The sequence below is a fragment of the Anguilla rostrata genome, chromosome 7 (assembly GCF_018555375.3).
Source record: "Anguilla rostrata isolate EN2019 chromosome 7, ASM1855537v3, whole genome shotgun sequence".
Classification (NCBI taxonomy): domain Eukaryota; kingdom Metazoa; phylum Chordata; class Actinopteri; order Anguilliformes; family Anguillidae; genus Anguilla; species Anguilla rostrata.
In genome coordinates, this window is record NC_057939.1 from 16,216,913 (window position 1) to 16,359,539 (window position 142,627).

The 142,627-nt window shown below is 42.1% G+C and overlaps 7 protein-coding genes and 2 non-coding genes across 33 annotated transcripts in view; 2 read left to right on the forward strand and 7 right to left on the reverse strand.

Moving 5' to 3' along the window:
• Nucleotides 1–3,522: 3,522 nt before the first annotated feature.
• ldhba (lactate dehydrogenase Ba) lies at nucleotides 3,523–14,515 on the reverse strand. Its single transcript, XM_064343168.1, has 8 exons — nucleotides 14,326–14,515; nucleotides 8,248–8,384; nucleotides 7,343–7,460; nucleotides 7,072–7,245; nucleotides 5,881–6,054; nucleotides 5,586–5,703; nucleotides 4,801–4,924; nucleotides 3,523–4,194 (listed from the first exon to the last, which is right to left on the reverse strand). Exons 2-8 carry the CDS (start codon nucleotides 8,374–8,376, stop codon nucleotides 4,027–4,029), a joined length of 1,005 nt encoding a protein of 334 aa, XP_064199238.1. The 5' UTR covers nucleotides 8,377–8,384; nucleotides 14,326–14,515; the 3' UTR covers nucleotides 3,523–4,026.
• Nucleotides 14,516–24,852: 10,337 nt separating this feature from the next.
• Nucleotides 24,853–31,029, reverse strand: slc25a3a (solute carrier family 25 member 3a). Of its 3 annotated transcripts, none has more exons than XM_064343171.1 (8): nucleotides 30,874–31,029; nucleotides 30,381–30,533; nucleotides 29,189–29,313; nucleotides 27,265–27,444; nucleotides 26,970–27,151; nucleotides 26,087–26,259; nucleotides 25,861–25,971; nucleotides 24,853–25,354 (listed from the first exon to the last, which is right to left on the reverse strand). In XM_064343171.1, the coding sequence occupies exons 2-8, from the start codon at nucleotides 30,514–30,516 to the stop codon at nucleotides 25,194–25,196; spliced, it is 1,068 nt and encodes a 355-aa protein (XP_064199241.1). In that variant the 5' UTR covers nucleotides 30,517–30,533; nucleotides 30,874–31,029; the 3' UTR covers nucleotides 24,853–25,193. The 3 variants fall into 3 exon arrangements, with proteins under 3 accessions (XP_064199241.1, XP_064199239.1, XP_064199240.1); XM_064343169.1 differs by lacking the exon at nucleotides 29,189–29,313 and adding an exon at nucleotides 28,305–28,432 and having other exon boundaries at nucleotides 30,874–31,028; XM_064343170.1 differs by lacking the exons at nucleotides 29,189–29,313; nucleotides 30,874–31,029 and adding exons at nucleotides 28,305–28,432; nucleotides 30,690–30,708.
• Nucleotides 25,467–25,678, reverse strand: LOC135260162 (small nucleolar RNA SNORA53). Its single transcript, XR_010331499.1, has one exon. It is a non-coding gene; the product is annotated as a small nucleolar RNA SNORA53 (small nucleolar RNA).
• On the reverse strand, nucleotides 26,636–26,847 carry LOC135260161 (small nucleolar RNA SNORA53). The gene has a single exon (XR_010331498.1). It is a non-coding gene; the product is annotated as a small nucleolar RNA SNORA53 (small nucleolar RNA).
• Nucleotides 31,030–33,622: 2,593 nt separating the features above from the next.
• On the reverse strand, nucleotides 33,623–47,968 carry tmpoa (thymopoietin a). 12 transcript variants are annotated; one of them, XM_064343176.1, is made up of 12 exons: nucleotides 47,321–47,968; nucleotides 41,908–42,025; nucleotides 41,252–41,401; nucleotides 40,563–40,696; nucleotides 38,992–39,105; nucleotides 38,609–38,752; nucleotides 38,272–38,502; nucleotides 37,503–37,628; nucleotides 37,202–37,396; nucleotides 36,677–36,802; nucleotides 35,955–36,058; nucleotides 33,623–35,532 (listed from the first exon to the last, which is right to left on the reverse strand). In XM_064343176.1, the coding sequence occupies exons 1-12, from the start codon at nucleotides 47,549–47,551 to the stop codon at nucleotides 35,145–35,147; spliced, it is 2,061 nt and encodes a 686-aa protein (XP_064199246.1). In that variant the 5' UTR covers nucleotides 47,552–47,968; the 3' UTR covers nucleotides 33,623–35,144. The 12 variants fall into 12 exon arrangements, with proteins under 12 accessions (XP_064199246.1, XP_064199249.1, XP_064199248.1 ...); XM_064343179.1 differs by having other exon boundaries at nucleotides 37,503–37,631; nucleotides 38,609–38,749; nucleotides 38,992–39,096; nucleotides 47,321–47,967; XM_064343178.1 differs by having other exon boundaries at nucleotides 37,503–37,631; nucleotides 38,992–39,096; nucleotides 47,321–47,967.
• Nucleotides 47,969–50,414: 2,446 nt separating this feature from the next.
• Nucleotides 50,415–58,642, forward strand: nedd1 (NEDD1 gamma-tubulin ring complex targeting factor). Of its 3 annotated transcripts, none has more exons than XM_064343188.1 (15): nucleotides 50,415–50,630; nucleotides 52,011–52,154; nucleotides 52,259–52,353; nucleotides 52,465–52,581; nucleotides 53,126–53,266; nucleotides 53,510–53,739; nucleotides 53,913–54,117; nucleotides 54,247–54,421; nucleotides 54,614–54,733; nucleotides 55,277–55,330; nucleotides 55,712–55,878; nucleotides 56,585–56,756; nucleotides 56,988–57,123; nucleotides 57,461–57,527; nucleotides 57,650–57,757. In XM_064343188.1, exons 2-15 carry the CDS (start codon nucleotides 52,019–52,021, stop codon nucleotides 57,740–57,742), a joined length of 1,908 nt encoding a protein of 635 aa, XP_064199258.1. In that variant the 5' UTR covers nucleotides 50,415–50,630; nucleotides 52,011–52,018; the 3' UTR covers nucleotides 57,743–57,757. The 3 variants fall into 3 exon arrangements, with proteins under 3 accessions (XP_064199258.1, XP_064199257.1, XP_064199256.1); XM_064343187.1 differs by lacking the exon at nucleotides 57,650–57,757 and adding an exon at nucleotides 57,836–58,642 and having other exon boundaries at nucleotides 50,416–50,630; nucleotides 52,014–52,154; XM_064343186.1 differs by lacking the exon at nucleotides 57,650–57,757 and adding an exon at nucleotides 57,836–58,642 and having other exon boundaries at nucleotides 50,417–50,630.
• A 575-nt stretch (nucleotides 58,643–59,217) lies between these two features.
• Nucleotides 59,218–65,872, reverse strand: strap (serine/threonine kinase receptor associated protein). Its single transcript, XM_064343189.1, has 10 exons — nucleotides 65,649–65,872; nucleotides 65,271–65,483; nucleotides 63,839–63,974; nucleotides 62,747–62,828; nucleotides 62,571–62,643; nucleotides 61,423–61,522; nucleotides 60,896–61,033; nucleotides 60,458–60,594; nucleotides 60,058–60,207; nucleotides 59,218–59,825 (listed from the first exon to the last, which is right to left on the reverse strand). Exons 2-10 carry the CDS (start codon nucleotides 65,380–65,382, stop codon nucleotides 59,764–59,766), a joined length of 990 nt encoding a protein of 329 aa, XP_064199259.1. The 5' UTR covers nucleotides 65,383–65,483; nucleotides 65,649–65,872; the 3' UTR covers nucleotides 59,218–59,763.
• A 5,474-nt stretch (nucleotides 65,873–71,346) lies between these two features.
• Nucleotides 71,347–85,426, forward strand: etnk1 (ethanolamine kinase 1). Of its 2 annotated transcripts, XM_064343190.1 has the most exons (9): nucleotides 71,347–71,685; nucleotides 75,175–75,434; nucleotides 76,944–77,084; nucleotides 77,302–77,444; nucleotides 78,668–78,694; nucleotides 80,302–80,385; nucleotides 80,624–80,784; nucleotides 82,468–82,541; nucleotides 83,244–85,426. In XM_064343190.1, exons 1-9 carry the CDS (start codon nucleotides 71,539–71,541, stop codon nucleotides 83,311–83,313), a joined length of 1,107 nt encoding a protein of 368 aa, XP_064199260.1. In that variant the 5' UTR covers nucleotides 71,347–71,538; the 3' UTR covers nucleotides 83,314–85,426. The 2 variants fall into 2 exon arrangements, with proteins under 2 accessions (XP_064199260.1, XP_064199261.1); XM_064343191.1 differs by lacking the exon at nucleotides 78,668–78,694 and having other exon boundaries at nucleotides 71,349–71,685.
• Nucleotides 85,427–122,915: 37,489 nt separating this feature from the next.
• sox5 (SRY-box transcription factor 5) overlaps nucleotides 122,916–142,627 on the reverse strand; it is a 174,345-nt gene continuing 154,633 nt past the window's right edge. For 7 of the 9 annotated variants that reach the window (XM_064343195.1, XM_064343194.1, XM_064343192.1 and 4 more), the window contains 6 exons: nucleotides 138,824–138,995; nucleotides 135,791–135,963; nucleotides 131,435–131,534; nucleotides 130,961–131,134; nucleotides 129,340–129,556; nucleotides 122,916–127,195 (listed from right to left, as the gene is read on the reverse strand). In XM_064343195.1, the coding sequence (XP_064199265.1) occupies nucleotides 126,895–127,195; nucleotides 129,340–129,556; nucleotides 130,961–131,134; nucleotides 131,435–131,534; nucleotides 135,791–135,963; nucleotides 138,824–138,995 (1,137 nt within the window). In that variant the 3' untranslated portion in view covers nucleotides 122,916–126,894. The remainder of the gene's footprint in view (nucleotides 127,196–129,339; nucleotides 129,557–130,960; nucleotides 131,135–131,434; nucleotides 131,535–135,790; nucleotides 135,964–138,823; nucleotides 138,996–142,627) is intronic. The other 2 variants (XR_010331213.1, XM_064343197.1) reach the window with 2 other exon arrangements.

Sequence of the window (142,627 nt, forward strand, 5' to 3'; positions counted from 1 at the left end):
TAGGCCTAAAGGATGCCAAGCGTTTACATAAATACAATTTAAAAAATTATATTTTGTATAGCCTATTGCATAGGCTGTTATGTCAAGGAGCAACACAAAATAAATAGTGAGAAAATCCTCAACAGCTCTTTTGTGTCATATCTTTGAACTGGTCGTGTTGACCATTCATTCTGCCTGGTGTGAAATGGCACGAATGCAACAGTGTAAACATCAAGGACATTCCTTCAGGTAACTACGCATGTTTACTTGAATTTTTGGGAGGTTTATTTATAAAGACAGATGCAATGGGCTAGGGATTATGTTGTAAGCATGTGTACCTAATCTAAGTCTAACCCTGCTGTTGACACAAAACTGAATTATGTCCACAGAGGGGTTACCGCTTCGACCAATCGGTCACTTTTCTTATGTTTGTCCAATCTGTTTCAAAATGTTGCCAGTGGAGGGGGTGAACGCTACTGCTTAGTAACGGGTTTCTTAGGAAATGTCGACATTACATCGCCATCTCGTGGATGTGTTGACTCATCGCACTTAAAATGTAATTATAAGCCAGTTCTTCTCTCCTGCGATTTTTTCCAGTTCTCTGGAGGGGCTGATCGAAAAGGAGCTGTGACGTAATTCGAAAGGACAGAGGCTAATTTTATTGAGACAATAAAAACTTTTTTTCTGAACCAAATTTATTTTCATAGAAGGGTTAATGGAAATAATTGTACGATATGATGATCTTCCTCTTTATTAAAGAGTAGCATTTGAACACTATGAGATGTACTGTAACCGCAAAAAGGATATATTACTCGCTCATAATGAGAACATTGCACTTGAAACTAGTTAAATGCGAATTGTGTTGCATTTCTAGCAGCAGTAAGCTACTGTTGTGAATACAATACCCATGTCTCCCTTGGCTATAGTATTATTACTAAAAAAAAAAAGTACTTGTTTGATGTTCCTGTACAAGATAGTATATTTGATGTTCCATGGCCCAGGTGTGTGTGATTTAATCTCGGGTCATATGTTAATACCTGATCAGTGGCGTAGGCTATATATATTTAATCTCTAAAAACTTGTTATGGTCGATATTGTGGCTCAAACTAATATTTTGGACATCTTCATTGTTATTTCATTTATATGTAGAGACTTACTGGATAACTGCATAATAAGTTCCTGGTCCCTAAAACATTTTGCAGAAAAGTTTACGTCAGGAGCTTGAGCATAGAATTTTTTCAGGGCATAAATTTGCAGTACATTCCTCTTGAAATTCACATTATTATCATCAAAACACCTAGATAATATAACTAAACACAGAATACTTACGGAACTGCGGGTCATCATTTTGTCATTTCCTATAAATTGTGCATAATGCATTTCAGCACCTGTAAAGAATGGACAGCGCTCCAATTCGGTTGTTGAAAACGCAGACACCTCATTCGCTACCACAACTGCAATTTAAGGTCAAATAAGGCGATGAAATTACATATATAGCCTAAATACATATATAGTGAAGGCAACTCATCTTCAGTATCACAGCTAACCAGAAAGGGTTTGTAATACGAAGCTGGGCTATATAAGAGAAACACACTGTTTAATGTGTGTAGTTTTTGTTTCATACATCTAATATGAGTAGATTCGCGTTGCTGTTGGTTTTTGCGGTAGTTTGCTTTTGCGGAGCAATGGGAAAATCACAAAACGCATTTCTTTCTGCTGAGCGGACGGACGACTCAGGTAAATCTTCTTTTGCAAAAACCTATTTTGGAAAAGTATTAATCGGAAGTTCACACATTAGAGCACATTTCTAAAAAAAATATATATAGAAAGACATGCATGCATCTAATTAGAATAAATAACGCAGAGAAGACATAGTAACGCTATATTTAACTGACACTCAGAGATTGCAGTTCCAATCTGAAGCATGAATTGTGGACTTAGACTATCTGAAGTGAACATTCAGTCTGTCTGCTTAATGTGTAGCCTAGCCTACAGAGAATAGAAAGAAAGAAAGAAATATATATAAAATAGTACACCGGGAACAAAGAAATAGCCTACATTACATTAAATGAAATAGTTTATTAACATGCTTTGTGTTCATCGTCTAGGTTCTCTGTATCCAGAGCGTGCGTCTGCTGGGGTCTGGGACCGCTCTAAAGTACTGAGAGAAGTCACGGGTCCGAATTATTCAGACGAAGCAGATCTCTGCTTCTTCCTGAAAGACAGTGAAATCGAGGGCCACATTTCCTGCCGACTCCGATACTCTCGAAGCAAATTCAACCGCAATCCGTTCGGTCTCCGTTTTGGAAAACGTGAGTGGAGTTACCTTCCCAAGAGCAAAACTGCAAAACCCGGGACAAGCAAGCTTCTCCCCTATCTACTGTACATCCAAGAGCGGAAAGCCTGACTGGACAAGCAGTCCTCATCCATGGGTTTTTGAAATTTTATGATAACTGAGATATGTTCATTCCAATTTCCATATTACGCCATATGTTAAACATTGTCATTGTGTGTGTTAATTAAAACGTCCTGTATTCTGTTAAACACATATGTTGTCCAGTGAAATGGTCAAATGACCACCTTTAAGTAGACGGATTTGCTTTTTAACAGGATATTTTATGTGAAGACATTATTCATTTAATCAATCAAGCCTACGTTAATGTTAGGAAAATATTTTTTTGTTTGCATTATATTCGCGTAGCCAGTTTTATTGTGCCGGTGGCAACAATGTCCATTGTGAGTGCTTTTCGCCCATGCCTCTATTATATTTGAGCAAATAGAATTAGTGTCACCAGAAACCACAAGGGCGCGAGGAGTACAAGTTTTCTTTTCAGTACTTTTCATAATGGAAATGAGCTGTGTATCTTGAAACGATCAATGAGGTGGTTTAATCAGAAATAAAAGCGGATAAAAACAAACAGCTTGTATAATATTATCAAGCGAATGAATGCTTATCATATTTACTGCCGAATGACAATTGTTCTAACATTAACTCGAACACTCTAGAAAAAAGCGAACATTAGAAAATTTAATTGATTTAGTATGCCACTAAAACGAAAATCCAAACGATAGAAAAGAAAACCAAGTTATTCAGACAGCTCCTTGCCACCTCCGTCCTCAGTGCAGTCAAAAACGAAAATATAGCCTATTACGAGAAATTGTGGTTTGTATGGATGTGAGCGGTGGTCGCTGTGTTACAACTTCGAAGGAATTTTGTTAATTACATAGATTAAATGAAATTTCTGTGAACTGTGTGAGAATGTTCAAAATTCAGTAGAGATGACAGAATATAAGTTGCATTGAAATAAAAAAAAACCATACCGAAGAATAATTGATTGTTTTTACAACGTGAACGTGGCATGGCTTAATTTTTCATTCACTGTTAGTCATTTGTTTTTGTGCCTAAAGGGTTTGCAATAAACGTTCTCGATTTGTGCGATGGAATTATGAAATGGAACAAAACTCCCAGCACCCAAAATAATGCCTTGGCTGATCAATGGATCAAGGGGTCATGTATGCATGATAGACAAAAAACATACTAAATTATCAGTTTAAACGTTTTATTTAGGCATGGACACTGTGTTCACCACAAAGTACAACAGAATTGACAGTAACAGCATGTTTGAAAAAAGAATGACCAATCTTACGCTACTCTTTCGTGCTTTCCTGGTGAGCCTAGCAGAGAGAATCAGACGGTCTTTTCTTTCCCTTCGCTGCCAGTCACACAGAGTCTCAAAGAGAGCAGGTGGGGAAGGGAGTTAGGGTGCTATTCTGTAATGGTGCTTAAAAAATTAAAAAACAGTCACATTTTGACCTGATCACAATATATGTAGGGAATAAGGACACAAAACTACCCCTAAAGTGAAGTGAAGAGCAGTGGCAGTGTGTGGGTGAAATTAGGAGAGAGGTGAAGGAGTGTAGCAGCAATGGTAGGAGAAAGGTGGTGGAGTGTAGCAGTAAAGGTAGAACAGAGTTCGAGGAGTGTAGATGTGATGGATGTAGGCAGGTTTAGGAGCGTAATGTGCCCTCTGCTGGTCTGTCAGGGCATTACAGGTCCTTCAGATCCTTCTGGATGCCCCACAGAGTGTCAGCACTCTTCTTCAGCTGAGCGATCTCCTCATCCGTCAGGGTCATGTTGACCACGCTGTTGACACCTCCATTGTTCAGCACACAGGGCAGGCTCAGGTACACCTCATCTCCAATCCCGTACATGCCCTGTCAATGGACACAAAGCCTCCCAATGAACACATACAGTACATCATATTCTTTACTTCACATTATGGATGCTGGGTGACACAAGTGACTCCCCTTCACTGTAAATTATTTTAAATCCTTCAGAAGGCTAAAGGGTGCTACTTATACACACCTTATGATAATAATAATATGTATAATAATAATAATAATTATTATTATTACTATTATTATATGTGGATGAGTGTGTGTGCATGTGTGTCCATATTTGCATGTTTGTGTGTGTGTGTGTCTGTGTGTGTGTGTGTGTGTGTGTGTGTGCGTGTGTGTGTCTGTATGTCTGCTAACTTATGCTTATCCTCAACTACTTCAGTAAATATCCAGCTCTGCAAAGTGTACAGGGTAAATTGTAATACATGAACAGCCTAAGATAAGCAAATAAATGATGTCCTCTGGCAATGTTCGGTTGTGTTTGGCAGCATGAGGCAATATGTGGTTGAGTGTCACAGCGCATCTTGGCAAGCGGTTGTGTTTGGTCGTGCATGGCTGCATGTAGTAGCCTTTTGTAGAGCCTGGTAGCGTGTGGCTGTGTTAGGCTGTGCGTTTTGGTGTTTGGCTGTGTGCGTTCACCTTGACCATGGTGGAGACAGGGTGGATCCTGTTCAGGTTCTTGATGAGGGTCTCAGCCAGGTCAGCCACGCTCAGACCGATGGCCCAGTTAGTGTAGCCCTTCAGCCTGATCACTTCATATGCACTGTAACACACATGTGTAATTAATGTACAATCAATAATAGGATAGAATAGAATGTAAGCTTTAACTAAGGTTCTTACAATGCATTGTTATTGAGGTGCAAAATTTCTATGTGGGTTTCCCAAAACAGTGCATAAAGCAAGCAGAGCTGGAAGTGAGAGTTAGTTCTAGCAGTGATCTTAGGTCTTAGTGCTAAGGGTGTTTTGGGAAGTGTGGTCCAAATTGATAATGTCATGTAGGATGTCCTTAGGTTTATACAAGCTGGAGCAACCTAACTTATGAGGTAATTAATTATATAATTGAGACTCCATAAATTTCTCCATTACATTGTGTCCATTGAGCAGACCTGTGACATTCAGGAATTTATGGTAGGAACAATGTCTTAACATAAAAAGCAAATGAATAGTGGTGACTGAAGAAATATTTTAATATTAAGAAGTATGAAAAACATGTATAAAACCCAATGGCTACACTAATGTATACTTTTAATTTAACCACATTTACTCTCAAGTAATAAAGCATTAGATGTATTTTCCTCCATTTTTACTCATCTTTACTTTCATTTTTCTATAAAGAAAGCAATCTGTCTTAATATCATCCTAAAATTGAACTGTAAGAGCACTTATCTTACACTGAAGTCTATAAGTCTAGTAATATAAAGTACCTCTCCACCACCATCTTATGCGCGTCCTTCCAGTTCTCCTTGTCAGCATCAGTGCCAATATCAGGGTTCAGCTTCTGCAGATTCACCCCGGCAACATTGGCACCACTCCACACAGGCACTGAAACACATAGGAGACCCTCTCACAAGGTCAGCTGTGCTTGTCGGTCCCCTGCATGCACTCACTTTTCACTTTTACACTTTCACGTTTCAACTCTACCTTTGTGTCAAGAGATACTTGTCTCTTGTCACACACATACACACACACACACACTTCCACACACACACACACACTAACCGCTGGAGTCTCCATGTTCTCCGAGGATCCACCCGTTGAAGCTGCTGCTGTGGATGCCCAGTTTTTCGGCCATCAGGTAGCGGAAGCGGGCAGAGTCCAGGTTGGTCCCGCTGCCAATGACACGGTGCTTGGGCAGGCCACTGAGCTTCCAGGTCACATAGGTCAGAACATCCACTGCAGGGTGCAGGGACAGACTACTTAAGAAAACAGTGCACTGACTTAAGAGACAGTACACTATAAGAATACATTACTTAAGTTAAAAGCAGAGGTGTAAAATCCAGGTTCAGAAAGTAAAAGTCCTCCTCAATATTTGTTCCAAATCCCTGGATATGCTAATTAGCACAATTCTTCAGCCAGGTGGTAGAACTAATTAGTGAAATCGGCTGGCTGAGTTCATGAGTAGAAGAAGCATGTGGCAAGACTTTTGCGTTCTCACCCCCGGACTTTCCACCTCTGCTCAAAAGGAATGTAACAGCTTGGCAAAGGTTACAGTTCCATGTCTTCATACACTGCCTCTATTTACTGCGATATTCCTGTAAAGAACATGGTGAAGAAGTGAGTTTTTTCCTACCAGTAATTCAACTGTTTGAGGAACAAAGCTGTCAGGTTAATATAGACATTAATCTAGCCAGACTTGAAAACTAGAGGCTATATTTGCATGTGTGTGGCCGTGTGCGTGTGTGTGTGTGTTTGTGTGTGTTTAACAGCATATGTCCTGTGTGTACCTGGATTGGACACCACAATGAGTATGCAGTCAGGGCCATATTTGCATGTGTGTGTGTGTACGAGGCTATTTCCTGTGTGTACCTGGATTGGACACCACAATGAGTATGCAGTCAGGGCCATATTTGCATGTGTGTGTGTGTACGAGGCTATTTCCTGTGTGTACCTGGATTGGACACCACAATGAGTATGCAGTCGGCTATATTTGCATGTGTGTGAGTGCGTGCGCGTTTGTGTGAGTACGCATGTGTGTGTGTGTGCGTGTGTGTAAGAGCGTACGTCCTGTGTGTACCTGGATTGGATACCAGAACAAGGATGCAGTCAGGCCTATATATGCGTGTGTGTGTGTGTGTGTGTAAGAGCATACGTCCTGTGTGTACCTGGGTTGGATACCAGAACAAGGATGCAGTCAGGCCTATATATGCGTGTGTGTGTGTGTGTGTGTAAGAGCATACGTCCTGTGTGTACCTGGGTTGGACACCACAACGAGGATGCAGTCAGGGCTGTACTTGACAATCTGCGGAATGATGTGCTTGAAGATGTTAACGTTCCTCTGCACCAGGTTCAGTCGGCTCTCCCCCTCCTGCTGACGCACGCCAGCCGTCACCACAACGATGCGCGAGTTGGCCGACACGGAGTAGTCTGTCGCACAAAGAGACGCAGCGGGGAATACAGGTCAACAGAAGTCTCACTCAGCTGCTCGGTGCGTCTCATGGGGTCTCAGAGAGCCCTTCCTCACCTTTATCAGCAACGATTTTGGACGTCTTGAGGAAGAGGCTCCCGTGCTGCAGGTCCATCATTTCGCCTTTCAGTTTGTCCTCGATGACATCAACCAGGGCCAACTCATCAGCCAGCTCCTGCACCGACAAACGGAGAGACATTAGAGACCGAGGATTAGAGAAGGGGTGGATGGGAAGGTGTGCAATGCTTTGTCAAACACTTGGGGGGAGGGAGGAAAAGGGGCTGCTTTAACTAGTTACAAAGTGTGAGCAGAACAGCGCTCTTGGGCTGCGGCCTGCATTACATTACAGGCATTTGGCATGCATGCTTCACCTGCATAAGTATGTTCTGCATCTAGTGCTCTGACTAAATGGCTGTGAAACCTCGCTGAACTGCTGAGTGGAATCTTTTTTTTTTTGGCTGGCTTTGCTGAAGGATGCAGCCAAAGAACAGTCTAAAAAATGCAGAGTATTTCCGGCATTTCTGAATGTTTTTTTTTTTTAAATATTCAGATAACTACTAAGCTGTCCATACAGTTAGATCACATGAGTTACAACTAATATTCAAAGGAATCATGAAGCTCAATCTATTTGTTTTTCAAATGTATAAGCACTATAGCTGTAGTATCCACTGAGACAGTAATCACACTGCAGTTGTGTAGAGACAGCGAGACGGAATTTGTTCAACAGTAATAGAGTAACATTAATTCAGTAATCCTACACCAATCATGTACAGACCGTGAAACAGTGTTTTTCAGCTGTAACATAGTAACATTAATACAGTAATCCTACACCAGTCATGTACAGACCGTGAGACAGTATTTTTCAGCTGTAATATAGTAGCATTTATAGTAGCATTAATTCAATAGTCGTATGTCAGTCAAGCAGACTGTAACACAGCAGACGTTAAGCAGAGAGCTCTTACCCGCATCAGGATGCTGACAGCACAGGCCATGCCCACCTGTCCCACTCCCACCACAGTCACCTTGTTCCTGGGGGCCTCTGGGGGCCCGCTGCACAGGGGGGTGATGAGCTTCTGCATAACGGAGGCCATGATCCACTCTGGAGAGAGAGAGGCCGTCATGAGACAAGCAGCACACTCACACTCACTACTGAAAATGGTGACAGTAGGGCAACATGTGTACCCCCCTTCTCAAGATGAACAATCTCATTTTTACAAGAGGTCAGTGAGTTACAGTCCTACAACAGGCATGCTAAATGCTGCTACAGCACAGTGCCTTGAACCTGAAAGGCTTTGACAAACCATTACTCCCAAGTCTTTTTCAAATTCAGCACATTCCAATTTTGTTATGAGTAATCCTGCCTAATGTTTTTATTTCCCACATGCAGAACTTTACATGTGGCAATATTGAATTCATTTGCCAGGTTTCCACCCACTTCTGGATTTTGTTGAAATGTTCTTGGTTTACTTTAGTGAATTCAAAACTATTTTCTATGCCTCCCATTTTTGTATCATCAGCAAATTTGACTACTGTTCTTTCTATGTCCCTATCAAGGTCACTGATATAAATGAGGAAGAGCAATGATCCGAGCATTGGTCCTTATGGAACTCCACTTCCTACAGTTCCCTGCTCAGATAAAATCCCTCCTACTACACTTTGTATTTTACCTTGTAGCTAGTTCTGAATACACTTTGAAATACCTCCAACATTTTACTAAATTTTGCATGTTTCTCATGTGGTACCTAATCAAATACCTTTTGGAAATCTAAATATATAATATCATAAACCTTGTTATAATCAAAACACTCGGTAAACTCTTCAAAGAATAGCCAACCATAAGGTTTGTCATGCATCACCATCCCAGGTGGATCTGTAGCTAATATGAGAGCAATATAACAGACATTTTTTGGTGCTTTCCGTGACTTTTCGACAGTTTTGGATGGAAAGTGGCAACTTTAACGTAGCATGTAGTGTGATTTGCAGCCTATAGGCTAGGCATTTAGCATTTTCACCATAATGGCAAGTGCTGGGAGAAACAAAGCGCGACAATGTAGATTCTAGGACGTCCTGAGATCAAAATTCCAGTGGTTGTCAGTTGTTGCAGCTGAATTGTTGATCAGCTCTCCGTCCCCGTTTCAGTAGCGTGTCCTTTAAACCTCGCAATGTAGGCTACAACATGTTGTACCAAAACAAACTTTAAAGAAATAAAAACGGAACCAGGTAGACCAACAACATTATTTTATTGGACCTAATACGTGTTTCACAAAAAGCAAAAAGGCATGCTTGCTTACCGTGATCGAACAAAGTTTTTTTAACTTCACTAACTTGTTACTGTTGCTGCAGTTGCGGCTGTTATTTCAGTCGTTCGTGCATGGGATCTAGGCCTATTAATTCAATGAATTAATTTTTTTTTAACTTCCGCTTTTTCAGTTCTCCATTATTTTAAACAACTTTACAGCCACTGCGCCGTGTATTTAGCTAATAGGCTATTTCCGTGACAATAACCCAACCTTAATTATGTATATTATTAAGCGTATACCACACCTTGCTTCGACATTTTTTTAATTGTATATATAGGCTATTATAACGGCAATAGAAACGGAGAACACAGGGCAATCAAGCATTTTCACAAAACAAATTAAATAATTGAAATATTAATTAAAACTTAAATACATGTCCTGTAGAATCAACTCTTAAGTGAAGTTTTAATGCGATGCACAATTTTAACTTGACTTTAAACTGACATTTTGACTTAATTTTTAAAGCAACACTCAAGATGTCTTATTAGAATCACCGACAGCGGTCAAAGAACATCGGTGCTGATCCGGCAAAACTCTGCTCAACTGTTGAAATAGTAACCATTTCTGAAGCTAACATCATTACCCATAAAACAACAAACTGTTAATGCTGCTATGTAAAAACGACTAATTCACGGGAATTTATTTTCGGTAGCCTTCGGTAGAATTTATTTTTTCCCGAGTAGCTACTGTAGAGTGCTCCAGCAGTCCTTGTCTCGAGTCGTATCCCCGAGTACCCGTGGCCATCCCTAAGACACACACACGCACACACACACACAGCTCTAACATGGACCACTGCTAACATAAGCATCATTACTCCCTTTCTCTCTCTGTCTCAGACACACACACACACACATTTAAGCAAATAGCTAGGGTTAGGGTTAGCACAAGCACCTCTGAGATGCAGCTTCATTAATACACCGCAGATTCTGCCCGTTCACCATGACTGTTCAGAGGACTGACCATACTGCTAACCCTCACTGGAAAGGAAATGGGGAACCATTAACCACAGCATCCTGTCGCCCTTACAGTGTACTTCTTCTAAGCAGCAATAAAGGGGATGCTGGGTCACACCACAATAATAATCACACATGCTCAAGTTAAAGACCTCCAGCACAAGATCACTACCCCAGGGATGGTCTAGAAGACAATTCACTGATTAGGAAGTATTAGAAAAATAAACTCAATACTTGCTCTGTCTGCCGAAACTCCGAGCTGCCAGACACAGACACCACCACGTAATTATCATGGCGGACAAGGAGACGCAGGATGTCCTGAGCCCCTGGGTCGATTACACCTAGCCTAGCAGAAACCTATCAGGGGTGATCAGGAGGGGACTGCACAGCACCCTTCGCGCAGTTCACACATGCGTACCAGCACTCTGCCATCACTTTAATCCCCTGGCCAGCCGTCTCTCCGATCCTGTACATAGCTCAGTAATCCTCCACCCAACCTGGCCTACACAGGTTCCCGGGGAGAGTAATCCTGTGGCCAGCCAAGCCTGCAGACGAGCCCAGAGGGCCTGTCAAAAGCCTGCTCCTCCGTTTGCCATTCCTGCGGCAGGAGCGGGCACAGCTAGCACGCTGACCTTACTGCAGCGCTGCGGCAAGAATGCATTTTGGCTGCACGCCAACTGTCCTAAATAAATTTGGAACATTGCTGCAACGTGGAGAAGAAAGAGGGAAACTTGTGTTCAAAAAACTTTTATAATTATGGGCAATGGCAAATCTGAAGGAACATTCCAAGTTGTAACTACACATTACATTTGCAAAGCAGCATTTTTGAATCACCTTGAGAATTACCATGATTGATATGGGGGATAACCAACAACGATACAATTGCTTACCTTATCTGCCATATATTTTACAATACCCACAAATACAATGTACATCTTCAAAGCTCATCCTCATTATTATCCCGTTTAATCAGTATACTATCCTATTATGCTGGCCCACAGTAAAAACAGTGGACAAAACTGACTACTGTATATGAACAGCATTCATTCATAAAGTGGAATATTGTCATATTAGCTGCAATCAAAAATAAAAAACTCATGTTATTTTAGCTGGAATAGTAAAAACTGTATTTCCCAATACATTGCTAGCTAGCATAAGGTGCAATTTACTCTTGGCAATGTCAAAAACAGTTCAATCAAATTTAATAAGTGCCTGCAGGCCTGATAATTTCACTGAAAACCGCAAACATAGTAGAGCTCAGTAAAAACCTAATAGATAATTACATGGTGCTACCTTTTACAAAATGTTTAGTGTGTCAAGATAATCTACAAACAGATGAGGTAGGCATGTTTTTTTTCTTTTTTTACCAGTTTACTGAATTTGATTTGTGATTAAAAGGATTGTTTCCAGTAAGAAATACTTCTGATGTCATATTATTTCAGTATGCTAGTGTGGTTCAGTACAGTTTCTCAGTCAACTAAATAATATTATTAATTAACTCGTGTAGAAGATCCAGCTAAAACATTTGCCCATGAATCAGTGACATTTAGTTTTTATGTCATAAGATGCGGGTACAAAACCACTTTAATGACCCAAGCACTTTATTAAATCCATTTGGTAATTTGCACCACATACAGTAAACTAGCCATGGGAAACCGTGGGGGGCTTGTCTTGTCACAATACTGGGTTTGCAAGCTGTCCAGTGCAAACTGTGCATAATTGGGCACACTGCCCAGGGAGGGAGCATTCTACCAGGAATGTCCTGGGTCACTGCACAGCCTGCATGGCAGACAGTGGATTAAAAAGCAGCAGGCGGCAGCACACAATGCACAGAAGAGCATGTGCTTGTTTCTGAGCTCCTGATTTGACAGACGGAATTGCAGGGATGGGATGGGTTTGCAATTGGTCATGCCAAACTTGGAGAAGATTACTGGGGACATAAAGTATATACATACATACAGAAATAAGATAAATGAGTTAAATGAAAATAAACATTCACAGAAGCTAATGCATGCGTTCAAACAAACATTATGAAATTCTCAATATAAGTTCCTTGCTAGCTGTGCCAGCAGTTGGTTTGGAAGGGTTAGAGCAAGTAGAATAACGTGAATAGCTTGCTATGTCTTTTTGTTTCAATGTGTTTTGTTTTTCTGAAGGAAAAATCTGGTTATAATTGCTTTAACATTACATATGGATTTTAAGAAACTTAAACCTATTAGTAATTATACAAAACCAAATAAATATTTAGTTCTCATATTTCCATCTTCAGAAGTGCCATTATTAGACACTGATATGTGTTGTAATTACTCTGTGACAATGCAGACTACAGTGCTGTCGGCAAATTAAAGAGTACAAAAACCAAGTATTATTATTCACTATTTATTTAGGCTATTTATTTATTTGTCCACTGCCCATTGTATATTCACAAAGCACGCGAGGTGCTTTTCACTTTAACGTGCAATGTATACAATTAAGGAGATAAACCATTATTAATAGGCTATCAAATAATTATCAACGAATCGGTAACTCCAGTGCTTATAACGAGAATACAGTGGGCCAGCGTCAAGGTTGGTAATAAGCAGCGATAGCCACAGTAGGCTAACCACCGCGTGTGGAAAGCGGTTTTTTTTTATTTTTTATTTTTAATAAGCTGTTTACTACGGGGACAGAATTCGGATTTCATAACGTGACAGTCTGCATGAGTAAAATAATAAAATCGATAGAAACTCGAAATGAAAAGCGTCAAGGTCACAAACGATTGTCCCAGCTAAGGTCGATATTTCTGCAGCTTACTTTATTATATGACACGCTATCAAGAAGTAATAAAAAAGGAATGAGACTGAAATAGAAATGTCCTAGCCTACATTTTTGCTACAAGCATTAAGTAGCCTATGTCTTACAACAGAAGCACTGGTACTGTAATTAAAAATAGACTGGATGCTGAAAAATGCCCGTATATTCAGAAACATTGCGAACTTCTTGGAATTTTCCTACAAGCGATCTATTCCATCTGTTAACGATTTTTGATGTGGAGGAACTGTCCTTACAATACCCCTAGTTCTTGGCTATTAAGTTACTGATCTTACAAAGGCCGTCAATATGGTTATTCATATTCTAGTTTTGTTATCATGTTTTCTGTCGCGCTAACCAAAATCTTCCCGGACCCTGTTCTAAGAGTCAGCTAACAATGCAATCATTTTATATGCGGCCATGAGACCTGTAGCTAGATGCACGTCGTTGTGTAGGAAGTCTCACATTCCATCGTTAGGCGATACCGCTAGAATAGCAATGCGAAAGACTGTGATGCAGCGACGCACAATGTCAAGTTCATCTGTAAAATGGAGGAAAGATGGCCGATTCCGCTTTAACTGTACACAAAACGAGATAAAAAAGTGATGTCTATATTACTCGTCAACGAGTTACTGCTCAGAATTAACACGATTTCACAGTAAAACGACCAACAGCTTTAGCCGTATCATTTACTCTGTTTAAATTGGCAAAGTAATGCAAAATATTCGCTTTTATGGCGTTTATCGTACGCAATGGGTTTCCTTTTATAAAGTAAGATATATTCACTCCTATGGGCCTATCCATGGATCGGTACAATGAAATATACCAATTGATGATTTTCAAAGTAGGAGAAAGCATACCAGAAAAAGCAAATTTAATAATTCGTGATGTACGATGGTATGCCTAAACTACTCGTTACGGTATCCTCATCATTCGTCATAGAGATAAGTCAAATAAATACTCTCAAATTTAAAAGCAAAATGGCTTTAATACATACATTTTTGCAGAGAGATTAATACTGCGTGTTCCCTTGGTTCCAATAAGGCTGTAGAGAGGAAGAATGCGTCACTTCGGTTCAGGAAGGTTCCGTGAGCAGCAGAGTCAATGAGTGTGCGCGTGACGAAGTGCTGAGGCTGAAATTGAGCAGAGGTTGGGTGGGAATATTAAACGGCTTTAACGGGAGGGTCGTATCAGACTAGCCACAGAGCAGGACTGATATGGGCAGTCTCTGCGTATATAAACTCTTGAAGGGAATGTTGAATGTGTTGAAAGACACACTGCCTCCTCGGAAATAAGTTGGAGAGAGTCCAAGTTCCTGTTCAGGAGAGAAAACCTTTTTTCCATGAACAGGTGTCCTGCAACACCTCACAGTGCTTTATGCTTCATTGACAACTGCATTGTGGCCTGATAGAATTCTGCTTTTCTATTTGATAAAACTTTCATGTTTTTATTTTGCACACTTCAAATTACTGTAGATTATTATTAGAATCGGTGTTAACTCAATATATACAGCTAATGTCAACAATGTCTTATGGTAGGCTAACTGAACACACTTGTCTACGGCACAAAGAACATTGTGTTCCAATCTGAACTCATCTGTATTATCATTATAGGTAGAATAGCTAATTTCTAAACACACATGCAGTAAAGGGAGACTCCAAAGCAAAAGTACTGATGAAAACACAAAATGATAGATGCACACACTTCAGAGACAATGGCTGTATTTCTTCAAATCTTCTGAAAAACACAGCTTTAAAACAAATTGAGTTACATACTACTTATAGTTTATAGTTGTGTTGACTGTGACCAGAAACATATCTTTACATTACAGAAGCTTACTTTGCATTCTTTATTGTTATTTCAATTATTCCAACCAAACGTAGTTTGCAATAGTTGCTATTTTTTGCTATCTTTGATTGGATTAACTTGTTTCAGGTGTTATCTTCCCAGAATTCAAGAGATTGAACAAGAAATAACCAATTTCCCTCAAAAAACGAAACATGCACTTTTCTATTGTGAACATTGTGTGAATAGCACAAAATCCAGTTTATACTGATTACAGTTTTACATGCTATCTCCCTGCTGGGGAGAAATTGGTGTGAATGCAGTTTCTACAGCTGTGGGGAGGATGTTTGTGGTTATCACTGTTTTTATAGCTGTGATTGGGGTAGTCCTATAGAACTTAGCGGGTAATGTTGCTCAAGTTCAATTTCATGACTATAAAGGATATTCATGTTCAAGATCACTGTCAGAAGTAGGCCAGGGAGAGTGAGTGCTGTGATCTGCTGCACCAGTTAGACTGCCTGTTTTACCTTATAACATGGGAGCAGAGCCAATGTGTGCTGAAAATAACAAAAGCTCAGAAACACATTATCCCTAACTCCAGAATTATATTGAACTTTAAATTATTTTAGTGTATGTAACCTCTAACTGCTGTCTGCACCGTGTCTTATTCTCCCTCTACTCAATGTCTGTAACTTCTATGTTGGTTCTTACTACTGTCTCTAGCTGCACTGTATCTAGCTTTTGTCTGTAAGTCCTGTACGTCATTGACTGAAAGCCTCTTATCTCCAGCATGGGAAGTGTGGCTGATGCTGTAATTAGAACCCCAGTCACTTGCTATCTTTGACCCTGGAGATTAATTTCCATTTTCAGTGTCCCATGAAGAACAAATGAAGTGTTTGGAATAGCAACTGGCAGGGAATTCCTCCTGTAAGCCACTGTACATAGAAAAGGGCTTAGTATACTCTCACTTTCATGCTGCATCTCTCTGCCTCCTCATATTACAGTACACTCTCAGTCTCTCCCTCTCTTACAACATGGTCCCTCTCTTCTGACCCCATTCTAGGAGAAGTAATCCTGGTTGCTATGGAAACTTGCCTTCAGTTTCTGTGTGCTCTTTCCTCTCTCCAAGAAGCGTCAGCTCATTTAAAAAAAAACACTTAAATAGCAGGAAATGCTTTTAACAATGGAGCAAACGCAGCCCTGGATGATACAAGGTTCTGAAATTACTAGGAATGCAACTACACTATTTTAGAATGAGCTAAAACTGTAAAATAGCAAATGAAAGTAATTTTGGAGTATTCTGCAGTGCATCTATCTGTGTAAATGTGTCTATTCATGAGTGAGTGAGTATTTTAGAGCATGTTTGACTGTATAAATTGGCATTCCTACTTACCACTGCAATTCTTACAGACCGTTACAATCACAATGGAGCTTAGTCGGGTCGCGAGATCCTCCCACCTTATCAGCCAATCAGAGCACTGGAAAGATTAATCCACACATTCATGCAAGAGGAGGATGATTGTTTGCCAAATATTCTTGTGATGTGAGTTTTTGTGTGTGTGTGCGTGTGTGTGAGCTCATTTCATGTATGCATATTTTCTGAGGGCCTACCCCACTGCAGTGTACTTGCCAGCCTGCAATAAAAATATGGCAGGATTATCATAACAGACAGAGCCATTGCCGTCCTTCTGGGCCTTCCAGCTCAATTATTCTGCAAACAGAAAACACATGTGCAAGCATTTATGAAATACAATAAACAGAGTTTCTGAAAATGTCTGCTGTGTTCTGATCACAAGGGAAGCAATCGTTGTAAAATCACTACTCAAACACTGTCCTCCTTTCAGCGTACAGCATGTTCTTTTCTTACAGCTAATACAGGCAATAATATAGTTACATTGCATCAGCTGGTTGATCCCTGTTAATGCATAGAAGTATGGATTGAATGTATGATCTCTGATCTAAGGCACTTTACAATGTTTGGGGTGTTACTCACTTCAGTTACAGTACTACCAGATATATTGTAGTGGTTTAAGTAGCCACGTTCTACATCATTTTCTTCATTTTAGTTTGACCTGACAGAAAGGATGCTAAAAAAACAGTCAACAGTAAGTAAATGTTTGTTTCAGTCAGCCACTGTTCCTGATGCTGGTGGAAATTGTAAAAACTGAGGCTAGTTGCCTTGTGGTTTAGATTAGAGTGAGATGAAGTTTTTCATTTGGCTCATATTAAAATACAATTGCATCACATTGATGGCAAGAGCTAAAATAGTTTAGATGAACAAAATGTTCTAAACCCACTACCACTCCCACACAGACATACACATTGATTCAGGCACATGCACATTGACAAAGAAACACACAGAGGCACATGTATATACACACAAATACACAAATGCATATGTTCATTGCATAAATATTGATTTAAAGAAAACTTCTGGCATCAGATGAGTTTTCAGGTCTGTCCTTACCGACTGCTTTTGCGGCAGAATGAGTCCAATTGCCCCAGAGACCGCACAAGTATGTCCCATTTCACGAATGCACTCAGACATCCCGTTATGTTATTTATTGGGACTGATGAACACTGATTTAAGGGTCACCAACTAATGTAGTCCCTAAGGCGATCCAAAGAGACATGACGTTCCTGGATTTTAGCCAGGACTCATACAATGGCCCTCGGGCAGTTATGCAAGTAGAAGCACCAGTCAAAGGAGTTGGAACTCAATGAGTTTACATTGCAATGCAACCGTCCAACTACGTACCATCTATCAGTATTTCAGCATATAATTAAATGCCAATCAGTGTTAAATATTTCATTGTTCAGCACAATGATCATCTACGCTTTATAGATGTTCAATAATTTATATTATCATTAGATACAAGTGTCCAGTGCAGAAACTGTTTATTTTCCAATTGATACTGTGGCAGCTTTCAGTTTGACAAATACATTTAAAACAGGTATATTACAGTTTAACTAGTTAACTACAAACTGAAATACTTGTTCCAAAACACTTTACAAAAGATAAAATCTGCCACTTTGAACCATGCTGATTGTTTATTCCCTACCATAAAAAAACGAATAAAACCACAAGATGGGAAATCCATTCATGCGGTTAAAATTTTCAGTTGTCTGCTGTCAGTAAGAAATGCACCACTGCTCTGATTGGCGCCGGCTCTCATGTAGAGGACAGTACGACTTTGATCTATTGTGGAAAATTGGCAGCAGCTCACTGTAGTGCTCACGACTTGGATACAGACAAAATAGTGCTGATGCCAAATAATTTTTAACTATGCAAATCCAAATGGAAGGAAAGAGTAAAAGCACAGAAATATAAATGTAATTCCTTTATTTTGTCCAGTTCATTTCCAAAACCAATTCACTCTTTTAAAATAATTTTTAATTGACACTTTCAACATAATACAAACTCCTTAGTTCTTCAATCCTCTAGTTTGCCGGGTAAGTGCTTTTAGCTTTAAGATAGGGAAATAATTAACAGCCACAGTTTGCTTTTATGATTGCTCATAGTGTGCACATGCAAAGAAGACCAAGATTAGACCATTTAAATAAACTGCACCTTTTCATGTATACGGTTGTTCTGTTAACAAAGTGGCTGTAATCTTAAAGGAGTGCAGCTCCTCAAACATATCACAGGAAATCAATAATTCTTTTATCGTTGCTCACTACAATAGCCAGTTATCTGTTTTCAGTGCTATAACGGTCTGTTCTCTCGTCAAACAACTTCCTTGCTTCAAATGTGATTTTAGTCTTAGCTTGCCATAAAGTTGCAAGTCTGATTAAAATGTGAAAATCACACTCCTAATAGTGCAGCATAATACGTAAGGAGCTGGTTTTGTAATCTAAAGGTCACACGTTTGATTCCTGAGTAGGACAATGCCGTTGTACCCTTGAGCAAGGTGCTTAACCTGCATGGCTTCAGTATATATTCAGCTGTATAAATGGATGCAATGTAAATGCTATGTAAAATTTGTGTAAGTTGCTCTGGATAAGAGTGTCTGTTAAATGCCTGTAATGAAATGTAATACAGTGAAACTATTTAACTTGTATAATAGGGAATATGTCACATATGACACATAATGTCATCTCAGTGTGAGATTTTCTTAGGTTCTACAGTATATTAATTATGAAGGATATAGTATGCAGATTATGCAAATAATGTCTGTCCATAGAAAAAAAAAAGGGAGATATGGTTTTAGGACCTGCCTGTGTCTCTCAGCACACTACTTTATATCACACCCAGACTGGCACTCATGGCCACGTGGCACACAGGAACAGTGGCAGCTATTTGAGAGTAACCTCCACAGCATGAGCAAGGGCAGGGAAAGAGACATGCCCATACCCACACAGCCAGGGCCTAGAAACACACACACACACACACACACACACACAAACCCTAAGTCAAACATGCATAGGGGCTGGAATGTGCCTCATTCTGTCCTTGCATGTTGATATTCTATAGCATGAAGTTTTATCCAGTAATTTTGAGAAATGTGGTGTCTGTATGGCAAATTTTCCGTGCTGAATGTAATGCCACAGTAAAAACAAATTTATTTGCATTCCCTTCAGACCCAAACAGTGAATTTACTAAACACAACCTCTGAAGCGAGTGCAACAGTAGGTACAGTGTTCCTCCATGCAACAAAAATCAAAACAAAGCAATCCTTTCACTGCTACCATCACACAGGGACTCAAATGTGTTCTTGATATGGATCATTACATTTACTTTATTTATACATAATCACGAGGGGTTATACAGTTACTGAGTATTTATTTTATTTTTTTCAAAAACACGCAGCCATTTCAAATACATGCTGCTGGTCCCTGGAGTATCAACATTAGCATTGATTTGTGCAAACATATTGATTGGACATTTGCTTTTCTACTGTCATATAATCATATTACAAACATCCAATAGAAAATATCAAGTGGGAGTTTGTTTTAATGAGGGAACACTATCAGTTTCTTGTGAAGTAGCCTTTTAAGGATTACAAAATCACTGAGAAATGCTGTCAAATTTATTCTTTGAACACTGCAAAGTGCTGTTGCTTTTAAACCAATTCAAATCAAATCAAATCATATTTGTAAAGCTCTTTGTACAGAAAACTGTCACAAAGACAGAGAGTGGCAGAAAACCAGGCCTGAACCCCCAAATAGCAAGTGCATGAGGTAAAAACACTCACCAGTGATGGGAAAAAACCCTCAAATAACTGCCTGATGGGAAGAACTTTTCAGAGGAACCCAGCTATGGAGGGGGAGCCAATCCTCTGCTGGCTGGCCTGGTGTAAAGTAGCGGTAGAATGGATGTAACAGAAATCCAATAAAATGGGTTGAACAGGTTGCAGTTGTGGTAATAAACTAGCTGGAATAGAAGGACAAATGAAGGGAAGTATAGTGCAGTTTAGAGGGGCAGAGTGATACATCTGGAGCTCCTGGCTGCATCAGAGGCGGAAGCAGGGGAGGAAGAGGGCAGCAGTGGTCTGCGACCACAGTGCAAGGGACAGGGCTGGAGCAATCCAGTGAACTCAGGGTGATGAACAAGGGTGAGAAAGAGAAGGTTAGGCACTATAAGGATTATCTACACACAGAGTAAATTGGGGTTGGAATTGGGAGATGCTAAACCCCATGTTGGGCACCAAATTAGTTTTTTTTTTAAACTTTCACTCTCTCAACATTTACACCTTTTTGGCTATAAAGCCTTCAGAGATTTTACAATCTCCCTTGGAAAGCCTATGCTCACATTTGGTTAGTTTGCAGCAGGACATTTTAAAATGCTGTTAGCAATTTATTATTTGAGAAACTGATACTTCATGGCCTTGGAAAACCACAATGTAGGCTAGGTATGTGTGGGAGTACAGATTATGAGATTCCTTTAAACTAACCTTAAGAACAGTCTTACACATTCAGAACGTACATTCTTATCTCAAGCAAACAACCAAATAGTTACAAGAGAAAAGCTTCGATACATTTGTCAAAATATAATTCACTGGCTATTAGAGGAATTATTTGAGTTGAACAACTAGGTGTCAAGAAAAATCTGAGAACATATTACCACACATGCACATAATGGTTTCTTTTTTTGTTTGGATGCCTCAGGGACAGTGCTGCATTATTCAAGAGGGAAAGTGGAGAATTTTGTGCTATTATTGTTGGAAAGCACACACCAATGTATGGGTCACAGACAGATGGGACTTCTATTTCTGTGACCCTTCACCCTCACCATCAAGAAGCCCCAGTGCAATCCATTCCAGGAACAAAACAGGCTGTTTTGCAGAACCCACCCCCCCACGAGTCTCCATTCAGAGGACTTAAAACAACATTAACAATCAGGACCAAACACGATGGATGATAATGACTATAAGAGTAATTGAGGACTGATTGTCACCAGGTCCAGCACTTCCTCCAAGCGCATTAAGAGTGACGCAGATTTGTTGCATTAGTCCATTTAAATCCTAGAGGCCAGAGCAATGCACCTAAACACGAACACACTCTCAAAACACATACACACTGTTCCCCTGTTGTTACGGCCATTATGCTGTCGATCAAATATTATCTACACCATACATTTTGTCAAAGTGCACATTCGTCACCTTTATAAGAATCACTTCCGTCACAGACTGCCATGACAACAAATATGTACACTGAACATTCTTTAAAGTCTACACAAACGACCAATATCAATGCTGTATTTAAGAATTCATTTCTAATGAATGATTAGCATACTCATGACATTACATTCGTTACTTTCATTTCAGATGCTCTCATCCAGAGAAACTTGCAGCATAGCAGAAACAGAGCATTCACCTGACTGATAAGTGAATAGTGCTTGACCTGGCTAGCATTCCCAGAGGAATGAGCACAGATGCAAAATCATAAATGCAAAATCATAAATCTATATTAAACAAGAACCAAAGTACAAATTTTAAATGTATACAGACTATACTCACAGCAACTCTTGAGAAACAAACCATAAAAACATATCCTAAAACCATAAAAATACTGTTACCTGAATTAGCACAAAAGGTGGGACTGCGACATGGATGTGGATGGGACAGGAACCAAGAACCAGCCGGGGCTTCAGGGTGCGTTGGAAGATAGCCAGTGATTCCACTGTCCTGACCACTTTTGAAAGTTAATGGAAATTCCACCACTGTGGAGCCATTAAAGAGAGGCATTGTGACTAGGAAAAGCAACACCACCGGCAGGGGAAGAGTTTGTCACCTCAAGGTTGTGGAACAGAAAGACCTGGCAAGGGTGCTGGGTGTGAAGATTGATTAGAGGCGTGGTGGGGCTGTTCCATTCACTGCCCTGTTGGCTAGTGCAAACATTTTAAACTAGAGAACCGTAGCAGGTAGCTAGTCATGTGAGATGTGCTGTGACATAGTGTCATGAAAAAGTACTTGCCCCCTTCCTGATTTATCACACTGAATTGACAAAATGTAATAGACAAAGGAAACCTAAGTAAACACATTTTAAAAATGATCATTTCATTTATCTAATGAAAGATGAAGTTATCAAACTGCCACATCACCCATGTGAAAAAGTAATTGCCCCCTTACACTTAACTGGTTTGACCACGTTTAGCAGCAATAACTGCAACCAAATACTTCCTATAATTTGATATCAGTCTTTCACATCGCTGGAGGAATTTTAGCCCACTTCTTTGCAGAACTGCTTTAATTCATGCAAATTGTAAGGTTTTCAAGCATGAACTGCTCGTTTCAGGTCCTGCCACAGCATCTCTATTGGCTTCAAGTCAGGACTAGTGACTAGGCCACTCCAGAACTTTAATTTTATTTTTCAACCATTCAGACATGGACTTGCTTTTGTGTTCTGGATCGTCTTGCCGCAAAATCCAATTACGCTTCAGCCCGCGGACGAATGACTAAACATTCTCATTAAGAATTTTTTGGTACAGAGCAGAATTCATGATTCCATTAATAATGACAAGTCATTCAGATCCCAAGACAGCAAAGCACCCCTACACCATCACACTACTAAGTTTCACTGTTGGTATATTCTTTGAAAAGCAGTATTTGCTTTACGCCCGATACCAGTCCCGTGTCTTCCATTAAGCTCTATAGAACATTATCTCAAAAGGCTTGGGGATCATCTAGGTGCCCCTTTTTGTTGCAATTGTTAGACAAACACTGATGTTTTTCTAGATTACCAGTGGTTTCCACCTGGTTACTCTCCAATGAATCTCACTATTCTCAATCTCTTTCTTATTGTGGACTCCTGTACACTGGCCTTAGCTGAGGCTAGAGGGACTTGCGGTTCTTTGGATGCTGTTCTGGGTTCTTTTGTGACTTCCTGGATGACTAGTCACTGCACTCTTGGAGAAGATTTGGACGGCCAGCCACTCCCAGGAAAATTCTGTTCCAAGTGTTCTCCATTTGGAGATAAGGGCTCCCACTGGATTGGTGGAGTCCTAGAGGCTTATAAATGGCTTTGAAATATATCATTTTGGAAAGGGTTACAAAGTTGTCATTTCTTCTGGAATTTCCTTTTATCATGACAGAGCACATTTGTTGAAACATGACAACTACTTCACGCTGCTGGCAGGGTTCAATGAGTGAGGGTTAGATTCAACATGGCTAGCTGCAATAAAGCCTGGCTGTGTCTAATCAGTTGAATCTAATAATGAATTAAATTTGGTAAACCGGTTAATTAACTAAGGGGGCAATTACTTTTCACATGGGTGATTTGATCACATTTTTCAGTAAACAAAATCTCTTTAGGAAATGGCAAAGTACTCCATTAAATAGCTTCATTGTATTAAGAGTGTGATTCTAATACACTTTATACTTAGAGAACTTTTTAGCAAGCTGAGGTTAAAATCGCATCAGAAACAAGCAACCAATAGTATGCTGAATATTTTTTTTAGATTGCTACAATCTAAAAATGTAATTTAAAAAATTGTTTTCTAAAGCTTAATTTTTGTATAAAACAATATGAATACCTATTGAGCATATAACAAAAACAAGAGTTAACTAATGTCATAAAACAAGTTTTGAATGCGCAAGGATTGATATTCAAATTAGCACACAGCAGAGGCCAGGTAACCATAGCCTCCAGTGATGCAAATACTTAATACAATTTCAAGAAATAATCAATCAGTAGGCCTATAGAGTGCAATGAAAAACAAGCATGCACTCGTATGCTAAATTCTGAAAATTCATTACAATAGTAACAGGCAGGTATAGGGCATTCATGAGTTTGTGGTCTAAAGCAAAAACTTTTAAAACATCTTGTACCGTTACATTACTCCTCCAGTGGTTGGACATAGATTATTATATTATTCTTCTAAATTAATTTCATTTTCTGTTTGATGTTTCCCATGGCACATGCAAAGAGATTGCCGTGCTCAAAGAAAGCATTGCCGGCAGAACATAAACTGATATTTATGCTTACAATTCTGAACAAACAGCTAAAATATAACCTGTTCATTGTTGTGGAATCTGGAAACAACACGTTGCTGCACCAAATTGCTTTTTCTTTCTTTAGACACAACCCGCCGAATGTCCCAAAAGCAGCCAGTGTAAAGCCAGCAGAAACTTCTGTAAATATCCAATACCAAAATCGCACACCAAAAGGTTCTAATCCCAGAAAAAAACACATAAAAATGTAAAGAATAAAAGAAATGCGAACTACGCCTTTAATGCTTGCTTTCGTCTGACGTCCAACAGTTGAGGGGGGAGGCAGAAATAAAAAAATAACCACACAGTTGACCTATTTTTTTTTTTAATATATAAACTTGAAGCCACAGAAAAAATGTCATTGGAAAAATGACAAGTTACAATTTACTGAGCTCCTGAGAAAAAGGCACAACACTAGTAACTGTTTCTCCAGGTTCTTTTTTCTTTTTTTATTACAATTTCCACAAAAACTAAGTCAGTCCAGCCAAGTCTTTCCCTCTATACTCCTAGCCCGGAGGCCAATATCCCTCCTCTCTCCTCAGTACGCTTGAGCAGCAGAACAGAGCTGTGGATTGCGGTAGGTGCTTAAATACAGAAAGGGGGGCTGCGGGTTGTGATTTGAGGTCTGGAGAGCAGACGCTGTGATGGCTCACTCTGTGAGCCCCAGCTTCTTCTTCAGGGACTCGGGCATCTCCGGGGGAGGAGGGCGGGGCAGGCGGAAGTACACCTTCACAGAGTCGTAGATGAACCACTGCAGGGCGGTCAGGGTGCCGATCATGATGATACGAGCGAACAGGCCCTTCCACACACCTGAGACAGACAGAGATACGTTAGACAGATGGACACACACACACACGCACATTTACTTTAGCAATAGCATTCTGCCCTCTGGGGAAACCCCAGTCATGTGACTGAGGGAGGATGTGTCCGCCCCCGGGCCGGGCTGCACCGGGAACTTCCTGCAGGCGGAGCCAGCGAGGGGCCGGTGCAGCTGGGGGGGCCAGGGGGCAGGTGTACTGCTCTCACACGCCAATGACTCAAGCACCTCTCACTGTACAACCAGCAAGTTGCTGAGGGGCTCCAGACTGCAACAGTACAGGAGCGCCCCCAAGAGGTGGATCTAAGGAGCGTGTTTCCGTGACTTACAAGGACATAAACATGGCTTACGCTAGTCTATTTATTCCATAAGTCAAAACCTCTCTAGAAACAAAGGAATATCATTTGGAAAATATTTTAATATTCAAGTCAATATTACATGCTCTTATTGAGAGTACCAGAGTGGAACGGTGTTCAGGGTCTGTGTGGGAGGGACTCACCTTTGGGTCCGAGCCTCTTGAGCACCTGTGCGGCGGTGCTGCCCTTCTCCTTGTTGAGCACGGACACCACCGAGTCAGCGGGGTGGGACACGATGGCGCAGAACACTCCAGCTGTGGGGAGAAGCAGCCAGTCAGAACAGCAGCAGAGAGCGCACTCACACACCGGACCCCTCCATAGCGTTCTCTGAGCGATTGGCAGGCCCGGACCCCCGCCCTCTGCACTCACCGATGTAGCCCGCCACGAAGGTGACGACCAGCTGCTCCGCCTTGGTGCACTCGCTGCGAGGCTTGGGCACCACATTCTTGTACAGGGCCTCCACCGTGCGCTCGAAGCAGGCGAACTTCATCATGGTGTACGGGATCTGCCTCATCCACAGGGGAACCACGCCCTTGTAGAAGCTGCAGGAGACAAGGCGGTCAGGCCTATAGCACAGCTCAGGTCTGACTGACAGACATTCAGAAGAAGCAGTCTTTATGGCCTAAATCCGGGGCTGCCCAGTTCTATTCCTGGGGATCTACCGTCCAGAAGGCTTTCAATCCAGCCCCAACAAAGCACACCTCATTCAATAGCTAAAGATCTTGTTGAGCTAATAAGTAGAATCTGATGTGGCAAATTAGGGTTGAAATAAAAGCCTGCAGGATGGTAAATCTACAGGAACAGGGTTAGGCAGCCCTGCCTTAAAACAGAAACATCTAGCTTTGAGCGGCTCACTAGCCCAACTGAGATACGGCAGGAACATGAACAGTGTGGAGGCCTCATGTGACTGAGGGAGGATGTGTCCGCCCCCTGGCCGGGCTGCACCGGGAGCTTCCTGCAGGCGGAGCCAGCGAGGGGCCGGTGCAGCTGGGGGGGCCAGGGGGCAGGTGTACTGCTCTCACACGCCAATGACTCAAGCACCTCTCACTGTACAACCAGCAAGTTGCTGAGGGGCTCCAGACTGCAACAGTACAGGAGCGCCCCCAAGAGGTGGATCTAAGGAGCGTGTTCAGTGGCTTACAAGGACATAAACATGGCTTACATTAGATTATGTTTTCTGGATTAGACAGCGTACTATGGACTTCCTGTGTGATGAAGCTGTAACTAATTGTCCGAAGCAGGGGATACTCACGCCCACAGCCCCTCCTCGGCGTACATCTTGGGAGCGCACTCCCTCAGTGTGTTGGCATAGCCCGGCTGGGTCTGGATACGCACTTTACATGCCTCCATAGGGGCCAGGGCTATGTCGGCAAAGAACTCGGCGCTGGCCGACGCCGCCAGGTAGAGAGACGTCCTCCACTGATAGGTATTTTCCTGATCGCCCAGACGCGCAGAGAGAGAGAGGGAGAGAGAGAGCCAAGGCATTATCACACAGCTCACTCTAACGCTTCGGACAGACTGCGCCACCCACTACCGCGAGCGCTCACCTCTCCCAGCATGTCGCTGTACAGGATCTTGAACACCTCGTAGAAGCCGAACTTGCAGAGGCCCTGCATGGAGTATCCGATGAACGTGGGGGCCCAGCCCTTGGCCAGCCCTCTGACGCCATCCTCCTTTACAGTGACTGAGAAACCATTGAAAATGCTCTTGTATTTCACTGGATCCACCTGTAAAACATAAATGTGACCATGAGGGGCAACACGCACACATACAATTAGCTGGGGAAGATAAACATACTCATGCACAGGTCATCCATCTTATCAAAGGGTAGAAATCAATATATTCTCTACACTAACACAATGTTGCAGCAATTATTCACAAATGAGCATGCTGCACTCTGAAAAAGGTATCCTAGTTGGAAATGCAAATCTGAGACCTAATAGCCCAGGACAGATCCCCACTCAGGTCATACTGGCTAATCCCAACACATCCTGGCACGGTCAGTCAGGATCAGCAGTGAGAATGCTCCTCTTCAGTATTATAGTACAGCTACAAGTATTACCCAAAATATCTCTCAGCACCAATCCAGAATTTTCTTATGCTTAAAGGAGTAACACTTTAAATCTGAGTACTTGCTCAACCAAAGACATGGTTAAACAAATAGTATTTGTAATTCATACCAGTGTGATTTCAGTGTGAAAAATCTTTAAGCATGTGCGCGTAGTTGACGGGATCGCAGCTATTTATGTGCATTTCCTGAAGTTGAGCTGCGTCCTCACGCAAGCAAAATAACAGTGTTCCAGTTTTTTTTGTCAGAAGTACTACAGTAAGCAGTTGTACTCGATTTCACCAGGACATATTAAAAATCCTACAACTGCATAGGAATTGTGAACAAGCTGAACACTGGGATGAATTCAGATGTATGAAGACCGTTGAGTAGGTGGGAACATGTTCGTAGGTTCATGGGGAAATTCTTATTTTGTAGAGTTGGGCTCTCTTACAGGCTTTCCAGTAGGTCAGAAGACTTATCCTGAAATCAGCCTTGTGCATAAAGTGGTTAGGAGTCAGTGGGCGGTCAGATACAGACCTGCATGCGGCACTTGACCAGGTCGAGGGGAACGACCGCCGTGTGCGTGAGGCCACAGCTGAGGATGCCCCCAAAGCCACAGAGAGCATAATATTTCATGGAGCCAAACTCACAGCTCACTTCCGAGTCTGCAGCAGGAAACACACATCACCCCGTGCGGTCAGTCCCACACCATGCAGTGGCACACACCATGCTGATATCAGTAACCTGGAGGCTAACCTTACTAACATGTCAGGTTCATTAGTTTCTACTTTTGAATCGCTTTATTTCACACTTCACAAACCTTCCAAATCTGACTAACTTTGGATTCATATTGCTAACTGCACAGCGTAATACATTGCACCCAATGTTGGATGATTGAATCCAAAAAGCAGAAAAATGTGAATTAAAACTGCAACAGGTTTGTCATTCAGATCTGCTGTGGAATCCTACGAATGACCAACCAGACACACTAGTTCCATACACATTTTACACTTATATTTTATGGCCCTTAGTAGACAGTTATCAAGAACAACTTGAACAATCTTATCAAGAATACTGTTTTTACATACACACTATTTATACAACTGAATATGTATTGAAGGTTGAGAATGCAAACCACAAGCTTTGCATTATAAGCCCAGTTTCCTAACCATTATACTAGTCCGCAGACCAAATTAGCGCATGCATTCCCTACACACCCATCAGACTTTGTTGCTAGGTATATAATACAGGTACTCAGACCATGGTGTTTGTCCTGGCGAGATACAGCCAACATTTTCACTGGTCGTTTCAGTATTTAATAAGTGCAATTCAGAAATTACGTTTCTGGAGGTTAGTGTACTTCACACCATGCACAGGGACCGCCCTTAGGGGGCTGCAGGGATGCAGCTAGGACCTCAGACCTGCATTCTGCATTTCACCAGGTCCAAGGGCACAACTGCTGTGTGTGTGGTGCCGCAGCTCAGAATCCCACCCAAGCCGCAAAGGACGAAATACTTCCGGGAGCCAAATTCACAGCTGTCCCCCTCTGAGGAAAAATGTGCAACGATCCCTCAGCTATACACTGTATCACAAACATTTCCAGTACAATGGCATATCCTAACTGCATGGCTCCTTATAACAGGCAATACAGGGCTACTCCCAAAACATACACTGCGATTTCATCCACACAACACACAAATACATTATGAATTAAGCAAACGTGGATCAGAACTACACCACACCATTGTTAAAGTTCTGTGGTCTCTAACCATGCAACTATATTTAAAACTTTTGTTTTGTGTAAAACGTTCGTTTGTTTTTTTTTTTTACATGATGTAATTTGTAGTTACTTCAAGAACCTCGAGAAACAATACTGACTCTAAGGTCACTCAGTTCAGAGTCAGCAACGACAACCAATCATGTAGTCTTTTGCTGAAACGTCTCGCTATCGAAGATGGTCACGCGGCGCTGACGTATACGAAGCTATTTCGAACAGGTTATTAGCCAACTTTTATTTTCTGTCCAAGTTGAAACAAAGTTGAACAAAGGAAGTTGAAACATCCTCACGAAAATGCTATGGCCTTTCCGAATCATGACTTTTCACCAATATACCGTCTACTTTTCCCCTCTACGCCCTCAAGGAGGGCTGGGGCCTGGGATAAGTTGAGTTACACTAGCTACCTAGAGCTAACGTCAATTTATGGAATAAGAGGCCACGTGAGCTCTGAACGAGAAGAAAATCTAATAACTTCATTTTGCTAGACTAGTCTAGTAGAACGTGTTTCCCGCCCATACATTTTGAGCATTTTAATCCGACCTGCAACCATTTGGCTATAATTTACTCTCAGAATTGTTAGCGAACTACCTATTCAAACACAAGCTAACGTTAATGAATAGCCATGTTTTGTATTTTAAATAGTCTCAAACGTGCACGATCACCGCAGACGAACCGCACCGAATTAAGGTAGCCAACTGTTATAGCTAACGTTACGATTTCAAAGCGACTGGCTAAGTTACTCCTGCACTGAGAACACAAACTGTTAAGTCTGTGTCCTACCGGGTTAGATGAATAACTGAATGAAGTTAATTGCGTTAGCCAAAAGTTGATCTTACCGGCCACTGCAGCGGCGGCCAACCTGCGCCTGCCCTGTCCACTGACTTGTTTCGGCTCCTCGACACGTTGCAAGGTGAATAATGGGGCACTGAACGGATTCGCCCGGGCCAACTGAGTCAGCGTGGAAGGGTACATTTTTCTTGACAGAAGGGCTGTGAAAAGGGGTACAATTGCAGAAACACGGAGTAAACTGGAAGAACTGCTCAAATCAATATTCTTAGAAATCCCACTTGCGGGTAGCTAGCAAGCCAACATCAACGTTTAGTTAGCCACACGTTAAGTGTTAGCTAAATCAGTAGCTAAGTTACCTTGTCTAACTTAGCTAAGTTATCTAGCGCTAGTTGTATTTAAGTTAGACGGGTACAATTATGCTTAAATCGAACTCATTCAAAGAAATTGCAAGATCAAGTGTGAACAATCAACTTAATCATGTTGAATGCGATGTGAAACAATAGGCTACATTCTCGATATTGAATGAAACTATATCCTCACTTTCTAACGCGGTTGTAAAATGGCGCCTCCGCTTCCCTTCTCCGGTGGCTAGTAAAGGGCCGACGTCCTCGCGCTGAATCAATTTGTCCTTCCTCGACGTCACGACAGTAAAATGTAAACGTCATTTGCTATCTGTCCAGTTAAAAAAGAGTATCCCATTGACGCAAACATAAATCCTCATGTGGAGGATTCCTACTTCCTTGCACTTTGTTTATATGAGAAGTTCCGGTTACCACTATAGCTGTTATGAATTTATGAAGTTCCGGTGAGGGAAGTTAATACTAGCACAGGAAATTTTCGAGTGAATTGGACGACTTGCTCCGCATCATGGTACCATTCGGTCATTGCCTTTAACTTTCTCACAAAGCAATAACTGAACGGAACTGTACTTCAATGGCATTATACGCATAATAATACTCATTTTCAGTAAAAAGAGAATGTGAAGAAAAGGGCTGATACATGCAAGTTTCTTTTATATCTATGCATACAACTGAGCCTTACTTGCAGGCAGTTTAAGGAGATTACACAGGGCAGGCAGAAGGGCACATTCCTCCAGGGCCTATTTTTAAGTTTGACAGTCAGGTGAACTGGCCTCCTCAACAGCACCTCCCCCCAGCAAACACACACATTATGGCAGTCCCGAATACGATCACTTGTCATTTATCCAGACATAGGCCACCCTCTGTATATACAATGTAGCCCTGTAACCTACCACACATTTGTCATAGTCCTCTTGTTAATTTTATGAAACCAACTTGAATAATTATTAAGCTGTAAAACTATATATTAGTCTACAACACTCCCTTTAAAAAATATTTTGTTGATAAATCTTAACTGAAGCCAATATGAGAAAAACAAAACAAACAAACAAAAAAAAACCCTGCGTCAATACACAACAGAGACAACAAAAGTACATTTTTTCAGGACATATCATTGAATTTCCATGTAATTAATATCTTACACTAGGGTCTAGGGTGCTATTAACAAGTCATTTTGTTATCACACAGGTCAGTACTAGATGGCATGAAATTGTAATGGCTGGTTGCACTTAGTTGTTAGGGATAAATTTAGGAAGTGTAAATTAAATGAATATACTACAAAATAAACATTTATTTGCCAAGCTTTACTCAAACCTACATTCATTTTGGATTTATAAAGATAATAAAATATTGCGTTTCATAGCAAAGTTGAAATACATTCTTTGCATATTCAGGAGGCTAGTTTGGTTAGTTCGATGTACTCTTGATGTACGTATCTTGGCTTGGTGATGATCTCTTTGAACATTTGCAAAAATGTGCACTGACCATTTTCTTAATCAGTGCAAACTATCAACCTGTCAGTAAAAATCTAAATGCGCTGAACATATATTTAATAGGAGTATATTCATCAGTGGCGACTGGTGAGCAGAAAATTCTCTTTAAACTGATGATTGGTCTCAACCTGTTATTAATTTTACTAGATTACCAAGTGTACCAATGATCATAATCAATTGAAAGGCAAACACGCAGCTTTCTTCACACCACATTAGAAAGTTTAAACAATAAATTTAGCTAAATTAGTTTTATAAATAAAGCTATCACATTTTTCCATTTTCAACAACCTGCAATGTAGGCTAACAAAATCTGTGCTTAAAGATAATTTAAATGACAAAATATTTGCATTGATCTTTTTGCAATATATCTTTTCTGAGTGAGTGCAGAGAAGGAAAAGTAGCTTCCATGTATCCACAATTATGTGATGGAAATAGAATTAATTTTATAACTTGCCTAATTGAAGATAACTGATGGTGTTGACTATTTTGTGAATGTATCGTATTAAGCAAGAAAAATGACAAAACAGGCTGAGACCAATATTCCATTTCAGAAGGTGGGGGGAAGTTTTCCACTGTCATTTTTCAGCTCACCAACCGCCACTTATTTTTATTACCGTAAATGTCAATACACATCTAAAAAATTGTCACCTGTCTACTTTCAGAATAAAACCTTTACCTGGACAAAGACATTCCATCTTTGAGAGTCAGGGATGTTGAGGTCACTCCCACAATTGTCCTACAGCAACATGGGAACCCATGGGGCATCTTTGGTGTCTTAAGTCCAGTCATGACAGATTTTAAGTGTAATAAGAGTGTTTGGGTCAACAGCAGTGTTCAGAAGAGCTGAGATGAAGTGTGTTCAAGTGTGCAGCGTTCAGGTGTGATGAGTGTAATGGTGTGAAGCACTCACAGAAGCAGTGTTCAGGGGTGTAAAGCTTAAGTATGGCCAGCTGTATCAGCAGAGAGTTCATTAAGTGTGAAGATGAATACAAGGGCTTGTTAGCCTACAGGTACCCTGGTCCCCAGCAGCAGATGTCGTGAGACATGTGGAAGCCTTACACCGGGTAACTGAGCAGGGTGGGCGACGACACACAAAAGAGAGGGATTGGGAGGGCTGATCTGAAGTTAACCAATTTTATTTCCATTTCTACAAATTATACCAACTACGATAAAAACCCAGCGATTTAAAAACCCTCCCCACAATTACACGCTTCATTCCCCGTCCATAAACCCATCAGGCAGGAGTCAAATAAATACATTTTTAAAGATTTTCTCGCTGCGTTATTCTGCTTCATTGTTAATAAACGCATGTGCTGTCCTGAAAAATAACTAGGCAGAGCAGCCTCACATTGCTCCAGTTAGAGCGCTGCTCCAGTCTACATGCAGGCAGTAGCGGCTATCTTTACTTGTTAATATAAACATAAAAAAACTATTGAAAACATTTTGGATGCTTTATTTTCTTAAGACACACATTAGAAAAATACTGCAGTTACAAAAAAAGTTCACAGGCAAACATGACTAAACATCGGTCCTACTCCATATGGCACAAATGTCCAAAATCAAAGAATCCCAAGGTTACATGGATATATTCTGGTTGTTTTAAAATGGATATACTTGCCTTAAGGCAGCAACTTGCTATTTGTCTTTTCATTATTTATAATGATACTCTTGTCCATGGTTTAAATGCTACAATGACAACAACAAAAATGCATATACCATCTATATGAACAACCCTTTGGAAATTTTCCATTTGCACTTTTAAAACATGATTCTTATTCATGATATAGCTGCGTACATTAGACCCCAGGGAAAGGAGGGGTGGGTGGTAATCATAATCAAGCCTGCCCTGGATTAGACACCGGGGGCCAAATCGCCCATGTTCTGTAGAACCTGTCACTCAGCCGGGCACTTGGTGTATTGATCAGTTGACTGATTTTGGGGGGGTAAGAGAGAGGGGAAGAGAAAGGAGTGCAAACAATTCAATAGCGGAACATAAAGCATAAATGTGCCTTAATCAGAGAGCACAGACAAGAATCTGCCTCACCATCTACCGCTGACCACACTACTAACTTCACCAATCGCTGATATTAGCACAATCATTAAAATCATTTTAAAACTTCCCAATCGAAATGCAGATCATGGTGTATTGAAAGGTTAATAAATTAAAGTCTAGACAGAAGTACCTGGGCTACATATTGAGATATTCTAGTGTGCTTAAAAATTTCAGGGAGAGTAAGTGCTCTTAGGTGCACAGGTACTTCCACATAGACTGTCTGAAACACAGGCTGTAGACAGAGCCTTTATAGGACCAAGACACACTGTGGCTCTGTCTTGGGGCCTCGATTAGTGTGTTTGCCCCGCCAGCATTTTCAGACTCGATCCCAAAAGGGCAGAATGACCTCCCCCCTCTTGCTTCCACGAGGGTGAAGAGGGTCAGAGCATCAGACAAAAAGCACAAAGCCGGTACATACTCATTCACAGACAAAAATCCTGAATTCCAATGAATGCTCACAGATGCAAAAACAAGAGAATGTCATATAAATGAGGTCCATGTGTTTTGGAAGCCAGTTTTTACTTTCTTTCGGTTGGGGGAGGAGGGGGTGTTTTAGAAAGAAAACATCTCATACACATCATCTGAGAAAGTGTGCCAGGGGGGGGGGGGGGAGCTAGGGACTGGGGTGGGGGCTGTGTAACCAATATATAGTGAGGGAGGATGAGGGGATGAGAGGAAGAAGAGAGACAAAAAGCCAAGGAGAGAAGATGGAGAGATGAAATCCATGTGAAAGGGAAGAGAGGGCATAGCTAATCCTCAGCTGAAGTGGAGCTGGCGAGGGTCGGTGACGGTGGGCTGGGTCATGTCTGAGAGGAGTAGACCGTGTAAGTTCACTGGAGATGGGAGGACATGGAGGTGGTGATGACAGGGCAGGGCGGGGCGGGGCGGGGCAGGGTCAGGGCCTCCTTACTGGCCAGCACCCTCCAGACTCTTGGAGCTGCCGAATGGGTTGATCTGGTTGGTCTCCATGGACTGGTAGACGAAGAGGAGGAACCCGGCCACGGCACTGAGCAGCAGCAGCTGCAGCCACACAGGCAGGGAGCGCCGTGGGCGAGCCGGGCCAGCGGAGGGAGCTGCCAGCGAGGAGGAGGAGGAGAAAGAGGAGGAGGAGTAGGAGGAGGAGGAGGTGGAGGCGGAGAGGAGGGGGGCTGCCGCTCGCGGCGTGGTGCGGCTCTCGATGTAGGAGGTGCTGGTCTCTATGCGCTCGCTGCGCCGCCGCGATTCGTCCAGCCAGAAGTCAGTCGCAGTGAGGGGACGCCCTGCTGCCCCTCGGATTGGCCGCCGACAGGTAGCACTGAGAGAGTATGAGAGAGAGAGAATGCAAAAGAGGGAGGGAGAGAGAGAAAGACCATCGTCTTATTCTTAAAAACATGGACATATGAAGGGGCTGATATGAAGGTATCAAGTTAGCCTTGTTGAGGCACAGGCATCTGAAAGTACTAAAATATACACCATAGCAAAATAGCGGTTGAGAGTGGATAATCCTACCATAAATTTTAACATTGATTAGTCAGAACTAACATTACTCTGCAATCCAGACAAGCGTCACTCATTAAAAATAAACAAATCAAATGCTGCAGTCACATTTTTATTGCGTTTAAAACAAACGCTGGATGCCAAAACACTCAATTTTGAGGTAAAACACAATACTATCCAGCATTAGTTAGCTGGAGACAGGTTTATGGTTTGTGATTGACTGGTTGAGGTGAGACTCACCTGATGCCTGTGGGTGTGCAGGGCTCATTGGGGAACATCTCCTTCAGAAAATCCTTCTCTCCCACCACAGACACTGGATTGCTTGCCGTTAGCCTCTCTTCAACCTGTGTGCACACAAAGAGGTGAGTTAGCCAGGAGACTGCGGGTGTGGTCATGCGTGCGAAACGGGGACAGAACACGTGAGGGTGCATACAGCCGTTTCTCTGACAGGCATTTTCACGGATTCAAACCTGTGATCTCATCCGAAGAACAGCCAATGAGAGTGCTCAGCCCTACAAGTGCACAGCTAGTGTCAAGGCGCACAGAAAGACAAAACTAGGGAGAAATGAATAGACTGAATGTCCCAAAAATAGCTAGTAGTTACAGCTTATAACAGGACAAATCATCTAAGGAAATAATAGCTCAATTAATTTTGACTTCCAAACAGGTGGAACTAAAATCAGCTGTTTGAAAAAAGGCCACCACAACAGAGGACCAGGACTGAAAACAGTGCTCGATAATAACACTAGCTGTGTTCTTCCTTACTTTGCCCACGATGGTTGTGCTCTAGAGATACGAAATGACACTAAAAGAGCAGTGTGTGTGGACCTACACACCACTAGAGGTCTCCATTGCACTTATCACCCATGTGACAGCAGGGCTGCTTCATCACATATGTGGAACTGTCCCATTCCACCATAACACCCTGTGGTCCCCTCTGCTCCCCGGGGCTGTGGACACACCCCAGTCCACTGAAAGGCACTTCCCTGTCCCCTCACTGGGGTGACCGCACTTGGGAAGGGGATGATTCTCTGAAGTTTCTCCCTGCAAGGGGTGTCGCTCCTGGGCCCTGCAGACACCAAGCCCTCCTGTGCAAGTAGGGGAGGGGACGCGGAATATACGGGTTGGGGGTTAGACTATTACAGAAAAGACAGTTGCCACACACGAGAAGAGAGAACACAGGCCCATCTACACTGTGTGAGGGAAGAGAACACAGGCCAGTCTCCACTGTGAGATAGTAGGGAACACAGGCCAGTCTACACTATGTGAGGGAAGGGAACACAGGCCAGTCTCCACTGTGAGATAGACGGAAACACAGGCCAGTCTACACTGTGTAAGCGTAGGGAACACAGGCCAGACTATACTGTGAGATAGAAGGAAACACAGGCCAGACTATACTGTGAGATAGAAGGAAACACAGGCCAGTCTATACTGTGAGATAGAAGGGAACACAGGTCAGTCTGTACTGTGAGGGAAGTGAGCTCCACCTGAGTGATTACAGGTGACAGAGATTCCACCTGAGCTGGCCGTTGTAAAGATGGCTGCTCCTGGACGCCTCTGGTTGAGGGGACGAGGGCAAAACGAGTTGAAGGGGAGCGCAAATTCACCCCCTCAAACTTAGGCAAGGGAGACGGCTCTGAAGGCTTGATTACCAACAGACTTTTAGGCTCCCACTGTGCCCCCTTCAGGAGAAAAACAGGGTCAGCCAGGGCTTGAAGGGGGCAGATGTCAGCTATAACAGGAAAGGATGAAGCTGAAAACATGATTGGACTCGGCACAGGAACCCACCATGGACTCCTCTTTAGCAAGTCTAAAGCCGTTTCCCTGTGGGGCGGGAGTAACTGGCTTGGGGGTGGGAGTAACTAGCCTGGGGGCGGGAGTAACTGGCCTGGGGGCGGGAACATCAGGAACATCCTGCTGTAGGAGATGCACAGAGAAACAGGAGCTCAGAGAGTCCTGAGAAATCATCAGCAGAAGTACGTCACCACGTTACACCCAAAATAGGGGCCGACTATCCCACAGTGCAGCCTCCTTTTAACACTATAAACTACAGACCAAAACACCACCACATCCAGGATTAAAGGAACAGAAGGGCAGGGGCATCAGATTTAGGTGTAGAGTTAAACAAGGGGCAGAATGGGGATTGAATATGGCAGGCTGCACTATGATGGATTTGGGATGGATAACAACCACACACCCTTATTTAAGACATCTAGACACCCAGATCACACCGCTGCCCTACTGACAGTCACTGCCACACGGATTCCCTAGTGATAGTCACACCACACTGATTCCCTAGTGATAGTCACACCACACCGATTCCCTGGTGATAATCAAACTACACCAATGCCCTAGTGACAGTCACCTCCACACCGACGCCCCAGCTATAGTCACACCACACCGTCACCCTTGAAACGCCAATACGCTACTACCCTAATGGCACCCATATCGTGCCACTGCCCCAGAGATTCCAAACACTACACTTGTGCCCCAGCGCTTCTTAAGACTACACAGGTGCCCGAAAACTCAACAGCATCAAACAGTTCACTCGCACTACCTGCAGCAGTGGCTGGTAAAGGGAAGAGAGCTCCGCCCGATTGATTACAGGTGACAGAGGTTCCACCTGAGCTGGCCGTTGTAAAGATGGCTGCTCCTGGACGCCTCTGGTTGAGGGGACGTGGGCAAAATGAGGTGAAGGGGAGCGCAAATCCACCCCCTCAAAATTAGGCAAGGGGGACAGCTCTGAAGGCTTGATCACCAACAGACTTTTTGGCTCCTGCAGTGCCCCCTTCAGGAGAAAAACAGGGTCAGCCAGGGCATGAAGGGGGCAGATGTCAGTTCTAACCGGAAAGGATGAAGCTGAAAACATTACTGGACTCAGCACAGGAACCCACCACTTCTTTGGCAAGTCTAGAGCCCTTTCCCTGTGGGGTGGGAGTAACAGGCCTGGGGGTGGGAGTAACTGGTTTGGGGGCGGGAGTAACTTGCTTGGGGGCGGGAGTAACTGGCCTGGGGGCGGGAACATCAGGAACATCCTGCTGTAGGAGATGCACAGAGAAACAGAGGAGCTCAGAGAGTCCTGAGAAATAATCTGCAGAAGTGCGTCACCACGTTACACCCAAGAAAGGGGGCCGACTATCCCACAGTAACACAATAAACTACAGACCGAAACATCACCACACCCAGTGCACACAACTCAGGGCCCAGAGTGCACAGGGGAGGTGTAAAGAGGAGGGGGGAGGAAGAGTTTAAAGGCAGAGGGGGCTGATGGGTTTACGGCATTGTTGCTGGCGGGGACCCTCTGGTCCAGCCGCAGGGAGGAGCGCCTCGGCCTTCTCTTCACATTCAGGACATGATGATCTTCTGCCTGCTCCTCCTGCTCCTCCTCCTCCTCAAGCACATAAGACATGCACATGCATGCGCGTACGTAAGCACGGCCACATGTGCAGGCACACGGACGACAGGCTAAATGCAGCACACATTCCATTTGACTGGCCCTTTATGTAACACACGCTGTGCACTCACTCTCTGAAGGCAAATGGGAGGCATGCAGTCTGATCAGTTTTATTATTTATAGTCATCTGCTTTTGACAGCCCTATCCAAGATGGCCAACACGGATTTTAAGCTTCATATATCTTTCTTTCAATAAGTAGAAGTATAGCTTTTTAACATGCATTGCAGTGACATGCAACAGTGCAACAGATGTAGGCTTAAAATATATTTCGATCTAGCTATATGGAATAATTATATGCTAGCCCAGAGGTGGGCAAATCTAAGGGTTGTCTTCTGGGCTATCAAGCAGCCAAATGTAGTACACCCCAGAAATATACGTAGCATACTTGAATAACAGTATATACCTATAAATGAATATCCCTACACTTTCTAAAAATTATATTTAACTTATACTTTCGTCCATTTATTTTCTGAACAATGTGTTAAAAAAACAAAATTCAGTTTTTGAAGTTCAAAATAAATTTGACAGCTATTATCTTTGTCAAGAGAATGACATTACAGACTCAGTTTTTACTTTCAACTTCACAAACAAGCTCTGCCTTTCAGTTAAATGAACTTAAATCCCCAAAGAGAATAGTGGGGGTGGGTAGACGGTGCTTCTGGATAGGACAGGTTTCGCAGGGTCACTTGGGCTAGGAAGAACGATTTTCTAACTACAGTAGCATTGCTTGGGTAAAATAGGGAAGAGGACACTAGTGTCTACAGGTGGAGAAAATATCAGAGGGCTACAGTAGTATCTTCTGGGAGCAGGGGGCGAGAGTTGGGGGAAATCAGCAGGAGATTAGAGAGCACAGTCAGAGAAGAAGAGGACAGAAGGAGCACGCGAAGGCAAACCAGCTAATCCAAGTCATGTGGTTCCTGAAGTCAGGATCCACTCCCTCCCATCTGGAGGTCGGATACGCCACACTCCATTATACAGAACTAATGCTCTTCATACACAACTCCTACAAAGCACGCTCAGTTCTGCTCCGTTCTCTCTCCCTACTCTGCTGAAGCCTGGTGAGGGACACGACCCTCCCTGTCATGTAGAAAAGGCTCTGTATGAGCATGTGTGTAAAACAGTATGCGACTGTCACATATGAGCATGTGTGTAAAACAGTATGCGACTGTCACATATGAGCATGTGTGTAAAACAGTATGTGACTCTCACATATGAGCATGTGTGTAAAACAGTATGCGACTCTCACATATGAGCATGTGTGTAAAACAGTATGTGACTCTCACATATGAGCATGTGTGTAAAACAGTATGCGACTCTCACATATGAGTATGTGTGTAAAACAGTATGTCACTTTGAGCATGTGTGTAAAACTGTGCCTGTGTGGGGGACTCACTCGGTTGTGGTCCTGACGGCGGGTGCGCTGGGGGGTTTTCCCTCTGCTTCTCACAGGTTTCTCCACAACAGGAACTGGCTCTGGTTCTGGTTCAGGTTCTGGCTCAGGTTCTGGTTCAGGCACCGCCCTCTCCTCTGGCAGACAATACAGTTCAGTCAGGTCACAGTTTCAACTACAAACAACACTATATGGCTACATTCACACCGTCAGTTTTTGGGAGTGACAACCTTAGTATTGTTGAGTATTGTACACATTGTACATACTGGGACTGCAGAGCGAAGTGAAAAGAGCTCACCGTGTACAGTAACAGTAGTCACTCTCCTATCAAATCTCACGAAAATCAGCTGTAAATATCATCTGTAACTGTAGCAATGTTTTGCAACCATGCAATATGGGGACTGCCATTGCAAGTTTAGAAAGTGTACTTCATCCATTTGAAATACAAAATAAATTTGAAAAACGGAGCAGTGAGTTTATCCGCCTCCTCTTGACAAACCTCCGCTAACAGACTTTGAACGTAGTTTGTTCTAATGAATTTGCTCATTTTACCTCACATACTTTGTGCAGACCGCAAACGAAAAGGCTCTGACACAGCACAATGGCTCCAGTTTGGAAAGACCCCCGAGTAGCACGCCGACACTAGTGCACGCGCCGAGTGTAGAAAACGGCTATGCTGACATGTGCCTCACCTTCCTCCTTGTCACTGTACTGGTCGGAGTCTGTGTTGCCGTTCTGGTTGCTTCCGATCTTTGCAGGGGCAGCGGGTGGGGGTGCAGCCTCGGGGGGGCCCTGCTCCATCAGCTTCTGCAGCTTTCTTTCATACAGCTTGCGGGTGGAGGCTGAGAGAAGGAGAAGGAATGTCAATAACACAGCTTATGAGTGGAGGCTCGGGTTGGAAAAAGAAGGGCACCCTTTATAAACAGTGAGTGGAGGCTAGGGTTGGGCCAATATCCTGTAATGGTGTAGAAGAAGGTGCCAACACAGTAACGCTTTTCAATACCAATCTACTGACAATTCACCATTTTTAGAGTGTGTGCTTGGTAACAGCATAACTACACACTGCGCCGCCACTGATCACAAAAGTACCAAATGAGTTGGCTAGATTAATTACTTTTTTTTTGCCAAATAAACTACTAATGTTAGATAAATATTAATTAACAGGGTGAAACAGTAAAGATAATGAAAAATAGAAACTGCCTTAGATGAACAAGAAATGAAAACATTAATGTTACCTCCATGTTTACTATGCACTTTCAAAAAATCTTTTTGTTACAGTAAAATGACAAAAAAGTATTTGTCACCAGGTAACCTGCAACCTCAAACTCAGTATGAGTGAGTGACTCACCGACAATGGGTCCTACACTGACTCCATACTTCTGGAGCTGTTCCTTCAAGCTCTCGTCAGTTAGGTCAGCAACGTCCACTTCATCCGCTGGAGGCTTGTCCGTCTTCCTAGTGGCTTTCTGTGGAGATACACCTGAACTTAGTGCTGTCTGCGTTCTATGACCAGCAGTTTGGGATTGGCAATGGTAGTTACGGGATGTATTGTTTATGAAATATTTTGTGGAAGCTCTCAAATGATGCGTCCCACCAAAGCAATGGATTTCAGTGTAGTGATGCAACAGATAGTCTGCTATAGGATCCTGACCATGCAAGTGCCAGCTGAGGCTGGCAGGCCATAACCGGCAGGTAGGGCGGGTAGACTTCGGCAGCTGGGCTGCCCCAGTCTCATTCAGCAGTAGTGATAACAGATATGCAAAAACCATTAATTGCCTTCATTTGCCTTTACCATAGTCCTCCTGTTTGCCTTTACATCAATATCACCAAAAACAAACCCTTGATACTATTCCACTAAAAACCCCCCACACAAACTGTATGAGGCAAGAGTGCCAATAAAAAATAATGCAGCCAATGAAATTGCAAGACAGTGTACACATTCACAGTCCTGCCAGCTAAACAGAGAGGTAAGGTTTTTAAAATTCGCTCATTAAACATGTAACTAGGCAACGCCATATGAAGCAATACTCCAGACTAAAACGAAACATATAATTAAGCTTAAGACTGAGCTTGTACCAAATCTTTCACATGTAATTTACTTTGTAACCAGCTTTCTGTAAATGACACAGCTTAGAAACTCAGAAATTTCAGAACCCATTGATCACATAATGTTACACCTTTCCATGATTTTTCTTTAAAGTGGGAAGATAGGGGAGAAAATATTATGAACCCTGATGAACTCTGGCTGAGTTAAATTCCACTCCACGGTACAATCCCAGTCTGGTGATCCACTGGGATCGTCCTGTGAACCAGAGGGGCTTCCACCACAAAGGCATTTAATCTGCCACCACGTAAACAAGCTGCCGGGAATTTCACCTCACGTGGCTAAGAATTTTGCCCTCGGCTAAACCTTTTGAAGAACGGGGACTCTAAAATAGAAAAAAAAAATGTAATTCCCTACATCTGACAGTCTGGACAGCACTCCTCTCCCAGGGAAAGCATTTCCTCAATAAAGGGACAGAGCCCACTGTGAAAACAGCAATGTCAGCAGCAGGGTCTTAAAGACACCTCAATGTTACAAAACAATGTGGTTTTCAGGGCAAGCTTCCATGGGCGTGACACCATTTTACTATAACAACATGGTTTTGGTTCTGCTTTGGGAAGTATTACATGCACATTTTCCTTTTTTTTTAGCACTTCTCGTTTCACATGTAGCCTCTTGGTCAGGTTATTACTCCTGTTTAATGAACAGCCATAAATACAGGGTAAGTAACACATGATGAGCAATGTCACAGCTAATATGCATTCCCTGTTAACCTGCCTTGACTCCATGAAGCCAAACAGCAGAAACAAAAGACCAGCTGTTTTTTATCAGACACCCAACCCCCACCACAGCACACATGCTCACACACATACACAAACACACACGCGCACACACAGATCCCTCACATGAGCTTACTTGCATCTCTTTCCAGTTTGCATGCACACACATACCTCTCACTCAGTCACACAGAACATGCAAAAACTTGAAATGAAAATGTCACCCAAAAAGTAACCTAATCATACCCATCTGATTGGCCACTTATTTTTCATTTATAATTCAAATGTGTAGCATATTTTCAAAAATATTTCATAACAGGGTTTTTCCTGTATTGAAATGTCATAGGTGGGCCCTCTAAGTTGTTCGTGCAAAAACAATAAGCAATCAAAAAGAAAAAAATGAAAAACCCAAAAACTATTCGAAATGGTTCGTAAAGTTATTGGTACAATTTGGTCATGAATGATACTGCATTTCATGTTTTTATTTTTTTATTTTTTTAAAAGTTTTAGTTTTGACTTCTTTCATGTTTATGGGCAACCTTAGACATGCTAAATTAACTATAATCCTCTTAATTGTATAAAAGAATGAGACAGCTAACAATGTGCTGACAACTGCGCGTGTCACTCAGGTGTCTGCTGAAGAGGTGTTTTTCAACAGGAACCGCCTACCTACAGAAATATGTCACAATGGTTTATGCTATTTCTTTACAATGGAATGAGTGGTAATTGGTTCAGGATTCAGAATTCTAAGAAAATAAGCAAATTGTGATAATCCAGTATGTAATTGAGTGTATTCTACGGTAATACCATTAACCTACACCATTTTGGCCTATATATGCAGAGTGAACTTATTAAATACATGAAGGTGGTATTTGTGTGAATTCATTAAGTTGAAAGGTTAATATTGTACTTTAGGTTTTGAGTGATAAAAATGAATTTCAAGACATATTGCAATTCCAAATGCCATTGTTCCTGTAGAATGACCCCGTGCAATGTGTTAACCTTTCAGTATAGGCTATATGTTTCCACCAATTCTGGCACTTACATGTGACCCCTCAATAAATACTAAAACTTTTCTGATTTTTTTATATTTGTGTTTAATTTTTGTATAGCTTACATCTAAAATGTATTGTGGTGGTCTCTTGAAGACTCTACAGAACATTCTCAATGTTGCTAATTATAGGGAGACAACGCATTGAGTTTACAGTGACAGGAAAGCCAGACCAACCGCAGCTGCTGTCACGCACTATCACTACGTTTGAAACCCAACTTAGAGCCAGGAAAAACCCAAATACAAAATCTGCAACATTTTTCTGCTGATGAATCCAGAAACATGCCTGCAGTTTGCATTTGTACAACAATGTAAAATAGGGAGGTATCAGCCAATACAGTCAGTCAATTATTGGTTATAGACACTGGTGCCAGAATTTCCACTCCATGAATTCCTACTTGCAAGAATTTGCTGCTACAGACTACGGCCCTCATTTATCAATCTTGCAGAGGATGAGCACTAATTCAGACCTATTTTTTTACAGTCTCTGATTCAGACTCAGTTCCACCAGCAGTCCATCATTTTAGGTTCAAATCTTCAGTTCATGGAAATAAACTCCACATTGATTTTTTTGAACGGTCACATGATACTCTACATTGCGTTCTTTAAGGCCTTCATTAATTCTGTATATTAGAGGAGCCAAGTGAAGCCTGATTGTGTGTACACGTATATGATACTTGAACAAAATGTCAGCAGTGATATGAAAAGGATTGGCATTATATTCAAGGACGGATTTCAACTCACAATGAAACACACAACTTCAAGCCAACGTATAGTAACTGTTTTTGATATCAGCCCAATAATTCCAGATGGGAAAGAATTGCTAAAGTCCATTTAGAGTCCTACGGATGAAAGGAGGATTCTTCCCTCAAAACAAAATAAAAACAGGTAAAAGTGCTGTGACAAAATAAAATTACACTTTGAATAAGACTAGCTAGATTCAAGAAATCCCATCTCAACAAGTGGCTTCTTTTTGAAATTTGAAACAGGTGGAAACCCAAATTGAGAAGTTGTTTTTAGTCTACAGGCCTGAGAGCTTCCCTTCAACTGAATGCTCTAGACTGCTTGAGGGCAAGTTTACCTTATTGTGGACGGACTGGGTTTAGAGCATGTGTCTGCTTGTCATATGAATGCGTTCATAATCTGTGTTTGCAACCAGAAATAAAACCAAGAAAAAATAAGGAATTCTGCAGTAATGGGTCCTGTGTTCACACATAGCTGCGCATGCTATATATTAGGGATGGGCATTCGGATACTTTTAGTGCTTTAGTAGCCGGTGGGAATTTCGATAGAGTATTGGAGTGCTGGATTTCTATTTCTGGTTGTCCCGTTACTTTCCGCGTTTCCACAGGACAACGTAGCAATAGACAGCGTAACCTAAATTTCTGCAAATTAATATAAACAGTTAAATTATTGATAAAACTTTAAATAAACGTATTGAACATTTTAAAATCATTACGTGGAGTTTTAATGTGATATACAATTTGTACTTTAAACTCACATTTTGACGTAATTTTCAAAGCAACTAAAGACTCAAGATTGTTCAGAATCATCGACAGTACTCAAAGAACATCGATGTTGATCGGGTTTGGATCCTTCGTGAGGTGGACAGTGTTGAAACTCCATCACTTTAGTCATAACACCTGCTGAAATAACTAGACTGTGGAGTAAGAATATATGAAACTAACATAACTAGACTGTGGAGTAAGAATGCATGAAACTAACATCATTACCCATAAAACAACAAACTCTCCAAGCTGCCGTGTAAAAATAAATAATGAAAACAAACACGTTGATTGACGTGGATTTATTTTCAAGTATTGCATAGTTCTCAAGCAGTCCATTTACCAGCAGTCGTCCTTTTTCGAGCACAGGAAGTACTCGTGCCCATTCGTAATAATGTACATATAAAATAATGTTTAAGAGATGCACTGTTTGTCTAGACAAATAGTATGCTTTAAATGAAACTATCCTCATCTGCAAAATAGCCTGATCTTGCAGACAGGCTGGCCCGAGTGTGAATAAACATCCCAAACATCTTTTGTACGGACAACTTCAATGAAAACGTGTATAAAAAGCTATAACAAGCGTGTTCTGACTCACAAGAAACACTACAGCCCCATACTCTTCCGTTTCTCTTGCTTTAAAACAGCAATTAGGATAACAATAGTAAGAATAAGAATATTATGCGAACCTTAACTCTGTTCTCCGTTTTATTTCCCCAAAAACCATTTTCAGTTATTAGCACCCATCATAAGCACAGGACGATGACGGTTGCGGTTCGAAAACAAGTAAAATAAGATTGCTGCGCGGACACTTAAAACAATACATGTAAATACCTGTAAACATGCATCAATAGTGAGCATGCGGGTTGGCAACTGTCTGCAGTGCAAGGCGACACTAATCTGCGTTGTCAAGCACAGGCAGATTATTTGGGCGGGAAAATGTCTGCTACCGTTTAGCCAAATCACAACACGCGAATTTGTCGTTCTACAGAGTACCTCATATCGTAAGTGAAACTGCACAGGCACTCTTAAGAATGACTATCAAAAAACGTGATGCTCATAAAATGTACGTAGATTATTTTACTTTAACAACTCAATGTCGGTCTTACTTCTGCCTCAGCTAATTTAGCCTTCCTATGCTTATCTTAGCCAACATACATTTTGCAACGACAGTGGCTCAACACAACAGTCATTATACCGTAGTATCTGCAAATATTGGTTGAGTAAAACTTTGCTTTGTAACTAAGAGGATCCACTAATTTACAGCTCTCCGTGCGATGACTACCGTTACATTACAAATGACACCTGCGCAACTGGAATCAGATGCCATTAGCCGGATAACTTCAAATATGAGCTTGTGCATGTGCGATAGACGAAACGCTCACCCTTCCTGAACGACTTTTATTAGAGACCACCGGCGGAGGTAACTCTTCGTCGCTGGAGAAGGCGTCCGGGGCGCTTTTCTTCTTGTTCTGCACGGTCAGGGTCTTGCGGTACAGCTGCACATAAACGTCTTTCTTGTGCTCGCCGCTCGGCAGAGACACATTGTTCGCCAACAGCTCACTCTTCAGTTTATCCTTAGTGAGAATCGATGGATCTTCGAGAAATTCCGACATGTCTGCTTAGCTCTAGTATAACAATAAATGTAAAACTGGCACAACTGGTGGTAATCTAACCAATTTACATTCACTACAAAAATAAATGTTTGGATGACGCTATCCAACTCGCGTCTCCTGTTGGAGTAAAATAGCGAGGCAACGATAATTTAGCGAGCTAGACAGCGAATTCGCTAGCTAGCTTAACTGGTCTCAAGCAACAATTCCTGTTTCTATTTCCTTTTGCGTGCAAAGCTTGCCCTCTTCCAGCGAATGCGCAGGGGCGACATAGAACGGAAAGGATAACTTTAGCCTGTTCTAGTAGTAACAAAACACGCCAGACATACTAAGAAAGAAAGCTACACTTTGTACCCGGCCCACTAGCAACCGACCGCGGTGGGAAAGGGGCAGCCTGTGTGTTGTGAACCATCCAATACAGTTGAATGCTATTGGCTAACAACAATATAGAAACGACCTCTCCATTGGCTGAAAGTGCAGACAAATATGAGCGCTCAAGAAACAATAAAAAACAATTGGCCAGTGGTGGAAAACCCACCATTCTTATGTTTAACTATGCACTATACATTTTGTAAAACTGAATATAAATATAAGCAATACATTGAAAAGGTCGTGCTATCATTAATTTATCCAAAATTTCCCCGGTCAAATTACATAAATTTAGAAACTTGGTATGCAGCCAATTATTATTACCCAACGATGACTTATTTGAGATAACATATCATATTACATATCACGCCTTCCATTTCAAAAACACATTTAGGTTTATGCTGCGCGTTTCCCCGTAAAACATGTGTGCTGTTTAAAAATGTATTTTTCTCTCTCTGCCGAAAGCTCCCATTCTCTTACACTTCTCTCTCTCCGAATAGATGCAGATTTGTATTAATTCGTGGATGTTTCTGCAAGATGTGCTAACGAGTTGTATTTGCAGAAACTGACCTCTCATTCTTTTTAACTATACAAAAAGTGTCTCATACACACACTGAACCATGTTATACTGCGCCATTGAGACTAACATTTTTCCCAACGTCCTGGAATTTAAAATATGTAAAACATGAAACGCTTTCTAAGTAGTTCTAGTTTTAAGTTTGACCGTGTCATACAAGAACCTTTATTTCACTAAATACATGTAATAAGAGGGCATGATGCAAGTCGTTGATAAATATTGTTCTTATGTTTATGAACATTCAACTTGGTTTAAATCGTTAAAAGTTTGCAACGACAAATTCTGGAAACAGAGGGAAAAAACAGGCGCAATGACCGCCAGACAAAAATGGCTGTCAAACCAATGGTCGTGCTATGCCCTCTCGCGGCGGTCACAAAAAGGGCCACTCGCTGGCGAGGCCATGAACTGGTAGGGATTTCTGAGACGTGGCCATCTTCAGCTAAAATTTTGCACTCACGATTATGCCGTAGACGCGATGTATGTTTATACAGTCTCTGGTTGAAACCTATGGATGGAACATCAGATTGCAGCGGTTGCCACAGTTACGATGACTAAAGTGGATTGCGTGACAACCTTGCAGATGCGTATGTCCGAGTGTACCTGTCTGCAGGTTTCGGGGCGTGGTTAAAGGCTAAAATATACGCGTCTATCCATGGCCTATCCCACGACCTTGTCATGTATCGTAAAATATAAAAACAAAATGCAATTGTATCTGTTTGACAGGATTTAGCTTGTTTGTGTAGCTTGTGGTTCCTAGAGGTGAGCTGTTAGAGGCAGGAGCAGAACACATTTCTAATAATATGTGCCTAAGTCTTGATATACTTGATTTCTTCCACCTTATCTGTGATGACAGCTTCATCCTTTTCTTAGATTTTTATAAAGCCTTTGAGTTGTTGGAACATGATTTTATCTACTTGCAAAATATCTTTCTGTGAGGCCAGTAAAACCCTTCATAGCTTTGTCAATCTCAAATACTGTATGACACGTCTCAGACATTCACTGTAAAATGGGGCGTAAGACAAGGCTACCCTGTATCTCTTCATTCTAGCCACTCAACTTCTTTTATATCAAATTAAATATCTTAGGGATCTTAGCAGATAAAGAATTTGTCATAAGCCAGTTGCTAAAAGATGCCCCCGAGCACTTATTGCAATTGAAGTTTTCTGAGGCCTCTGGCCTACGCCTCAGTTTAACAAATGTGAGCTTTTCGTTGTAAAAGAATACAAGGCATCTTCAATTCGTGATATTTCAGTTAAAAACTAAGTTACTTGCCTTGGAATTGTGATCATATTGTAACCCTTTAATTGATGAAACTCAAAAAGATAAAATTGGTGGCTGCACAGGGATCTGTCTTTAAGAGATCAAGTGCTATACTCTAAAGCAGAAGGAATACCAAGACTGACTTTCACTTCATCTTGATAAAAAACCTGTAAAGTGATTGACAAATTTCTCCAATTTCCTGTGGAAAGGTTTTTTTGTTTTGTTTTTTTGCTTAATGTTCCCTTTTCCGACTGCTATAAGTGCCTAAATGTAGCATTGGACATAGTGGCAAAAATAATGGCACTTTTTTCTGGTTTCTCATTCTGCATGCCTGCATTTCTCTAGTTTCCATTTGAAACACGTCCACGACCCTAAATCATTCACATCCAGATATCATTATGAGGCCTCTGAATCATTCTGTCCATTTTTCTCAATGAAAATCACACTTGATTCTAAGTATCTGACGCAGATACACCTGTCAATCTATATTCAAAAGTTTCACAAAACTCAGAAAAGTTAGAGCAGAATTGTAGGCTATTTTCTGACATGGACAGAATCCACGTAGTCAGATCACTGAACTCTATGATACGTTCTATGAGTCAGATAAATTGACAGATTTAGATGGACTCCGTTAATTCGCTATTTGTAGTTATGTTGGCCCTACCGACATGCCGTAGCGAAATAATCGCTCTACTTCTGGAGCTACAGGCGCGGAATTTCTTGCTCAGGGAAACTTTGCTTAATCTAAAGGTAGTCTACTTCGTGGGACGTCAAAGGAGTGAAAAGTGCACCAAAATTCAGTTTAGTTTGGAAGAGGAAGATTTAAGATCGTACTGCCTTTAGTTGAGAGCCTTGAGTTAATCGTCCGAAAAGAGGGTAAGTGTAATCCGGTATTTAGCCATCGTAAACTAGCTAGCTAGCTAACAGGAGCTAGTTTGTTGTTAGCCGATTTAGCTAACGTTAGTTCAACGTAGAAGATACTAACTTTGACTAGCGAGCAAAGCAGCTTCCTGAGTTTCATAGAGTCCTAGCGCTGATTGCTTATAAATAGATTACTCTGCAGTTAAAAAAACAATTTAATAAGGATTGTCACTTTTCTTAAATTGAACATGAAAAGCTGAGCAATAACGTTTGAAATTTGCAAGCTCGTCCCCCAATTAGCTAGCTAAAATGGTCTCCTCAGCAACGTTAGCTATTGATTTTGCTTTCACACGGCAACAACATTACCATAACACACAGGCAGGAAAATATATCCAGTTTGTATAAGTATTGTCAGTCAGACAGACGGAAAGAAGCATAACAATTATTTGGTCATTTAGTTTTGAAACTGTTTTGGCTATGTCTTTGCTCGTGAGTCAACGTTCGCTAGCTAACATTTTTGTTGGATTGTTAGCATTAGTTTGGTGGGGGCTTTTTGTGATTATTATGATGAAGCGAGGTGGCGAATTAAATACTGTCCATACATCTTAAGTATTACTATTTATAAATTATTACTGTCTACTCGTACTCTCGGACTGAAACTTGAAAAAATGTTTTGGAACTATTCAAGCGCGAAATTTCTCATGTCAGTTTGCTAACAATATGTTTATGTCATTGACATGACTTAAACGAACTTCAGTGTCCCCCTTATGTACAGAAGATAATCTGTACTGATCTGACAGCTGCCATGTCCGAACCTGTTTGGCCTGTCTATTTATTCTTGACAACGGCTATCGGATTTGTGCTCACTCCACCACAGTGGAAATTTGGATTCGATAACTCGTAAATCAAAACCCTTACTTCAACAGCTTATTGTGCTAAGAATTGAGAGGTCACACTTTACGCCTCTGTTCATTTCCCTCCCCTGTCAGAAACGCACTCCCATCACTCATCCTTTCATGTAACCCAAATCCTCAGGGTATATAGTGGGCAATGCTGAAGCTGCCCACAGGGGGGAAAAAGGTGTAATCGTGTCTGAACTGGTTTGACCAACTGTAAACGGGGATAGAATGCCAATGCAAGTGGTCAGAACATGATACAGTGAAACCAATTGCTTTATTCTTTTGAAAACCTCGGGTAGCGTTCAAGACTTTGTATGCGCTGCATTTGCAGCCATTCAGAGTCCACAGTGTGGACACTCAGGGGTCTGTCTGCCATTTGGCACCAGCAATGCACTGTGGAAATGGCGTCTCTTTCTGCCACAGTGCTGCCTTTGTACTCTCCTCACTTGGGTGTAGTTATGCTCTGTGGTCTAAAAGCCTCTCCCTGTCTCTGCAGCAGCTGCGATGGAGGACGTCATACGGCTGGTGTCGTCCGGCGATGACGTGAAGATCTGGAACTCCGCCTCCATGGCGATGTTGGAGCAGTTCAACCCACACAGCGCCACTCACCCTGTGGCCCGAGTGTGCTGGAGCAGCAACAGTATCCTTCGTCTCATTTCCACTGCAGCGGGCTCACCCCCTCACTCATGCAAGCCTTCTCATCCTTCATTTCCCTGTAGTCGGTTGCCTTGACTCACAGCTCAGATCAGTACCTGGTCAGTGCCAGCAGTGTTGGAGACAAGCTGGTGGTTTCCAGCCTGAAGTCCTCACCGGTCCCAGTGGTGGAGCTGGCAGCAGGGGTGAGATCTCGGACAGGGCCACTGTGGAATTTCTGCCCTTTTTACTTTGTGTACTAAAGCTCATTCCTCGTCTGTGTCTGTGTCTGTGCTTGTGTTGGTCTGCGCTCTCAGAAAAAACAGACCCGAGTCAGTCTCAACTCCACCTCCCAGTTCCTAGTGAGTGGAGGCCTGGATAGCACCGTCCACATCTGGGATCTGAAGACCAAGAAGCAGCACCGCACCCTTCAGGTATGCACATCTTTTCTGTTTGTGTCTGCACTTCTTTCTCAGATGTCTCTGAAACTCTCCCTCGGTTACCCATGCCCTACACCTCCGTAAAATGTTTGTGTCTGTATCCCTCTGGCAGTAGTCGGTGTTTATGAACCTTCATCAGGTTCCACACCTGTCTGTACCCCTCCGCCAGGTGTCTGTGCCCCAGGCTAATTGTGCTGTGGCTGTGTGTTTTACTTGCTATTTTTGCATATACTAGATAGACATGCCACTTTTCATTTGATAAAGCCTTTATACTGTTTTCTTCTGTATGGGGAAAATGGCATGTTAAATTTCAGTCCTCTGTTTTATAAATAAGAACTGCAGAAAAAAAATATTACAGATACTTTCTATAAATCATTGTTTGTGTGTAGCTTGTCACATACTGTGGTTGTTTTTATTTTGCTGTTGGTGATTAATGTCTCCCTCATTCACATCCCGTATGTGCATTTATCCTGTTTTCCTGCTAACAAATAAGACCCCCAAGGATCCCCTAATTAACTCTCCCTCTCTACCGGCTCAGGACCACAAGGAGGAAGTAACCTGTGTGTCCTTCAACGGGAGTGACAACTACATTGCTTCTGGCTCCACCAGCGGTGACATCATCCTACATAGCATTACCACCAACCTGTCCAGCAAGCCATTTGGACTTGGCTCCAACCAGGTAAGGGGTCTGGAGTGTACAAGAAGTAATATCCGGTCCATGTTTAATGTATGCACTTGTATTCTCTGCACTGTAAATCAGTGCCTCATCTATCGGCTTTTGTGTGTGCGTATGTGTACGCACGGTCATATGATTTATACTGATGATTAGCTCCCCTGTGTGCTGTGGGCTCATAAGAGAGATGTGAGTGGTTGAATTATTGATTTGTGGGTTGGCTGATTGATGGATTGCTTCCTCTCTCAGCCCATTCATGACCTGAGGTATTCGTACGTGAAGAGGTCCCTGCTGGGCAGCATCTCGGACAGTGGCGCAGTCGTGCTCTGGGACGCCAACACGCAGAAGGAGCTGCACGTGTTTGAGGGCTCCCACAAGGCCCCGTGTTCTGGGCTCGCCTTCTCTCCCGCCAACGACCTGCTCTTCGTCACCGTGGGCCTGGACAAGAAGATAATCTGCTATGACACCTCCAGCAAAATGTAAGAGAAGCGGTATACAACCCTTTGTTTTGTAAATACTTGGCCTTCTGGGAACAGTAAGCACTCTTCCGGGCTTAAAATCTGGATTGTTAACAGGGGGTGCTGTTCATTGCTATTTTGCCCAGTACTGTGATTGGATGTCCATAGTCATGTGACTACATGTATGTTTGCAGTGTCCTGCGCAGCATGCGTGTAGAGTCTCCGCTGACGGCCATTGACTTCACGCCTGATGGGGCGGGGCTGGCTGTAGGCTCCACCCAGGGGAAAGTGTACCTGTACGACCTGCGGAACCTCAGTGCCCCTGTCAAGACCACAGCTGCACACAAGACCTCCGTCACTTGCCTACGCTTCCAGCACTGCCACACGCACCATTCCAAGGTACAAGCGTCCGTAATCCTCAACTCTCATCCTCAACAGAAGCAGTAACCCCTAGCCTTGTTGTCAGTTTCTGTGGCTCAGACAGGTTGAGTTTATTAGGTTATTCATACCATCTGCATGATTTTGCAGTCCAGTAAAGGGATGTCCAACAAGACCTATTCAACGGTTCCCAGCAAGAGGGCATCAGGGAAGCAGACTAATCCCCAGGGGGGCCCTCCGGCTCCCACCGCCATGCCCTTTCCCAAGCCTGTCGCCGAGCAGCAGTCCGTGGACGAGCGAGGGGACTGCCACGCCCAGAACTCAGGTCAGGCTCCACAGAAGACTTTCTAAAAACACACATTTGTATTGTGGGTGCATATACATTTTCCTGTCAAATGTGTGACTCAAACACAGTTTTATATGATAAACAGTCAGTTTAACATACGGTGTTATTCCATCACTAAATGCCTGTACTAGTGCGAGTTGGTCAGTGGCTCACCCGACGTTCTGCCTGCAGGCAGCGAAGCTTTCTCCAGACAGACAGAGGAGCAGCGCAATGCTGAGCGCCTCCCAAGCCTGGGCAAGTTCAGCAACGTTGGGCGCAACAGTCTGGACATCTTCTCCCCCGTCCGAGAAGGTGAGGCCCCCTATCAGGACCGCTTAAGAGTGTGAATTTGCTTGTTCAAAAATAAAGTATGACACACTTACTAAAACTAAAATAAAAGATGGAATAAAATACATTTTATTTTTTATTACTTTGATAAAGGTTGATATTTTTTATCTCTGGACCATCACCTTCACTCCTCTTAACTCTATTTATGTATTTCAAACTCCATAAAATCCAATTTAACTGAATTCAAATAGTCATGTCTATAGTTAATGCAGATGTGTAATTGTTCTCTGTGTTCTTTGTGTTCAGAGAGTTATGGCTCCGCTTCTGCGCACTGTTCTGCTTGCTTTACTTCACATGCACACTTCTTCTAGTGCAGAAGCAGTTTCCTTTACTTTCCACTTACACCGTTTCCTTAAAAAAATAATTTCCGGTAGAACATTGTATTGTTTCCCAAACAAATGCAGACACCTTTTCTCACACAATCAGGAACGGTTTCCTTTGTGAAATCAGGAGTTCGAAACTGTTTCATAAACAAACTTGTTACACCCCCCCCCCCTTTTTTTTTAGACTACAAAGCACACAGAGCAATGGGAGATCCTCCAAGTGGGAAGAAGGCAGATGGTATTTTTGTATTCTTAATGTAACTTTGATTACATTGTTGGAAAATACTTACTGGTTAATATGGCAAGCAATGAGTGCACAGTATTATATGTGTTGTGCAGTGTGTTCAGTGAGTGTGTGTGTTCTGGGAACAGTGATACATACCCCATTTAATATACATGTGTTCAGGTTAAGATGTTCAGTCTGTCTCCGTGTGAAAGTCTTTGTTGTGTTGTGTTATGTGAATCTATGTGAAATGAGTACATTTCAGAAGACTGTTTTGAAGAATTTCACTGGTAATAATTTAGAGTTATACTTTCAGAAAAGCTGTGAGCAGCGTACAGTGTTGAGTGCATGTCAGAAATGAGCATGATCAATTTGTTCATGGTTCTGTGTACCCAGAGCTGGACTTCCTGTCCCAGTACTCCAGTGCTCTGCCACACCGCAGGACTCCCATTGGCACTCCCGGGGGGCAGTGCTACAGCCCCCTGTTGGTGTTTGAGACCCCTCCACCAATCAGAGAAGAGGAACCAGATTTGGGTTTCGCAGCAGTGCAGGACATCGCACGGGTCAGTCTGTGCTAAGCTCTATAATCTAGAAAGTCAGTTGCTCATAGGTACATGATGTTAAATAACAGATTACTATGAACTCATTCTGAGTGGTATGCAAGCCTATCAGTGTGAGATACTTGTACCTACAGTCAGCGGTTATGAATAGACATAGGTTTTAAAGTCAGAAATTAATGTCTGGTTCTGTGATGCATTTTGTTAGTGAAAAAAATTAGTGAAGCAACTTCACCCTCTCTTTAAAAATGTTTGGTTGTAATTGTGTAATGGCCTGTTGAAATGCATTTCTTAATGTGAACATGTTAGGCTGCTTGAGAGAAGGTTAGAAATGCTGAAAAAAGTACCTGAATGACATACCAAGCACATTGTGTGTCACGCGATGCCACGTGTGGTACTGCACGAAGGACAGTGAAAGATAGTGTGCGTTGGAAAGCCTTGTCGTGACATAGGTCAAGTAAGGGTGCCAGGGCGCTCTTATTAGAATTTCCAAGATTTTTAGGCACTGTTATATCTTATTGTCACTTAAAAGGTAGTCTTCATCTTGAATAAATGTTCTATGCATTTGTTATGGGTAAGGGATCCATAATTCGTTGAGTAAGGGCTGAGTTATGACTTCCTGGAGTGCACATAGGGAGAGGAAGGCTGAGCGATCAGTAATGGCCCTGTCTAATCTGGTCTCTAATCCTCTGGTCTCTGCGGCGATTGTCAGGGGGATAAGACTAGCTGCCCCAGCCTGGAGTTGGACTCGCAGACCACGGCTGCCTCTTCCCAGACCACCCCAACTCCACTGGCACCCCAATGCAATGCAGAGCCCACATTGAGCTGTGACACTATGACCCTCAATGGAAATCTGCCCACAAGCACCCCAAACCCTGCACCCAGTGAGTCAGGACGTCTGCATGTATGAGAGTGGAAGAGGGAATTTATCTAAACTAGCCATTATCTAGCCATTTTATAATTGTGGATGAATGCTGTGTGATACAGTTTGTGAACACTATATATGTTATGGTGCATGTGAACCTGACATGTAGTAGTGTGTAATAATGTATACGAACTGACTGTGCAGTATGTGTGGATATAGTGTGTGAACAGTGTCTTTATACATGTGACAGGTGCAGTGGGTGTGGCCTCCAGTCTGTCAGAGCGCATCATGGAGACCATCGGGGGGGAGCCAGGTGGGGCTCCTCTTACGTCTCTCCAGATCCATTTCATTCGCAACATGATCCAGGAGACACTGGAGGACTTCAGGTGAGTCTTGCTGAGCTGCCAACTGTGAAAGGGCTGGCAGATCCTGTAGACACTGAAGGAGTTTGTGGATCTCATGCATGTACACAGCTCATTGCTCCTGTGGAAAGCATTTGCATAAAGTTAGAGGAATAATGCATTGTGCCATGGCATTTTTTGATGCTAGAAATTAATACAATTGCTTTTACATTTGAAGTCCTTTGGAGATCTTCTTTACCAATTATTACCAAAGACTGGTGTCATCAGTGTTCCTTTGGAAAAATGAACCTTTTGAGGACCTTCTGACCATTCTCTTGCTCAGATTCTGAGACTCACTTTTTTGGCATCATCTTTTCTATAGGGACTCCTGTCACAGGGATATAGTGAACCTACAGGTTGAAATGATCCGACAGTTCTACATACAGCTGGTGAGCATTTTCCCCACTTGCCAAACATTCACGTTGTGCTGAAGACAGAGCCAACCCCACACTTGCTGCTTCCATAGAGGGGAATTACATCTCACCTGTATGGTAGAGATATTCTGATTCAGAATGAGATCCATGGCAAGATTGAGATGCTCTATTGCAGAATGAGATTCATAGCCAAATTGATGCCCTGTTTCAGAATGAGATCCGTGGCATAATTGAGATGCTCTGTTTCATAATAAGATCCATGGCCTAATTGAGAGGCTGTTACAGAATGAGGTCCATGGCCTAATTGAGATGCTCTGTTACAGAATGAGATCCATGGCCTGATAGAGAAGTACTCTGTGACTGACACACTAGTGGAAGAGATCGAGAAGCTGAAGGAAGAAAATCGACGACTCCGATCCAACTACTGATGGCACTTTGAACCACACACCCTAACCTGTACCCCCCTGCCCTTCCACCATCTTTGACAGACTGTCTTCCAAAGAGATTCCCGTCCCATTGCGGAAGGGCTTTTGAACCTTCAGTAGACTGTTGGGGGCCCAGGTGGGTTCCAAGGGTATTGCGCTTAGTCTTGGCCATCCCACACAGCTGAGCAGATGGGGGGGAAAATAGTCTTTTTGTATTTTTGATATGAGATGTTTGATTTTCCTTTTATTTTTTGGAGTGGCTCAGGATCTCTGGCTGGACTTGTATGTGCCTTAACATTAGCATCACTAGAGTACCAGAGAGTGAGGAGGCAGTGCCGAATTTGGAAGAGAGCACCATGTTGTTAAACTGTCTTGTGCTGCTGCGGTGCCACCTCTCGCCGTTGGAAGACCTTGGCGCTCGCTCTGAGAAAAGACCGATGCGCGTTGGTTTAGGCTGTTCAGTCGATGCACAGTAATCTGCTATGCCAAGGGACCGCTGGGCCACGCAAGTCCTCCGTGGTGAATTTCTCTCTTGAAGAAATCCCAGTTACAGCACTGGCCAAAAGCACTATGTCTCCGTCAGTTCAGTCTAATGTACTGGATTTGAGTACGCATTTTTAAAATTAAATCATAGCAATACATATCTGATGTAGATTCACTAATTAATGTGTGGAAATACTCATTAAAGAAGAATGCAAAGTGGCATTTTATTTGTATTTCAGAAGGAAATCAAGGTTTTGCTGACTGTAAATGTAAGACATAACACAATTATGCTATATTACATAAAATAAGGGAGGTGTTTAGGGAGAATAGGTTGGGGATGTTTATCAATTGTCCAAAATTTAATGTAAAGGCAGTAATGTGAATGTAATTTGGACATGGGGGGGGGTGGGGGGGAATTTAAAGCATGCTTTAATTTTTTTAATGAGAATTCTAAATTAAGATACCGTCTTGTAACAGGGCAGGTTGATGATAGTGTTCTTGACCACTTGTTTCGGTGCAGTCTTTAACAATTCATTTACAGTGGCAAAATACCGGTCACTCCAGTTTTTTTTCCCGACTGCTGTGATGTCTCCTATTTAGTCTCTTCCATTATAAACATTGCACCAAATGTTATGGTATTGACAATGACAAATTTATGACCTATAATAAATAGCTATTTCAAGTAACATTACTAAAGCAAATGCCACAAAATAGAATAAGAGGAACTGTGTGTATCCTGTATTAAAACAGGTAGGGGACATACGATAACAAAACACGAATTCCCTTGTGACAGAAAATGCATGTAAACAGTACCTCTTTATTTTCATAACCAAATACAACTGTAACATTGCAACATAAGACCTAAAAAAAAAACAAAGCCAAGAACCAAAATAATCTTGCTTTTTTTTTTGTTCTTTACAGTATATATTTTTCCCAAGCATCTTTTTTTTTTTTTTTTTCCCCATAATAAAACTAAATCAGGTATTCTGTAAGTGCAGCCAAAACAGTTTGCGCTGTTTCTAGATGAAAGGAATCAAATCTTGGCCCTGTCACTCCAGCGCTGGGAGAAGACCGAGTGCGACCTCACCAGAAAGAGAGCAGGCAGCTGTGGCCCTAACACCCACCGCTCTACTGCTCCCCCCTGTGGACGTCCCTGTAGTGCGTTTGTGTTGCCTGTGTGTGTTTTGTGTGTAAATGTGTAGGGTGTGTTCGTCTGATTAGATTCCCAGGTGAGTTCCTCTTCAGTCCTTATTGAAGAGGCTTTGCACCCTGCTGGGGGGCGTGGTCTGAAAGAACCTAGCCAATCCGCTCTCCTTCTCGTCTTTGGCACACACATCTGGGACTCATGACTTGACTTCAGGAGCAGTGCAGTACAGGGTGTCCGAGTTCTCCGACACCAGTTCCTCTGTAGACAAACGGGGAAGGGAGCAGTTGGTGGAATGCAAAATGACTGATATTTCCCCCCAAACAAACACAACCACTGGTCATTTCTTTCCTTCCAGCCCCAAGACAATAGAGGACTTGTCTATACTGAGCTTTTCAAGAGAAAAAGACTGCATTCACTAGTGACCCACTAGAGAGGGTTTCCATTGTTCAGACACTAGAGTGGAAATGGTGTTCTGAGCGCACAGACTCACCAGGGAGGACACACTTCCACAGGCCGTATGTTTTCCCCACTGCAGTCTGCCATAGCCTGAGCGTGCCGTCCTCCGAGCCGCTGGCATACAGCTCCCCGTCTGGGCTGAACCGCACGCAGTGGACCGGCCCAAAGTGGCCCTTGTACGACTCTGCGGGAAGAGGGGATGTTAGACTAGGTAGACAATGACGCTTTGACAAAATCCCCTAAATCATATACACCGTCCAAGGTGGAGCGCAAGAACAATGGGAATTTCTGATTAATTGGTTAGGTTGCTTTAAGAGCACATGCTTGTATACTTACCGAGCTCCCTATGGGTGCTCTGGTGTAGTCAACCCCATTAATCTAGTGCTCTAGTGTGCACTCAACCCTGTAACTCTAGTGTTCTAGTATGCACTTACCCAGCTCCTCTTTTGTGCTGTAATCATATTTGTAGAGCTTGAAATCATCTCCGCCGGCCACAAAGAACTCTTTCTCTGGGTGGAGGGAGGCGGAGTGGATGGAGGCTGGAGCATCCACAGTCTTGATCAGATCAAGGCTATAAAATCCAGGAAGATCAGGGTCACATTTATCTTATTGTACAGTCTGGATCGTTAAGCAATTAATAGATTTTCTGACTGAGAAAATGCAACCTGGATATCCACTATGCTGAAAATGAAGCTAAAAGCATGTCTGGTTTTACTGGTCTTCACAGAGGTCCCCCTGTTCAGCAGTTTGGGGGCCAGTTTGCAAGTTCATTGTGGAAAGGTAAGTTTTCACTCAACAGGCAGTGTACCATTGTTTGTAGGGAAGTTAGTTTCCAATTACTCCATGTGCTGTGAGGGAGTGGTTTTCCATACCTAAGTGCGTTGTAAAAGCCTATGGTCTTCCCGTAGGTGATGACCAGGACCTCTCCATCTGGTATGTACTCCATGCTACTCACAGACGCATCGAAGGGGAGGCTCTTCACCACCTCCATACTGGACCTATCCCAAAGCCTGAAACAAGCAGCAAGGCACTATCAGCAATGCCACACTGAACACACACAGCAATATGCACGCTTCCACACTACACACACACACACACACACACACACACACATACAGAAACATCAGCATTTCCACACTGAAGACACACGGCAAGATCAGCTTTTCCAATACCAAATACACAAAAATATCAGCACTTCCATACTGAACACACATAATTCAACACTCACACGACACCACAGCATTATCAGCACTTTACACAGAACAATATAATAAATTGCATGCTGAACACAGAAATCTCACTACCATACTGAATACAGACACACAGCAATATCAGCACTTCCATGCTGAAAACACACAGCTAGTTCAGCCATCAGGATATCAAACAAAAACACGCTCACCGCACAGTTTTGTCATCTGCAGCTGAGAGAATCTGTCTGTCGTTGTTACACCACAGAGCTTTCTTAATGGCAGAGGTGTGGCCTGTAATCTCCTGGGGATCTGAATAAAATTGCAGAGATAAATACACAGGCCATAAAAGGAAAACTAATAAAATATTTGAAGATGATGTATTATTTAAAACCAGTAATGCAACTACTTTTAGTACACAAAGTTAGATCATAGGTGACAACTACCCTGTTAAATCTGTTTACATAAGCATGGACAGTCAGTGGAACAAAACCCAAATTATAGGCTTGATGTCAACTGTCATGTACTGACTGACGACACAGTAGTATTTGTTTCTGGTAATCTATAACTTTACATGCGAGTTAAATGATAGTTATGTGTACACATCTACAGAGCAGTAGACTGAATAAGATGATGCAATTAAAATGATGGTGAAAAGGGTGATGTAACAAAATGTCCATTTTGTACCAGCAGGGCAGCTGGTAATTTAATCGATGTTAATTTATTTCAGAATAAATTAGTAATTATGGAGAGTCAGTTCAGACAACAGTGAACTGATCGTGTTGCTGTTGCATAGCAAGCCTGCTCCAATGTCACTGACAAAAGGTCCTTCTCCACTTCCTATGGGTATCACTCAATAATACCCCCCTAGAAATTCTGAAAGGCAAGATCCTATTCATATACTTGCATTTAGTTTTATCAACAGAAAATGAGTCAAGAAGGTTCACAACATCTCATCTGCAGGACCTCCATAACACACAGTACAGTAGTAAATATGAATTGTTCCTAAAATCACAAACCTACGTAAGGGTGTCTTATCCAACTAAAATTTGATACCAATTATTTTTCATTATGCTATTATTAAAATTCCAGAATTAATGCATATTATAGTGTAAATACTGACATTTTATTTATGGGTGATGCACAGAAAATACATTATTTCAAAACAGTACAGTAACATCTAATGGTATTTTGGGGGAGTAACCTTATCAGTCTTGTTTAAAAACACAATATTGATATTTTGTACGATCAGGAAAAACACACGTAAATGTACCCGGGTAAACAGACACACATACACTACACAGGTAAACACAGGCAGTCACCCAAACACAAGAGTCCACATTTACGCACACAGACCTACCTGCTTCAGGCTTGCTGAGGTCATAGATGCGCAACAGTTTATCATTTCCCCCAGTCAGCAGGTAATTGCTGTCCTAAAGGTTAGAGAGAGGAAGTAGGAGGTGATTTATTTTGCATCACATGGACCTTCCGCTGATTTACGTTTTGAGAGGGCATGCAGAACAGATAAGGGCATACCTGAGTGAAGGTGACAGACTTCACAATGTGTTTGTGTGCCAGTGTGAGAACCTCATCCCCTGTGACTGCATCCCACACCTTACTGTAAAGAGATAGAGAAAGCATTCTTTGGCATTATTTACACCATGACTGAAGTACATTCAGAGAGAGCCAACTTGTGGTGCAAACAGAAATGGAAAGAGCATATGACCTAATAAAATAATTTTTTTAGAATGTGAACTAAAAAAGTGAACAGAAAATGAAATGGAAAAAATATATACAGTACAAATCCAGAAATGTTATTGTTAAGGCATAGGTGTTATTTGCCTGAAACCCGGTGTAACACAAGTAGGTTTATAGTGTTTATACAATTTCCCTGTCCTTCCTGGGACCTAGCTCTTCCCTGTCCGAAAAAACCCAAGTCAAGACAGGACGGGAAGATTGTGTGGTACAAAAAGGAAATAAAAAAGAAAACCCATTTATAATGTACACATCTGTATATTCTCCTTACTGTGGACACCCATCCATTTGTGGACACCTCTTTTTAAAGTATAATCATGACGCCACAGAGGAACGGCCACCAAGCCATAAGCAGCAAGAGCAGGAAATGAGTACCAGACTTTTTGTAACGGTCAAGGCCTGTAGCAAACATCATGACTGGGGGGTGGGTTGGGCTTCTCTGGAGAAATTCACTTCAACATAATCAGTAGGGCTGTAAAATGGGCTTCTGCATGTATATGTATACATGTATATGTACATGCATGCATGCATGTACGTGTCAAAATAAACCTGGACAGTGATGCTTGAAGAGTCTGATCCAAAAGTGATACTTTCAGTCCTCAGTTAATTACTATTTTTTACAGTATAATAAGTGTTACAGTTGCCAAAACAGCAATTAGTGGCATTGTGTGCCGTCTGTTGTCTTCATAATAAAGAATATTTGAACTGAGTGACACAACGGAAGGTGAATGAGTAAACACAAGTGGTAACTGGTCTTATAAGCACATTCAAATGAATTTAACACATTACATAAAGCAGAGATAAATGTCATTGTGGGCATGTACTCTATATGTGTGTGCGTTTGTGTATGCGGTTTTACGTTTGAGTACTTACGCTGTGAAATCTGCAGCTGCAGTTGCTGCCTTCGTGGCTTCCTTATTTAAAGTGGCGCCCCAGACAGCGCCCTTGTGACCCAAGAACGTCCCAATCCAGTCCCCTGTGTCTCCCTGGCGCAACATGGGTTTGCCATCTACAGGAAGCATCACAAACAGATAAGATGGATTTTTCACTCACAAGAAGAAAAAAATACAGGAAAATGAATTCTACTAATGACTAGACATACGCAAAAATGCACTGTCCATTGAACACAATGTGACTGGGCAAATGTGTGTTAAAACACAGATATGATATAAACAGCAACATTAACATACTGCCATATTTGCACCATACAATACACAGTACATAATTAATTAACTGCAGGTATCGACAGTCATTGCACTTCTGTACATAAAACACATGCAAGGCAGCTAGTGGGGCTGTGTGTCCTTCACCCAGTAGGATGGGTCATTTTTGTTCATCACGAAGAGAGGCAAAATTTGAAAGTATTATTTTTATTTTTTCAAAGAACTCATTGCAAATTTCAGTATATTTATTGCAGGGTAGAAAAAAAGTATACTTCTGTCTCTCCTGTCTCACAGTGATCACATATCCTCTCCTGTTTGTTTGTGTCCTTCTGTTTCAATGGCCAGGCTGTGACCACTCAATCTGTATTTGGTAAGGGTCTATCTCTGGTTCATATACCTGACAGTGGATAGATATTCTACCAATTTTTAATTTATTTTAGCATATTATAACAATCTAGTTTGTTTTGTAGTTTTGTCATTATCCCCCAATGTTCCAAATAAGAATATTTGGTTTGATTTATTAATTGGTTGATTTAAATTGAGGCACTGTTTGTCTGAAATTGGTAATTGTGAGTTTTGTTAGTTGCTTGGTTCGATAGTTTCAGGGCCTGCTGACTGAGAGGACTTCTATTGGGCCTTAGCTCACGGGATAGGACAGCCTTATATTGGAGGGAATTTGGTTTGCTTCGTTTAAGATTAATCCAAAATGTTAATGCTCTTTTTTGAATGGGCATACAGGGTTTCCACTGGGATTCTGTCCGATGTAAGTAGTCTTGATGGCTAAGTGGGCCCCATAACTCACTTCCATATAGCACAATCAGCTGCAGTACGCTGTCAATTATTTTTAACTATATTCTTACAGATATTTTACAGTTGTAAAATATTATTTTTAATTGACGTAAAATGTTATTTAATTGGCATAAAATGCCCTTTTGGTTTCGTCTTTTAGAGCATTAGCACCCAGATACATTTATTTTTAGACCAAGATTTGCCATTTGTGGTGTGTTCCAATATTGTGTGACACATACACACAGACACAATTGTCACATTCCTGACAGACCATGAAATTCCCATTTTAGCCTACCCCATTTGTGTGTCTAATCAATGACAGGTTTACAGTAGAAGTAAAACCCCAGACTAACCTTTACAGGCGCTTATCAGGAAATATCCAAACGGTGTTATTCCACTGAACGCCAAATCCACCACCGGTCTGGTGTGTCCAGAGCAAGTCAGGGGAGTCTGTCTCATAGCCATGATGATGCCCAGGAATTACAAACACCCAGGGAAAAAGAAAGACCAACGCCGAATTCGGGAGGGAGATGACTGAAAAGAGTCGTTGTAATACGTCTAACGATCTGGAATAAACAGAAAAGCATTACAAAACTTAAATTAATTGAGCCATACAACCAGCTGGCTAGCAAAATTAGCTAACAGGACATTGTGCTTCAGTTTGCGCAACACGCTGTAATGCAGTCTATCGATATGTCATTAGCCATCTCGCCACTGGTTCCTCAACTCACCGGTTCGCCCCGTGTGATTGTAATACGCCAAATCGAGGGAAAGCGAATATAATGCAGACAGACACCGTCGTGTCCCCGAACAAGGCTGCACAGCTTCGCCCCTCACAAAATGCTACGCCACCGGCTACAATATATGCAACTCGTGTGGGAGGGGGTCTGGAAACCACGGAGGACGACTCAGATTAAAAGGAAATGGAGAAGAGAACAGGTTCCGCGGACACCGGAAACGAGTACCATAAAAGTTGTCCGTGTACAAACAAACGCTGAGGCACAGCACTTAAGTGGAATTGCATTTGTATCGAGGTTATGTTGTATGTGTATATCTCATAAAAAACACGTTTTCAACGTACAAAAACGCCAAGTTACTCACACATATATGGCATGCACCGTCTATAACTCATTCATTCAGACTGCCAAAATCCAAGCCTGCCATTAAAAGTATTGATATCAAAATGACGCCAAGTTACTGTACTACAAACAATATAGGCTATCTTGCCTCACCGAAATTAAATAAGATGTATTCCAAAGCAATGCTACCCAATATTTCCTCAATTCTTTCAAGTCACTTGACCCTGTGTTTTGTAATCTTACCATTTTACAATGTCATGCAAACTTTGTGTCAGATCAAAGTGTCAAATACCCTCATGGAACACATTGAAATTCATGTAGAAAACTGCTGGTCAGTAACTACGGGAAGCATGTTTATCCAGAAAACATACGTTCATACTTGCTTCTGAACTGAATTTGAGTAAATGTACAAGTGATTGTATATTTGCTACGTACAATAAATACTGCATGTAAAATACATATTATACTTCTTTATCCCCAGCAGCAACATCCTCGCAGCATGTTACATTCACATTTACGAACAGACGTTTATACCAAGAAACACAATCATTCACGCAACAGAAAGGCTGGGCAGCGAAATGCATACATACCAATACAAATTGGACATGTAGACGCCTATTCAATCAGTCTTGACGGTGAGAAAGCCATCCACACATATGTTTGGCCTGTCCATGTACTGCATGCTTATACACACAGGCCAAGTGACTTGAAAGAATTGAGGAAATATTGGGTAACATTGCTTTGGAATACATCTTATTTAATTTCGGTGAGGCATATTGTTTGTAGTACCGTAAATGAAGCTTGGCGTCATTTTGATATCAATACTTTTAATGGCAGGCCTGGATTTTGGCAGTCTGAATGAATGAGTTATAGACGGTGTATGTCTTGTATGTGTGAGTAACTTGGCGTTTTTGTACGTTGAAAACGTTTTTATGAGATAATTACCTAGCAAAACATTAGCAAGTATATACGTAGAGGGCTGACTTGATATATCCATGCATATGGCATTCTGTAACGACAGCATGTCCAAACGAAATGATCGCTACGTTATGTCATACAAAATGAAGTGTTATTGAATTAGGAACTGCCATTGCATATGATTGTTCAGTGATAACTGAGTAATCACCTGGCACACTTTTTTAATGTAACGGGTTTGAGAGTTATCATAGGCTACTGAGTGAGCTCCTGTATTTTTAATTTCACAGGGAGTGGCCCTGTCAGCCTTCAGGGCCCTGCTCTGTGGTTACAATTCAAAGTTTGAGACCAGGAAGATGCGGGTTCTGTGTGCTAGAACACATACATTCACACACTCACACAAACATGTTCAGTGGGGATTAAATCTGGGGGGCAATGTCAAACATTCTTCCTTTTGTTCCTGATAAGCTTCTTGGTTATGTTTGCTGTGTGTATTGGGCGTGATAAACTTCCATCCAGTGAGTCTGGTGGCATTTCTCTGAATATTTCTGGACAATATGTTTCTGTACATCAGCTGTCATTCTGTTGCTGCCATGGTCACATCATCAGTAACGACCATGGAACCAGTTCCAGATGCAGCCATACAGGTCCAAGTCATCACACTGCCTCCACCATGCTTGACAGATTAAGTAAAATACAGAGGATCCAGAGCACTCCCTCTTTGTCCACAATATTACCTTTCCAACAGTCTGGTAAAGGTTTATCTTTGTTTCTCCTGTCCATACGACTTGTTTCAAAAACTCACCAGGCTCATCTTTGAATTATTATTATATTATTATTATTATTATTATTATTGCAAGTTCCAATCTTGCCTTCCTGTTATTGGTGCTGATGAGAGGATTACATCTGGAAATGTAGCTTCTGTGATTTGCCTATCAATCTTCTATACCTGTCCTGTGATACTTTGTATGCAGATCATTAGCATTTACTCAAACTGATAATTTTTTTCACAGCTTTTATAATCATCCTGTCATTACTTTCTGATGTCTTCCGGCGATGACCTGAAAGCTAGTGATTCTTAAATCCTCTAGTTTCTTCTTTAGGACATTCCATACTATTGACTTTGGAATACACATACATTCTGTAATAGCTCTGATGTGTTTTTTCTTCCTCTTCTTTAATCCCCACAATAGCTTTTATGGTTGTCATACTCAGTTCTCTAGCCATCAGCTGCACTTGTCTTGTCTTGTTCTAACCAGTTTTCTTGTCTTGTATGTTTTAACTAATGAAGTAGATTCAACAAACGCTTCCAAAGGATATAATCCATGACCTCTCAAACTGAGTTTTTTCCATTGTCGAGCGCAATGCTTAGGTCTGGGTTGTAATGTTTAACATTACTTCCCTCTGGTGGAATAAGAGGAGAACAGCTGCAGTTGAGCAAAGATTGTGAAAGCATATGAGCCGTGCTACTCCACCCGAACATATCTGGATTGTGGATCCAAGGACTTGCTCTCTTAAATGGTTATTCAAATGAAGGTTAACGTATAATTAAATGGTTTATTTGAAATGTTCCAGAGTTATCCCAAAAGATGTCAGAAGTCTGACTCGGTCCCAGCATTCCGTCCATCTTGCAAAAAATCAGCAGAGTCTGTCACACCAAACATCAAATGGCAGGAGACCGATTTTTTTTCTGATGTGTCAAAAAACACTAGGTGGAGTTATGGAGCATGAGGTTTGGAATTTAATCTTGAATGCCAGGGTGGCTATTTCATAGCCATGTAAGGCAAGTGAGAATTAGTTGAAAATTATGGTTCCTGATTCCAGAATTTTAAACAAAACACCCTTGTTCAATGTTCAGCAGTCTGAATACCAAACAAAAGTGGCATCAATTGCTACACTCTGTGGAGGTAGTTTGTCCCGATATTTTTGGCAACACTGGCATGTATTAAGGGCTGAAGTAGCAAACATTTTAAATTAACAAAAAGTAGCTTGAAATAACAAAAGCCAACTGGATCTGAAGAGAACTGTAAATATATATATAATAAAATAATAATAATAATAATAACAATAATAATAATGAAAGTATAGAAAATGTGTCAATCAACTTCAGTTTGAGCAGATTTTTTTTTTCACCAGCTGCAGTACACCACTGGTTTCTGTGAAGTATTAAGCCGCGTTTCCACCGCAGGAACTATACCCCGGAACTAGGAACCTTTTGAGGAACTCAGTGCGTTTCCACCGCAGGAACTAGGGTCTAAATTTAGTTCTGGGGGCTTTGTTTTACCCCCCAAAACGTTCCTGCTCGGGAGGTAGTACTTTCCGAAAGTACAGGAACCTTTTGGGTGGAGCTTGCAGCGCTGAACATTTCTGATTGGTCGAGTACTCGTAGCATTTGTGTTGTATTTATTTTCCGCCATTACCCGCCATGTTTAAAAATATGCACCGGCAAACCAATTTATTTTCATAATAACTTCAAATCAAACTTGTATGTTATGCGGCGCAGTAGCCTACTTCTTGGTTATAACGTCTTGGAATTATAACGTGTGCTCTTCTGTTCTTTTCTTGCTTTAGTATTCGTTTTATAAAATGCTAAGCATTCGTGCTGGGACAGCATATTACGTAGGCTACCAAAACATTCAAACGGATTAATTCGGTTGCTGAATATTTTCTTCCGGATTTTCTTTGTTAGCCCGTTGTAATTGACTCAAAACGTTTGATACAGTTATGTGAGGTATGCGGTAGTTATGCATAATTAACATTGGTGATACAGTACAAGCAAACTGGAAATCACCTTCCGCACTTTTTATCCGGGTAAAATAACAGGTTAATTCTAGTAATCTTCCCTTTAGCTTTTTCAGACTGCCGTAATTTTACTGCCATTTTTCAATTCCAAGAAAAGACCAGGAAGACTATGGACTCATTTATGGTGCATGGTTCGCATCTGGAGGGCACACTTCGCTGCTCGGCTAGCAGTAACTTCGAAGGAAAGCAAACGGTGGCTGTACCACTACTAATTTACATTTTCACGCAAGTCCGAGTTTTCGTTCTATTCTTGTCATTTTGCGATTAGCCTATATGGAACTGACGACGAGAAAGTAATAAAACAGCAAATTGTTAACAACGTGTGCATGTTTTCTGCTGTTAATGAATGTGTTTGAGAGGATATATGAAAATCAATAAATACAAAAGTAACCATATATAGTCATTGTTGGTAACCCGTTGTATATAAGTGGAATAAACCCCTCCGGGCTGTCCCGGTTATTAGAAAATAATGTAGGCTACTTCGGTGGTATGGGGTTACAGACAGATGGACCGACGACAACGTCAGTGGGCTAATTTGCCTAATCTTCGCGGTACTTTAGACCCCGGTGGAAACGCAGACAACCATTGGCTGAAGGAACCTTTTAGTTCCTGGTAAAGTAGTTCCTGGGACTGAAAGTTCCGGGTAATTTTGGTGGAAACGCGGCTTTATTGGAGAGATACCACTCCCAGTCCCAAATGTATAAGGCCTGACTGGCTGAAGAAAAAGTTATCTTATCTTGAAATATTTATGTTTCCACGTTAGCTTTCTATTAATGGGGGAATAGTGGTAAAAGCCCACGTTATATGGCTTGTCTGACTTCACTCACCGGGTATAAACAATATGGTGGACCCTTCTCCGCTAAAAAAAAAAAATCCATCTTAAACTAGCCTAAGATGGTTAGGATGGTTTTAGCTGTGTTTTCTACACTTCTAGATGGTTTTAGCGAGTCAAACAGTTTGACCACCAGTTGATTCCAAATTGGTCTTGGCGGGAATTTTCAGCCGTGTTGAATGAATAACTGGATATGTAGAAACAATTCATTTTTGAAAAACCGTGTAAAAGAAAGAGGTCACCAGTAAATTGCATGAAATGGAATATTATAATGGGTATGGCTCTGAATATTTACCGTCGATCAAACTTATCATGTCCACATTGAAACATTGAATTTGTGCAGGGCTGGTGGTGTAAGGCCAATTAAGGGTAATGGTTGCGTGATAGAAGTAGGTTTGCATTCTTGCGACTGAATTTACAATCTGGCACGATTCCTACTTCTCAGTGTTTCTCAAACCAGTTTAGCAGATTTGCAGACTCGTGACCGTGCAGAACGTAATCCCAGTATATGAACACTAGCCTAACTCACGTTCCATATACCAGCAACCATAACCATATGTTTTTGCAGTTTAACGGGTATAACACAGAGTTTTCATGTTTCTACACAGCCACATTTCAGATGTCTTACGAGAAGTTGGTTGTGGCTAAGGTTAGATAATTTAAAAAAATAGTCGTGACGAAATACTTTTTTAATCAAAATGCCATACTTGACAAAGTTGTACATCGTTATCGAAGTCGAGGAAGTAAATAGATGAATAATGCACCTAAGGTCATTGACGGGCGAAGCACCGCCTCGCCGGATGCAGTGAGTCACTGCGTACCAGAATGCAACGCGTGCGAATTTTATACAGGGGTGGAATTTTCCGAGAGGCGTAGTTGGGTGACCTGCAAGACGTGAGAACTCCAGTCTAACACACAAACGTAGCTATAAACGATTCATTGAAACGCCTTTAAGCGGTTGCTAGAAATACGCAATACTTTTAGTTTTTTGACATGGCAAACTACATCCACGTACCAGAAGGAGTTCCCGTTGTTCCCAAATTTAAGGTCACTGTAGACGAGAATGATTTCAGATCGGGAGCATTGAAACTGATGAAGGAATTGAGACCCCATTGGAAACCATCAGAGGTCAAAATGAAGGTATATTTTTGCTCAGGTTAATCCTGAATATAACTATAGTTTTTTTTCAAATATCACGAATGTTGCTGCATATGAACTGGACAGCCTGCTGTTCGCTGGTGGCTAGAGGTCGTGTGCCTGCTTGCAGTATTTGACGACTGCGTCACCTAGCAAGCTAGCAGGCTAACTTGTTAGCAAGCTACAAGCTGACCGGTATATCTATCGTTAGCTAGTTAGCCTGCAAAATCGTAGCTTGGTATGTGCTGGTAGTGGAAAGGCCCCCACGACCACTGGAGTAACCTGAGTAACTGTATAGACCGTGCATAGCAACCTGTCGCTGTCGTTGGACTCTTGAAAGATTCCGTTTGTCCCTGTGAGTATTAGGTTAACATTTCCGTCTATTAGAATAACTACTGTGATTTTATGAAGCTAAAATGACTGATTAGGGTGACTAACTTACTAACGTTAACTGGCTTTACTTCAGCTGTACAATAAAATGTAGCTGCCGTATTTTGCTAGTCTAACGAAGTCAGTGCCAATTGTTGGTTAATTTGATAGAAAGTGTCAACGTAACGTTATGTAAATCATCTTTGCTAGAAATTCCGGTTCTTCTAGCTGACGTTTCTTAATTCCTTATTAGATGCGTTAACGTTTTTTTGTGCGTAGTTTGGTGCAACGTAGCTAGCTAAACTCTTAGGCTGTATATTTGCAATTAGTACGTACATTAGTGATCTGAACATGCTATACCGAGACATCGAGCAAGCAGTCTACTCAGAATTTAGACGATGTCAATGAACGTAGCTAAGTTATAGTTGCCTTCACTATCTTTTCTACAGATGGCGAGATGAATGGCGTGATGTTCCGTAGCTAGCAAACGTTAGCTTTTACTGACTGGGAGAGTACCAAAATTTAGATTACGTAATTGTGCATTTGTATATTGTATATACCGAGTAGAGATCTGTACATAGCGAATTAAATAATTTGCTTCATCCATATGAATAAATTCTTATCTAAACCGTTCTGTAACGTTACGCCTGTGGTAAAGCAATTACTCCTCCATTTTTATGCAAGGCCCGAGTTCATTTTACCAGAATTTCTGAAATGGTCAGATAACAAACCTTTTACTTTTACATTTACCTCACCAGCCAAGATGTCTCACTATTAACAACCACGAACGAAAATAACTTTTAACTGGAATCGTGCATCAGGTCAAGGGGAAAATTCAGCTGCCATTATTTTTTATATTTCAGTTTTGTTGTTTGCAGAAGTTTCTGACTACCTGCCAGCTTTTGTTTGGTATCAGGGCGTTCATGGGTTTGTGGTTTAAAGAAAGAAAACTCATTTCGAGTCCAAAGGAGTTTGTATTGGGATGTTATCTTTTCAGAGTTAATACATATGAGTAGATTAGTTTATTGCATTCACAATTAATGTGCAGTTTATTATTTTTTCATTTCTCAAGCAGCATAAGCTCTTCACTCCCAAGTACCTATGGAATGATGTCGATATTAGGCACAATTTTTTTTCGGTTTCAACCGAAAATATGACTAATCACAATTTTTCGGAGAATAATTGGGTAATATACACAGATACAACCTCCTGGAGGCACACCTTTGCTGTACAAGTTGCATGAAGTGCAGTTTTCTTGCTTTAGCACACACCCCTGAATGCCCTGATCCCCAACATTGTAAGCCAGCAAACTGTCAGAAACGTATGTAAGATACATAAATAAAAATAAATAAAAATAATAATTAATTGCATACAAAAACTGTCTGGGACTGCAGCCTCGAAAGACCCAAATTCTTTCTCAGCCTAAATTTTATGTTGCGTGCCAGCTCGATTTAAAAGCTGTGGCTGGCTGAAACTGACACAGCACCTATAGTGCTGAATAATGAGGGTGCCTGTACCTTTCCCTTTTGGGCTGTGCGTCCAGATGGCTTTTAGGGAACAACGTTTTCACCCCTGAGTGAAGCTCCTGGAAACTCCTGCATTTCAGGTCACTTGAAGTGGTAGTATCGATCAGTGTGGTTCTGTATGGTGCTGTCTTTCTTTAGGGAGTGGCGTGGACTGTAGATCTGTGTACATATTTGCTTTTTTACTTATGATGGATATAGGCTATTTTGTCTTGTGTGTGATTCTAGTCATGTGGTCTTTAAGGACATGGCTAACCACTTACGGACATGTAGGGTTGCCTTATGAAGTTAAGAACGGGTGTGGGTTTATGTTCATGGCTTATTTAGCTTTTGGTGTTTTGCGGTACAGTAAGTAGTTATTTCTAATTAAAAATGGGTATGAGGTCTGAAAGTTCTGACAGGTGATTGATATTAGGGAAGTTGCAATTTCTTTTTCTTCTGTATTTGGGATCTCCCTGCCTGCAAAGGTGGCTTCTTTGATTAGCTGCAAAACTTTCAGTTCCTTCTTTGAAGTTGACAAAAATGCTAGGAATTTTATTTGCCAAAAGACTGAGGGAAATTAATTGCCACTTTTCGCGTTATTTAGGCTGTTGTCAAAGAAGCTCAACTGCTATTTGGTGGGGATCAATACTATGAGCACCATAAATCTCAATTACATGTGATGCTATGTTGCTCAGCTGAACAACGTCACATGACTTAATGGGTTATTGCCCAATAATGTAGATCTTGTTATTGTATGCGCGCTGAGGAAAGGCCCTCCAGGCAGAAACAAAGGTTTCCTGCTTTCAAGCTGGTTGGCCTCATGTGTTCTCTAATATGCCGTTGGCATGTGGAAGTTCCACATAGTGGTCTCGCTGCAGAAATGCTCAGTGTGGGACATGGGCTCTCTCGTACACCTTGTCTGACTTGGGGAGGGGGTGCGAGCATCACATCGAGTGTCCTTGTCCATCAGGTGGTGCGACGCAAAGGGCGTTGGATGCCCTTGTCCTTCCAGAGCAAGGGGGAGCACAAGCAGCGGGAGCCCAATTATTCATCAGTGATCAGGGGAATGTAAACTCTGCCTGTGCTTCACTTTGCAGGTCCAGCGAAGTTAAATCCTGGGCAATCATTCAGCTCCATTCAGTACCATGTAGTGGTGGAATGTTGCCAGCCCACAATCACATTGCATTTATTTGGCAGACGCTTTTATCTGAAGCAACGTACAATAAGTGCATATCACGGTGCAATCTCAAAGCGGGGTTCACCCCCTGGAACGGTTGTTCTGTTTCCTTTGCGTTTGTCCGTATTTGGACTCTCATCAAAACTTTGGGTGGTACACACCCAGCGTAAACAACGTGGTGAGCAAAGCTCGTGTGACAGGAATCGCATCCCTGTGTATTGTGTGTGAGGGCTTTTCCAGTGTAACCCGAAACTAAAGCAGTAACGTGATAATCTGTGAATGCACGACCACCTTCCAGGGTGGGGTCTTTTTTCTGAGAAATTGACTGGGGAACTGGGAACCCAGGTAACAAAACAATTTTGATCCATGTAATCTTTCAACTCATTTATTTATTTGTTTTCCCCTTCTTTCTCCCCTCCCCTCCCTTTATCTTCATAATAGTGCTTCACTGATGGCATCACCAACAAGCTGATTGGCTGCTACGTGGGCAGCGTCATGCAGGAGGTGGTCCTGGTGCGTATCTACGGTTACAAGACGGAGCTCTTCGTGGACCGAGAGAACGAGGTGAAGAGCTTCCGCGTCCTGCAGGCGCACCGCTGCGCCCCTCGCCTCCACTGCACCTTCACCAACGGCCTCTGCTACGAGTTCCTGCAGGGCACCGCCCTGGAGCCCGAGCACATCCGCAGCCCCTCCATCTTCAGGTGCGCGCAAGTGCCTGCGAATGCAAACTCCATGTTGAGTCCAGGGCTTTCCTGTCCTTGAGTCAACTCTTTTACCAGCTGACCCCAAATGGTGGAGTGCAGGCGCTGCCGTTCCCCCTGGGTGCTGTGCCGTTTGGCCAGGTTCATTAGCACAGCGGATGAGTACGCTTTTTCAGTCCTGCTCCGCGGGCTCTTTTTAGAGCAGCGCCTCTGCCTCATGATCCAGTTTTGCTTTAATAAAGGGGAAGTTCACCCAGAAACGAAAGTAAAGTACGTTTCCACATACCCAGAGCTCTACCTATCCATCTAGAGTTAATTTTTTTTGGTGCAGTTTGCTTTGATACAACTGATCTCTATTGACACATGTTTTTGTGGCTCTCACTGTGCCAAAAATCTATTCTCAGAAAACCTCAACAGTCTATTTCCAGACACAATGCCACAGTTACTCAAACATCCTCGGGGCTTAATTTATGCACAGTTTCATTGAGAACTACTACTTCTACCCTTAAGCATGCCAACTGTATATTTGAGCAGTATCTTGTTTGGCAGACTTGTGAAACTTGTGTGGTGGTGACGTAACGTTTGTGGAATGTGTTTTTTGTTTTAATATTTAACACCCATTAATATCTCAACTGTGAATTTCAAAGCCGTTGTGTGCTTTAATAAAGTTACTAACAAGATTTTATATTGAAACTACAACGAACTGTCGCATATCGTGAACCTCACGTCACCACTTCTCAAATTTCATGTTAGTCCACCTGCGTGAGATGTTGCTCGGATATACACAGTTGACGTACTTTAGGTAGAAGTAGCTGTTGAAACTGTTCACTAATTAATTTCTGTGGATGTTCGTGAGTATCCATGGAAAGAGACGTTGCTCTTGAGTTTTTTTAATGTTAATTTTCGGCCCTTGAGCCACAAAAATCTGGCTCAACAGAGGTCCGTTGTATTAAGGTCAACTGCATTTTGAAAACTCATCAAATCTCAGCAAAACTGTTTGGATGGCTAGATAGTACTCTGGGTAATTGAAAATGTACTTTAATTTCATTTTTGGGTGAACTGTCCCTTTCATGGTGAACATTCATGGGTGTGACCCTGTTTTTTCAGATTATTCCACCCTTAAAATTTTTGGTCTATTTTCTTTTTTCTTTTTTTTCTTTCTATGAATATAATGTAATGGAGATGAAAAGGGCTGTTCATGCCCTGGCTGTTCAGATAAGTGGACGTAGTTCAGTAGAGCTGTCTGCTTTGTGTAGGTGTGCCAGTCTCTACCCGCACCTCACCTTTATTTATTGGGTGGAGGACGAAATTGGGCTGACTTCCTATTTAATTCATGTTTTATCGGTTTCAGGGTGTGGGTCGAATGATAATACTAACATTTCTTCATTTTCCACTGGTTGGTTCTGTTAGTTCTGATTGGTGGCAAAATACCAACCTAGCAGAGCAGCCTGGTCTTCATGAAACGCCCTCTGTAATTCCAGCTTATCGACGTGTGTTTTTGACTCGTAGGCAAATTGCACGGCAGCTCGCCAAGTACCATGCAATCCACGCGCACAACGGCTGGCTGCCCAAGTCCGACCTGTGGCTGAAGATGGGGAAGTACTTCTCCCTGGTGCCCACTCACTTCCCGGACCCTGGCCAGAACCACAGGTAGGGCCCCGTGTCTCATCTCGGCGAGAGCTGAGGCATAGGCTACAAGGATTTGGCTTGCGAGCGTGCGTGCGTGCGCTCGCTTGCCTGTGCTGTTGCGTAACCTGTGACCCCGGGGGCGAAGCGCGCGCGCTCTCGAGCCCGCGACCCGGGAATGCGAGCACGCGGCGTTTGCCTCCAGTGTGAACGCGTCTCGTCGTGTTTTCTCCGAGCCCAGGTTCTCCCAGGAGGTCCCGAGCGCGGAGTGCCTGAGGGAGGAGATGCTGTGGCTGCAGCAGAGTCTGTCTGTGCTGGGCTCCCCCGTGGTCCTGTGCCACAACGACCTGCTGTGCAAGAACATCATCTACAACCAGAGCGCAGGTGAGTGACTGCAGCAGAGCCGCGACGCTTCTGTCGCCCTCCAACAGGCCGCCCTACGCTGTAGCTGAACCCCTTTTCTCACCGTAGAGCTGGAATCAGGCTGGAGAGCTAGTTGGAGCTGATGCAACATGATTACCTTTTCCCTTCAGTTACCCGCTGCCAATGGTAGCACATGATATCACACTGGAATTTGTGTAGTCCTAAAGCTGAGGGTTTCTCCCCAAAAAACTAGGCTTCTGACAATTTCTGTCTGCTACTCATAAGTGGTTATTAGCGATGGTGAAGCACTTGATTCCCCCCTTAATGGCTAGTGACAACTCCAGGGAAGCAACATACTTCTACAGCTTACAGACCCTTACAGGCACCCACAGCATGCCCTACGCTGGTAATGAGCGGACGCATGGCAAAAAAAACAAAAAACCAAAGCTAAAGGGAGGGCTGCCTCAGAACTTGAACCAAGCAAGCCAGCCTGGTTCCAGCTCTGTATTGGAAAAGCGGTATAGCAGGGAGGCCAGCCAGGTCACTGGTCAGTGTGCACTGTGTATAGGCATTATGCCTCTGTCTGGTAAGATCGGGTTTATTGCAACATGTCACTGCTTCTCACCTCACCGTCCCTGGGCGGTGACCTCACCGCCCTACTGGTGTTGGCTACAGGTTAGGGCAGGGGGAGGGGGGCCCAAAACTGCTCCGCCACTGCTGCCCCCCTCCCCCTCGCCCTAAGAGGCACTCTGTACAGGGGCAGAGTTCCTTGGTGCGAGACCAGTCGTGACTGGTGAGGTGAGAAGTCTCTGTTAGCCCAGGTGAAGCTAAAGGAGGAGATGGCCAGCTCCCTGTAGGCGATGGCTATGTCTCGGCACACCTCAGATCCAAGCCTAACAAGCGTGCGCTTGTTGTTTCCCTGTAGTGAAGGGGTCTAATGCGTCCTGCACCCCTTCTTTTGCACTTTTGTGTAACTTGTTTTTTGGTTTTTAAAAAATAATAATAAAAAAAATTTTTAAATCATGAATGCTTTAACGTATTAATAGCTGAATGTCTCAAGCCGGCCTTGCAGCATTCTGTGAAATTAACCAGCTGTGGTTTGAATGAAGTGGTTATTCTGTAGCTGAGGAGCGGGTGTGGTGGGAGGGTGGGGTGGGGGAGTTGGTAGCGCAGAGTTGCCCTTGCTGCAGGAGCAAGGGCTCCTTGTGCTCTCACAGCTCCTTCTCTAGATTTTCTCTCCTTAGGAGCGACAGCGCCGCCTGCTGGAGAGGGTGAGACAGCTCTGAGCGGCCACGCCCAGTTGTTCAGTGCTACCGTAAAACCTGCCACTCCCTATTCTGTACTGCACTAGAACTGGGCACGCCCTGCACAGTACAGCAGGCAGTATTGTGGGACTACAGGGAAGGTCTTGCTGACTTTTGGCCTTTAATCTGTGTTTTGTGCTCCCTCTCTTAGCCTGGTTGACACATAGTCACATGCTATACAAATCAGAAAGGCCTAAGGCTAAAGTATCTGTGGAATGGATCACATGGGCCACCTTTCGTATCATTTGCATGTAAGCAAGTAAACTGAAACCATTGGGTGACACATGGCCCAATGAGAATGCAGTTTTGGTGGGGGAGTGTGCCGGCACAGGATGTGTGAGGCCCGTGGGGGCGTGGGGAGGGGGGAGGGCTGCGTCTCTTCAGTGAAGCGGTGTGTGTTCTGTGACAGATGTGAGTTTGCCCCAGATTTCTTCATCTGCTGCGCAGGGCTATAGCCACTGACTGGAGGTGTTCTGTTGTGTTCCGCTAGGATCGCACCCGGCCTGGTAACCACCTCACATGTCTTTCTGCAGACTTAACACCCTGTATACTATTGATCAGGCACCATGCACAATCTGAAATGTGGAACAGCACACAGCACAGCATAGAAAAAACACTCAGTCAGGGCCAGCCAGCTTAGAGTGGAAAGGGTAGACTGCTCACACACGTACACACCATCTTATCCACAACAACTGTATTCTCGAGAATAGTCAGAGGAAATATTTGAAATGAGGCCAAGCGGGAACATTAAAATAAAAATTAATTTGTGGGGTAAGGATTTGTATTTTGAAATTTTTTGTTTTGTTTCATGTTTGTATGCTTAGCTAACTGATAAATGGCAGAACTATATTTGCATCCACAAGAGGGAAGTCTTCCCTTTTCTCAACTCTCTCTGTGCATGCTTCGTCTTGCTCACTCAGCATAGCTTCACCCTTGAATATTAAGGTTGAAGCAGGAGGAGGCACATGAGCAGAATTGGAGCACTGAGCTTTTTACCCAACAGAGGAGAGCGTCACTAAACGAAGAGCACCCTGAGTAAAACAAAATTTCCAGAATTTTCCTTTTTAATCTCATTTTGACGGGCAACACGTAGCCATTTTGAGACCGTTTTATATTTCCTCACTCGCTATTTGCTATTCAGGCGGGTCAGGACCTAAATGGGGCAGGCAAAGGATTGCATTGGTCTTTCGCAAAATAATAGACTCCTCACCACCGCCCCCCCCCACCCCCACCCCCACCCCGACTCCCCCCACCCTCGCTTTTTCCCCACTCATACCTAGCCAAGCATGCTGTTGTGTAAACTAGTGCTTGTATGTGAATGCCTATGTCCCCTGTGTTGTGCTTTGTTTCTGGGATGGTCTGTCCCACAGCCCCCTTTCCAAAATACAAACTCCTTACCCTGATACAAACACCAAGAATACTCTTAGTGGGGGAACAGCTTAAAAAAAGCATGTAGGTTCTTGGTCAGGGTATAAATGCAGTACAGCATTAACACATGAAGAATAATGTCTGGGGTTTTGTGTATAAACCTTTGCCTTGTACTAATTGAGTATTCATTTGTTTGCCCTGTGCAGGTAATGTGAAGTTCATTGACTATGAATATGCTGGCTACAATTACCAAGCCTATGATATTGGGAACCACTTCAATGAGTTTGCAGGTACGTAGTCGACGTCAGTCTGGTATCATTCTTCAGGCCAAACTGTAGTGTGGCCGTTGGGATATCTGCCCACACTGCAGGATTTCTTGTACATTCCCTGCTTCCCAGTTTAAGCATGTACTGAGTTATGACTGTCTTTGAGGTCTGTCAAGGTGTTTTTGTAGCTGTAACTTGAGGGCTGGAGTAAGGTCAGTTTAAAATCTGGTCATTTTTTAATGAAGGTGCTTGTGTCTGACAGGTGTGAATGAAGTGGACTACAGCCTTTATCCCGGGAGAGACCTCCAGCTGATGTGGTTGAGGGCCTACCTGGAGGCCTACAAAGAGCACAAAGACCAGTGCGAAGAGGTCTCCCCCACAGAGGTGGAGGTGCTGTATGTGCAGGTCAACCGCTTTGCCCTGGTGAGTGTCTGGGCGGATGCAGGAACGTTCTGTCCTTTCATGTTCTTGTGTTCTCAGGCCCAGAGCGCTGGAATGCTCCAGTGTTCTCTGGCCCTGGGCTTTGGAATGTTCCAGTGTTTTCTGGCCCTGGGCATTGGAATGTTCCAGTGTTTTCTGGCCCTGGGCATTGGAATGTTCCAGTGTTTTCTGGCCCTGGGCATTGGAATGTTCCAGTGTTTTCTGGCCCTGGGCATTGGAATGTTCCGGTGTTCTCTGACCCAGGAGTCACACGTCCCTGTTTCACCTGTGATGGTATACGATATGAACATAAAACACACTTCCCCATTTTTCTCCACATAGAATGCTTACGCAGTCCTCGTGTGGAGTCATTTTTATACGTACACCTACTTGCGCAGGCATGTCTTACGAATCCCTGAAACTTAGGTCATAATTTGTAAGGCTGTGCTTGGATTGTCCACTGCCTACAACTTCTGAATTCCATTTCTCTGTCTCCAGAACTCTGGAAGAGCTGACTTTTACCTCTTACTGAAGTTCACATTTACATACGCGCGTGTGCGTGTGTGCAAAACTCGACGCGTTTTGTTTTTTTATGTGGAACATTGCTTTGCATGGCTGCCAGAAGAGGAGAGGGTGGCCCCGCGGCCAGGCTCCGGGCGTTTAGTTGCGCTCCTGTTAAAGTTGGGGCCTTTCTTTGAAGTTGTAAACGAGCACGTCTCAAAGGCCTGGCCTGTGGCTCTGCTCTTTGATGTTCTTAGAATGCATTGCCTGCCTTTCTCCCTCGTTATTTGGTCGTTTTATTGGAGAAAGGGTTCTAGAAAGATGCAATGATAATCTTTTACGCAGGAAACTAATTAATCTAAAGTGGTGTGTATATAATTTTATTTAATTATAAATGGTCTGCTGCATTTCCATGTAATTAATGGTCGAGGCATTGTGGTCCATTGTGCGAGAGCTTATTTTACTTGCAAATGAAGTCCTTCTTTCAACACCTCCCTCAGAAAACATCCTACGGTCTTTTGCCTTGGAAAGAAAGCAGCAAAATACTTTTGCGGGGGGGGTGGCACTTTAATCTTCTCAGTGCTTCTGTGATTGGACCTTGAAAGAAACAATGCTGCAACACAGAAAAATGGCGTTGTAAATATCTTAATTGAATGTGACAATAGCTTTGTTGATGCAGAACACAAATGTCTCTGCCAGTTCAATTATTAACTGGGACGGAGCTTACAGATTAGTGTGGATGATTTTTTACTGCGCATGTTGCAGTGGGGGGGGGGCTTTAGAAAACGTGCAGAGCAGTGGGGCTTAATGCACAGGGACGGAAGAGCCGAGCCTTTCCAATGTGTACGTGTAGAGTTTTACATGGGGAATGTTTTTCATTTTAAAAATTTGATGTGATGCACCCCTAACTGCTACCTAGCCATTAGCCATCTCAGCGTTCATCTTTAAGCCATTTATCAGTTCCAGTTTGACTCTGTAACTAAGCTTTCCAATTCAAATAGATTTTTAAATATGGTATTTTGCAGGCGTTTAGTTTTTCCCATCTTTCAGTTGAATCGATGGACGCCTGCGTGGCAAGTTCATAGTACAACAGTTCTGCCTGACTGTGCGCTCAAGTGAATTCCCATCCTCCTCTCTTTCTCTCTCTCTCTCTCTCTTTCTCTCTCTCTTTCTTTCTTTCTTTAGGCCTCCCATTTCTTCTGGGGCCTGTGGGCTTTAATCCAGGCCAAGTACTCCACCATTGACTTTGATTTCCTGGGGTAAGTGCACCCTCCCTGTTGTTACCGTGTCCTGTCTCAGATGTTTTGACTCGTCTTACACAAAATGGCAGGCGACTGCTTCTGTTGCCTTCTGAAGTTGGTTTGCCGTCATGCGTCTAGATGTTGGTCACGCCTCCTTCCGCCTCCCCTTTCCGGGTGAATGTGGCTTCTGGTGTGACTGTTGCTTTCACTGGGGAGGTTTTACACCTCTTTGGCATGGCGGTAATGATCATGATGAATGTTATTTGTATAGCACGATTCATAGCAATTCTCAAAGTGCTTATAGCGGCACTGTATCACTATCACAGAAAAGAAAATGACAGCAGTAAAAATTGCAGCAGTAACAATGGTAACAGTAATGAATTAATGTGTTTGGGGGTCGGGTTGGGGGTTGTGGGTGCAGCTGAAATGAAGACGTGTTGAATTCTAAATATACTGCTTCCCAGTCCGCTAGCCTGGCATGTGTAAGCGCAGGGCGCTCATGTTGGCGTTGCTGTTTCACATTGCATAACACTGCAGCACACCTCTCAGGCGACGGCGCTTCGGGCACGTAGCTCTGCCTGCAGTCTCCTCGCCCACCGCAGCCGGCTGCCACCTTCTGCTTTTTCATCTCAGCTGCTGAAGCCAGGAAGTTCGTCTCCTACTCTCGTTTATGTTTTTTTTTTATTTTTGTGTGTCTGTGTGTGTTTCTCTCCCGTTTAGGTATGCCATCTTACGCTTTAACCAGTACTTCAAAATGAAGCCGGAAGTAACGGCTCTGCCCTTCCCCTGAAAAACCACCGTGAATCCGAACAGGTTGACCCACTCTCACACGCAGGGCCTCCTGCAGGTGGCTGCCCTGATCTACACACTAACATTCTCTCACCTGTGGATAAGGCTGCATAACACTGGACGGCATAGAACCCCCGGACCTGGGAATCACACACTCCATTCTGTATTAACGCCGAAATCACGTCCTACACGATTGGCTTTCTCTAAACCCCGGCATCATTCATTGCACTCCTGCATTGGCTGTCAACAAAATGCAAAAACTTGCATGGTCAGCTTTTGGTATGAATTCCAAACATCGTTCATTTGCATGGCCGATTCTGTGTAAGTCCCAACGCCACGTATCGCGTGGTCGGTAGTTTGGAAACCCCCAGAACCATGCATCGCACGGTCACTTTTACATAAGCCCCCAGAATCCTGCATTACAGTCAGGCCTGTGAATAGCCCAGCACCATGCACTGCGTGGTAAAATCTGATACCTCTCTGTCACAGACACACACACACACAGACAGACACACATGCACTCGCACTCAATCACACATGTGCACACACACACACACACACACACACACACGCATGCTGACGTACTACTCCTCACTGTGAGAGCTGACACTGTCACTTACTGTTCTGGCTGAAATTCCTCTCTGAAGTTGGGGCAGCATGGGCGAGAGGGTATCGGTTTTACATTTCCTTTTTAACGGCTCGCTCGCCGTGCGATATCCTTGCATGCACAGATATAGTTTGCACACAGAGCCGGCGTCATGTCCTATATAAAGACATGCATCCCCCCCCCCCCCCCAAAAAATTTGTACTTGCTGTCCCAACTGAAAGAGTTACGCTTTGGAGACCAAAGACCGGTATGGTTGTGTATGTGAAAGATGTTTCCTGCGCTGTGGTCCACAGGCTGCCCTTCGTCTCCTCCGCGTTGTAAAGGCCTAGCTTCCTCCCATCTGTCTGTTGCGTCTCACTTTTTAACACGGTGCTAGGCTGAAGAGATTTCTTTGCAATAAGAACGTTTACCTTCTAGATGGACCCTACACCAAAGTGCTGATATTTGTTTTTGCTTGTAAATAATGCATATTTCTATAAAAAGAAAAACGACAGTATTGTATCATTTTTACAATTTAAACCTAGCATTTTTATACATATTGTAATGAAAAAACAGTCTTGTCTCTCGTGCTGATGACTGGGAACGTCTGATTGGTGTAGTCTGAACCAGGTGTGTGTCATTCAGAGCAGAGGCCTCCATGAAGACCCCACTCGCCCCTTTTCCTAGCCTAGCCCAGCTACGCGCTGTCCCTTCCGCAGCCAGGATGGGACACCGCCATACCCTGAGCGAGGCACCTCCGTGTGAACCGCTTCTGTCAATGTCCAGCTCCATGAACGGATAGTGTGTAAAATACTGTATAAAATGTAAATGGCAGATGTGGGCCTTTGTCAAGTAAAAAGATCGCTTTCGTTCCAGCAAATGTAGCCCTTAACATTTAACATAGTCCAGCAATAAGATCAGGTTTACTGTAAATAGTGAAAATATGAGGGCCTGCTTACTGGATAGGTGTACATTTATAGTTTTACTGAGGTTACTGGGGATCAGTGTGGCCTTGCCACACACAACTGGGTGAAATGTTAAGCGCTTAAATGGCCTCTTTTAAAAATGAACCTGAAAGGCGGCAAGTAGAGGCTGACACTCCTGTTACAGGGTCGGATAGTGTGTAGAATCATCTCTGACGAATGCCCGTGTATGCATTATGTGTTCACGAATGAATTTTAAAACGTCCTCAAGAAGCGAATACAGTGGCCTCACAGCCGATACACCATTGCATTTGGACTCCTTTCACAAACTCCTTTCCAGACATGCAAGTGCAGTTTTAGACCCGTTTAACTTCATAGAACATGCTTCATCGTGAATGTCTTCTTTGCCATGTGTAGCATGTGTGTACAAGTACATTTGAGTATGTGCAATATAATGGTGTTATGCGAGTTACTGTAAATACTCTCTGGCCCTCTAAGAAACTAATATAAGAACCTGAATCAAACTGTGAAATATTGTTATGCTTAAAAATCCAGTTGATGTAAATGGAAATAAAGTCTAAATCATAGATGTCTTTCCACTGAAAGTGCTTCCGTGTCTGTTGTTGTGAGTCTTTGGTGTGCAAATACGTTGGGGGAGGGGGTGTTTGGTCTCTGATATTTTGTGTGTCTCAAGTTTCCCAAAACACAAAATCTGACCATAACAATGAGTGATGCGCATGATTGTCTGTAGTGGAATTGTGCAACATGGAACTAAACAATTTATGATCTAATAGTGTAGGAATTGAAATCATTTGATGCTGGTGAAACTTAACATGAAGTAGGCCAAGTCATGACAAGTTTAGGGCAATGGTGAAACACCACTGCCTGTAATGGAATGTGTCTTTGATATCCAGGGAAAATTTGCCCATTGATTACGAAGCCTTTGCCTTTTGCTTCTGTTCTGCTTCCCTCTCTGTGGCAGTACTTGCTGTGTGTGTGTGAATGTGTCTGGTGTTTTCTGCCTGCATGAATGTGTTTCTTAAGCTGTTGCCCTAAGTGGCTCTCACCCAACTCATCTGCCTGCCTGCACTGATTCCACTCGTTCATGTCATTCAGGTGTTTGACCAAGGGCCACATCCTGCAGGGTTTAGAGTATTGTCCCTTACCCCTAACACTAACCGTATTGTGACCAGAGCTCTCAGGACTCCCCCCCCCCCCCCCAGAACAATCCCCCCCCAAAAGAATTCTTACCTAAAAAGCTGGTCTTTGGTAGTTAAAACTGCACTGGGATTAACTTTTGGCAATGATGCAAAATTTGTATATCTGTCCTATTCTCAGTATTGCAAAGAGTCACATTTTTTAAGCATGGTTTCAAATATTTTACCAATTTGTACCTGTTTGTGTGAAACTGGTTAAAAGTTAAAATGTTAAACATTTACTTTGGGATTACTGTTTTCATTACTGTTATATCTTTGAAAATAAAGACTAGGGTTCGTTCGAATCATAATGTCAGATGCTTGGGTGACGTACCACTTTCAACCAGTGGATGTCATTGTTTTCTGTTATTAAAGACCATTTTGTTGCATATTCCATTGTCCTTCATTCAGTTTAGTATTTTTTTTAATTAACTATATTCATGTACCAGTTTTTGAGCGATGTCTAGTTACTATCAAAATCTTGAATAGAATATGGTTTGTCAGTGTCACTGTTGAAATGAAGGTACTGTCAAGTAATATATATATTTTTTTAACCCACAGTGGTCTTTGTGTTCACTGTGAACCTCTACTGTTTTGTGTACTGTTGTTTCCACGTTGACACGTTAATAATTTGTAATATGAAAACAAAACTTGTGTAATACACACGATTACATTTTTCCAAATGATCAGCCTTATTAAATTATATTTGTTTAGGAGTATGTATAGGTACAAAAGCCATGTACACTTTGGTCTAGACTTTTGCAATTCTGTTCTGCTGGTTGTTATTGCAACCGGCGATGAAAAGTTGCATGAGTTATGAGCTGTTTGAATTTTTTATACAAAACATGCAATTTGCAGTGTAGTATCTGCTATATCACATTTAGGTAATTGTTTTCTCTGATCGGCTGTTGATATTTAACGCTTATAAAAGTTAGGGAAAAAAATGTACATTTTGGAGAGATAAGATGAACAGTTTGTTGCAGCAGATGAGTGATGTGACAACATTTTCATTTACATAAATGCAATTAAATATGAATACCGGATATTTAAATCTCTTTGAAACGACAATGTTTATCAAATCGTGAACTGATGTAATTATTTCTCCGATAATCAAAATGCAAAACTAGGCCTTCCAGTCTTTCGCAGGGAAGCATGGGAGCTGGTTGGAAATGTCTGTACTCTGTGCTTAATTTGCACCTCAGTTTTGGACCTCCTGTTTTCTGGGAACTATTTGCATGGATCGGGCAACTCTCAAAGGAGATGAAAAAAATATGTATAAATGAAAATCAACATCCATGATAGCTGGCAGCTCCCCCCCCCCCCCCAGCTCATAATTGCTTCAAATACATTTTGTTTCTGCACATCCCAATTTGTACTCTAGTGTCTGTGTGGTTTCATTGCATACAACAAAGCTGTGTCTTGATGCAGGACCAAATTGTGGCACAAGAGGCATTAGCAGTCAATGGATGGATTTTTAGAGTTTAGATTGACTTAAAAGAGCAAATAATTTTATAATCTGGTCCTAGGTTTTTTTTTTTTCTTCTTTTTTTTTTTTCTTTCTCTGACGAATAAAGACGTACACACCCTTATTACTGACACTGACTTAGCAGTTTTCTCTATTCAGTACTTGTTTTCTTTAATGATAATGGTGGCCACAGTACAATGAGATCATTTCTTTAGTTTTAATGCGGAGTGAAATAATTACAGCTGCACTTTGGCTCTGACTGTAATTGAATTAACCGCAACCCCTCCAGTCATTTCCACCAAGAGCTGCTCATTAATTACAGAATTCAATATCTCCTATTCACATTTCAACTTGTTTTCATTTTGCAAATGTCAAGTCACAACCACTTCCTGCTGAGATAATCGGAGAATGTGCTTGAAATAAAGAGTCTCTCAGACCTCGTAATATACACTTTGAATTTTTATGAATGCCAGCATTCAGAAGGCATGAGGCCAGCTTCACAGTTACACTGTTCAGCTACCTCTGTAGCCAACCACTACTCCAGTAACTATTGGTATTTTTTGCATTCTTTTCTTTTCTCTATTAATGATGTAAAGACTGAAATTCCACATTGAAACCACAGGCATTCAGCATTAAGTCTCCACCTGCTTTAAAGTTAGCAGTTTATTTTCTTCATTGAGATTATGTGCAGAATTTAAAGGCATTGCTACATTACTGCAAGTGTATACAAAGACTGAAGGTTAATTTCAGATATCTACAAATGACTGTGTGACGCTACTTTAGATTTTTCAGGAACTATGGGCCTGATTTACTAAGATCCTTTGCACGTACAAAAACTTTTAGCACACGCAGAACCAAATACATGACCCATGATTGGTCATGGCATTTGTTTTGCACCAATCATTGGTCGTGTTTTTAGTTTTGTGTGTGCTAGAAGCTTTTGCACATGGTAAGGGTCTTAGCAAATCAGGCCTTATCTTTGTGAATTGCAGCTAAAAAACCTTACATTTTCTAAGAATCAATGTTTATTTTCCAAGCAAAGAGACAAGTAACAATGGAGTTCTGTGATAATATTTGTAACTTATTCTAATTGCAAATGCTACACTTTCTAGGAAATTAAACAACATTCTGACACAAACTTGAAGGGCATTCATCCTTTGAATATTTTACATAAGCAACTAAAATGTTCCAAAATTTAGAGTAGCGATCTTCATTCCTTGTGGGCCGCAGGGTCTGCTGGTTTTTGTTGTTGCTTGGCACTTATTTGATCAATTAAAGCAAACATTTACACTGTTAACCTGGCTCACTTGGCTTCTTGGGTATGAGTTGGTTATTGATATTAAGGTGAAAACAAAATCCAGGAGACCCTAGAGCCCACCAGGACCAGGAATGAAAATCACTGATTTAGAAGAATTGAAATGTTGTGCATAACTGATTTTTCCATAAGTGTTGGGCTGAATTATTAGTATTACATTTTTATATTAACATTGTATATCTTTGCTCGACTGGTTGGTTGCAGATTCGAAAATTGTGAGCATTTCCACTGTCACTCAGACTTGTTCAAACCTGTTACCATAACGTGGGTGTGGCTAATTAAGTGCACAGTACATCAAATTTATACTGGGAAATTTTTTCCTTATAGGAAAAATACTATAAGGCTGTAGGATAGTTCCAGCAAGTTGTGATATCATCTTCTAAATGAATATACGATCCCATTCAACATTCTATTTCAATTTACCATTCTATTTATGAACTTAAATTAAATGGCAAAAGGTAACAAGTTAACAGCCTGAAACCTCACCCGTGCTGAAACCCCACCTCTTTCACATGAAATTCTACCTCTCTGACCCATAACTTACCCTGTTTGATTGAATGCATCTGTGTGTTCTGTTACTAGGGAATGCTATGTTCTGTGCTGCAAATATGAGTACCGCAGCTGTTCCTGCAGTTAATAGTGTAACAAGTTCCTGGCAGGGCACAGCCACAGATAGTCACCCTCCTGCGACCAAAGAGTGGACATTTGTTATTCAAAATGCACATGACTTGCTTTCCTGTGTACAACTCTGCCATTTCTGCATGCACTCTGATGAGCTTAATATTAACGAGCTGAATCCAAAATGCTTTAAGACCCATTGGAGCATGTTCATATGGAATTTTTGGATATATTTTTGGATTGAGGCAGATCATACCAGTATATTGCATACATATGCACACAATGCAACAAGTCATAGAAAGGTACAGGATTTTTATGACCTCAATTACACCACAAGCACCATTATTTGTGTTATGTTAAAATTGTTCTTGCAATCTGTTATTTAATTTTTGGTTTTTTCTTAAAGTATTCTCTGTAACAAGTCTGCTAAATGCCTGAATGTAAATGATATATGAGCTGTGTGTGTGTGCGTGTGTGCAAATGAAAGAGAAGCAATGTCGTTTCTGAGAGTGAGAGCAGAGCAGATGAAAGATAAACAATCCATCAACAAACAGAGTGTGACTGAGTGGAAGCAAGATTAACAATGTAATAAATTTCAGATACAATGAGTGAGACATGAGTGGTATAATGATGCAGAATATAGTTGTGTAATAACAGAGAGAGATAGATAAAAAATATATATTAGCAGTCTAAAAACACACATGGACAAATAAGGTCCACCAGTGTTGCAACATAGATATTCTCGCCATTTAGAAATGATCAGATGTGAGATTGTGTGTATTGTTATAGCATGCAGATGAGATTACGAGTAACAATTCAGGTAGCTGCAGGAGAGGTCAAAGTGTTCATTCATCTTGATTAGCTGTGCCAACCTAATTACCTGTGGAGGAAACAGTAATTAGCACAAGTCTCATCTCATTAATCACGACAGACTCCCTCATTCTATTTTTATCTGATGAATGACTTGGATTAAGCTGGGGAGTATTTATATTTCTGTTAATTGTACACAGCTTGCGTGTTCTATATTTTCTCAGTGACCTCATTAAATACAATGCATTGTTATATTTTGTCAAGTAGGAGTATTAAGTAAATTGATTGTATATCACCTCCATCAGAAATAGCTTATATCCATGTAAATTGTGCTCAGATTGTTCTCATGACCCCATCTTTTCCAAAAATAACATTTTCAAAGTATAGCACACAATAAATAATATGCTGTTGTATTGAAAATGGTAGATGACTGAAAGGTGTTGTGACAGGTTTAACGGTGAATAAGTGATAAATCCAAAGACAGTCCTGTGGTCATGCATACTTAGATGTGAAGGTAAATTTGAACATCTTAGTCGTTCACTCTTTAGTGTCCATAGCTTTGTCTTTGAAGAACATTATTTCCTATTATTCAAATGATAAAATCTTCCATTCCAACATTCTCAACAATAATGCAGATAACTCAAAGCAACTGTTCTCGTTCACCATTGATAATCTTCTCAAACCCAAGGCCAGTCTCCTAAAGGCCTTTGAAGTACAGCGCAATAGATTTATTGAGTTTTTAGGACAAAAGTTGACAACATCAGATAATACATATGGTAGCTTAACAACTACCCACTGACCCCTTGGTCCTCTACCACAGGTTGGCTAACTTTTCTGAAATTACTCTGAAATCAGAGTATTGAGGAAAAAATCAATAAAATCAGTTTTTTTAAAAGTATCCTCCTGTTCTGTCAATTCCATTGCCACTTCACTACTGAAATGTTATGCCCCAGTCCTCTGCTCACTTTTAGCAGTTTGCAAAAATCTTGCTCCTGGTCTTCAAGCACATCTATGGGAATGTTCCTACATGATCCTCCTGCATGCTTTAAAGGGCTTCTACAGCGTCCCTCCCCCCAAATGTAGTTGCATGGTCTGATGTGACCATGCAACTACATGTACCCAGGCTGCACTCTGTGGAGGAATGCACTTTCTGCTCTGTTCTTCGTAATGCATTTCATAACCACCTAAGGGCAGCCCTGAATCTTCCTCCTTGCTCAGTCATTAGGGTGTGCCGGTTAGTACAAATGCCCTTCCTCTATATTGCCATTTGCGCTACCTCCCCTATCTTCAGGAGGTGGGAGATAATTACAATGTAATTCCCTTGCCCATGGGGGGATGAGGGGGAGGGGTCTTCCTGGAGGAGGGGGATGTCTTGCTGGAGGTGGGTGCTTCAGTACTGCTTCTGACCAGGCCTTATTTGGGCAAACTATAGCAAGTGTGGAATGTGAAAGGTTTGGTGAGGATTTAGAATTCTGGAACAGTCTTATGGACAGATGAGACAAGTATGAACCTGTACCAAAATGATGGAAAGAGGAAAGTGTGGAAAAAGCAAGTAACTGCTCATGATTAAAAGCATGCCACATCATCCGTGAAACATGGTGGAGGTAGTGTTATACTTAGGCGTGTATGGCTGCTACAAGAACTGAATCCTTTGTCTTTATTGATGTGACAGCATCAGCAAGACGAATTCTAGGCCACTAGGCTACTAGGACAAAAAGCACACCATCTATCTATTCCCACCAAGCTAGATGCAGGCACGCAAGGCAAAACCCCAAACCACCAGGACACAGTAAACGGGATACAAAAACACCCCTGGACAAGTACCCAATTTTATGTTACCACCCCGGGGATGTCTAGGGGTAAAGTGGGGTGAACATAAAATAAAAGAAACTGGTGGAACTCAGTAAAATAAATGAGCATTCTGCATTTCTGAGACCAGTCAGGTTGCATGTCCAGGACCTCTGAGATCCAGACCCAGAATACATCTCCCGTCCTTGAACGTCTGAAATCCAGACATAAAATACATGTCACAAGACCTCTGAGATCCAGACACTGAATAAAACTACTAGGACCTCTGAGATCTGGACCTAGAATACATGACCTGTGAATTCCAAGCTAAGCCAGATACATGTCCTGAAACCTTTGACTCGCAAGAATAAAAGTTGTGTGGCCACAGATATGACCCTGGTATACACATGCCCCAAGACCTCTTGAACCAGTAGTGGGAGGATACATGTCCCAAAACTTTTGAGCAGGAGTCAAGTCCCTAGACCTCTGAGGTTGATAAAATAAACACATATCAACCACAGCCACAGCCAAAGATGTGCTTTGGGACAACAGACACAAACACAACAGACGGGCTTGCCATAATACAATTGAGAGGTGTAATGTACATAACAAGCAGATGTATCAACGCAAGAAAGTAAGTGTGAAACTAATAGCTCTTTCCTTGATACAAAATAATTGAGGCAGCAGTATTAGTCATGCATAAATGAGACCGTGTAATTGCCAGTGACCACCTGATTCTGTCGCATTAACAGTGAATGCTGGAGACTGTAGTACCTGTTATTAACTGAGAATGTTGTATAACCTGACGAATACTGAAGGCAGTATTAACAAACCTAATACTGGAGGATATGATCTGTTAATCAGAATTGCTGCTAATATTGCTGCTAATACCTGAAATAGGTGACTATAGGACACCTGTGTGTGCCCAAACACAGCAAAACCACACTGTTACCTGTACTGAGCTGCACAGCCTGCTGTGAATTAGGGACGTGAAGGGAAAAAAACCCACTGAGAACAGATGGATGGACCAGATGTTTTCCCTGCCATATGGAAAACTACTACCAAAGAAAGTATTTGTAGGGAATGCATACAATGACAATGGGTTCAATGTGAACAAGGATAAAAGCCATCAGTGAATGAAGAGCTAAAGATCCTGGATTAGATTCACATTACTGTTCCAATCCAAACACCTGCTGTGTGGGGAGATATTATAATAGACTGCGGAGCAGAGAGGGGTAAATAGCTACATGCTGAAAAATGTTATCTTTACAAAGGATTGCCAGTTTCAATCTTTTTATGACCCACAATCCCTTGGGATCAAACAGGCTTAGATTACAATGCCATTCACCACTTCCTCTGAGAGAGGCCTCAGGAGCTAATCTCTCCACTTCTCTTTGGCTTTGTTGCATTTTAGCGGCAAACAAAGATGCATCTACTATGAAGCCCCTTTGTCACACACAGTGAGGTCTGCATCTCATCCTCTGCATTGCACATCCTTTCTTTTACTGCACTGTGAGGTCTGTATCTCATTCTCTACATTACACATCCTTTCTTTTACTGCACTGTGAGGTCTGTATCTTATTCTTTACATTACACATCTCTTTTACAGCACTGTGAGGTCTGTATCTCATTCTCTACATTACACATCCTTTCTTTTACTGCACTGTGAGGTCTGTATCTTACATTCTCTGCATTACACATCTCTTTTACTGCACTGTGAGGTCTGTATCTTACATTCTCTGCATTACACATCCTCTCTCTTTCACTGCAGTGTAAGGTCTGTACCTCACATTCTCTGCATTACACATCCCCTCTCTTTCACTGCACTGTAAGGTCTGTGTCGCTCACCCCCGGATCATTATACAGGAATTTATGGGGTTGTCTCTTTGTGTTGTTCTTGGTCCTGATAAAGTGTTTTGTACAAATCTGTATAACATACGGCCCATCCATATTAACACTAATTTCCCAAGACACTCTAACAATCAGTGTATTAAATCATTCCTCTCCTCTCTCAGCTCCACAGTCATGATTTGAGGCAATTTTGCACCACTGTCATCTCTGAATCCTGTACTACACCATAACCAGCCCTCTTTTGCCCCCTGCAGCTTATGTCCAAGCCTGCCAGGATCTAGCCAAAATAATTTGGTTACTCTGGCTGGAATGCCTGAAAAACATTCAAGTGCAGTATGACATAGAAATGAAAAGACATAAGAAATAATTTGTATGTTAAATATAAGGCATGCAAATTCGCACACACGCACATCATTTTTCGGCATGGTAGATAAGCTCTTCACATGACTGTGGGGCACTGCTGTGAAACACATCAGATTAAACCAAATGTGGCTTGATTAAATTCAGCCCTCCCAACACTGCCCCTTGTTCTGCATTGTTTTACACATGTCCCCAAGCATCTGCCCTCTGAACATTTCAGTATGGGAACAAGGGAGGTCAGGTGTCAAAAGACAGAAGGCTATAAACAGATGCTTAGGGGAAAAATGGCCCAAAACACTGCAGCAGTCCCTACGGACATACAGACAGACAGAGATAGAGAGAGAGAAAAAAGCATGTGCACAAATGGATAAACAAACACGCAATAGGAAGTAGAGCTTTTAGAAAGGAAAAGGGCTTCATGAAAACCAGTGTGTATGAAACAAGCCCTCGGCTACACCTCAAGCAGGTGTAGCTCCCTGCACAGGTGTTCCCCTCCGTAGCAGCCTTAATTCAAGCGTAAATGATTATGAACACGTATCCCTGGAAATGGTGAGTTTTACTAGGCTACATCGTATAAAATCTAAAACCGTGTCAGTAGCTTACTGAATCCAAAAGTTATTTGGAACCGTATGATATTTGAAGACAGCATGGTCGAAAAGTACTGTTCAGGCGTAGCTTACTGCTAAAAGATCTCGAAAATTAAATACCAAAACAGCTTTCTGTTTACAATGAAATGCACGTACGGTTAGACCTCATTCCAGGCATGCGATGAACCAATTTCAGGAAAATATCGCCAATTAAAAATTTTAATGTCCGAAGCGGATAATTTAATTTCTTTGATGTCATTAAATATTTTGTTTTCTCTGCTGTACGGAAACACCATTCTAAAGTATTATTTGCCGTTTTGTATTATTTGCAGGTTGAGCCTACCTACCTTAAATAGGCCCACTGTATCTTTTCGAATTATGTTCACCATCCAATGTAATCCAGGTAATACAGCTGTCATTCGAATAACATTATGTTGGCCAATTATTTGCATATAAACGTAAAATACTTGAGGGGGTAAGTGCATTAAACGTTTATTTGACCTTTCTGGGAAAAGTACCATTTCTTGCATTATAAATATCTTATGGACTTTCCGAAATGAAGATATTTGTATTTATAAATTTAAATGCTCTTGATATGGAAATCAGCATAAAAATGACACACATCTCCGTGCCTTTGTTTACAGTAAAGCTAGAGCCAGCGGAAGCAGGTCTTTCGCCGTGAGGGCTCTGTTGGGCAGTGAGTTACTATCAATGAGGTAACGCCTGGAAAGGATATACAGTTTACATAAACTACCTCAGAACTCATTTAGTCAGGTAAGAAAGTTCTGATGAGAGACAAAAACATCCAAAGAAAATAAGTTCTTAAGTCTCAATAAAAAAGAAATAAATAATGAAAGCGACCAGCAGGTGTCAGCAATAAGCTGGCAAAAACTTCCTTGATGTTCAGTTCAGAGTGCGTTGTGTAACTGCGCACGGTTTTCAGTACTCAGTTTTTACGGATGCAGGCTTCTGGGTGGAACAGGTCTTTGGTAAAATAACTCTATAGTAGCATCAGTACTTAAAATTGTATCCGAGAGCTTTTTTCTCATTCTTACAGTTTAACATGCCAACGCAGAAAATCACACCATCGAATTGCGCATGTAAAAGGCTCTAAGTGCATCTTGTGCATATTATGTGTGATTCTGCACACACGTCAAGATCGATCACGTACTGACTTACCAGGGAAATCGGTATGTATTGTACGGGGCTAGAAGTGTTGAAAGATTACAGGATACGCACTCCTGTTTCGTTCTGTCCCACAACCCACCACCACTGTAACAAGGGCCTTATTCCACTCCATCGTCAACCGTAGCGCATTATGTCCAATAATGTTTAAACAATTTGCTTCTCCGACATCATATTGGACTTTACATTTTTTCATCATTGTCTTTAAACTTCAGAAGCCTCAATTCAGGGCTACACAACACAACGTGACATAATTCTTTGGATAAGTGCATTTATTATTATGTCTTACCTGCTCAAAATAAACACGTGCAAAACACAAAAAATTCAAAAAGCACTGTCTGACATAAGTGAACCACACACGCATACAATAATTAACAATGATTATTATTGTCTTACATCAAGAGTGCTGTAGAATTCATAATAAAAATACTGATTAAAAAAACAAATATAATAATAATAATAATAATAATAATTACAAAATCTAGAAAATAAAAATGTAAAAATGTATTAGCCTGGTAAAATCACGTCTATGAGCGTGAGTGTCTGCATTAGATTGTTTTGCGTTTCTGCAGCGCTGGACGGATTCCCAGTTCATGGGCAGATTTCAGGTCTGTAACCGTAGTAACCCACTCGTTGGCTCATCTGTGCTTCTGAAGTGTAAATCCTCGTGTGTGCTCACTAGAGTACCTGGTAGAGCTGTGGGAGTTTGGGTCCCTCAGATGCATGTTCCACTACAACAATATGTATCACAACATAAATCCATACATATATCTATACATATAATCAAATTTCACAATATAACTATTTCTCTTATCACAGTAGCCTATACAAGTTTTAACCTACCGCAATACATAGCAAAACGCCACAGTTATAACCTTATCAAAATATATGTCTTATGTCCCATCCTATCACAATAAATGGAGCAACACAACAGTCTCATCCTATCACAATACATAGTTTTGCAACACATCAGTCTCATCCTGTCATAAGATATATTACATTACAGGCATTTAGCAGACGCTCCTATCCAGAGCGACTTACACAACTTTTACATAGCATTTTACATAGTTGTATCCATTTATACAGCTGGATATATACTGAAGCAATTCCGGTTAAGTACCTTGCTCAAGGGTACAACGGTAGTGTCCTACCCGGGATTCGGACCTGCAACCTTTCGGTTACAAGCCCAGTTCCTTACCCACTGTGCTACGCTCCGTCTCCGTATATTACATTATATTTATTGGATCATACCACAATGCAACAGTCTCATCCCTAATATGCGTCTAATTGCAACAGTTTTATTTTATAAGAGTGTATATAATGGACAAAGGGAACTTGTCTGGGTAGAGGGAATGGATGGGAGTGTGAGTGTTGTGTAAACTGTTGTGTGTACTGGGTATAATGAAGTTCCAGAACAGTTGGACCATGTTTCGTTCAATGGTAGCCCCATCTTCTGATCTGACTGCACAGAACAAGGCCCAGAAAAGCTTGGTTGAGAAGGCACAAATCTGCAGTGCTTTTGTTTTTCGTTAAAAGCTGCAGTGCAGTGCACTTCAAGGCCACCTTCTCTGTATACAGTCCTTGTGCAACTGTAAAAGTGGGCTGTTCAAATGCAAAAAAAATCACTTCAGGAAACAGTTTACTGAAGGGATGAGATATTATTGCATGCCGGACTTGGCACAGGGTTTTTTTCCTTCAATTATTCTCTTCTGAAACTCCAGGTGCAAAATGGCTCCCAGCCCTAATGGTAAATGCTGATGAGATGCTTTAAAGGCTCCATTGAGTATAAATACTCTAGCTGTCAACATCCTTCTGAGGTTGGTTTATTTACTCTTCTTAAGCTGTTCCTTGCCAATTACTACATCAAAGATGCATGCCTGATGGAAACAACTTGCTGGAGAAAAACTACCCATGACTGCTGTTGTACATAGAAGTAACATTATTTGATGCCTTCAAAGTAGATGCATAAATAGTGGGTTTCCCAGAGCTTATGTGTCGTTGGTCTGTTCCTCACAGAGGGTATGATTTTTTCCTCTCAGTGTAGATATGTAATTGGTCTCTTCTTCAGAGCAGATGCATTGATTGGTCTGTTTTATATAGCAGACAAGTAATTGGTCTGTTCCCCAGTGCAGCCACATGGTGGATCTGTTCCTTGTTGCATACACAGGATTAGTTTGTTTCTTTGGTGCTGAATTATTATGGCAGTGTATTACAACAGTGCGGCTGGGTCTTTGCTTGGAGCACATTTGAGAGGAGGGCATTTTATGTGAAGATTGTTTATTGCACGAAATGGTCTTTTGGCAAAACAGTTTTATAAATGCATCAATGCAACATCCTGAGAACTTAGAAGTGAAATAATGCATTTTTATAATAGTACTATAGTCAGTACTAGTATACACTGCAATACTACAGCATCAGTTGTATAGTGATTATAGCTAGGGAACTCATGCACACTGTAGTAACAGCCACATCTGTATTCAAGCACCAGCAGTTGTTACACTCACGCTTACCAGCATCCTGTCTGAAGAACAGTCACCCTTAGTGACCACTTGATCCTTAAAATAACCAGAGCTCTGGCTACTGGGCGACATCCAGTTAAGACATTGTTGGGTGAGACTGAGTTTTGAAGCCTGTCTGTATTAGTACTGGATGTTGCCAGCAGCCACATAGGGTGGAAAGTACTTGACTGTATTATTTAAAAGGGAGGATGGCCTTCAGTTGGTCAGGTTTTTTTCATGAGCACGTCTTTGGCCTCTCAAGCAATGGCCGTGTGGAACAATGAGTGAAAGCAAACACGTGTGTGCTTATCTGCAATCTCTCACATTAATGGAGGAGGTTGTAGTGATGAGTGTAGCGGCAGTACAATTGGACATTCCACACTTGGAGGCAAATGGAAAAATCTGGGTTACAATACTGGTCCAGAAAAAGCCAGGGCTCTACTTCTCACCATGTAGTCCCTGCTGGACTGGCCACCTGGTGTGACACACTTGGATAAAGCTGTCTGTTGGGATCATTAGACCTGTAGAAGAGACCAGGATCTGATGCTGTTTGTCAGTGAGCTACAGAAGGCTGACAGAAAACAATATTCATAATGAATTTACAATTCAACAAAGCTTACCACGCTTTTACGAAAAGCTTTCAAAAATTCTTCTGTTTCCTCAGAAAGCACAAGACGTGTGATCTAAAGGAAAGTACAGAAACCCTTTACAACAGCATGAAAATCAATGTAATCTAAAATAATTAATATGTCCTTGAGAAAAACAAAGGCAAAAGCCAAGAAGCAGCAGTTCTGAGGATAAGATGAGGGATGTGATGCTTGAGAGATGAAATGGTTGATTATTCTTCTCAAGTTCTGTGTTTCCCTGCACATTTAGTTCTAATGAAAACTGTCTCACTTCCCTCAGTCTCAATCTCTTTATCTTGTTTTCTTTGTCACTCTTTTCTTTTATTACTACCTGGTTTTCTCAGTTTGCCATCACCTTGGCTTCCCTTGCTCTTGTTCTTGACTCTCTTTTGCCTTTGGATCTCTCTCTCTCTCACACACCCACTCTCTCTTTCTCTCTCTCACACACACACATACACGCACACACACATTTTCTTTCTTTTTTTTAACCTCATGGTTTTTGTTTATAGTTGTGCGTGATTTATTTTCTTCCTTTCCTTTGGGTTCATATGCTTCCTTTTCTCCACTAAAATGTTTCCAAACGGCTCTCTTCTTTTTTGAAAACAATTCCCATGAAGATAAGATAACCTTCTCTTTGCTTCTTGGGGAGATGGATTCCTCGTTTGGCCTGGCTGAGTGTTCTAATGGAAGGCGAGGCCGTGCTCTGAGGCTGTTTGTTATGTGTTAGTGTAACACTGATGGTATGTTCAGTTCTAATGTAAACCACCAGCCATTTGCACCATAAAAGTGTCTTATCAAAACTGTCATTTCTTGGCAACAAGGAAATTTCAAGAATTTAATAAGCCAGTTAGCACAATGATGTTTATTTCTTGTATTTGTATAAGTGTTGTGATGCAGTTAGATTGCAAGCTAACTAGAACTAGAATGTTTTGGTTGTTATTATTATGATATATTGTGGCATTATCATCATGAAATGTTATTCGTTATAATAGTTGCTTGTTAGTCTGGAAATTAATTTGTGAAGTTATATTTATATCTAATATGATTGATATACTGTATATGGCTATTGAACAAGACATTCTGTAATTTTATGCAATAATCTTGTAATAATGGACACTAACTAGTTTACCGCCTCTCCTATTCATTGATATAAGCCTAAGTGCTTTCATGTTAAGGTACATAGCAATCATGAAAATTTATAACTTAAATATAAACAGAATTAAGGGAAAATTCTCCACTTTTGGTAAAATTCTATTCCTGGCGCCATCTTGATCTGCAGTGCTGGTGCTTATTCCTGTTGCTACAGTAGAAAGTGCTTGGGAGATCATGCAAGTACTTTCCCAGGGTTCAAGCATTGACCCTGACTAAAGCCAAACGATGAATCAAGAGCCATTTACATGAAAGTACCATAACTTCCCTATCCCACATAAATAGCCTCAGAGAGGAATTTTGCAGAGATCTTTAATGAACTCATAAGTATTTACTGTCCATGCCACAGGTCTTCATCCATCAGGTGACCAATCCCACAATGCCCTTCTCTTGACATGAGTGACTCTACAGATTCTCACTAAACTTAGCAAAGGAAGTCATAAGGCCCTCCCCCTCCCCCCACCACTACCACCATCAATAATAGCATAGAAATGGATTTTCTACACAGTACATTTGCATTGCAAGTTTCTATTCCATCTCTGTCAGTACAGTTCATATTCTTAATTATGCCTATAAATGTCCCTCAGGGAAAATCATGGGGGCCACTTCTCCACAATCTGGCCATATGGTGTTTAATTAAAAGTTTTCTTAAGAATAAATTGCATCCAATTCAATTAAAACTGTAATGTCATAGCAAAATAATAGGCATAGCCTCCTACAATGTACTGTAGAACAAAAATGCATCTTTTTTTCAGTGCTTGCAATGGAAGCGCATATCTTTCCCTTTTTAAAAAAATAAAATAAAAACCCTGAACAAAATATGCGAAAGGCACATATCACCAAAGCCTCCTACATGATCTCAGCCTCAGGCAGCACACATTAACATCGCTGAAGCTATTTCTGGGGTACTCTCTTGGAATTCGTACCATGACAAATGAACCAGTGGAGTTAGGAATTCCTATTTATCTCAAACATACAGAAGCATTTCATTGGGGTATAAGGAATAAAGGGTTTAAACAAACAAAAAAAGGTCTTGTAGCATAAATATAACTTAAATTGTGGTGATAGTAAGTGGAGGACTCTTTGTTTGACTGATGAGGATGTGAGACCAGTCTTGTCTGCAAGTGAAGAAAGTTATTACCCTGCAGTTTGAGCCAAATGCAGCGAACCTATGCTGTGCACCAATAGGGTCCCTCTAAACCAATCAGAATCATAGTTTAAAGGCTAACCTCCGCATCTCCCCTGCTGTTTTGAAACAATAGAGAGAAACCACTTAGCCCAGAAGACTATAAGCAGAACTTATCTATTATATGCCTTGGAGAGAAGAGTATATATAAAATATTTGATATATCTGAGTAATATATTCCCTAGAGGATAATATTTCTCACTTTGCATGGGCTGGTAGGAGACACCCATCTGGTTACAGAGAGAAAGGAACAACACTGTCGCTTAAAAATTTTATAGAAGAATGGTGCACAAAGGAAAAGGGGGTAACATCAGTATCCAGCAAAAATCCAAGGAACAGTCAGCGTATAAAGTCATATATTGTGCACTGGAATGTAAGTTGGCCGATTTATATTGTTTATTGGACGTGGATAACAAGAAGGCCATGTTCTCATAACTGCGGAGTCTGCTCTGTGGACTTCTGGACCTCTCTTGGCGTCGCAAGGGCTCTCCAGTGACGGATGACTCTAGACTCCTCTGTGGGGCCGTGAGCGTCTTGGCACCCTGCAGCACAAACAGACCCCTGGGCTGGCTTCTCCTCCGGCCTGCCCGCGATAACCTGACCAGGCCCGGTTCCCACATAAAGCTCCCTTCTGCTGTGGCATAAACAAGCCTGACCCACTCACCCAGCGCTGCTCCCTCTCCCTATAGCTGTTTCTTTCCTAGTTTATGGTTTAAAGGTCAAATGTGTGTGTGTTCACAGAGAGGTGGCACAGTTTCATATTGTCTTCAGGCTGTTGCCATAGCGTTAATGTTCACATCCTAATAATTCACTGGTGTTCACTGATTTTGAAATTGGGCATGAGGCATGAATGAATGAGATTTCTGGATAGTCTGTCTTTGTTAATTAGTCACAGTAGCTTTGAAAACACAGAGCTGTGATACATATTTGAACTGGACTGGTCTGAGTGGTGTCTTTGTGGATAAATGGAACTAGTTATTTGTCCTTGTTTTGTTTTGGTCCACCCCATCTCTTTCCCTTCCTGTCTCTCCTTAAATGAGAGTGGAAAGGAATAAAGCCATAGCACTGGACACTATCAGTTGTCTGCTCTGTAAATTAGCAATGGCAGAAATCCTCTTTTTCTTGGCTACTCTCATTTTTTCCCCTTTCCAACTCAATTTTAAGGTCAAACCCCGACCACAGACATAGAAACAGGGCACTAGAGGGTACTGTAAGACAGCGGGTAAAGGGAGTTTGTGCAATTAAGGTGAGAATGACCTTGAAAAATGCTCCGATGTGCTTGGTTCTGTAGTGACCTCAAGCCAAGAGCGTCCGCAGTAAAATCCACCATAAGTTGCGGAGGGAGACGCAGTGATGAATTTGACTACGGGTCACAGGGTGAGGTGGTGATCCCTGCTCTTCTCCTGCTGTGGCTGGGGGAAAGTTTGGCTGTTGGTTCCTGAGAGCGCTTATATTTTATATTTTTGAGTCCTCAGGGAGCACTCAATCCTTGCTTTGGTTCCTGGCTCAGTGCTGCCGTTTACATTTTATTCCAATCCACAGGGGGCAGTGTTACCTCTTCCTCCAAAATAGAGCCTCAGAGGTCTGTCTCACGCTCAACGTATAGAATTATACTTACAGATTAATCAAGATTAAAGTTTTTTTTTTACAACTTTTTAAAAATGTGTTGCCTTTTTTGCACATTGTTTTTAGATTTGGATGCAGCCTCATCTTGGTGATGGAGGGCAGGTTATGCTCAGTGCCTGCTGTACACACCACACCATAGAGCCTTGTCATGCAAAAGACTGTTCCTGTCCCAGCTGTCAGACAATACTGGGAGGAGAGGCCTTGCTTCGCTGCCCTGCACCCTCTTCAGCAAATACAAGGCTAAACATTACCTTACCGCACAAAATCATTATTGTGGTATAATCTGTGCTCGGGTAATTATTTGCGAGTGACAGCAGACCCCTCCAGATGGCCATTGTGTGAGACATTCTCGATGGTTTCACGGGTCAGAGGGGATGCAGCAGTTTCTCAGTTCCTGCAGTCGCAGGGCTGTGTTAAATCTCGCATCGCGCCGCCACAGACGCTAGTTTGTCAATGGGCTCGGCGATTTCGGTGACGGGGTCTCAAGCTCCCTCGGAGGGCTGCGTTTTTTTTTCCTCGCCCGTGTTTGTTTTCGGCGGAATCACATGGATCTCTTCGTTTAACGGGGGCTGGCGTCTCCGCGAGCCTTACCCTTGAACCGCAGAAATTGGTTCATTTTGTGAAAGTGAAAATCTCATTCTTCACTTTTAATTGAGTGTCAGAGTGCCCCACAGATTATCGGGATAAAAAGGAGGAGCAATGGAGCCGAGAGACTTGCTATTAGAGCACTTTTATTTGTTATTGGTATTTACTGGGTGTCATCTCCCCCCCAGCTTTGAGGATTAAATTTAATAGCGGTTGGCTTAAGAGCGCAGTGTGCGCTGGTCTACTAGAAAACCCTCCAACAATCAAAGATTACTGATTCCTGCTGAGTTCCCTATCATGGTTTTGGCGGGCTACAACATCACCAAGTTTTTGTAAAACTCTCATTATTTAATGAAAAAAGGCACTTGTTTAATATCTATAATTTAGCACTCTGACTGACACGCAGTCCCACAGGACATGGTGGTATCCGAGTTCTAATTTTATGATATATCTCCCTGATAGCGTTCCTCTGAAACCACTCGGTAAGATTTTCTTTATATTTAAGAAAATGCAGGAATGGGACCAGATCACAATGACCTTCACAAAAGCGACCAGAATTGAGAAAGTAAAGCTCTGAAAGGTGGCGACCTTTCAATACACAAACTTGTGAAAGAAAAAAAAATGGATGGAGTGTTCAAATGAAGAGGCTGGTGGGAAATGGTCTCTGTGTAACATAGGTTTTCCTTACTGGGAAATGACAAAGCCAACTGATATTGCCTGGTCAGATAAAAATGTTTGATTTACCTAGGAAGTAAAAATATAATAGTTACGTAACAATGACTTTTAAAAAATGTAATTAGAAATGTAATTAAATAATGCAGGTTTCCTATATATACAAATAGCTAATCTACTCAGGCAAACGTGAGGTTGAATGTCATCTGCTGCTGTGAATTTTTTTACACAGCGGCTATGCTTGCGAGGCACCAACAATGCGATCCAAAGTTTCCAGTTTTTCGAATTCTCAAAACCGAAGTTTAATTAGCCTCCTGTCAATGAACAGCGCCAAGATGGCTGACACACCAGGCCCAACACCTTAGTTGTTTTGACACTCCCACAAAACCTAGGAGGAGTACAGCTGAATTGTGTTGGGAACTGTTTCAAGGCAGTAAAGTACTCATTCAGGGGAAATGCACTTGAGACATTGGGAGGGGGCACCTCAGGTGCTCTGCTCAGACTACGGTGACCCAAGACTTTTTTCCAAGTATTTCCATTTTGCACTGATAATTCTTCTGTTCTTTCAGAATTTTCTTTGTTCCAGGATTCCCAGAAGTAGTTTTGGTTTATGGACTCTTCAATATCATTTAGTGTGTTGATGTTTTCCTGTCTTTTATTTTTAATTGTTTGTTTAGATTGTTTGAGTGTTTCACGGTTTCTTAGGCATAAATCCTGGTTTTCAGGATTTTTATGTTTTTGGTTTGATAGAGTTCTCAGCTTTTTTATAATTGTTTTACAGTCCGCATCAAACCATTTTTCATTACATTTCTTATAATTATTCTTCACAATTGTAATTCTTAATTCTGGATTTTGTAGCTACCAATTACTAATATTTAGTAATTACTCGTAGTTTTTAGGGTTAATACTGTGTGTTTTGGAATGTTTATAAGATTTGTTATTTTATCACTGCCAATTGCTTCTTTGTATAATTGTGTGCTGTTTGGAACCCATCTGTAGTAAGGTTTGAGGTTGTACTGCTTACTGGGTTGTGTATGTGTGTTGGACTGCCGTGTTTTCTTTATGAAAACAACGATTAGCCCGTGATCTGATAAGGGTGTTTGTGGTCCGACAGGAAATACATTTATGGAGGAGGGGTCTAGGCCTGTGATGGCATAGTCTAGCACAATGTTACCAAGAGCTGAAGTGTATATATCTACCTAAAGCATCACCCTGATCCACCTATTTATTATATACAGACTAAGGGACTCTCTCTCTCTTTCTCTCTCTCTCTTGCTATCACTCTCTCTTTGGCACAAACCCCTTATACTTGTTTCCCCTCTCCTTTCTCTCTGGTATACCCATTTTGTGCCTGTTCCTTTTCTCCACGCTCCCCCAATCCTCTTCTCTCCCGCTCCTCTCCGCTGTGCCCACAGCCCTGCTCCGCCTGCCTGCTGCTCCACAGCTTGTCTGTGTGATCAGTTCTCTCCTCCGACTGCATCTCCAGCTCCTCAACACTTCATCTTCTCAGCCTTTCTTTTCCGAGCGCAGATTGTGTGCCAGTTCACCGCCTGTATGAACTCAGATATGATGTTCTGTAATGCCAAAGCAGATTGTGTTTGGAGGGCAAGCAATTAAGGAAAAAAACTGTGATGTAATTTTGGCTGCAATATTTACGAAAATGGTAAAGCTTAAGCAAATGACATGACAAAGTCAACACCACGGAGAATAATGATTTAGCACTGAGATTTAGTGGGATGGAATCTGGCACAGTCTTAATTATGGAAGGCCAAATGTCAAGCCTGCTTGCTGTCAGCTTGTTTTTTTCTGTAAGTTTATCCGTGTTTTATGAATCTCATTATAAGTCATTAAACTGTTCTGAAAATTTCACGGTCTCATATCTGGGCCTTGTAGTCCAGTGGTGGATGGAAGCATGGGCAAGTGCTGCAACCAAACACAAGACCACTAAATGGAATACAAATAAAAGATGATGTAGGGAATGTTATAATTTTATCTCATATCAAAGACCGATAGTACATGCCAACAGTATAACATACAGCAGTGAGCTTATTCAATTTTGTACAGCTCCGTACTGAAGACAATTGTTCTTTAAGTGGTGTACTGGTGAAGAAGACCCCTACATTGGTACAAGAATGTCAAAGCCTCCATTTTAGCAGAGCAATAAACCATAGGTGTAACTGCCGATATAAGAAGAAGTCACATGTTGAGCTGAGATGCTGATAATGAGACATACGCGTGAAAACATCATGTTAATCTGCAATGTTTATGAAGAGGATGGCTGTATGAATTTTATCAAAGTGAGGATGTCACATATTAAACTGCAATGTTTATGATAGAGAGGACCAAAAACCAGCATCAAAAAAGAGAGGCTTGTGGAAGTGATGACAGCACATGTTAACCTGGCTCGCACCATGACCACCTGTTGAAATCAGGAATTCGGGGCTGGTCGACCATCCTTCAGATATAAGCAACCCCCGCCCCCCCACCCTGTAATTCACGGGGAATTGCTCGGGAACCAATTCCCCCCCGCTGCCGGTACGTTTCCTCCGAGGAACCGTGTTCCCTGGATACAAATGAAAAAGATTAGCATGGCCCTGTTTACCACTCTGGGGCTCTTGTGTGCAGAGGGCTGTAGGAGGCGGCCGGTTGGCAGGCTGTCCCCGTCTGCGCGGTGCAGATGGTGAAGGAAGGGAAGGTGAGAAGAGCGATAGGTTGCGGCGGGCTGTGGGAGCGAGGTGTTGGTGTGTGATTGATACGCGCTACACCTCGGGCCCCGCCGGGCACCCTGCCACCTGGCGAGAGAAGCGAGGCCGTGTGGGAGGCAGACAGTGGAGGTATGAACCGGGTGCGTGTCTCCTTCGCTCTTCGTCACCTGTCACCTGCTCCGCTCGCAGAGACACGGTCTCCGCGCCGCCGAGCTGCAAGATCCTCTTGTTTTTCAGTCTTCTGTAAAAAAGAAAAAAAAATTCCCCAGCTTCCTCCCACCAGGTTTATTCTGTTGCCTTGTTTTGGCATCGTGCTGAACGGATATTAAATATCGCGGGAGCGACTGCAAACTCATGTTGCAACAACTTCACCTTCGTCCTTTTTTATGCAAAAATATTTTTGGATGTTGGCAAAAAACACTCTTAATTTGTAGTTCCAGATCTTAAATATTCAAGGACTGCACTTTGCCATTTTATGCACATGTTCTGCAGTGCATCTTGGAATCTTGGACACAGTGATTGTCTTTAAGAACAGGCAAGACGGTGGGGCCTGTATAATGTAAAAAATGTTGGGTGAAGCTAGTGGAATTTCATGAGAGGTGTGTAGAGCTGGGCGATGTGTGGAATGAGAAGAGCTGTGTGGTTGCAGGAGTTGCGTAGAGCTAGAGGAGATAGAATTGTGTAACTGTGGTAATTGCATGCTGTAGCTGCTAGGGATGTGAGGAGCTGATATAGTTATGTATGGCTAGTGGTAATTGTGTCCTGATTATGATATGGGATATGATTATTAGGGTGTGAGCATCAAATATGTTTGAACTCTCAAAATAGGCATACCAGCTAAAATAACTTTTAGCAGGTGTGCCCATTTTGGATTATTTTAACAGCTGCCCCTTTTCTGACTTCTGGCCTAACTGCCTTACTGATTCTTATGAAACCCAACACATTTATATTGAGTAATTTCCAGTTACCATTGACTAAATTTGGTGCTGAATGGCCACATGGTGGTGCTGTACCAGTAAATTAAACTTGTAAGATTTAAATAATCATACTTTCTGCAGTATTTGACATAATGTCTTGAAACCAACATTACTAGATCCCTCTCCTCTCAGACTCCACTTTTCATTTTTTTTTTCAAACACTTAAAATTTGACTACTGCTAAAAAATTAGACTCACAGAATATTTTGTATAGGGCATGTCTGTATTTAGCATTATACAGGTTATAATGTCATTTAATAGTTTTCCTGTCAGATGATGGCTTAATTTATAAGTCAGCGGCCTTGCATGAGGGTGTAGGGATGTAGGTGGTGGGGGTGAAACAATACTGTCCTCTTCAGCAATAATGGTATGATTATTTTCAGCTGAATTTCAGGTGGCTGGGTGGCTCATCCTATCAAAGCACTTTTCAGGAACATGGATGGGCGCTGTGGTTGGGTATTAAATCTGGACAGTGGTGACTGTGACCAGCAGCCCTACAAGGCAATGCAACCTACAGTGCGCATTTGATTGAAAAAAGAGAAAAAAAAATAAAAAACTAATTTGATTGAGAGGTTTTTGAAAATTTTCCATGTCAGAGTAGGACATATGGGAAAATGTATCATGATTTGCATATTCATGAGTAATTATGAATATTATTATTCATAGTAAATATTTATTATATTGCTTTTCTGTAGTGGATTTTTTTCTATTGCTTCATTTTGAAATGAGCATGTTACCAAGTATACAATTTTATTAAAAATACCAATGAGGTACCGGGCATGGCATATGATCAACACGTCAAACATTTAATAAATGTGTATTATAAGCCCATATCAAATTTGTGAATTTGTTTGTATATGTAAGTACATAATATATATAGTGTATTAGTTACTTCACTAGTATTTATGATTTTTTAAAAATCATTCGATTTGATTCTTGCTAGTTTGCTCTTGTTAATATCTACATTTAAGTCTCTCAAACTGTGAAGCTTATTACAAACTGTCTCTCAAACAAATTAAGCTTATTTGCATATAAATTGTGTTTTGAAACACCACTTTATTTTGAGTTAATTTCACCCAAGTAAAATACATGCCAGTTTGAAACAGGTAATCAACATTAATGCTTGTTTGTACATAATAATATTTTAGTGATATCTGTTTGTAATGATAGCTACAAATGTGTAATGATAAATACAAATCCTTACACCAAAATATTTTTGAGTTCAAAAATAATCTGTTGAAATGCACGCACAGAAAGAAATTGTGTTACAGTTTATTTATAGCAAAGGGTGAATAGAACATGAATGTGTTTTCTCTCAATTCAGTCCTCATCCTTTGGACAAAATAAAAGCAAAATAAATGGAGGCCAATACAATATTTCTGTAGAGAATCAGACAATATGGAATAAAGATAAGAATGAAGATTCCCTCTCTAAGTGTTTCTATCTCACAGTTATTAGGGAGGTCCAACCTTATATTCTGTGGAGTTCAGAATAATGAATAAGAGATCAAGCATTAGTTATACATCTAAGTGCTTTGTGGAACGCAGATGCAAGCACTTTAGTCGTAGATGCAGCAGATGATATCAGCACAGCCCAAAACCAAATGAAATGGTGTTTGAATTAATTCTTGCTAGCACGGAAGGGCTAGGTTTGTGTCTAAAATAAATGTAAAAAAAATTAATCTCCAGATATTTGCATTAAAAAATTTTTAATTTTTAATTTTTTTTTAAAGTTTTTTAGGCCTAATTCTAAATGGCTTCTGCCGATCAATATAGCATAGGGTGTTATAAAAATTCCCCAACATTCGTGCTTGTGTGTGACTATGTTAGGTCTAAAAAATAAAAATAAAAAACAGTAAGACATCAGGGTGATTTTGTTAGTTGATGTGGTTTTCCTTGCCTGAAATCTATGTGGGTCCTCTTTTTGAAGAAGGAAAGCTGAAAGTCCACTCTCCTTTCATATTTTTCATGTTATTCAGACGGTATAAGTAGAGAGCGTTACAGACGGGATTACAGTACAGAGTGTCACAGCTGGGAATCAAACCCACAACCACATGGGGGGATTTCTATACGGGCTGAGAGTTGGGCACCACAGTTGCACCTGTCCATGCAGTTCCTAAATTATCTTTTCCCACATGAGTATGTAGGGTCGTGAAGGTAAAGAGCACATTGTGAGGGATGGGACTCGTCCAGGTGTTTTTCTGCCGCTCATATTCAGCTCATAGTCCCTGCTATACGCTCTAGGTGCAGATATTGCAAACTCACTTTGGCTCTCTGTTCCTCAGGTCTTTAGTTACTGTGTGGTGTTTCAGTCCAACTCTTGTATAAATGCTGGTGCTTAGCCTGTCAAACTGAGGGGTTTCACCACAAACCTGCTGAAGAGTTTACCGGGGACGGTCAGTATTTACGCCCCTATGGCCCTGGTGTTGGAGAAACCAGCCTCCACCCAATCAGGTGTTAATGACATAGCTTTGGCACCGCCCCCTGTCATGATCTCTGAGTTGATGCTGGTGGAAGGGGCGGGGTTTATGTTGAGCATGGTTCTGCTCCTCCACTCTTAACCTGCTTTGAGGGGGGGAGGGGGGAGTGTGTCTCCTTGGAGACGGTGACAGTCTCTGTCACCCTGTCCCCACAAAGAGAGAACCCCCCACTATGACAATCTGAACTCCGCTGTGACACTAAGCCTCACAGAGAGGCGACACACAATTCTAAATTTGCCCTGGCAGGGGTAGTTAAGCACATTCTGTACCTGCTACTCAAGCCAGTGGTGAGCCCCTGACTTAGTATGGGCTGAGGGGTCTCCACTGATGGGATATGCTGTTTCTGGCAGATCAAGATAATTTCATACTGCTGACACTCACTCAAGACGAGAGGATTTCTAATGCTGATCTTTGGTCTCAGAGAGGGAGAGAGAATGTGCAGTCACATTAACGAGGTGATTATCGCATTCTATTAAAAAACCAGCACAAGTGTAAACAATGTTTATTTATATAGGCCACTACAAGCTTAAGAAACCTCCCATATGAAACAACTAATCAGAAACCGCACGGATACTAACCTGAAATGTACAACTTTCTAAGCACCCCACAGTACACAGTATCAGTCTCAGCCACTCCCAACTTGTTTTATGTGTATTTTTTTGCCCAGCACTGACTCACATTGGTGATCTGTTAATTACAAGTGAAATATGACTTACTATAATAACAGTATAAACACATTTGAAACATAGGATTATCAAATATGATTAACAAATGAAGTCTGGCCACCCTCATATCATGGCTGTTCAAAAAGAAGAGTGAAAATGACAGCAGCGAGTCTGTGTTTCAGTCACCATGGAGATAACGGCTTTCAAGCCACACTCACCAGACATTCCCCTTGGTAGCCCCTTGCTCCTCTTGCAGTGGGCTAAGAGAACATCCACTCGCCTGTTTCCTGCAAGGAGTCCCTTAAGCCCGAAACGCACTTAATTTTTTTGAGTTAATCTCACTCACTACATGACTTGACTGCGCTGGAATCATTTGAATCAGGGCTGATACGCCACATAAATTATGAAATCAGGGAGTCATAAGATGTGCCACCAACTTAGGATGGGCCCACAACCGCTACCACATGTACTATCAAGCCTCAGGTTTTATTGCTGGAGGACATTTGAAACTGAAGAACATTCCATTGGGGGCTCAGAAAACTCATATTTCTACAGGGGCAAACAGCTGTTTTATTCCACTGCCTTCCATTATTTTCTTGGGGTAGGTTAAGAACAGCTCTCCAGGTGGATCTAACTCACATCTCTGAGCTCCTCATATTCTGCTTTTGATCATGGGGGCCATGTTGCTGTTGTTCCTCGTGGGAGAAACAGCTGTGGAAGAACTACGCTATTGAATGGTAAAGTTTCATTCGTCACTGGCAGTCCATCTAATCAGCTTGGCTTGTGAAATACAATAACCAAAGGCAAGAGTGCCAAAAAATAATATATGTGGTATTTGACTCAGAACTGACACATGGCTGACAGATATTAGCAGGAGCAGTTCACATCTTTCACAAGTGCTTGAAATGCAGCAAGATCTGAACTATAACACCGATACAAGATTTTAGCTGACACATGCCACATTTCAACGAGAATCAGAGTACACAGGTATTACAGGGGCTGAAGCTGAACTTGTAGCTTGTCTTTTATTCTATCAAAATTATAACCTGGTGTTGCAGGCCCAGGGGAACAATCACGGGCCCCTGCTCTTCTTCATGTGGGATCAATTTAGTTGGACGATGCTGAGGTTTGATTGCTCCCCAAAGCCAATGCACAGATTACATCCTGTTGTGCCAGATAATTGAGCTCTTTTAAACCGATGAATTGGAATACTCAAAGGCATGTAGGCAGCAGCGCACCTCACTAATTGCGATGCACTACTGCGTATTTCTTTTGTGACGTTGCCCTCCGGAATAGTCGAGTTAAAACAGCACATCCATGTCCTTTTGCTGGTTTAACATCCCACAGAGGTCCTAACACAAATCAAAATGATGTCTAGATGCTCGTGGGGACTGATACTATTTTAGACACATGAAGGAAGGCAGATTTTTCTCCCTTTTAAGCAGACAGAGCATGTTGCATAAACAGGAATTGGTCAGTATTGAAATGAAAAGCCTGCTGTGCCCTTATTGGCTATTGAGGAAGCCAATCACTTCTCTGGAGACTTTGTGGAAAAATAGGAGGGAACCTTATTTGTTCTCAGAGCACTGATTCTATGTTTCCCTCCTCTCTGTCACTCCGGCTAGTTTCCACACAAGCAGACTCTGCTCCATTTTGCTGTTTACCCTGGCCAGAAGCCAAGTTCTTTGGGTCTCTGGCAGGTCTAGAGCTCAGATGTGAGGCACTGAACTCAATGGGCACTGAACTCTGTGTCTTTGGGCTGAATAATGTTCAGTCCTCTATGCTCTCCTTCTATACCAAAACCTATTAGTTTTGAAAGGGCTCCACGATGAGAGCAGTGTTGGCAGGCATGTCTTTTGCCAACAGACTGATGGAAAATCCTGAAACACGCTTTCTGAAGACTTATATATGGGACAGGATGGATAACCCCAACTCAAACAACTCTTTCATACAGTAGGCTTGATCCAATACAAAAGTTGTATTTGCTGAACTATTTTGTGAAGAGAAAAAAACAGTCTGTATTTAAGGGCAAACTTTGATTGAATTCAAACAGATCTAACAAAGGTAGATGAAATTGAGATGGAAGAGGTGGCTATATCTGCACAGCAGACAAATGTGGTTTTACAAACTCACCCAGTGTGACCCTTGCATTTACACCTGTGGCACACACATACACAGGATCAATTAAACATCACACTGGGGACAAAAGATCTTAATCTATAGATCTTGACAGTCCAAAGATATTATAACCCAAGCAAGTATGATCTCCGAGCCAAAATATTGACTACCAGTCAGAAAGACAGTGGATGAAGCAGATAGTGAATCAGACGGTGAGCATAGGGAGGTAAAGCTGGAGTGAAGGATGTGGGACATGTAGAATTTGTCACCCCTGGCTTTTTGGAGGCCGAGCGGGAAGTTGTAGGTGTCAGGTAGGCCTCTCGAACCCTCAAACACTGCAAAGCGGGATAATGAATCACTCCCCACTGCAGCTCTGTTAACCTTGTCAGTGCCAGTAATAACGTTTAAAGACACTAAGCTCCTAAATTAGCGAATCTGGACCACGGAGATATTATTTATGCTTGTCTCGGATTCTGAAAGAACTATTTTGATGGGTAAATTGTGTTTAATTCTTGGAAGAAGCTTTTTTTTTCTGCACCACAGCGTGATATGAGATTAATCCCTTGACAACCTTTGCTGTGCACTTCAAATGGCTCCCAAGTATCAGTGCTCAGATTTCCAGAGAAAGAAATGGAAAAGAGCATGAATTCATCCCGCCACCCCCCATCACATACTTGCGTACTCACTTGCCTTCTTCCAAAACCCCTCCCACTTAAATCTTCTCATCCAAAAGCCACCCCCCTCACCTAAAATCTCTTTCTCTTTCTCCTTTAATTTTAAACTCTACCCCATTTAATTTTAAGCCCCTCCTCCTTGTGTGCTCATCACATAAACCATCCTACTGACCCCACCTGACTCCTACACTCTTCGGAATCGCCTGTTTTAGCATTGGTCTTGAGAGGCCGTAGATTTGCAACAGCTAAAACAGCAACAACCTTTACAGATTGTTTCATTTGCATGATTGTAGTTTCTTGATTTTGTCCAGTACAATCCCAGAGGAAAGTTACCCTCTTGAACAGTTTTCACATTCTGTTGCCTTAGAGAAAAAAAACAACTCAATCATTTGTGAATATATGTCTTTAGAGAACTCACGCACTGTGTGTTGGAAACTATGTCAGATCATAGGTGGGGTGCTGTTGTATAAATTTCTAGACATTTCCAACATGGAAATCGCAAAAGTACACTAGTTTAAATAACTTTGAGGGTGAGGACAGAATGGAAAAAGTCCTCATGACACAATGTTTTGACCAAACTGGCTGTGTGAGCCATCTAACTCCAAATAGTTGACTTAATACAATGGAAAAGCCAGCAAGATATTTTTCTAGACACAGAGACAGCCAAGGCTACATCAGGGCCATTGAAATCCTTGTGACACAAATCTCTTTTGATTTATAAACACTCTTGATTTATAATAAATGAGGTTTCCACTCCAGAAAAATGGTGGCCAGTGAGTAGACTGCTTTACTAATAATTAGTTGATATTTGCCCATTTTCGTACACTACACAGTTAATATAGCTACTTCAAGCCATCTTGTTTCTAAAGAGGTATTTGTATGCAGCTCGGCCAGCTAACAATCTAGATCATTTCAATTGCTTTCTTCAATGCAACTCATCATCTGCCCAGGTACAGTGATCATAAAAACACCCACTACTCATGGTACATGCAACACTTTCTGTGCTCTCAATTACTGTAGTCATAATTTTATTTTTTTATGTTTTAGTCATTACATACTAACATTGAAATCCAGAACTATACAGTAATTGTTAGCTACTGACCAGCACTAAAGGTTAACCAGATAAACTAAAATAGCACATTCTACAAACTTACAAAGCTTAAATGTACAGATGCATTAAAGGGAGCTCTTTTTATTGTATTAATTTAATTTTCCCACCTTCACACATAATTTGACCAGCCTAGAAAAGTGATATAGTTACACTTCCCTTTTTTTTTGTGATTTGGAATTATAGGTTGCGACTCTACATACATCCATTCAAAAAAACTCATCAGCTAAAGTGCTACAGAGGATACTACAGGAGAGCCAGCCCTGATCAGAGGAGCCTCTCACTGTGAGTAAGAAACCTTAGAGAGGCAATCTTCCCTACAGTCTATCAAACTTGGGCTTGGAAAAATTGCTCTTTTGTACTCATTTACATGGTATAAGCATTAGTAAAAGCATTCCTTGTGTGAGGAGTGGATTATAAAAATGAAATGTTTCATTTTTAGTTTGTTGGGAGGATTTCATTCCTTACAGAGGGGCTGGAAACCCCTCTAAACCAATGCAAATATGTGTGTGTGCATTAAACAGGCACACACATTTCAAGTTTGACACATATGAGCTTTAAATACCTAGATTTTGGTTTATATAATTACCAACTCAACGAATTAAACAGCATTTGTTGCAGTTATATAGTTCAGTCAGACAACTCATGAAATGATTTGAACAATATTTATTGATGTTTCAACATAAATGTAACTTTGGAGTCAAGGCTCTGCTTCTTATCACTCCCTGTTTATAAGCCAGCCAAAATAACAGGGAGGGACCACTACAAACCCTGCCATGGGGAGCATATGATCTATTTCTCTCCCATGATTGTGGCTATATCTCTGTTCTTGTCCTGCTTTACCTGAGTGCTGCCTTTAATACCATAGACCACCATATTATCTTTCGTAGTGCAGGAAAAATCAGTTGGTGTCACTTGGCAAGCCCTTGTGTAGTTTAAATCTTATCTCTCTGCCAGATCTCAGTCAGGGTGAACAGTAAGTCCTGTGTATCCGAGGGTAAACTTTAGAGTACCTCAATGATCTCTGTTGGGTCCTTTGCTCTTTTCTCTGTACAAGCTTCCCCTCAGGGACATCATAAACAGGTATTAACTATCACTGCTTTGCAGGTGATATGCAAATTTATATATCTCTAAAACTAGGCAAAGTTGATCAACTAGCCAATTTGGAGGCTTGTCTTTAAAGGCATACTATGCAAGATGTTTTAGCCTTACTGTCCTGTGTTTACAATCAAAGGAGTCTACTCCTCCATCTTCAACCAGTCCCCCACCTCCCCCGAGTTCCCGACCCTGTCACAGAGATGCTAATTCATGAGAAACTACCAGGGAATTTATCATATTAATTACTCAGACTGGACAATGTACAGCCGGACATACAAATAATTAAAAAACTGGACATTCAGGTCAAAAAACCAGATGTCTGGCAGCCCTAGCTGGACAGCTAGAGGCTAGACGAAGTCTACATGTCCAACAGAAAACGAACCAATTCCACATCACATTTCACCCAATTGGGAAACTTCAGCTGACGCCACCGAGGAAAGGCGATTCCAAGGTGAGCTCTAGTTTTTGAATGAGCCCTGTCAGTTTGTTTTTTTGCTTTGCTGTATCTGAGCCATCACAGTGGCAAGCTAGCTAGCAACAAACACTCCGCTGCTCTGTAGACACACTCACCCCTCCCCACATGGAAAAGAGCACCAGGCCCAGAAACATCCCAAACATATTTTATAATAACAAATACAGGTAAAGGTCCACACATTCGGTGAATGTGCATAGAGATTAATTCAGAGATTGCCATGCATCATAGATATGCCTTAGCATAGTTATTTTATAACATTTTCAAGGTAAAAAACATTGTGACGTTCAAACCGAAAACACTGCCTTGTTCGTCTCAAGTTTGATAAAGGTTTGCTTTGAACAAAAAGTTTGATTTTGCCTTAAGGCGCCAAAGAAAATGAACACAGCGCTCAACTACCAAAGAGGAACACCCGAGCAGCAATTCTTAGAGCAGAAAATTGTTAGAGCAGCCACAACACTGTCCAAGCTGGAGACGTCAAGGGATACCACGGGTGAGGACTAAACAAGCACAAAACTTTCTGAAAACTTTAAGTACTGGAGTAAGCAGGGCAGGTCAAGCAAGGTTAGCAGCAGCAGCAGCATGGCAACAGGAGCAATGGCATGAAGAGGTAAGGCTGGTGATTTAAAAAGCTTTCCCATTGTCTGTCCAAACTAGTTTTGCAGGCTTTGCATTAGTAGTATTTAGTATTTACAGTTGAAATAACTACTTGGAGGTAGGTATATGCATATAATAAAATTTCTAAATGTTTCATATTTTTAAAATGTTTAGTAAATTCAATATTTTATACATTTGTGTCAATTATTCATAATAAAAATGTAAACATTCCTCACTTTTCTTTTTTGCACATGGGCATTTTTATATAACATGTCTGTGATGTTCATCAGCCGGAAAGTTCAACATCACAGATTAATATGTTCTGCATGAAATTCAGCATTAACATTAAGATTCAGTTTTAACTCTAAACCGCAATGCTCTGGAGTAAGACTACATTTATGCACAAAAACATATTGACCAGTGTCCCACAATTAGACACATGGGAAGCAGTGAACAAACAGGGTATATAAAAGCATTAAAAGTGTGTATTATTATGCAAATGCACATTGCTGAATGACACTCGGTCTAAGTTAGTGTATCAGGAAGCACAAAAGTGTATACTGCGTCTTTCATGTAACCTCTACTCATATATATATTTGTGTGTGAAGAATTGGGGAAACATAGCATGCCTGAACAACGTGATTGAGTCGATTGCTGGCATGAATGACCTCAGCTGGAGTGCCTGCTGCCAATTCAACTTTTCCTGGAAGTAGGCCTGTAGGATTGCAGGAAGGAAAAGCACTGATGAGAGAAAAGTGGCAAGTTTCATGCAGCGATGTTCGGGGTGGGAGGAGACGGGTGATTTGCGCAACGGAGCACTCCAAGAAGATGAGGAAAGACAAGTATCGCAGTCTGGACATAAGAGTTTTGGTCCCTGCAGACTGCCTGGCTCTTGGGCGGAGGGGCAGTTTACCGCCTGCAGGGGACAGCAGTGGGCTCTTTGCTCAGTTGGCAGCCATTGCGGCTCATGAGGAGAATGGTGATGTAGTATCTGCTGGCAGCCATTACAGATTTTGTGATGGCCTGTAGGTGTCTGTACTGGAATGGGCACTTTAGCAAGAATGAAGGGGTGGGGGTGGAGTGAATGATTCATATGCCCTTAGTGTTTACACTGTTCTCACAGATTTTTTGTCAGTTTTGTGCTACTATTTCTTATTCTTCACCCTGTAATCCCTGATCATGTCACTGCCAACACCACTCAACGCAACAAACTAGTAACATAATGAGAATTCAATGACATTTTGCAGATTTCAGGGGTCTGTTTACTTAGTCTACATACAGTGATGTTTAACGAAATTAATTGGTCTGTGTATTTAATTTTTATTTAGTAATAACCTGAAGAATCCGCATGTTTGTATTTATAATCTGTATCCAGTGATTGTATCCAAATTTAAGGGGACTGCCTATTTAATCTGTTTTTCAGGGATTCTCTTAAACTTTAATGGGTTTGTCTAATTTGCATTCGGTTATATTCTGCAGACTTCCTGGGCCCGTGCATTTAATTAGTATTCATTGGTATCGTGCTGATGTCAGTGATCTGTGTACCTAATCCCCATTCTGTGATAATTTGCAGAATGCAGAGCTCTGTATTTAATCTGCATTCAGTCTTCTGCTGCGTTTTTCAGGGACATGTTTATTTGCTTTTGATTTATTTACTTCTTCTGCTTTGAGTGACCCCTCCCTTTCTTCAACAAGTGCTCTGAACAGCAGGCCTGTATATCATTATCATTTTATTAGTACACCATTAGCATGTGTGCATGTGGTGTCAATGACAAGAAGAAATATTTTAAAAAATACAGATAAACAGACAAAGATATGACAGATGATAGGTGCTACAGAAAGCAAATGTCCTCTAATCTTTCTTAGTACATAGATGTATAGGAACTTCGGTTTTCTGTGATTAGGGAACAAACGTTTATGTAGAGTGGCATGTAGTCTGATTCATCTGTTAGGCTGCGACATCATTTGTTCCATCAAACAAAAATATATAAATGTTTATTTCTAAGGGACTCCGAGATTCAAGTTTCTAGCCAAAGGAGTCTGAATGACATGAATAATAAAAAGTAAATAAATATGTCAAATAAATGCATTACAAAATATGACAGGTTTACCTTTGATTTTTTTTTTTTTGGCAGTGAAAGTTGGATACACTGTAAGTGTGAGAAGGGCAGAAGGTTCCGGTGGAGCGATTTTCTTGTCAATGAGTGGTGAAAAATAAACAGGCCAGCTGCAGCTGATGAAGTCACTGAATATTTAAACTGAGTGCATGTATGGTCAGTCAGACGGGAGTCCTGTCAGGACTGAGGGAAGACAAGCCTCAAGGACCTCCTGTTTTATTGAATAGCAGGCTTGTGTTTGACAGCTCTGTTTTAAACTAGAGATAGATTTTAATTTTGATTACTTTTTTTAAAGTCGCCCTTTATACATATTTATCTTTTGATAACTCTCAATTTGGAATAGCTAATTTGAGTATGTTCATGCTGATTGCTGCAACTTACTTACAGAGCGTGTTAACATGTATTCTTCTCACACGCAGTCCACCAGTTAAGCTCACCATCATGCACCACCTTGTGGGACTGCCAGCCACAGCCGACAGTGGCACAGTCTGAATTTGACACCAGACTATGGGGCCCCTCTATGCGCGACCCAGTAGGCCTTCGATATTTAAAAGTTGTTTGTTTGTTTTGTTGTGTAGCTGACCTATCAGGCTGAACAATTGTTTCCCTCACTAGAAAATAATTATGATGATGCTGCAGTATGTATAATATGATATTATACAGAAGCTCCTATTTGTCTGTTTTCCCTCTACAGCAGCCAGAAAGTCTGCAACTTTTTAGGCTTAACTGAACAAAAAAATCTTGTTCTGGAACATTTAATCCTGTATGCACATGGCATAAATCTACAATTTGCTGCACTTCACTTAACAACACAATCTCAGTCTGTAACATTACTGATCACTTCACTGTACCATTTCAAACAGTTCTTCAGCAACTGTTGGTAACCTTTCTGCCTGTTATGACTCTACAGCAACACAGAGTAATATTTCATTTCAATGTTGTGTTCTCCCCACAAGAGTAATATTTCATTTCAATGTTGTGTTCTCCCCACAACAGCGCAGTGTAAAATTTAAGCCTGTGCTTGCACTACGACAACACAGTCTGCAACCTTTCAGGCCATGTGCAGCCCTGAGTGTTCCCTCAAATCCCTCCCCCTCATGAATACATTAAGCAAATGTCTTAAACTAGGCTTAGCTTGGGGCTTTGCAGCACATCACATCCTATTACCTACTTTAAATCATTAATGTGACATCGTTTTCACTCAATTTCCAACACCCACGGTTAAATTTCCATATTTCACCAAGCTGTTGGAGCAGGCCCTCTGCGAAATTAAGGGACAGACGCACACACTAGCGCAAAACGATGTCTTACGTTCAGTTGTTAATCTTTCAATCGCAGAATTGTTGTGGCAGCATACATTTTGGATAAAAGTATCTGAAGCATTAAAGTGTGTCCACACGGAAGGGGTCAATTAAATATGAAGTTCAGACACAGTGGATAATGGTTTTTTTGACTAGAAAAACACACGCACGCATGCACGCACGCACGTGCGCGCACACACACACATACACACGCACAGTAAACAAAAGGGATGGACATAAACTTTGTTTTCTGGTTGCCCTGCAGGCACCAAATTAAAAATTTAGATTGCCCCAAGTGCAATCATTCCATTACCTAAGAATGTAGAATCTCTTCTACCCTAGTTTCTTCAAATATTGCATTATAGCTTTTAAAGAGCTTTGATGGGAACCACTTGGTATATATTTAATATTTCACAAAAACTAAATTGCCAGGGAATTATTTTGTGTCAACATTGAGAATGCTGGGTTTTGGAATGAGGCTAAAACACTGAGGTCAAAAAACCTTATGATTGGCACTATGACCAATTTTAGCGACTGCAATAAAAAAGGCACCTCTTCAAGCACAGTTTCCCCATCTCCACATCTGGTGCATTAGGTTTAGTTTTATATGAAGGGGAGAGTTCCTCATTAAATAACTGCACAGGAAAAGCACTGAGCACTTCTGATTGATTGTGTCTGTAGTGCTAGTGTCTGCTTCTACATCCTTGCACAGTGTATGGTTTAGTCTCTTCCAGTATCTGTGGTTTTGGGGACATTCACTGGTGTTCTCTTTGGTAAGCATTTCATTTAATACCAGAGGAGATAAGAAGATTACGTAAAATGGTTAAAATTCAAGCATAATAGTGTAACATCTGGTAAAAAAAATTTTAAAAGGGGATGCAGTGGATACATTTTTTCTGTCCAACATTTTTTCATTTTCTCCAGATTTGTAGACCTATTTAATAGCTGCCATGTTCCCTGTACATTTTGGAGACTGAGCATAGATATGTGCGCAGCCAGACCCTGCTTGTTTTTCTGGAGCACTGCCCAACCTGCCCCAAAGCTGACTCATGCAGACTGCAGGTAGCAAGGCAGGGACTACCCTGCTGATCACAGCTCCCCCTTCCTGGACAACAATGGGCAAGGCCCCCCTTTTACAATCTGTGCTGGCACTGTTAAGATTTGGTTCCTGACTGTGCGGTGCATCCCTGCCCCAAGGTGCCGAGCTTTAGCACGGCATGCCACCAGATTTTCGGCTTAAGCTAACAAATGAAGTTGTCGATAGCCTTCCCGTTTTTTTGTGAATGGGATTCATTCGGAGAACTGTCTGAAGTATATACTGAAAGTCTATGGGTCTCATTCATGAAACACGCATACAATCAAATTTGTTCAACTGTGCTTACATACATTTCCACAAACATTTCGGCATTCATCATTTTTTGAATTTGTTCATAGGTATGATCAAAAGTTTTAATTTAGTTTTCTTTTATGTTAATAGCCTTAATTTAGGAACTTGTGTAATTCATTTTGTTTATTGGTAAAAGTTATATATGATGATTGATAATGATATATAAAGATCCACAAGCGTGCAGCCAAACCCAACACTAATCGTGTCTTTGTGAGAGAGTGCGTCATTAGGGATTGTGCGTATGAGGCGCAAATACTTTTGCGGAGGATGACAACTGGCTGCTATTGGCACATGACCCTAAAGGCAGCATGCCTTTTATGGGATCGATAAGGCGTTTCCTTAGGTAAATCAACATGAACAGGCACGCGAGTTTTATTTTCAAGCAATTGGCATTCATCAATCTGCTACCCCTGGGATATGTACAAAATCAAAGGTCTGTTCATGAATCTCACGTTGTTTTTTTCGTAAGAACTTGTATTAAAAGCAAAAGCATTAAATTAGAATTAAAGAAAAGTTTTGTGAATGAGGTCCAATATTTTAAGTATCAGTTGATGTGTAGGATAATATTTCATGTTTAAACCTCTGTGCGAGAAGGTGGTTAACAGCAGCATGCTCCTTTAACTATCTTATCTGTACTTGCCTCCTTTCCACATATAGTGAACATGATTTGAAAAAGATTGTTCAGTTGTTGACAAGGTTATGCTTTCCTTTGTTGTCTTTATAATTATGTTTATTAAAGATCTGTTTTTGTGATATCATGCTGAAAATAAACCCAGCTGGGGGAGAAATAGGCACATCAATACACAGAAATGCTGTACATAAAAAATGAAAAGAAAAAACTTATAGCAAGCCTACATATGACTAAAATGTGAACTTTCAGTAACGTATCTGCTTATTTATTTATTAATTTCACAGAAAGTATTTTTGCAGTTTTCACAACAAAAATGGCAGAATTGCAAATAGTTGGTCCAATCTACTTGTCCTATCTAGTAATTAGAAATTCTTGGTTACATGGTGGTGAAGTCTGATAGCTCAGTGATTGGACAACCAAGTGTTTACATACTAGTGATGATGTCCATCATACAAAACAGAGTATCTGGTAAAAGTTCTTGCTAGGCCCATCAAGGCAATATAGACTTCATTACTGCATCAAAGTACTCACCAAGCTCAGCAAGGCATTACAGATCACATGACTGTCGCAGAAAGCACTCACCAGGACCAGCAGGGCATTACAGAACTCATTGCTGTCTTTATTAGAGCCTTAACTGGCAATAATACTGAAAAAGTGAACTCGGAACAGAAGGTGTCAACCCACGGCTTTTTTTCTTTTTTTTCTTTTTTTTGTAAGAGTACATCAACATCTGCTCTTATTGTGGCATGGATAACACAACAACTGCTCTTTTTGTGGCATGGATAACATCAATAAAAGACAAAAGAAATATACAACTTATATTACACTGTGTTATGAACAAAATATAAATCTATACCTCTTATATTTACAAAATTATCTTTAATTTCAAGTTGAGACAGATAAGTTTGTTTACTCTATAACTTTGTTTTGAGCTCCATTTATGACTTTGATTGTCTTTTATTTTTTTTCATCAACATTATTATTACTGCACTTATTATTGTTGTAGCAAACAGCATGCCTGCTGAAGTGAGTAACTCCACCCCCTCCATCACATCAATCACATGCCTCTAGCTCCTCCCCTTAAAAAAGCTTTCTATGCTGTTTGTGTAAACTTTTCCTCAAGAATAGGGTCTAACAATGGAGTGGATCAGGATTACTCTGGCAGGGTGTGACCATGTGGATCATTGCCTCACACTGTACGATTATAAGGATCACTTTCCTGCAGGCAACTACGCTATATAGTAGGGCATGGTTGTTGGGGGTCACTGTATGATATGGTGACTGTGATGGTAACTGACTGGCAGGGTATGACAGTAAGGATCACACTCTGGCAGCTCACCTGAAGAATTGACATGGCTAAGCCATGCTGTGGAGCTAAAACAAAGCATTTTCTCCAGGTCAGGAGATACATAAACAAAACATGTCATCTTCCATGGCCATAGCAACACGGTGGAACATCACTGGCATCATAGGCATACTGTCCAAACCAGACACTGGTCCCTTGCTACAACGATCTTCGGTTGTACACATATAGGGGTGTAAACAGTGTAAACTTTGAGCGTATGTAGATACACAGCCAAAAGCTCCTGTATAGAGGGGGCAGCTCTGTGATTAGCTGCTAGACCTGCCCATGACACCCATAATCTGGCACAGTACCCTGTAGACTGCATGATTCATCGCAAGACCGTAGGTGGGTGGAGACTGTGGTCCAAACCAATGATGTTCCAAGGCGTTGCATGTGAAAAAATCCCAGCAATTGTGAGCCAGGCTCTTTTTGTTCAGTGAAAACTGGGTACAATATAATTTTTCTTCATCTTCAAAAAAGAGGACATTTCACATTATACATAAACCATTACAAAAATGTGTTCTTTTAGTTGTCCATACAGAGTGCTTTAAGAAATGGGTTTGGACATGAAAGTTAATGAGGATGCACAACTGAAAGTAAGTCTTTTCTCCTTTGCAACAGCAGTAAATTGTACAGACTCCTCAAAAATAACAGCGTCAACAGGATTATTATTATTATTATATAATAATATATAATAATAACAACAAAAACATAATAATAATAATAATAATAATAATAATAATAATAATAAAAACAAAATAGACAAAAATCTCAAATCAAAAGTAAAAAGATACTCTAAGATCTAAATACCTAACAGCTAAATGTACTGCTCTTTTTATAAGCAGTTTCATAAGGTAATAAATACCCAATAAAGGAAAAAATAAATTATACATAACATACTAAACGTAGGAACAGCTGACCATCATAATTATTATTAATATTATTACACTAGAGGCAGATTGATTGAAAAAAATACAGTATTTAAATACAAAGGAAACACTGACATGCAGAATGTGATGGGTTCCTCCCAATAAGAACAGCAGAGTGAAGGACAGCAGTGATCTAAGCAGATCAAATTTAACTTGGGGATGAAAGTTACACCATTTCCAAGAGCTGAATCAATGGTGTGCTCACGTTTCCAACAGTCAAACACCTTGTGCCAGGTTCCTTCTCAGACACAACTATAAAGCCGGTGGTTGTTATTATGAGTGTGTAACAAACAGCCTTTACAAACAGTATAAACCCACAGCCCAACCTGTATAGAGAATACACATGTAGTCCTGTGTTTTACATGTATAAACCCACAGGCATGTATTTACAGAGGGTATAAACTCACACCAAAGCCTTCACAGAGTGTATAAGCTCATGGCCCAGCCTTTTACAAACTGAATAAATTCTGTGTAGCCTTGTCATTAGTGTATAAACATACAGCCTCACCTTTACAGAGTGTATGTACCCATGGTCCAGCCTTTACAAAGGGGGTAAACTCACGATCCAGCCTTTACAATAGGTAAGGGTGTATAAATAAGTCACCAAGGAACAGGGTTGGCTCTGCAAGGACATAAAATGATTCTCAGTAGCTGTGTAACTGTGATCGACTGTGATTCCCAAATCTTGCATCACAGTCCACTGACATGCTGTACAGCTGTTCACATTTCCTAAGCTTTTGTGGATCAGGGAAATTAATAAAGGGTCTTCTCTGCAAACCAAGGAATTAATATAAGTTTTCTCTCTGGGGTAATTATGGTTTCTGCCTGTCTCCTCTGATTCGGGCAGTGGGAGTTCTTAGGACGTGACACACCCGTGCAGCTAGAGAGAAACTCAGTCAAATGCTGAGTACTGTATCCTTCCACAAGAAGTGCAACTGTTCAGCATCCATGGGAAAAAGCAACAATATATTCATATATATGTATATATTTATATATTTATATATAAAACAATTGCAAATGTAGTCAAAGTGTACGAAGGACAAGGACAATGGAAAAGGTGAAGTTTCATCCCCCGAGCTGCTTCTGAACATTTCTACCTCCTGTCACAAGTCCTCTTCACCTGAGAACAGCACGTATGGACAGCATGGGCGGAATGGAGGGGGGGAATAAAAGTGAGACGCACGCGGGGCGGGAGGAGGTGAACGAGATCACAAGCTGCTGGTGGTCCGGGATTCGCGGGGATTGTCTAAAAACGGTCCTCCCTTCTCCCCCACGGCGTGGGACGGCGCGCCGTCCCGACCGTGGGCGAGGGGCTGAAAAGCGTCGCCTATTCTCAGCGCGCGGCACAGATTTGGCACTTCCTGTTGGCTGCAGTGTCTGTATGGACGACTGACAGAGAGAATCTGTCAACAGCTTCGAGCTGGAGAAAAAACGAACCGCGAGAGAGAAGCCTCGTCTTCACTCATATCAGGTGCTTTTTCCTGAAAGAAAAAAAAATGTAAAACTCTTTTTTTTATTATTTTTCTCTTAAAAGTGTAGCACAAAAACATCAAATCACATTCACAAGCCACTTGTTGGCACCGTGTACCTGAGTGAGAATATAATAGAACCCAAAAAAAAAGCAGTTTGAAAGTGTCTTTCTATCAACAAACAGGTCCAGAAGGTCATATTTCAGTGCTTTGTCATTTTTACGTCCCATAGCTTATTTAGTTATTTTTTCTGATGCAGGGTTCAGCAGACGTCACGGCGGTTAATTGTTTCCTTTAAGACTTTTTCCTCTGTGTAACAGTCACTGTGAGACAGTCCTGTGATTGGCTGCTGAAACCGGGACAGGTGGGAGCGGCTTGGTTCTGACAGAGTCTTCGGTGGTTAGTAGGTGTACGGGGGGAGGGGGGAGGGGGGGGGGGCGTGGGCGTGATATGGGTGGGGTCGGTCCCCTCCGGCTGATCCCAGATCAGTGGGCCTGTGTAACGAGGTTGGTCTCGCTGTCGCTGCCGTAGTCACCGTCCTCATCGTCGTAGTCAAAGTCGTCGTAGACATCGCCGTTGCTGTCGTCCAGGCGCAGCTCCTCCTCTTTGATGCGTGGCTCCTCCCCTTTAGGACCACTCAGGTATCTGCTCTGGATGACGGGCGTGGCTGGCTCCGGGCTGCTGGACATGCTGGAGTGCTCAGAGGGTACCTGCGGGGAGGGCATGCCTGCCATGGAGAGGGCCCCAGGGTACACTGCCGATGCCAGGGGTAGCTGGCTCTGCTGCCTACAGAGAGTCACAGAGGAGACTGTGATTAATACAGCCAAACAATTTCATAGGTATTCCACTAATTAAAACATTGACTCTATATTAATACAGACACAGATACTAATATGAAGTTACAAAGCCTCATTGTTTTTGTTGATAGTTGGTTGGTAAAGTCCTTGCGAAAATGGGCACCACAAATGTTAAACTGCTGGGGTTATTGCAATATTGCAGTGCCAGTGGGCCTCCAGAAATGAAACCCATTTGTTTGTGGGTCTCTTCATTTTTAGAAAAGAAAAAAGCACATTCTCTGGATGGCACAATGCTTAGCTATTTCCAACTTAGCTTGCCTACACAAAAGAAAAAAATATAAGTAGAAAGGATTTCACCGGTCTTAGCATTTTAGTGCCATACATTGTGCCCAGCTAACCCCACCCCCTGAAAACCAGCCGTTTAGCCTAGGGGGAAAGCAAGCCAATCTCGGCACATGCTTTTCTAAAAAAAAATTTTTGTTGTTGTTGCAAGAATCATTTAAAAATATTTCTGGGCCATTAGTGAATGCAAAAGAGTATTAAAACTACACATCAGCAAAGAATTCAAATTTCAGTTTCCTGGGCCTTTAATATGGATACATACAGCACATCAGTAACGGTGTCATTGATGAATGCAGAGAGACACTCATTAATATAGATTTCAGGGCCATCAACTTAAACACAATATTTGCACTTACTGTAGCATACAATAATGTTGAAAGATTATGTTTTAATATCACTTTGAACACTATTAGAGTTTGTAGATAGAGGGAAAATGCTTGTTTGTAGTTCAAGGGAAACAATAAAAGGAAAGACATTCTGATTTCTATTTATTAACAGTTCACGAAAATGTTGGCTTTATGGGTATGTTTATCCTGTAATGATGACTAAATATCTGTCTTGCAAGACTCACTATACATTTAATTAAAAGCATGTTGTATTCCCCCAAATTTACTATACTGTGGAATCACAACTGACAGTGCCAATGTCGGCTTGGATGGCTCGCATTATACCACAGTACACTCGCATGTTGAAATGAGGTATTTTAAAGTAAATATCAGCCTTTTTAGAAAAAGGAGGCAAAATGCCCATTAAGCGCTAATGAGAATAAAATGGTTACTTTGAAGGCATGAAAGCCTTCCATACAATGAAAAATCACTGAGATTTGCATAACTGCTCAAAAAAAAAATAACCGTAAAATGGCACAACCACCTACCACTTAATTTGGTTTCTTTTTCTTGTGCTGGGGGCTGAGGGCCAGACCAGACCAGATTGTTTCCATTTTCAGGGCACAGTGCTGCCCGCGTGCAACATTATCCAAAGTGTGAAAAGCTGCGCGCAAGCCGCTCTCCTTCCGTTAGTATTTATACGCCGAACGGGAGACAATTTCAGTTTTTTTTTTTTAAATCTGTATTTTTTGTCATCAGGCTTTAGAAGCAGAAATTAACAATGAAGGTCGAAACAATTGAAATTAATGAATTAAACTACGATTTAATGCATTACAAATCATGCACTGTATATGTGTGTGTGTGTGTAAATGTATTAATAAACATTCACATATTGCCAATTATTGTACAAAGAGCTTTTAAAAAGGTTTTATTTTATAAATGGCTTTTGTTCAAAAATGTTTCTTTCATTGGGATAAATTATATAAATGTATTTTCAGGGACACTGTCATTAGGTGTAAATATGCTTAGAATATTAAGCATTGTGAGAAAATCTGATATTATGATATGAAGAGATCAACTGATTTCTCAGAATCTGTGATTTAGCTTCAGAAATCAAGCAATATAAGGAGGTAAATAAGTAAGGCACCTCCATTTAATCATGAGGTAAATATTTACAGGATGAAATATAAAACTGTTTTTAACATATAATTATTTCAGCAGAGTTGTTATGGTACACACAGCTCCCCATTGTTCAGTATTAAATTCCACAACCAGTAATTTTCTCACACTTTAAGAAATGACATGACAGTTTATGGAAATTTTTTTAAAGGATTTGATTTACTATTCCTAATATTTAAAATGTTTTTTTGTTTGTTAAGTAAGCTGAAGAAGCATTGGCCTCGCACACATAGTAATGCTGGTGCGCACAGATGTGCATGGGTCCGTTCTGCGCAGTCATGCTTACCCCACGCTGAAGTACTGGCGCATCTCCTGCCTGCGGTTGCGCATGATGGCCTTGTACTCGCCGATGCGCAGCTTCTTGCCGTCCACCAGGCAGGTGCGCTTGGGGCGGGGCTTGTACTTGTAATCGGGGTACTTCTCCAGGTGCTGCTTACTGAGGCGCGCCTGCTCCTCGTAATATGGCTGCTTCTCCAGATTAGTCATGGCCTTCCAGCGGGACCCTGAGAGGAAGACACAGTCAGCACTCCCGTATGAGCGTGCATGAGGAGACACACATGCACAGGCATGCACACACACATACACGCATGTGTACACACACGCACACACACACACGCACAAGTGCACACGCGCACACACACACACGCACGCACACACACACGCACATACACATATGCACACATGCACACACCTGCACCTGCAATGAGTGCACGTGTGCGCACGCTTGTGTGTGTGTGTGCTGGATTTACACCCTGACTCTCACTACTGTGTGTAATATGAAAAAGCTGTCTCGGCTGGCCCAGACATGGAGAAATAGGAAACTCCTTCTGTTAACAATTCAGAGCAGTGCCTTATTAAAACCACATTTCACTGCTGAATAAAATACTTAGAAGCTCTTGAAAATGTCAAACACAATCCCGGGGTGGGAATAAAATGTCAGACTAACTGAAGTGCTTGTTTAATGCATAATGAATCATATCATCATAGCTGGAGCCGGCTACTCCAGAACAATTCATTAATCGCCAGGGATTCAAGTAATAACAGTCGGGTTCTGCCATCCCTTTTCTCCATCCTTGTGATGATCACTGGAATTATTACAGGTGAAAGTGCCTATTTATGGTTTTTACAGATGTTTGCCAAACAAGAGATAAAAAAAATAGAAAAACATGACATTTGAGCCAGAATCGGTTCTTAGAGACGAGAAGTACAGTGAGCAGCCAGGGCCACACAGAGTGAGCTATATTTGTGGGGATGGGGGCAGCCTGTGTTTTTAGGTGGGCGGGGGGCACTGAGTGAGAAGTCTGTGTTTTTAGGTGGGGGGCACTGAATGAGCAGTCTGTGTTTTTAGGTGGGGGGGCACTGAGTGAGCAGTCTGTGTTTTATGGGGGGGCACTCAGTGAGAGTCTGTGTTTTTAGGTTAGGCGGCATGAGTGAGAAGTCTGTGTGTTTTTAGGTGGGGGGGCACTGAGTGAGCAGTTGTGTGTTTTAGGTGGGGGGGCACTGAGTGAGCAGTCTGTGTTTTTAGGTGGGGGGACACTGAGTGAGCAGTCTGTGTTTTTAGGCAGGGGGGCACAGTGAACAGTCTGTGTTTTTAGGTTAGGGGGGGCACTCAGTGAGAAGTCTGTGTTTTTAGGTTAGGCAGCATTGAGTGAGCAGTCTGTGTTTTTTGGTGGGGGGCACTGACTGAGCAGCTGTCTGTCTGTTTTTTGGTGGGGTGAGGGCACTGAGTAAGCTGTTTGCAGTGTGTGTTGGGGGGTAGGGCTGTACAAAAAAATCTCTGTGCTCTGGGACGAAGAGAGATGCCGTACGCTCCCGTGTGTTGGAGAAGTGCGGAGAGCATGAACACACAATGGGATTATCATGGATGTCCTCCCCCCTCTCTCTGCTCTTCCCAGGGGGTGTCTTACCCAGGATTTTGCTGATGTTGGAGTTGTGCATGTCGGGGAAAGCCTGGAGAATCTTCCTCCTCTCATCCTTTGCCCAGACCATGAAGGCATTCATGGGACGTTTTATGTGAGGTTCCCCGGCCCCTCTGCCCCGAGCCTCCCGAAACATCCGTGAATCAGACACGCTGGGACTGCCTGTGGGTGGGAGCAGAGAGGCGCATTATCCAACCAGCTCCTCCTCCACACACACACACACACTGAGCCACACACATACTGTACACACGTACACACATACAGAACCACACACACACACACACACAGAGCCACACACACACACGAGCACATACACACACAGAGCCACACACACACACACACACACACACACACACGCATGCACATACCCACACAAAGAGCCACACTCACTGGCACACACACACATACACGCACACACATTATCTTTTCACGGTCATAACTGAGCGAGTTTGAAAAGCTCACCATCTGAGTCTCCGCTCATGTTGAAGTCCATCAGGGTGTGGCTGAACTTTCCCTCCTCTGATTGCTTCAGCTGCTGTGACAGACTCTCCAGGGTCTTCTCCTATACAATGTACATACAACAGTCAGTCAGTCAATCAATCAATCAATCAATCAAGTAGGAAAGGCAACTCATTACAAAAGCAGAATAAATTCTGTGGTGTGAGTGTTTAGCACTTTAATGCACAAGCTGAAATATCATGCAGTAAATCAGTGACTGTTTTCTCTTGCACATTTAATCAATGAGGGCTTCCTCTAGGCTCGGTACCATACAGCGCTTCCCCAAAGATCCAGCAGGGTGCAGTGCATCCATTTCTACCACATAGATGTAGACAGAAAAATGACACAGTAGAAGGTGCTGTACCGGCAGTAGGAAATGGGTTGTTGGTGTAGAGGTGTGAGTGGATTTTGGTGTGGGTAGTAGTACGGTTGGTTTTTGTGGGACTGTTGAGTCAGATGTTGTCGGGAGTTCTTAATTGAGTTTGTCTGTGGATAATGGTGAAAGGGCTGTTGGTGCATGTAGTGTTAGGTAAGTTTTTGGTGTAGGGTCTTATTGGGATGTTAGTGTGGACAGTGGTGAGAGGGTTGTTGGGTATGGGCAGTGGTTAGTGGGTTGCTGGTATGGACAGTGGTGAGTGGACTGTTGGGTGTGGACAGTGGTGAGAGTGATGTTGGTGTGGAAAGTGGTGAGTGTGGCTGTTGGTGTGGACAGTGGTGAGGGTGATTTTGGTGTGGACAGTGGTGAGTAGGTTATTGGAGTGGACAGTGGTGAGAGTGATGTTGGTGTGGAAAGTGGTGAGTGTGATGTTGGTCTGGACAGTGGTGAGTGGGTTATTGGAGTGGACAGTGGTGAGTGGGTTGTTTGAGTGGATAGTGGTGTGTGCGATGTTGGTGTGGGCAGTGGGTGATTGTCTTAGCAGTCTTAGCAGCTGTAACTGTGCTGAAGCTATAACTGAAAGAATCAGGAAATCTGAGGCCGAGCTCTGACTTCAGTAGCACAGTATCCAAGCGCAAACACGCTCTTTAACTTCTGCCACTGAAACCCGCTGAGACGCAGTTAAAACAACAGCATGGACCGAAGCACCTGCTGTTAGACCTGAGGAGCATCATGGGTGAAGGTCAGCCTGTACAAATGATGAGAATAGCATTGAATATGGGCTTATTACGAGCCCCACTTAAACACGTGTGGCCTTCTATCCAAATACCCGAACGGCGTCCTCTGCCCTCCCCCTGCCCGGATCTGAGAGGTCTGCCTCGGAGAGCAGGGGGAGAGCAGCGCCCCTCCGCTCCCTCTTTCGGGTGTTCCGACGGGGCCACCTGCGGGACCATGCCCCCTCTCTCGGTTCGCACGGTGGCGAGCGACTGTGGGGCAACACTCCAGAAACGAGAGAGGGCCAGACCACACACCCCCATGGGTGTTTATTACACTCCATAAAGGCTGATTTACTCCACATTTGCATAACTAATGCAGCCTGCCTGCTCATTTACATTTCACACCCCCATCTCTGTAAATACATACTCAGATCTCCCTACCCAGGAGCTGCATTTACAACCTAATTATACAATTACAATACATCTCAAAAACATGGCCTCTTTAAAAATACACTTAACAGTGTCCCCTCCATTACGGCGTGACCTGTGCAGATTGGGATGCTGTAATGAAATGCATTTTTCTATTCTCAGTGATAGAATCAAACTGTTCCTCAGAGTTAATTGATCAGATTTGAATAAATGTGCTAAACAAACAGGGTTTTCAAACAGGAAGCAGTAAAGAGTGGACTATCCTCATTTTCTCTCACACGGCTGATGGGGGCGTGGGGTGGGGGGTAACAGCTGAAAAGAACGCCGAATCCTCATTTGCAGACAACTGCACACTTCCCCATAATTCAAAGTAAAAACGTTCAAAAACTACAGATAACCCTCAGCTACTTTCGGTGCTAATTGTCCAATAGGGCAGCTGGCTGTTGAATTCTGGAAGCGTTGGCACCTGGGTGACCAATGCGAAGAGGGCTCACAAGCTGCAGCTCTACTCCAGAGAGGGCCAACAGATTTGTCTTTTCGGCCCTGCAACAGGATATCAGCACTGCCTAGTTCCCTTTGTCATGGGGTGAAAGGTCGTTGGCACACAAAGAAAACCCAACAACATCCCACAGCCTGGGCAGAATCCAGTCTGGGGTTTCAGATTCACTGAAGGATTTGGCATCTGTCTGAAATTGGGAGAAAGGTGGGGTCCATGCTGAAATTCTGCAGTACACATCTATGGGAAGAAACTGGCAGCCCCTGACACAGAGAAATGACAGGCAAATGGGCAGTTGCGACTACATCGGGCTCAGAATACAGAAACAGAATAAAATGACACATTTTGGGAGACACTTAAATAGTTTATACTGACTGAGACTTTACTTGCACTGTGAGATTAATTATTTAAAGGATAATTACTGAAAGTCACACTCCTGACAAAGCTCCTCCCTGCAGTGTGTTTTAATAGAGTCCTGCCTTTACCATGGATACTTTACAAACATGCTCTCACTGTCTATAAAAGCAAAGGAGACCAGTTGTCTCCAACAAGTCAGATTATGCATGACTTTCTGGAGACATATCATATCTGACAGCAGTTATGAACGCGAGCTTCGCCATTGCTCTCTAATCTTTATATTCTGCCTCGTGGTGTCTATACCCCACCCTCCCTCCAACGATCAAGCCGTGAATGATTCTGCTCTCTGTAACACCCCCCCTCCCCCTTATCCAGCATCTGACAGTCTTCTGAGTGGAACTGTCTTGTCTCAGAGCTGCCTGACCCCATATGGCCTATTCAGGGCGTGTACAGCCTTCAAACGCCTTCACAGAAACGCAAGACAAGAGGAGGAAAAGGAAGAAAGGCAGCGTCTACAGTCAGCCTAAAGTCATGTGTTAAACAGCAGCTGATCTGCATTAAATCAGATTAAAATGGAGAGAGGCTGAAAGCGAGGGATTATTCTAATGTAGCTCCATCAGCAGAAGAGCAGTCAGGACAATTACTGCCATCGGTACTGAGGAGTGATCTGTAACCACAGTTAAAGAGAACAGCCAAGCGCTGGGCCTTCCTGTAACCACAGCTAAAGAGAACAGCCAAGCACCGGGCCTTCCTGTAGCCACAGCTAAAGAGAATAGCCAAGTATCAGGCCTTTCTGTAGCCACAGATAAAGAGAACAGCCAAGCACCAGGCCTTCGTGTAGCTACAGCTAAAGAGAACAGCCTAGCACCAGACCTTCCTGCAGCTACAGCTAAAGAGACACACCAGCTTCCGTAGCCACTCAAGAGCTGCATCAGCCCGTAGCCAAAGCTAAAAAGAGCTGCCAAGCATCAGTCCTTCCTGTAGCCACAGCTAAAAATGACAGCTAAGCATCAGGCCCTCCTGTAGCCACAGCTAAAGAGAACAGCCATGCACTGAGCCTTCCCATGGTCACAGCTATAAAGAACCGACTAGCATCAGGCCTCCTGTAGCCACAGCTAAAGAAAGTGGCCCAGCACTGGGCCATCCAGTAGCTACAACTGAAGAGAGTAGCACTGCTCTGGAGTCTTCTGTAATCGCATGTAAAGAGGGTAGGATAGTGCTAGGACATACTTTGACAACCATTGAAGAGGGCTAAACACGGCAAAGAGAAAAAATATGACTAATGAGCTTCCAATAAAAGCACGAGGCCTGCCTTTGAGCTATCCATAAACAATGCCTATTGGTCCAAAAAGATTTATGTTGAACTTCATGAAAAAATTATTACAGGAATATAAATATTTTGTGTACTGAACAGTGTGTGTTTGTGTGTGTTGAAAAGCAGAGGCAGGGATGTTGAACAGTATCATTACAGATGCTTCTGAAGCTCCTCTGCACCGTAATGTGTACCAGCTGACTCCTGCGTGTTTAACAAATAAGCGGCGTTTAGCCTAGCTGCTGAGGAACAGCCGGTGTCACTTGGCATTAGCATCTGGCAGAGCGTTAGCAGCCTCACCGCAGAAGGAGCCTGACAGAATTCCTGCCCCCAGCACTCCTTGAAGATTAAATATCTGAATAGCGTGTTTTTCTCTTCTGTATCTTTAGTATCCTGAAACTCAGTTATTTTGATCTGAGGAAAATGGTATATGCCTTACAGATAACCCTCTACATAGTCCTGCCTCTCAGGATATTGTGATAGTAAAATATGTACATTACTTAATGTACTGTAGACCTATATTAAGAATCCAGGCCTAGAAAAAATCATTTTTAAATGTGTATAGATACACTCACACATACGCACACACAGGACATATGCAAAACAGGTTACTGTGAGCAGCAAGCTCTCTGACCTTCTCTGAACGGCCATTGTTGAGGGCCAGGCTGCTGACCGCGGCCACCTTGGCGTCCAGCACCTGCTGCTCCCTCTTCAGCTGCTCCTTCATTTGCCGGGCCTCCTGGAAGGCTTTGGTCACCGCCTCATGGTCATTCAAGAACCCGCCAGATGTGATAGAGGAGAGGAGGTCTGCAAGAAGAGAGAGAGGGTCATTCTGAGTGTGCGTGTGTGCGTGTGCCTGTGCGTGCGTGTGTGTGTCTGTGTGGTGGGGCCAGGGGTGAAGCCTTCGGGAAGAAAACACAGAGACCCTGCAGTGAACGCTCTCTGGATGTGCAGTGTAAATACATTAACATGCACACTTGCCTGCCAGGTTCTGCCTGATTCACTGTGTCCCTGGGCACGTCTGATTCTCAATGTGTTCCTTTTCACCCACCACTCCACTTGAATTTAACCACCCCCTCACATACTGACACCGAAAGTGCTTTTAAATAACATCAGCTCATAACGTACTGACATAGAAGGTATATTTGAATATAACCACCCCCCGCACACAGTAACATTTAACGTGTGTTTGAATATAACCACCACAGGCATGGTAAGGAAAAGACTGCTTGAATATACCTAACAAAAAACGCACAAGCACAAGTGTGTTTTTGAATATACCCACCCTCACATGTACAGGCACCACAAGTGTGTCTGAATGTACCGATGCATCCTCTACTGTTACTGTGCATGTTCTCACTAATAGGAGCAAATCATACAGGGTTACATTAATCTTGTAATTATTTACTGCTGTAAATGTCAGCCATGTGCCCTGGGGCAGAATCACACACAGTAAAACAAGCACGGCGGGGACCCTTTGGAATGCACACGGCCCTCTCCGATCATTTAAAAGCTTCCCGTTTTTTGTTTGGCGCTTCTCATAAGAGGGGATCCAGAGGGTTTATGCATTTTCGTTCTAAAGCTCCGCAAATTCTCCAAAGAGAAAAGGCGAATAAACTGCATTCTGCCCCGATTCGCACAGATTACTCCTATTAAACCCGAGCCCCGCTAATTTCCCCCCGGAACATCTGCCCAGCGTGTATCAAAGATGATTCCCGGCTTCTTCTCGACATTATTATTTGTGTTATTTCCACAGCTTACCGGCCAATGGCGTCAGTTCCATCTGTGAGAGCCTCGCTTCATGCTATCATACTTCCCATCTCTCGGGTTAAACCTAACAAAGACCCGCGGAAGATTACGGCTCTTAATCTGCAGTAATCCACCAGTAAATGGCATCTCAGGGCAGATTAAGTGCTCAGATTCGTAGTGGCGGACAAGTGAACTCTTAAAAAAAAGAAGTCAGAACCAGTAAATCTGTTGAAGTGGCCACTGGCTTTAATCTGGAGGGTGGGGCCGTGGCTCTATTCTTTCTGATTACCCTGTATCAGCCGCTGACCACACAGCACTAAGAGATGGTTTTGCAGCCACACTAAAGGACAGAGTGAAAGATTATTCTGGAATCACAGTAAAGAACAGAGAGAAAGGTGGTTCTGGCATCACAGTAGAGGACAGAGTGAGAGATTGTTCTGGAATCATATTGAAGAACAGAGTGAAAGGTGGTTCTGGAATCACAGTAGAGGACAGAGTGAGAGATTGTTCTGGAATCACAGTAAAGGGCAGAGTGAGAGATTGTTCTGGAATCGTATTGAAGAACAGAGTGAAAGGTGGTTCTGGCATCACAGAAAAGGACAGAGCGAAAGATGGCAGAGATTGTAGGTTGGTGTGTGAGTGAAAGGATGTCTGAAGGACAGAATGTCAAGCCCTCGTCTCCATGGTGAAAGTGAAATAGAGGGAATGGAGGGGTCAGGGAGATGTACGGCTGTCACTTTTGGTCCTGAGAGGGGGGCTGGGGGAAGGAGTGTGAGGCTAACTGAGCTGTCCCAGGACACATTCAGTTACAGTATGTGACAGCAGGGACCAAAAATTGGGAGAAGGGGGTGGTCAAAAGATCAGGAGAGATGACAGATGTGGGGGAATTAAAAAGGCACACACACACACACACACACACACACATGTAAAAGGCACAAATCACTTAGAATCTCAGGCATGCCTGTACACGCACACAGACATGCAGACAAATGACTACGGCGTGTAAACAATGCGTACAGCTGTGAAGTGGGCTCGCTGTGGAGTGGAGTTATGAATCTTGCTGACCTGATAAACACAGCGGAACAGATGGAGCAACGGCGGGGCAGAAGGCGAACACCGAGCGACTGGCTCGCTTCAACACGTTCAGGAGGATTCCAACCAACCTTACACTCTAATCCATTTTTCACAATAAAAAAAAAAAACATCTGGACAACAAATCCGGTAATCTGTTATTAAATCCTGCGATTTGTTGAAAAACACGGAGATGAAAGGAAAAAATGGCTAACGGCTGAACGTGGCGCTAACGCTGAGGGCTCGTATTCACCGGGAGAGTGGAGTTGTGTGAGAGGCTCGTCTAATCTCATCTGACAATACGTCCAGCCTGTCCTGCCCGCTCCCTGTGTTCTTCATTCAGCTGCACCGAGAGCACCTTTTCTCGCCTAACAAATGCCTGAGTTTCATTCTCACACACTGACCAAGTCTGGAAATCCCTGGTCTCTTGTTATGCTAATAAACACACTAATAAATCAGTACTAGATTTTTTTCTGTATAATGTAGGAATTTCCATCATTCCTTAATTACTAGTATTTGGTTGTATAATTATTTGTAAATATATAAGGGCATAACTTCACCAATAATACATGCATTAGAAAAAACAATTATATTAGCGTATGTCTGTTTGGATGTGCATGCATATGCAGGTATAAAGAGTGAGACAGGCTGGTGTGTTTTCCTTCTTCTTAATAATAATAATAATAATAATAATAATAATAATAGCACCAACATGTTAGTGACTTATTAGGCTAGTAAAGAGTAAAAGAAGAAATTGTGTATAGTATAGATAAGCAAGTGTACTGGAGAGGCAGGAGGATATATTGTGAAGCAGCAGCCAGGTGTATTGCACGTGCAGGTGTGGTACCTATGGAGCTGATTCGAGTGGGCGGACTGCCGATGCTGGTGGGGGCGCTGTGCTTCAGGGACCCGGGGCCCAGCTTCTGCGCAGAGACCTGTGGGGAAGTGGGGGAGGTGGGTGACTTGCTCTCGGCTGTCTTAGGCTTGGACGACAGGTTCAGGGGCTGAGCGCCCTCGTCCTGAAAGTGAAACAGCAGAGACGTCTCCATGGTGACCGCATTCATGGGGACACGGGAGCCAATAAAAAATATCTGAGTCATACTGTTTTGCCCCACCCATTCCTGAGAATCCACTGCCATTGGCTCTCTGACCAGGGAGACAAACTGTGCTATAGTACATCTAGGGCATTGTCACTGATGTAAGGCAAGCAAAAATAGTCTTTATTAATTCAAATTTATGAAACCTGATTGATCCTTTCAGGCCACCTTTCCCTTAAAACTAAAATGCATCATATTTTCCAGTATCTTACAGTTTAGTGGGTGAACACACTGAAAAGCCAGTAAATGTTTTATAGTGCAGAACTACACTACATGGCAGATTCTATTTGAATGGATTGTGTCTCACATACTGCTGAAGTGTTGCTAAATCTGGAGCATTTTTATAATGCAACCTTGTTGGTGCTGCCTACGTACGGCTGTATCACATTTCTTTGTGAGAAAATCAGTGAGGTTTCCTTAAAAATGTGTCTTTGTTCGCCAGCCGACACTGGAGGAAGAAATCTTGATTCCTATGCCTTTGCTATTTTTGCATTGGTGATATAACACTATATACATTTCTTTGAATGAGATGGATTAATTATATACGCTGTGGGTATAGTGCACAGCCTGGTTAATATCTGTGATAAAACGGTACTTTCCATTTCTATTTGAACTATCAATGATATGTGAACAAAGACTGCACTACAAGACAGCAGTGAGCTTTGTCAAATGGATATGGCCACTTACAGCTTGGGTTCAGGCCCAGGCTACTACCCTATCTGGGTACCTATCAGCTCAGGTCAATTTACTTAACAAACACCTCAAGCTTTGTTCACTTACAGCTGACCTACTGCTTAGATGAGTCATTGGAAAAGCAGACACAAGCTGCCAGCTCCACGTACAAAGAAAAGACAATATCTGAAGCTTAGCTAAGCGTTCAAAGGCAGTATTTGCATTGACGCAAACAAGAACAGATGAAACAAGAAATGATGAGCAACAGCAGAAGGCTCTGTAAATATAATATACTGCCACCCACAGAGAGGAGAGGTGGAGTAATGCATTCTGGGTACTGTATGAGGGTCACACATTTGAAATAGTTTAGGAAACCACATATGGATTCCTCAGCTTCTTTGTTTCTTTAACGAATGAAAGGCTTTTCACTTCAGACACCCACTAAAAGTAAGGACATCATATTCCATTTTTTCCTTTTGGTATAAAGTTGTCCTTTAATCCTCTGTTGGAAAAAAAAAACATTCAATTCAATGCCTCTGTACTTTCCATACTCTCAATTTAACTCAGGTTTAATGGAGATATCCATGTACACTCTTTATATACTCTTTATATACTTCCATCCACACAAACACACACACACACGCACACATATACATGCATGCATGCATGCATGCACACATACAGATATGCACAAACACACACACACACACACACACAGAGGCGTATGCACAACAGAAAAACCCAGTGGAGATGAAAGTGTGTAACAACACTGTGGGAGAGATGTGACACCTCCTTTAGCAGTTTGGGTCTGATTGAGGTGAAGGGAGGGGGGGGGGGGGGCATGGCAAGAATTGTGAACACAGCATTGAAGCATGACGTAGTAACCATATGGTTATTAGCCCTGTGGATGATATAATTACATTGATCATGATTACCCCTGCTGATGACATAATCATATTTATAAAAAAAGTAGTGCACTCCCATGACAGGAAGAAAGGATTAGATCATAGAGCTGTAGCGAGATCCGCATTCCCCCCTGACCAGAAGACACATATTCTTTGTGCTTGGGGAGAGGGGGGGTAGAGCGTGCCATGTTTAGCATTGGGGAAACTTTTCCCCAATCCCTGAAGACAAAAAAAGGGGTTTCTGCAACAGTGGTCTCATTGTGGTCCTGACCTTAAATGTGTGAACACAAGAGAGGAGAATTCCAACTTGTGGGCAACCAAACCAAAAGCACAAAATGCTTATTCATTCCTGAAACCCACAGCCACAGAGAAGCAACAGAAGCAGGATGTAGCAGTCTGTAACCTGAACCACAGAACACAGAAACAGTAACATTCACCGGCAGCATACACTGCTACTACAGGTAATGCTACAACTACACTGCGATAGCAACCAATGTTATTCTCTCAGCACCGTCACATCTAGTACTAGGTGTACTAATAGAAGAGATGGTGGAATACTGCTTGTGGATGGAAGTCTGTCCCCTGTGGTCAAGCTGAAGGTAGCAGCTACACTCAACCTGCTCTCAACACTCACGTTTTTCATGAATGGCCTGATTAAGACCTTCCCCTGCAGTCTTGTGATGAGCTTTAACAGGCTGGGGTTCATTACAGTGGGGCTGAGTGGGGAGGAACCCAGCAGATCTCCTCATTATGCTGGAGACAATGGCCTCCCTGCCTGAAGGTTGCATTCTGACCTATATTGGGCTGGGTTTGCAGAAGAAACCAGAATATTTATTACAGTTAAAACCCTTTTGCAGAGCTCTGTGTTTCTTTCTCTCTAAAGAAAATCCTTCGGTGGGAGACTGGCCAACATGAATAATGCAACGAAGGAGGAATTAGTCGAGATTGGGGCTATTGTGTGATTGGCTGAGGCGATGTTTTTTGAAATGGGCTGTGTGTGGGCTGCATGTGATTGGCTGGACTAGGGTTGAGCTGTGTGTTATTGATGGGGTTGTGGCCCGGGCAGGAATACATGTGAGTGACAAGGCTGGATTATATATGCTGGGCTCTATGCAATTTATTGTGCTACAGTACAGTACATGTGACTGACTGAGCCGCATGTGATTGTCTAGGCTGTGGGTAAACAGCATGTGTCACTGGACAATGAGAACTTTCAGTGAGATGTGCACTTCCTCTTGAGAAATCTCAAGAATAGAGACTTAACAAATACCCCTTAGCAATGGGGACTCAGGAAATGCCCATTAGTAATGGCTGGGACAGAAAATACTCAGCAGTAATTGCTGAGAAAGACGCCGCTTTTTGTTAGTGCTATGTTTGAACCTTTTGTTAAGAGTAACCATTTAAAGACCCTTCAGAGAATGTATATGTAGAATGTATGTTGCCATGTTCTTTCTACTCATTGTTTTGTATGAAAACTTTTGATCTTTTTTTCATGTTGTGGGTTTTAACATGGTTCCAAAATGAATTGTCCATCAGAGATAATGTTATTATTGAATCAGTCGATCAATATACGATAATTCAATATAAGATAATTCATTGGCATTCTATGGGAGATGTATGCATTACTGAACTAATAAAAGGTATCACCCCACCACTGATAAGACCCTCACAAATTGAAGATTGTTACTCTTTCCCCTATACTGCAGGCTGTTTCTCCAGGCTTACTGAAGAGGCTCTTTCTCCACAATGCACAATTTCACAATGCACATACCATGCGGCTCAGACCTTCTCCTGCTGAAACAGATCACAGGGGCCACTCACAGCCTAACAAAGGGCCTCAGTCCAGCAGGTCCAGCAGGTGATCTTTCTCCCTTTCTTTATCTGATACCCAGGTCTCTTATATTGCTCGTACCTCCTCTCGGCCTTCAGCCTTGAAAAATATGAAAACTCTCTCTGAAGTCTCTGATATCTCTACTG

What these genes read in the sequence shown, in the direction of transcription:
- slc25a3a (XM_064343169.1), bottom strand. Translation starts at nt 30,516, where the DNA reads ATGTACCCTTCCACGCTGACTCAGTTGGCCCGGGCGAATCCGTTCAGT. An exon ending in TGGTCAAGTGCCGCATGCAG is followed by an intron (nt 27,445 to 28,304) that starts GTCTGTATCTGA and finishes TATGTTTTACAG; the next exon opens with GTGGATCCAGTGAAATACAA. An exon ending in ACAGCGACATGCTGGGAGAG is followed by an intron (nt 27,152 to 27,264) that starts GTGAGCGCTCGC and finishes CTGGGCGATCAG; the next exon opens with GAAAATACCTATCAGTGGAG.
- nedd1 (XM_064343187.1), top strand. Translation starts at nt 52,019, where the DNA reads ATGGAGGACGTCATACGGCTGGTGTCGTCCGGCGATGACGTGAAGATC. An exon ending in TATGACACCTCCAGCAAAAT is followed by an intron (nt 53,740 to 53,912) that starts GTAAGAGAAGCG and finishes GTATGTTTGCAG; the next exon opens with TGTCCTGCGCAGCATGCGTG. An exon ending in GAGACACTGGAGGACTTCAG is followed by an intron (nt 57,124 to 57,460) that starts GTGAGTCTTGCT and finishes TCTTTTCTATAG; the next exon opens with GGACTCCTGTCACAGGGATA.
- strap (XM_064343189.1), bottom strand. Translation starts at nt 65,382, where the DNA reads ATGGCTATGAGACAGACTCCCCTGACTTGCTCTGGACACACCAGACCG. An exon ending in AGTCTGTCACCTTCACTCAG is followed by an intron (nt 62,644 to 62,746) that starts GTATGCCCTTAT and finishes TCTAACCTTTAG; the next exon opens with GACAGCAATTACCTGCTGAC. An exon ending in CCTCAGCAAGCCTGAAGCAG is followed by an intron (nt 61,523 to 62,570) that starts GTAGGTCTGTGT and finishes AATTTTATTCAG; the next exon opens with ATCCCCAGGAGATTACAGGC.
- etnk1 (XM_064343190.1), top strand. Translation starts at nt 71,539, where the DNA reads ATGGCAAACTACATCCACGTACCAGAAGGAGTTCCCGTTGTTCCCAAA. An exon ending in CATCTACAACCAGAGCGCAG is followed by an intron (nt 77,445 to 78,667) that starts GTGAGTGACTGC and finishes TTCTCTCCTTAG; the next exon opens with GAGCGACAGCGCCGCCTGCT. An exon ending in CCACTTCAATGAGTTTGCAG is followed by an intron (nt 80,386 to 80,623) that starts GTACGTAGTCGA and finishes TGTGTCTGACAG; the next exon opens with GTGTGAATGAAGTGGACTAC.
- ldhba (XM_064343168.1), bottom strand. Translation starts at nt 8,376, where the DNA reads ATGGCCTCCGTTATGCAGAAGCTCATCACCCCCCTGTGCAGCGGGCCC. An exon ending in CAAAATCGTTGCTGATAAAG is followed by an intron (nt 7,246 to 7,342) that starts GTGAGGAAGGGC and finishes TTTGTGCGACAG; the next exon opens with ACTACTCCGTGTCGGCCAAC. An exon ending in CATAAGATGGTGGTGGAGAG is followed by an intron (nt 4,925 to 5,585) that starts GTACTTTATATT and finishes TGTGTGTTACAG; the next exon opens with TGCATATGAAGTGATCAGGC.
- tmpoa (XM_064343172.1), bottom strand. Translation starts at nt 47,551, where the DNA reads ATGTCGGAATTTCTCGAAGATCCATCGATTCTCACTAAGGATAAACTG. An exon ending in TCCCCGCCAGCAACAATGCC is followed by an intron (nt 38,753 to 38,991) that starts GTAAACCCATCA and finishes CATCTCCTACAG; the next exon opens with CAGGATGTTCCTGATGTTCC. An exon ending in TGCACACCCACAGGCATCAG is followed by an intron (nt 35,533 to 35,954) that starts GTGAGTCTCACC and finishes ATACTCTCTCAG; the next exon opens with TGCTACCTGTCGGCGGCCAA.